Source organism: Trachemys scripta, chromosome 5 (assembly GCF_013100865.1).
Source record: "Trachemys scripta elegans isolate TJP31775 chromosome 5, CAS_Tse_1.0, whole genome shotgun sequence".
In the NCBI taxonomy this organism is placed as follows: Eukaryota; Metazoa; Chordata; order Testudines; family Emydidae; genus Trachemys; species Trachemys scripta.
This window is the reverse complement of record NC_048302.1, coordinates 92251259-92395437: the sequence shown is the minus strand read 5'-3', so window position 1 is coordinate 92395437 and position 144179 is coordinate 92251259. Positions and strand designations below refer to the sequence as shown.

Here is a 144179-nt window from a genome sequence, read left to right as displayed (position 1 = left end):
AACCATGATTTTAGAACTTTAGTAACTCATCCTGAGGTTGCAGGTGTATTATAGGTGTGGGTGGGAGAAATTCTGTGACCTGCAATGTGCATGAAGTCAGACTAGGTGATTATGATGGTCCCTTCTGATCTTAACATTTGTCAGTCTATGAGTTATTCAAACAGTAGGAAATGCTGCTTTAGCAGCAAACAAACCATCCCTCTTTCACTTAAAATTGAATGCAAAGTCACAAGTATGATTTAAACAATATTCTGAAATGTTGTGGCCGCTGGAAGGGACTTAGCAACTGTGGACAAACAATTACTACTTTTAAAACACCAGAGGGGTACATGTCACTTTACAGACAATTCTAACACATTATCTCTGCCAAATAGCATGACATTAAAGTTTAGACAAAATTTTACTGGTAACATTAAAGAGAGGGACTGGGCAAGACACTTTGATTTGTTATATGCTTATCTTGATGAGTCTTTTTTTAAAGTCATTTTCATTGCTGCTTATTTACTCCTTTTTGCTTGAGAACTGAGGTGATGGGGGAAAAGGAGGAGGTACAAGAGGGAGGGGAAGGAGACATAGGGTGACGGTGACTAAGGGTGAACATGAGAAAAACATAGGTGAAAGGATGGAGAGGAGGAAATATACAGTGGTATGGTAAAACAAGACAATTAAACTGAATTTGGAGCAGTGAGTTTGTCAAGCAAACTGAAGGGAAACACAGTCAATTAATGGTGATGACACTACAATCAATGAGCAGCAATGAAGACAGCTCTTAATTCCCAAGGAGAGACTAAAGTCAAAGCAGTTATAGACCAGTAACTGTCTGGAATCCTTGCACTCCTGGTGAGAAAAGTGGGAGGCAGACATGGGGAAGAGAGTTGAACAAAACTGGAGATATGGGCAAGATGCTGCCATGAGCAGCAAAGATGTGGCCTTGCTGCTGGAAGTTTCTTCCAAGGGAGCAGGGGGTTTTTATAGGCTGCCAAGACAAGGCTTGTGCAGGAGGCAGCGATGCTGCAGAACTGAAAGGTTGATTAGCAGGGTCACCTTTATGGAAAAGTGCTGTAGAATTTAATAAAAAGTATATCCCTTCTATAGAACAGTACAAGATAGTCATTCATGTTTTGAACGCTCTCAAATTCTATAGTTTTTTTTAAGTAATTTCTAGAGAGTGCTACTCATTTTCTGTATGCCTATTAGTTTTATCCCTATGAAAGGCTCTGGCAAGGACAGGTCAAGACAGCAGATAGGCTATTTCTGTTTGTAATGGTGCTGGTGTGGAGGGAAGCAGCTGAAAAGGATGTTCTGTGCCGCTTGTCCATTCCACCAGGGCATGGAGGATTTTAACAAGGATTATGAGTAATGGTCAGGATCAGTGGCATGCTACTAGGGGAACATGAGCCCTGCAGAGGTATCTATGGGTATCTATTTTCTATGGGTCTTACCTATGTTTGACTAGGTGGGAATGGGACACAGGGGAAAATGAAATTTCTCCATATTTCTGCTGTAACATTTTGGCTTAGTGCAAGTTGGTCAATTTCAGCAAAATATCATACATTTGTTTAGAGTGATGCTTTCCCATTTTCATTATGAATCCATGAGTTTGCTGAAAATAAAAATGATGAAAACACACAAAATTTGTAAAATATGATCATTTCCCCACAGCTCTATACACAACCCCAGGAAGTAAATACTCATTCTAGATCACTTCTGCTAGGCGTGCATGGCTATGGAATAGATCTTGACTTCCAGAGTTAAAATGCCTAGGAGGGGGCCCAGGGAAGGAAAAAACCCAAACAACAAACTTTGTGGGGTTCCTTTTAGCTAAGTTTTCTCCAAACCCTTCTATTAGAGGTAATGATTGAAGCAGAGGAATCATGAATAAAAGGCTACAGGAGCCCCTCAAATCCTACAGATCAGATTGTATGTGCCTTGATTACATTTTAGAAAAAAATATATATAAAATGGAATAGAGAATGTGCTATCTCCAATCATTCTTCAGTACAGCTGAAATCAGAATGTAATTTGAAGATACTAGGATATAAGGCAAGGAAATTGTCTCCTCTTCAAATAAAATAATTTGAAATGTTAGTCTCACTAGAAAATAACTTGAATTATTTTGAAACTGGCAAAACTCAGTATAGTAACTTTATGTATTCTGAGTGGAAAATAAAGATATTAGAGGAGATTTTTTTATGGACTTATTTTATAGTTGTATTGGTTAAACTACAGATTAATACTTTGATATAAAGATAAAAAATTATTAGAAATGTTTTTTAAAAAGAAAACTTGCTCTACTGTAATTTCCCAAAGGGAAATCAGGAGAACACTTAACTTTTTCTCACGATGCTTTATGGCAAGTATAGGTATTTTGTGCAAGCAAATAAAGTGGGAAGAATTCCTTGGAGACAAGTTAAAGGGCAAGAAGAATACAATTATGTTCCAGCAACTCAGGATAGTTTAGGGAATAGATATACTAAAGTAAAGGAAATGGTAAAAGTATGAGCTATAGTTTATCAAAAACTACAATATGTTCTTCTTAAGGAGAATTCCCTGAACACCAGTTTAAGGCATTCAAGTGCAAGAATTAATATTCTAGTTGTTACTCTAGATTTCAGAAATGATTTGAGGCACAAGGCAATCTGGAGGAGGTGGAGAATGTCTTAAATGAACACAAGTTAAATATCCCATGGTACATGTTTTGAGGCCTGAATATCATAAGTTTATGAGCCAAGAAGCTCCTTTAGGGCTGTTTAATGCTTGTTACAATCACTGGTGGTCTCCCATGTTATCTCAATATTTCAACAATCACATTTGCTTCTGAATGGAAAAAAGCAACATGCTAAATCTCTAAATACACAGAGTAAGAGGATTGCAAATGTCTGATCAGTTTAGAGGGTATTTTACACTCATAGGCATTTCTAAGGCACCTATCATTTTGGCATCTAAACTGTACCAAATCATTTTTATTCTAGGATGCTCACGCGGGGTTTACTGCGGATGAATATTGGTCTGGATCTGCTCCCATCCCACCCACTCCTCCCAGACTGATTCTGATTCCATAGCTAGTGCAGGGTAAAAGTGCTGTATGAAAAGGAGTTCCAACTCTGTCCACATATCTATTCAGGGGACACCATCATAGGACCTAATCACATCAGCCACACTATCAGAGTCTCGTTCACCTGCACATCTATCTATGTGATATATGCCATCATGTGCCAGCAGTGCCCCTCTGCTATGTACATTTGCCAAACCAGACAGTCTCTACACAAAAGAATAAATGGACACAAATCAGACGTCAAGAATTATAACATTCAAAAACCAGTCGAAGAACACTTCAGTCTCCCTGGTCACTCAATTACAGACCTAAAAGTGGCAATAAAAAAAACTTAAAAAACAGACTCCAATGATGGATGGGTCATTACACAAGGTAGAACTATTCTCCCTATTGCTTATGCTTAAATAAATTAGTTAGTCTCTAAGGTGCCACAAGTACTCCTCGTTCTTTTTGCTGATACAGCCTAACACAGCTACCACTCTGAAACTTTCCCTCTCAGTTTCTCAACTTTTATTCTTTGAGATACCATAAGTTCACCAATTCTCCGGTCAGTATGGTGTTTTCTAGAGTAGATGATATCTGAATTTCTAGTGTAAAATAAGCTGAATATTTTCTTTATACAATCACAGAGAAGCAGAAGGGAGCGGGGGGAAAGAAACTCAGTTACATTTCCTATGCAGGTCACAGTCTAGTCCTGAATTTGTGGATCTTAGCCTCCCAGTCCTCAGTTACTAGGTGCCTAATATAACAAAGATATACTATACTGAAGTCTTCTTAGTGTATGCGCAACGTGCCTTAGGTGGCAAGTAATGAGGATTCATCACCAAATTTGATCCATTGGTAGGATCATCGGTACCAGACTTGGGCTGGGGAAGCTAATGGGGAGTGTGATGTGAATGCTGAATTAACATGAAATACATTTTGGTTGAAACAACAAAATTGTTAGGTAACCTTCCAGTTACTGTAGCACTCATGATCCAATGAGAGCTGTTGCGCCCTTGCAAGCCTGAAAGTGAGACAAGTTATATGTGAGATTAAGGTCTTCTAAACAGCAAATGCATCAAAAGGTCAGTACTAGCTATAACGTCTGACCAACTTCTCCAGCATTTCAGCATTGTAGCTTTTAGTTAAAAGGGTACAAATAAAGGGCTCAGTTTTGATCTTTGGAAAAAAATAAACTCTTAATCAGGGAATTCTGTCCTTATTTACACCATTGTAACCCTGCTGACATGAGTGACTTTGCACCCTTGCCCATTCATTATATCCGTGCATAGCATAGAACATTCCACCTCACATCACAGAGAAACTCGGGGAGGACTAACATTGCTCTTAGCAATACCAGCCGCAGAGAGGGCATTGCAGCCTCCCCCCTCTCATCTTGGCAGCTTGCTAGGCTGACTGCACTGAGAGAACTGACTACCCCTATTGTAGGGGGTATAGCAAGTAATGCTTGCTTACTGCACCCATCCAAGGGCCCTGTAGGAGGTATCAGACCTTCCAAAGGGACAATATTTCCAAGCACTGCTGACTGGGTTGAGTGTCACCTTCCTTTCCTTCTCCACCATAGCTAGGCCTCTAAACCACCATAACTGAGCTCTTAGCACTATATAAGCAATCTCTGGCTGAAAATTCAGGCTTCAGGAAACTTAGCCAGTGAATTTTTGAGCAGGGCTGTCATTTCACAGAGCCATGACACGATACCTTTCTTAGGATATTTCATTTCATAACACACGGCAGGTCAGACTCTACTTCACTGGTGAAACATCACTTCAGAAGGGGGTCTCTGCCCTATCCACATATTGATATCTCCCTCTCTCTCTCTGCTCAGTAGAAAGGGAGCCACATTTCTGTGCTCTATCTCAAGGTAAGATGTGCGTGTCCCTCAACTCAAAGTCTCCTTTTTTCAGTACAAGGGCATATAATAAAAAAAACAGTATTTGCCCAGCTTCTTGTCATATCGATAACTCCTGAAATGACAGACAGCTGCCTTAACCACTTGGGTGTTACACATAGTGGACATCTGGGGGCCACTTGTGTTCCACTGATTGACTTGAAGTGAGTAGGAGAATGCATAATAAACATCTATATGGGTGTCGCTGTGTTGGATACTTGACAGCTATAAGAACCCAAAGGGGCTTAAATTTACAATTTAGCAGTTTGGCATTGCCACGGAGACCAAACCACAAAGAGCTAGTCTGTGACTTGGACAACCAGTACAAAGTAAGCCAGCACCTCCTCGCCTTTACACCCTGGCAAGGGCGCTGGAACAATTTGTATAGTAGGGGTGCTAAGAGCCATTGAACCAAACTGTAAACCCTGTATATGATGGAAACCACTTCAAGCCAGGGGGTGCAGCAGCACCCTTAGTTCCAGCACCTATGCACCCTGGTGAGCACTTCCCAGATCTTAGGTCAGCATGCAGTATGAATAAGCAGCCGGTGTGTGCCTGTCTGTCTACTCCCCACCTTGGGAAAAGTAGAACCAAAGTGCCACCCATTCCCCATCTGCCCAGCTTGGTGGCTAAGCACAGCTGAGCTGGGGCAGGATTGTTACAATTGGCTGTTGGTATAGGCCAGCAGGAGAGTAACTATAACTATAAGGTGTGTCCCTGAATCACAGTGCTCAGGGCTGGGCCTTAAGTCACAATTTAGCCCAAAGATAATAGGGTACGTGAGACAGACTTTGTGCTGACTTCAGACTTCCAACAAACTTCAATGGGATGTAAATCAACACAGAATTTAGCCACATGTTTTTAAATTATTCAATCATTGGTGCTTATGGTTGAAACTATTCCCAAATAAGACAGATATAGATATTAACTTTGTTCTAGCTATAGCATCAGGGAAGGAATACTTTAAAATCACCTACTAATTACCAGTCTAATGCAAATTCACTAGCTAGCAATAGATTGAGCATGTGTAATTCTGAAAGAGCAGCATGCATCATGAAATGCAGATATAAGTCTGATCCCACATTACATTTATTGAACATTTATTTAATATTTAAATGCTTTGAACATTTGTTTGAGCTGGTTAGAGCATCAAGAAGAAATGCAGGATTGTTTTCATATATTCTGTAATACTAATCACACATTACAGAAAGATCCTCAAAGCATCAGTAATCTACTTCATTGAGGCTTTTCTATATTTCTGTTATAGGTACATCACATAAATGCAGATCTTTTCTTTCATGGGTATGTACTGAAGATGGTTTCAAAGAATTCATTTCAACCTTAACTTAACATTTAATTGATTTGGTCATCCTCTTGGATCAGTTATTTAAAAGAGTAAGAGAAATATCTGTTGTGACTATTACTGAGGTTTAAAAAAACATTTCTTTCAGCTAGTCATTTCTGAAATTCAAAGGAACAGGAACACCACTGGTATCGTTAAATGTAGGTCATGGGGGGTGGTGGTTGGGGAGGGAGTTTAGGATGAAAGAGACTTTCTAAATTATGTTCAATATTTTTGAGTGGATTTTAAATACTGAATTCACCTCGAGGGTTTCCAAACAACTTATTTAGAAATTACTATTACATTAAAAGGGGAGGGAGTTCTTTTGAGTTTCTGCTTCAAGATAACTTGAATTAATGGGGAAAAATTTGAATTTTTTTTCTAACCTTCTGTCCCTAGGCAGGGCTACTCCCCAGCTTCAAAACATACACTGCCACACCCTGTCTCTGGCAAAGAGATTTATTCTCTTAATAGAAGCAAGTAAGCAAACAGAAAAAGTTTTTTAACTCAGTCCTTACCTTCAGGTTTCAGCTCTACCCCACTCAGAGACTTGTGGCTGGTTCTCAGTTCTGACCAGCTCTGCTCCCTCTCTGGAGCAGCACCTAGCCTCCTTGCTCCAGGGGACCCACCACAGTAGTTAGCTTTCCTCCACTCTGGCTTTCCCTCCCCAGGTAGAGCCTGTCCCACTCAAGCCCCACACCAAACCAATAGCAGCCCTTTATGTTGGTTGGATTGGACTCACCTGCCCTCGTCCAGGGGTACGAAGTCTCGTCTATCCTCAGGGACCAGCTACCCTGATACACTTTCTTGTGTTACAGGTCAAAAACAAACTAGGGAAATACAACCTAGATGGAGTTACCATAAAGTGGGTGCATAACTGGTTGCAAAACTGTTCCCAGAGAGTTTTTATCAGTGATTCACAGTCAAGCTGGAAGGGCATATCAAGTGGGGTCCTGCAGGGATCAATTCTGGTTCTGTTCTATTCAATATCTTCATCAATGATTTAGATAATGGCATAGAGAGTACACTTAGAAACTTTGTGGACAATACTAAGATGGGAGGAGTTGCAAGTGCTTTGGAGGATAGGCTTAAAATTCAAAATGATCTGGACAAACTGGAAGAAGGGCCTGAAGTAAAAAGGAGGAAATTCATGAAGGACAAATGCAAAGTACTCCACTTAGAAAGGAACAATCAGTTGCACACATACAAAATGGAAAATGACTGCCTAGGAAGGAGAAGTGCGGAAAGGAATATGGGGGTCATCGTGAATCACAAGCTAAATATGAGTCAACAGTGTAACACTGGTTGCAAAAAAAGCAAACATCATTCTGGGATGTATTAGCAGGAGGGTGTAAGCAGGACACAAGAAGTAATTCTTCCTCTCCATTCAGCACTGATTAGGCCTCAACTGGAATATTGTGTTCAGTTCTGGAAAGATGTGGACAAATTGGAGTAAATCCAGAGTAGAGCAACAAAAATGATTGATGGTCTAGAAAACATGACCTATGAGGGAAGATTGAAAAAAAATGGTTTGTTTAGTCTGGAGAAGAGAAGACTGAGGGGGGACATGATAACAGTTTTCAAGTACCTAAAAGATTGTTACAAGGAGCAGGGAGAAAAATTGTTCTCGTTAACCTCTGAGGTTAGGACAAGAAGCAAAGGGCTTAAATTGCAAGGGCAATTTATGTTGGACATTAGGAAAAACTTTCTAACTGTTCAGGTAGTTAAGCACTGGAATAAATTGCCTAAGGAGGTTGTGAAATCTCTGTCACTGGAGATTTTTAAGAGCAGGTTGGACAAACACCTGTCAGGGATGGTCTAGAGAATACTTAGTCTTGCCTTGAGTGCAGGGAACTGGATTAGAAGACCTCTCAAGCTCCCTTCCAGTCTTACACTTCTATGATTCTATGTTTGTCTTTTCCCATCCTGTCTTCAATTGTATCCAGTTTCCATTACTTTTTCAGTTGCTCTTTCATGTGACCTGTTTTATTTATTAAAGATGTTGTTGGGGCATAGCTGCTTGAGTGGGATGCTGTGTAGGTGCCTGGACTAAGAGTGCCATTACAACCATAACATTTTATGGTAAATTTAAGGACTCTTGTCAGATAAATGGCATAACAGTGTGATAAATTCCCTAGGGCTTGATAAGGCCTTTATGTCCCAGCCCATGGTAAGGGATGCCCAGGATTCTTCCCAGGCATGCAAATAGGGAGCAAATCCTGTTTACCTCTTACTCTTAAGGGATGCAACTCACTTCCTCGGCTGCATCAGGCCTACACCATAGCTGGCGTGAAGGGGGGACAGGGATATGGATCCAGACCCAGCTCCTCATTGTTTCTACCTTTCCCCTTAGGGGCCGCAATTCTGGCTAGAGGTACTTGACAAATAAGGCTCCATGTAAGCTCCCCCCCCAACATACATTCTGCACACCTGTGTAAGAGCAAGGCAGGAATGATCAGCAGGACTTTTTTTAGATTAACCTCCTCAGCTAGCTGCACGTGCCAGCTACTAATTCACAGACTGTATGAGACTCTGTTCCAATTCTACTGGAACATATAAGAACTAGAGCAGGGGTCAGGAAGGCATTCCCCACCCCCAGTGTATTCTGGTAGGTTTTTTTATCATCTCCTTCCTCTGAAGCATCATTTATGGCTCTGGCTGGAGACGGGACACTAGGTGGGGAGGTCTGGATTGCTCTGATGTAGCTCTGACCATTTTCTCTCTCAGTGGCTTAGATGGCTAGTACTTGCTGGCACACTTAGGATCTGATTGGCATATGTGGGGTCAGAAAGAATTTTTCTCCAGGTCACATTGGCAGGAACCTTAGGAATTTTTGACCATAGGGGTTCTTCACCTTCTGCTACAGTTTGGGGTATGGATCACTTGCCAAGATTATCTAGGTATACCTCACTTAATCAATTTCCTGCCATTTTAGTGACCTGAGGAACTGGTGCACCTCAGTCCTTCCTGTTCTCTTCCCTTAATAGTCTACTCTCCTGTGAGTGGTAATACTTTCTAATTTCAGTTGTTGAGCTTAGTGTGTGGGTGCTTGGTGGTGTTGGTGGCCTGTGATATACAGGAGGTCAGTCTAGTTGACCTGGTGGTTCCTTCTGGCCTTAAAAGCTATAATTCACGATCTGCTACTGCAACCTTAGGGATCAATTCTGCCTCTCTTTCTCACACTGAATAGTACCTTACTCTGCGAGTTGTCCTGTTAATGTTAACCACAGGAACAGAAGGAGAGTTGCAAAAACTAAGTTTTGAAAAAAAATGATTGATGGTCCAATTCTGCCCTCGTTATTCATGCTGGACAGCATGTTGCTCTGTGAGAAGTTCCACTGATTTCAATGGAGTTCCTTGCAGAATAAGGTACAGCTCAACAAGAATAAGGGTGACAAAATCTGACCCCAATTGAGTAAAGAAAAAATTTCTTGGAATAGAACCTCAAAAACTTATAGGGGCAGCTAGCAGTGAACGCCTATATTTGCTCACCTAACACTTTCCATTATAAAGGATTCTTGGAACATTCTTCTGAGAATCACTAAGAACTCCATTGCTTGCAGGACTTTGAAGTTCAGCAAGGAGAAGGTGGCTCCCCTTGATCATCCTCTGTCCCAGTACATGGTACCAGCAGCTCATACCCATTTCTCCTGCTAGCTCATGAAGCTGTAAATAAAGGGGTAGTAGTCTGTGCTGAAGGATTAAGGTTAAAGCCCCACTGATGATGCATGTTATTGGGGTTTACTACACTTGCACATAATATAATTTGCTTTTACTTTTTTCCTTTAAAAAAAATAACCTTAGGAAATTATATAAAAAACTATGTTAAAAGAATGTTATTTAGGTTGCAAAATTAAGCATTCAGGAGTAAGGAAATGCTTATTTATGTTTAGGAAAATTTTGCATTAGATTTTTTATTTTGATTGGGTTTTTAAACTTTTCAATCAATGGCATTACTTGCAGAATAAGATACTTCACAACATGAGTGAATGTTAGAGAATCTAGCTGTTAAAGACTAAAACTGACTCTCTTCAACACTGATCAAACAAGAAACTCTGATGGAGAAGACTGGTATAAGTTTTAGACAGCAGTTGGGGGCTTGCCAATACTTTGGAGGATAGAGCTAAAATTCAGAGGGATCATGACAATTTGGAGAATTAGACTACAGGCAACAAAATGCAACTCAACAAAGACAAATGTAAGATACTACACTTAGGGAAGAAAAACCAAATGAACAAATACAGAATGGGGAAAAACTGGCTTGGCAACAGCACAGCTGAGAAGGACCTGGGAGTTGTGGTGGATCACAACCTCAACATGCGTCAGCAATGTGATGCTGTTGCAAAAAGGCAAATGCAATTTTAGGTTGCATTAACAGAAGCATAACATGCAAGTCACAGAAGTTGATAGTACTACTCTATTTGGCACTGGTTAGGCCTCAGCTGGAGTACTGTGCCCAGTTTTGATCACCAATGTATAGAAAGGATGTGGAGAAACTGGAAAGGATCCAGAGGTGAGCGACAAAGATGATCAAAAGCATGGAATGCAAGCCATATGAGCAAAGGCTGAAGGAACTGGGTATGTTTGGAAAAGAGGAAATTAGGGGGGGAGATAGCAGTCTTCAGATACTTGAAAGGCTGCCATAAAAAAAAGATGGAGAAAAGTTGTTCTCTTTCGCCACAGAGAGCAGGACAAGAGGCAGTGGGTTCTAACTACAGAATAGCAAAGTTAGATTAAATCTCAGGAAAAAACTTCCTAACTGTAAGAAAAGTAGGACAATGGAACAGACTGCCTCAGGAGGTTGGGGAAGCTTCTTCACTGGAGGTTGTCAAAAGCAGGGCCGGCTCCAGCATTTCTGCCGCCCCAACCAAAAAAAAAAAAAAAAAAGCCGTGATCGGCAGCGGCAGTTCAGCGGCAGGTCCTTTGCTCTTAGAGGGAGTGATGAATCTGCTGCCCCCGAATTGCTGCAGGTGCCGCCCCTCTCCCTTGGCCGCCCCAAGCAAGCTACAAGTAAAGTACTGGGCTCACTTTAAAAATGTGAGCTGGTCCAGTTCAGTCACTGGTAACTTATACAGCCAATGAAAATGTGAAAAAATCAAACACATTTCCCCCAAATTATATGCAGTCTATGGGGGAAAACATCTTCAAAACATTTTTTAAATCCATTTGTTCTAATTATCTCTTTCTAATAAAGGGGATCAAAATAGGCTCTTGCATATGGATCACACTGTTAAAAGTGAAGACCCAAATACTGCAAACACTTGCACAAGTGAGCAACTATATTCACATGAATCATCCCAGTGGTTCAATGCAAATACTCATCTTCATGTTTGCAGGAGCTGGTCCATAGAGTTAACAGAGCTTGAATTGCTTTCCAACCATGTAGGTTAGGAGAAAAGATTTTGTTATACTTAAAAATAATTCAGTGGACCAAAAAGCCATTGTTGGAACTCACAACTTACTTACTATGAGAAATCACGAGTGTTCCAGTTTCATTCTTCAGCATTCAAACACAATAGAAAGATTATAGAGCAATGTATATGGCAGCAATCAAGATAAGGGTTAAATCCCAGCCCAATTGAAGTCAATGGGAATGCTGCCATTGAGTAAAATGGGGCCAGGAATTCACCCATGGACTCCAATAGAGAGGAAAATACCGAAGACTAAGATTAAGGCTACTGAACACTTTATAAAAGACCTTTGGTATTTGTTTGGATATTTTAGACTTCTTTATTCTTCCAGGTGAGGGAGTCATCTGATTTATGTAATATGCTTTGGCCTTAGAGACTCAAACAAACATTTTTTAAGTTGTACTAAGCTTTCACCAATAGGAACAAACCTGCTGTTGTTAAGTATCAGAGGGGTAGCCGTGTTAGTCTGAATCTGTAAAAAGCAACAGAGGGTCCTGTGGCACCTTTAAGACTAACAGAAGTACTGGGAGCATAAGCTTTCGTGGGTAAAAACCTCACTTCTTCAGATACAAGTAATGGAAATCTCCAGATGCAGGTATAAATCAGTATCGAGATAACGAGGTTAGTTCAATCAGGGAGAGTGAGGTGCTCTGCGCGCAGTTGAGGTGTGAACACCAAGGGAGGAGAAACTGCTTCTGTAGTTGGATAGCCATTCACAGTCTTTGTTTAATCCTGATCTGATGGTGTCAAATTTGCAAATGAACTGGAGCTCACCAGTTTCTCTTTGGAGTCTGGTCCTGAAGTTTTTTTGCTGTAAGATGGCTACCTTTACATCTGCTATTGTGTGGCCAGGGAGGTTGAAGTGTTCTCCTACAGGTTTTTGTATATTGCCATTCCTGATATCTGACTTGTGTCCATTTATCCTCTTGCGTAGTGGCTGTCCAGTTTGGCCAATGTACACAGCAGAGGGGCATTGCTGGCACATGATGGCATATATAACATTGGTGGACGTGCAGGTGAATGAGCCGGTGATGTTGTGGCTGATCTGGTTAGATCCTGTGATGGTGTTACTGGTGTAGATATGTGGGCAGAGTCGGCATCGAGGTTTATTGCATGGGTTGGTTCCTGAGTTAGAGTTGTTGTGGTGCGGTGCGTGGTTGCTGGTGAGAATACGCTTAAGGTTGGCGGGTTGTCTGTGTGCGAGGACTGGCCTGCCTCCCAAGGTCTTACAGCAAAAAAAAAAAACTTCAAGACCAGACTCCAAAAGAGAAACTGCTGAGCTCCAGCTCATTTGCAAATTTGACACCATCAGATCAGGATTAAACAAAGACTGTGAATGGCTATCCAACTACAGAAGCAGTTTCTCCTTCCTTGGTATTCACACCTCAACTGCTAGCAGAGCACCTCACCCTCCCTGATTGAACTAACCTCGTTATGCTCCCAATACTTCTGTTAGTCTTAAAGGTGCCACAGGACCCTCTGTTGCTTCTTGCTGCTGTTGTTAGTAATTTACAATTTACAGCTCAAGCATAATTCCTATAGAACTGTGGGTTAAAAGCATATTTCATGCCATACGTTTATGTATTAATAGCAAGATGCACTGTAGTAGGTTATTCTTTGTGTGTTTTTGCTTTGTCACTTTCTCTGGATTTGTTGGGATACAGTCTGCCTTGATTTTACACTGACTACAACTCCTTACTTAAGTGCCATGGCATGAGTTGTAAATCAAAGTGGAATAGATTCATAGATTCATAGATTCTAGGACTGGAAGGGACCTCGAGAGGTCATCGAGTCCAGTCCCCTGCCCGCATGGCAGGACCAAATACTGTCTAGACCATCCCTGATAGACATTTATCTAACCTACTCTTAAATATCTCCAGAGATGGAGATTCCACAACCTCCCTAGGCAATTTATTCCAGTGTTTAACCACCCTGATAGTTAGGAACTTTTTCCCAATGTCCAACCTAGACCTCCCTTGCTGCAGTTTAAACCCATTGCTTCTTGTTCTATCCTTAGAGACTAAGGTGAACAAGTTTTCTCCCTCCTCCTTATGACACCCTTTTAAATATCTGAAAACTGCTATCATGTCCCCTCTCAGTCTTCTCTTTTCCAAAATAAACAAACCCAATTCTTTCAGCCTTCCTTCATAGGTCATGTTCTCAAGACCTTTAATAATTCTTGTTGCTCTTCTCTGGACCCTTTCCAATTTCTCCACATCTTTTTTGAAATGCGGTGCCCAGAACTGGACACAATACTCCAGCTGAGGCCTAACCAGAGCAGAGTAGAGCGGAAGAATGACTTCTCGTGTCTTGCTCACAACACACCTGTTAATACATCCCAGAATCATGTTTGCTTTTTTTGCAACAGCATCACACTGTTGACTCATATTTAGCTTGTGGTCCACTATAACCCCTAGATCCCTTTCTGCCGTACTCCTTCCTAGACAATATCTTCCCATTCTGTATGTGTGAAACTGATTTTTTCTTCCTAAGTGGAGCACTTTGCATTTGTCTTTGTTAAACTTCATCCTGTTTAACTCAGACCATTTCTCCAATTTGTCCAGATCATTTTGAATTATGACCCTGTCCTCCAAAGCAGTTGCAATCCCTCCCAGTTTGGTATCATCCGCAAACTTAATAAGCGTACTTTCTATGCCAATATCTAAGTCGTTGATGAAGATATTAAACAGAGCCGGTCCCAAAACAGAACCCTGCGGTTCCCCACTAATTATGCCTTTCCAGCAGGATTGGGAACCATTAATAACAACTCTCTGAGTACTGTTATCCAGCCAGTTATGCACCCACCTTATAGTAGCCCCATCTAAATTGTATTTGCCTAGTTTATCGATAAGAATATCATACGAGACCGTATCAAATGCCTTACTAAAGTCTAGGTATACCACATCCACAGCTTCACCCTTATCCACAAGGCTCGTTATCCTATCAAAGAAAGCTATCAGATTGGTTTGACATGATTTGTTCTTCACAAATCCATGCTGGCTCTTCCCTATCACCTTACCACCTTCCAAGTGTTTGCAGATGATTTCCTTAATTACTTGCTCCATTATCTTCCCTGGCACAGAAGTTAAACTAACTGGTCTGTAGTTTCCTGGGTTGTTTTTATTTCCCTTTTTATAGATGGGCACTACATTTGCCCTTTTCCAGTCTTCTGGAATCTCTCCCATCTCCCATGATTTTCCAAAGATAATAGCAAGAGGCTCAGATTCCTCCTCTATTAGCTCCTTGAGTATTCTAGGATGCATTTCATCAGGCCCTGGTGACTTGCAGGCATCTAACTTTTCTAAGTGATTTTTAACTTGTTCTTTTTTTATTTTATCTGCTAAACCTACCCCCTTCCCATTAGCATTCACTAGGTTAGGCATTCCTTCAGACTTCTCGGTGAAGACCGAAACAAAGAAGTCATTAAGCATCTCTGCCATTTCCAAGTTTCCTGTTACTGTTTCTCCCTCTTCGCTAAGCAGTGGCCCTACCCTGTCTTTGGTCTTCCTCTTGCTTCTAATGTATTGATAAAAAGTCTTCTTGTTTCCCTTTATTCCTGTAGCTAGTTTGAGCTCATTTTGTGCCTTTGCCTTTCTAATCTTGCCCCTGCATTCCTGTGTTGTTTGCCTATATTCATCCTTTGTAATCTGTCCTAGTTTCCATTTTTTATATGGCTCCTTTTTATTTTTTAGATCATGCAAGATCTCGTGGTTAAGCCAAGGTGGTCTTTTGCCACATTTTCTATCTTTCCTAACCAGCGGAATAGCTTGCTTTTGGGCCCTTAATAGTGTCCCTTTGAAAAACTGCCAACACTCCTCAGTTGTTTTTCCCCTCAGTCTTGATTCCCATGGGACCTTACCTATCAGCTCTCTGAGTTTACCAAAATCTGCCTTCCTGAAATCCATTGTCTCTATTTTGCTGTTCTCCCTTCTACCCTTCCTTAGAATTGCAAACTCTATGATTTCATGATCACTTTCACCCAGGCTGCCTTCTACTTTCAAATTCTCAACGAGTTCCTCCCTATTTGTTAAAATCAAGTCTAGAACAGCTTCCCCCCAGTAGCTTTTTCAACCTTCTGAAATAAATGTTGTCTGCAATGCAGTCCAAGAATTTGTTGGATAGTCTGTGCCCCGCTGTGCTATTTTCCCAACATATATCTGGATAGTTGAAGTCCCCCATCACCACCAAATCTTGGGCTTTGGATGATTTTGTTAGTTGCTTTAAAAAAAGCCTCATCCACCTCTTCCACCTGGTTAGGTGGCCTGTAGTAGACTCCTAGCATGACATCTCCCTTGTTTTTTACCCCTTTTAGCCTAACCCAGAGACGCTCAACACTTCCATCTCCTATGTCCATCTCTACCTCAGTCCAAGTGTGTACATTTTTAATATATAAGGCAACACCTCCTCCCTTTTTCCCCTGTCTATCCTTCCTGAGCAAGCTGTACCCATCCACAGCAACATTCCAATCATGTGTATTATCCCACCAAGTTTCAGTGATGCTAACAATGTCATAGTTGTATTTATTTATTAGCACTTCCAGTTCTTCCTGCTATAAATATGTCCCATTTTATTTATAAAATGGCAGTGCAGTGCCTTGAAAATGCACAGATCATACTCCCAGATTAGAATGACATGAGCAAGATGTTATATTTTGAACTGGAGAAGTACATAAGAACAGTTATATTGGGTCAGAATACAGATCTCTACAAAGACCATTGCCATTTAGTGGGTGTAATTTACAAAACCTCCAAATGCATAAAAATCTCTCTACAACAAGGCACATGCAAGCAAGTAACACAGCTTCCTTCATTTAAACAGCCCTCATCCTCCTACCTGAAAAATTCAAAATTCTGTTGGTGGTCAGTAAAATGTGAAACTTCCCTCTCCCCCATACACTCCCTATCCACAAAATGTTTTAAAACATTCTTACAAGGGAAAGTGTGTGTGTGTGTGTGTGTGTGTGTGTGTTTGTGTGTGTGTGTGTGTTCACCCTCTAACTCCAAGATATCTGAAGGGATTTTGTACAGTTTACTGAAAGAGAGAAAAATAATAAACCATTGGGCTGAGAGCTACATGGGCAATTTTAGCGCAATATCATATTTGTTTTCCCTTCAGAAAATTATGAGCCGATCAGATAGGTTGGTGTGTGTTATATCTTATTGGTTGAGGTTATATCTTAAAAAAGAAAATCTCAATAGAATCTTCATCATCAAGTTTTCTTGGCTGTTTTACTGGCACTAACCCTCCTCACGTTCCTTTTTCAGCCTCTTTCTGTGCACCCGCTTCCCAATTAAACTCATTGCAGGTATATGATTTCACTTTCACCCATTACATAGCAGCAGTTCATACTTTCCAATACAACTGTTAGCCAGTGAAGATGCATATGCACTCTCACTTTTCACACCCTCATTGAGTCAAAGTGTACACCTACACCTTGAATACTGCCTGCAGTTCTGATCATCCCACCTCAAAAAAAGATATATTGGAATTGGAAAGGGTGCATAGAAAGGCAACAAAATTATTAAGGGTATGGAAAGAGATGACTAATTGGGGCTACGATAAAGGTCTATAAAGTTTTGAGTGGTGTAAAGAAAGTAACTATAGGGAAGTGGTATTTTACCCCTTGTCAAAACACAAGTAGGGGTCACCCAATGAAATTAATAGGCAGCAGGTTTAAAACGAAAGGAAGTATTTCTTCTCACAATGCATAACTTGTGGGACTCCTTGCCAAGGATTGTTGTGAAGGTCAAAAGTATAATGGGGTTCAAAACAGAATTAGATAATTTCATGGAGGAAGGTCCATCAATGTCTATTAGCCAAGCTGGTCCTCAGGATGTCCCTAAACCTCCAACTGGTAGAAGCTGGGACTGGACGATGGGATGGATCACTCAATAAATTGCCCTGTTCTGTTCATTCCCTCTGAAGCATCTGGCTCTGGTCTTTGTAGAGTTCTGTAATCTGACCCAGTATATTCTTGAAAATGAAAACTCATCAGTAGGGCTGGCGTGTCATCATTTTGTCTTCTCCTAAGCATCGTGGGTTTATTCACACTCCCTCTATTACTGCCTGGGTTGGCTTCTGAAATCTCTCAAAACTCTGGACATGGGTCCCTGGATTGGTTGTGTGTGGAAGCACAGCCCAATTAGCAGTTCTGTGCCTGGAGTGTCACACACACTGCCACTGTTGATGTTAAGCCCATCACAAAGTATATCCCAGCTTGCTGCCTGCAGCTGAGGAAGCAATTCTCTTGAGCAGGTAATGTGGCCACTTGTGACCAGCAATAGATTGATCTGTCTGGGAAGGGATGCAGAGACCTACAAAATTTGGATCCAATGATAACGTGGTCTGCCACTGGGACTAAGGAGCAGGAGGTAGCTTTTCAGGGCAGGAAGCACTTTTGCAGAGAATAGGTTTGGATCCAGACCACATTTAGGCTTGGTCTACACTAAACCCCCAAATCGAACTAAGGTACGCAACTTCAGCTACGTGAATAACGTAGCTGAAGTCGACGTACCTTAGTTCGAACTTACCGCCGTCCAGACCCGGCAGGCAGGCTCCCCCGTCGACTCCGCGTACTCCTCGCGGCGAGCAGGATTACCGGAGTCGACGGGGAGCACTTCTGAGTTCGATTTATCGCGTCCAGACAAGACGCGATAAATCGAACCCAGAAGTTCAATTGCCTGCCGCCGAACCAGCGCGGTAAGTATAGACAAGCCCTTAGTTTTAACTAGAAGGACAAGAAATCCTACCTTCTGCTGACAACTAGAGCTGTGCAAGTGACTGATTTTCAGCTCACTTGCCATGCCCAAAAAAAAAAGTCAATAGCCCCGACACACCAAAATGTTAAATTTTTCACTTCAAAATTGGTTTCCAACCAAAACAACTTGACAAATTCAATACAACCTTGAGAAATATTCCAGTAAACCTAAATCTGCATTTTTTGCTTAATAAAGATTCAGCTAGAAAGATTCACCCAGCTCTAATGCCTGCTCTGACTGTTCACTCAACTGTTCTCCCTTTGTTTACCCATCTGTAAATTAGGGAGGATTGTTACCTATGCCATGTGGCAGGGTTATGATTGGTTAATTAGCGTTTGGTTAATATTTGCCAGAATTCTCACAATATCCTCCAGTGGCTTCTAGACCTCTATCTTATTAGCATATTTGTCCCTCGCATATTTGTTTTTGGCCACTATACACAGACCCCAGCAAAAGCAGTTGGGCTCTGGTTCTCCTGCAGCTGAGGCTAGGCATGACCCCCAACCCCCAAATCATGTTGTTGGCATAACCCAAAACTGTAAGGCCGGGCCTGTGTACAGTGGTGTGCTCACAGTGGACAGGAGGAAGAGAAGTGGCTTATAAAATTGTTCCATCCAAAAATGCTAACTCTGGCTCTGGCAATGTGCCAGGCAAAGTGATAAAAAACAGAGCTAGTTGAAAAATGGTAGCTTTTAATGAAAATTGTGGACATTTTGGAATGTTGAAACTAGAATGTTTTTGACCAGCTAATAAATATTCTGTAGCGCAATACAAAAGACTGGTCCTTAATAAAACTCAGTAGCATCCTTTTTCACTTACTACTGCTCTACAGCGTTAGCAAGAGGTTGTGCTAGTCTATGCAAAGTGGGAGAGATACTGAACTCTATCCTCTTTAATAATTTATATCAGGGACTCTAAAGATCTGCAAAAAAATTGAAGTTAGAGTTGCTTTTAATATTTCAAACATTATGAATATTCATTTTCCACTTTAGCAGTCTCACGCATCCACAAGTGACAAGCACAACTGTTTAAAATGTTTTAAAAGCTTTGTAGGGTAAAAATGTTGTTCTCCCTTTTGCCATATTTTCCCTTCATTCTAAAAATGTTACGTGGTCCTTCATTTAATTACTACCTGTACATAACCCCCACCTCCCAAAAACACTATCACCACCACAACCCACAAAATGAAAAACACAAAAAAAACCCAACCTCACAAAACCTTCCCTCCTATAAAATCTGATTTTGGATTCAAAGCAAAAATGCCCCGAGAAATGCACTGTGCTATAGACAAACTCGCACAGAAATGCTAATTTTTGTGGATTCTGTAACTGCACAGCACCTCTCTATTGGGGCAGGTGAATCTTAGAGAGAAAAACAATCAGATATGTAGCCTGATTTTCAGTAAAATGCTATTCCACTTGTTTGAACCAGCTGCCCTTGCGTGGTTGCCACTGACAAAAGTATGCTGCCAGTATTTTAACAAGGCGCTACCACCAATTTTTTCTGCCTCTATCTGTGTGCTTGCAGAGAGCAGGGAAGAGGGCCCCTTCTCCTCATGTCTTCTAGGTATAATTAAGGAAGAAGGCAAGAAAACGTGTCAAGCAAACTTATATGAAGAACTCTTACTGGAAATGTTTATATGCTGCACCAGAGACATGTTTACACAGTTGAAGAGGAGTGAGCGGTAAAAGGGTCCATGGCTGTCCACCCCAGCAACAGTTGGGGAAAAACTTGCCATTTGGTGCAATCAAAGGCAGAAAAAGTTGCTCTTTAGAAGTGTGTTAAGAGCCCTAGGGATCATTCATCTCTAGCAGGGATGATTTAACACTGTACAGAGATGGACGAGAAGTCACCTCAACTATCCATCAATATTTTGACATAACAAGAGGCTGTGGAGCAGGGGTGGGTGGTCACTGGAGGCTGATGGGGCTAAGTCACACTATTAGAGCTACAGCTATGTAGTGTGCCTGATATACTTCAGAGTACTATATCTCTTGCTGGCACTGGGGGTTTCTGGCAGGGCTGTCGTGCTCCCGACCCTGGAGTCGGCCATCTACCTGGCAGCCATCGAGGTACTGCAGGCAGAAGAGGGAGGAAGCACAGAGCAGGGAATTAACAGCTTCGGGTGGGCTAGCCCCACAGAAGCAACATATAAGTCTGTCTGCACATGTGCCCCACTGTAGCTAGTCCTCATTTTCCAGACCCAGCAACAAGTGGTGGTTATGGTGGGGCCTGTCCTGAAGGAGCTTCTGGTCCTGGTGGTGGAAGGTGCCAGATAGGAAGGGGAGGAATTCTGAGCTTGAGTATATTTGCATTTTTAGCATGGAGGGGTGTTGTATTGTTAGTCTGGGGGGGGGGGAGCAAATTGCTACCTGCCCCCCATCACTGTTTCTGGTAACAGCTATCACTGCCCCAGCAGCTTCTAATAACTACCTTCAGCTCAATGAAGGTGACATGATGTTCACTCTCTTTATCTTCTGAACATTGTCAATAGTTATTTAATACATTTTCACATGTGATAGGAGAAGGAGACAGAATCAAGATACATTAAAAAAAAAGACCCAATTCAAACCTCCAAGCGAAACTTGAACAAAAACCATTTTAGAGAATTGGAAGAGTTTGAATAACATTTTCTCCCTTATTCTTTTTCTTTTCTGGGTATCTATCCAATCTTCTTCTGTTTCCTACATCAGAAACCGAGCATGGTAACAAAGGTCCTGAATGCAACCAAAGTTACCCAATGCAATCAGTCAGATTGTGGGCCATACCTCAGGATCAACGAGAGTCTCTATAGACAAGGAAGATTTTTCTCTTCTTCCACCCTGCCTTCTTTTCTTCAGTCTTCAGAGGAGTTACTGTGGGAAGGCTAAAGAAAAATCATGATGTGTCAACATAGCAAGTGCTAGGTCCCTGTGTGAGAATGCAAGTTTGTTTTGTTGAGTCACCCTAAACTCAGTTGCTAGAAGCCTTCATAAAGATGCATGGTAATTTCTGAGATTCATGCTGACAGGTGGAATTTGTCACTCCATCCAATATTTCTTTGAGGCTCAGGAAACAAGGGACTGGGGCAGAGGAGGTGTCACAGAGAAAATTCTAACAGCCAAATTGAAGTTGAGTTTGTGTTTAGATACTATATTATTTAAGTTACCTGTAAAGTCAAATCTCAGGGAATAAGTTTGGACTACATAGAGCAGGGGCAGGCAAACTTTTTGGCCTGAGGGCTACATCAAGTTTCAGAGATTGTATGGAGGGCCAGTTAGGGGAGGAGGTCGTGGCTCAGTCCCTACCTCCTATCTGCCCCTCCCCACCGGGACTCCTGCCCCATCCAACCCCCCTGTTCGCTGACGGCCCCCCCAGGACCCCTGCCCCATCCACACACACCCGCTCCCTGTCTCCTGACCACCCCTGGACCCCCACTGCCGCCCCATCCAACCCCTCCTCTCATTCCTGATGCCCCCCACCAGGACCCCTGTCCCATCCAACCACCCCTTCTCCCTGTCGCCTGACTGCCCCTGGAACTCCTTCCCCGACTGCCCCCTGCCACCCCATCCAACCCCCCCCCTTCCTGACTGCCCCCCTGGAACTCCTGCCCCCATTCAACCCCCTCTTCCCCCCCAACCGCCCCGACCCCTAGCCACACCCCCACCCCCTGACCACCACCCCAAACTCCCCTGCCCTCTAGCCAACTCCCCCTGCTTTGTGCCCCCTTACCGCACTGCCTGGAGCACTGGTGGCTGGCGGCGCTACAGCCGCACCACCCGCCTGGGGCCAGGCCACACCACCGCCGCCACCATGCAGCACAGAGCACCGGGTCAGGCCGGGTTATGCAGCTGCACTGCCCCAGGAGCTCACAGCCCCGCCACCCAGAGCATTGCGCCGGTGGCAGAGCGAGCGAGCTGAGGCTGCAGGGGAGGGGGGACAGCAGGGGAGGGGCCGGGGGCGAGCCTCCTGGGCCAGGAGCTCAGGGGCCAGGCAGGATGGTCTTGCAAGCCATAGTTTGCCCACCCCTGATATAGATCATGTGTATATTCTGTTCAGAGCAGGGTGTTTACAAATGGCTCTTATATATTTTTCTGAAGGTAGTGTAATCTGTGGTCCTTCTAATATATTGCAGAAGAGGGTTTCATAGCTCTGGTCCAAGTACTGAGAAAGTCCAGTTCCCTGCATCTGTGGGTTTCACCTTGGACAAAGTAACTTGGAGGAGAAGTTACTCACCTTGTGCAGTAGGGATGGTTCTTCAAGATGTGTCCCCCTATGGGTGCTCCACTGTAGGTGTGTTTGCGTCCCTGTGTTGCTGATCAAAGAACTTCAGTAGCAGGGTCTGTTAGGCCCACATGTGCACTGTCTCTCCTTGTGCAGCACCATGAGGCTAGCCAGCATGCACAGGCTAACTCCCCTCTGTTCCTTCTGTACCACACAGTCATTGACAAGAATTCCAAAGTAGAGGGGCAGATGGTGGGTTGTGGAGCACCCATAGGGACACACATCTTGAAGAACCATAATTACTGCACAAGGTGAGTGTAGAGGAGCGGACTCACCCCTGCGACGCCTCCTGCTGGTCGTCCAGGGAATTAGCTCACTAGCCTCTGGAGCGCCCTCTGCAGGCTGGTGATCCACCTTGTCCTCTTCTGTACTGGCCCCCCGTGTCCCTCCCAGGACCCCAGTGCCCCTTGCTCTGGGTGCTGCCCCCTGGCAATACCCACACATGCTGGGTCTCCCCTCCCTGGGGAACCTCCACCCCCTAACCCCACCTCACCAGTGACAAGGCCACTGCCAGTCACCAACTAGCCCCCACTCTCTGGGGCAGACTGCAGTATAGGCCACTCATCATCGGCTAGGTTGGGTTTGGACCTGCTGCCTTGGCCTAGCCCTGGGCTGCCCTCTGCAACCCCCAGTACCCCTTGGCCTATTACCAGGCCGCAGCCTGGGGCTGTCCAGGCTGGAGCTCCCCAGCTCCTCAGCCTTTCCCCAGCCCTGTTCCACTACAGGTACCCTGTCTAGCTCCCTGCAGCCAGGCCCTTCTCTCTCTGAAGGCAGAGAGAGACTGTTTGGCCTCTGGCTCCCAGCCTTTTTATACAGGCCAGCTGTGACATGGCCCTGCTGTGGCTGATTCCCCAATTAGCCTAGCTTTTAGAGCTGCAGCCCTCTGCCAGGGCTGTTTTAAGCCCTTCCCGGCAGGAGCGGGGTAGCCATCCCACTACAGTGAGTAACTTCTTCTTCTAGTATTGTCCCTATGGGTGTTCCACTGTATGTGACTCCCAAGCAGTATACCTTCTGGAGGGCTGTATAGAATTTCTATATGCCTGGGTAATCATAACTTTAATAGTAACTTTAATATAATTTGTAAAACAGATAGACCTTGTACTTGTGAATGTATGTGTGGTCACTACCCTTGGTCTTTATGTGTTCCTAGAAACTCTAAATCTGGATGCAAGTGGCAGAGGTGACTTTCACTCTCTTACACTTGAAACTGTAGCCACCAGAGCCAAACCCACAGTGGTGTAAAACCACATTACCAAATTCATTTTAAATAAAATAAAAGGTTACACGTGCCTCCTGAATGATGGCCTTAAATTGGTCACGATGTGACTCGGGCAGTTGTTCAATAAAATCATTCCATTTTGAATAATTTATGTAATCATATTTCACTGTGAGGGCTTGGTAAGTGGTGAAGTGTGGCCTTCCTCCCGAAAAGGTCCAAATGCTTCCCTATCATAGGGAGTGGACCTCATCTGGTGTGGATGGCCGTGGGAGTAAGTGGTTTTCCCCACGATGGAGTTGGGTGGAAGGTGGGAGAAAAGGAATTCAGACTGCCTTGCTGGGACATAATAATATTTTTGTCTGCCCGCTTGCAGGTAGGTACCACCAACACTGGGATCTGCCAGATGGTTCTTGCCAGGTCCAGAATGGCATCATTAATGGATAGGGGGATCTTTGAGAAAGAAGATGAGTGGAATATGTCAAGGAGCCGATGGTGGGTGTCCTTGACTTCCTTCAGTGGTATTTGGAGATTGTCTGCCATTCTCTTTGCCAGGTCCTGGAAAAGGCAAAAGTCATCCACCAGGGATGGCAGAGGAAGCATGATGGCCTCATCCGGGGAAGAGAAGAATATGGTCTTTGGGGTCACTTCTTTCTCAACTGCACCCTCATGTTCCTCCACAATTTCTTCCAGAGCTTCTGAAGCTCTAGAAGCCATGGCCAAAGGGCCGTGGCTTGAGGGTCCTTGGGTGGGGCTAGAAGTTTGAGAGGTATGGTGCCAATATGTAGCCCCTGGGTCCCAGTATGGCCACTGGGGAGGTGGTAGCGCACATGGGTGACTGTAGCAAGATGGTGGCGATGGGGCCATCTGAGGGTATAGTTGAGGATCTGTTGATACTGGGCACTGTAAGGAGCCTTGGAAGAGTACTGTGATGACACCTCCTCAGGTTTACTATCTGAATCTTCACTAAAGAGAGGGGGGAGCATGACAGGGCAGCAGGGAAGATGCCTGTGCCAATCAAAGACATGGTATGGAGGTTCCAGCACCAAGAAGAGGAGACTCCAAATACATGGAGGTCGTTAGTGTCAGAATTCTGGCGGTGCCGACTGACTCGATGCTACTGGCAGTACTGGGGGGAGACGAAAATATTGTCTGTACTAGTCACTTTGGTGCCAAATGAGGTGTCGATGATGGTACCGATGTAGAATCACGTTCCTGTAATGCCTTCTTAGTGCTTACTGCTGTCCTTGTCCCTTGGCACCATTGACTCAGTGCCCGTACTCTTTGGGGCCATGAGCTTGTTAATGGTACCTGCTGCTGAGGACTTCCATGAGCCATAAATACTGGAATGAAAAGGTCTCAGTGCCAGCAGTACCAAGGATACTGAGAGTGCTGGAGAACATTTGTGGCTGTCTAAGGGCTCACTGTGAAGACTTCACATTCTTTTTAAGTGATCTATGACAGGGGTCAGTGGCTTGTTTTTTTAGCTCATAGCCTTTAGATGTTGAGAGCTGTAGGGAAGACTGACATCTGCCAGGTGACTCATGGTGCATGTCCGGAGAGGGTCAGAGAGCCGCCTCCATGAAGATAATCTTCTGTATTAGCTCTCTATCCTTATGAGACCGGGGCCTGAGTTGCTGGCAAAGGCCACACTTTTGTTAAATGGGGCCTAACCTGAGGCAGAAAATGCATTGGGAGTGCTTGTCTTTGACAGGGATTGCCACTTTGCAAGAGAGACATTTCTTGAAGCCCAGTGAGCCAGCATTCCTCATTGGGAGAAGGGTCCCCAATGAGGAAAAGAAGCAGGAAAAAAAGAAACTAGTCCTTTATGTTTTTAAAGGGGAAAAAAATAAGGAAACAGAAAAAGCTACAGCTAGAACTACGACTAAGAAGTAGGAGGCTAACTTTAGAAATGCAAATCAAAAGTAATGGTCCTAGCAGACTGCGAATATTTCTGGCGATTGAGAAGGAACTGACATCTGCTGGGAGAGCAATATAGCAATGCAGAGACAATTCAGGAAGTTTTTGGAGAGTGTTGGGGACAACTTCCTGATACAAGTGCTAGAGGAACCGATTAGGGGCCGTGCTCCTCTTGACCTGCTTACAAACAGGGAAGAATTAGTAGGGGAAGTAGAAGTGGGTGGCAATCTAGGCAGAAGTGACCATGAGATGATTGAGTTCAGGATCCTCACAAAAGGAAGAAAGGAGAGTAGCAAAATATGGACCCTGGACTTCAGAAAAGGAGACTTTGGCTCCCTTAGGGAATTGATGGGCAGGATCCCCTGGGAAGCTAATATGAGGGGCCAAGGAGCCCAAGAGAGCTGGCTGTATTTTAAAGAAGCCTTATTGAGGGCACAGGAACAAACCATCCTGAAGTGCAGAAAGAATAGCAAATATGGCAGGCGACCAGCTTGGCTTAACAGTGAAATCTTCAGTGATCTTAAACTCAAAAGGAAGCTTACAAGAAGTGGAAATTTGGACAGATGACTAGGGAGGATTATAAAAATATTGCTAGAGCATGCAGGGGTGTAATCAGGAAGGCTAAGGCACAATTGGAGTTGCAGCTAGCAAGGGATGTGAAGGGTAACAAGAAGGGTTTCTACAGGTATGTTAGCAACAAGGAGGAGGTCAGGGAAAGTGTGGGACCCTTACTGAATGGGGGAGGCAACCTAGTGACAGATGATGTGGAAAAAGCTGAAGTACTCAATGCTTTTTTTGCCTCGGTCTTCACAGACAAGGTCAGCCCCCAGACTGCTGCACTGGGCAACACAGTATGGGGAGGAGGTGAGCAGCCCTCAGTGGTGAAAGAACAGGTTTTGGACTATTTGGAAAAGCTGGACGTGCACAAGTCCATGGGTCCAGATCTAATGCATCCAAGGGTGCTGAGAGAGTTGGCTGATGTAATTGCAGAGCTATTGGCCATTATCTTTGAAAATTCATGTCGATCTGGGGAGGTCCTGGACAATTGGAAAAAGGCAAATATAGTGCCCATATTTCAAAAAGGGAAGAAAGAGAACCCGGGGAACTACAGACTGATCAGTCTCACTTCAGTCCCTGGAAAAATCATGGAGCAGGTCCTCAAGGAATATATTTTGAAGCCCTTGGAGGAGAGGAAGGTGATCAGGAACAGTAAACATGGATTCACCAAGGGCAAGTCATGCCTGACCAACCTGATTGCCTTCTATGATGAAATAACTGGCTCTGTAGATATGGGAAAAGTGGTGGATTTGATATATCTTGACTTTTGCAAAGCTTTTGATACAGTCTCTCACAGTATTCTTGCCAGCAAGATAAAAAAGTATGGTTTGGATGAATGGACTATAAGGTGGATAGAAAGCTGGCTAGATTGTCGGGCTCAATGGGTAGTGATCAACAGCTCGATGTCTAGTTGGCAGCCGGTATCAAGCGGAGTGCTCCAGGGCTCGGTTCTGGGGCCGGTTTTGTTCAACATCTTTATTAATTATCTGGATGATGGGATTAATTGCACCTTCAGCAAGTTCACAGATGACACTAAGTGCGGGGGGAGAGGTAAATATGCTGGAGGGTAGGGATAGGGTCCAGAGTGACCTAGACAAATTGGAGGCTTGGGCAAAAGAAATTTGATGAGGTTCAATAAGGACAAGTGCAGAGTCCTGCACTTAGGAAGGCAGAATCCCATGCACCGCTACAGGCTGGGGACCGCATGGCTAAGCAGCAGTTCTGCAGAAAAGGACCTAGGGATTACAGTGGATGAGAAGCTGGATATGAGTCAGCAGTGTGCCCTCATTGCCAAGAAGGCCAATGGCATATTGGGCTGTATTAGTAGGAGCACTGCCAGCAGATCATGGGAAGTGATTATTCCCCTCTATTCGGCACTAGTGAGGCCACATCTGGAGTATTGCACCCAGTTTTGGTCCTCCCACTACAGAAGAGATGTGGACAAATTGGAGAGAGTCCAGTGGAGGGCAACGAAAATGATTAGGGGGCTGGAGCACTTGACTTATGAGAGGCTGAAGGAACAGGGGTTATTTAGTCTGGAGAAGAGAAGAGTGAGGGGGTATTTGATAGCAGCCTTCAACTACCTGAAGGGGGGTTCCAAAGAGGATGGAGCTAGGCTGTTCTCAGTGGTGGCAGATGACAGAACAAGGAGTAATGGTCTCAAGTTTCAGTGTGGGAGGTCTAGGTTGGATATTAGGAAAAACTATTTCTCTAGGAGGGTGATGAAGTACTAGAATAGGTTACCTATGGAGGTGGCAGAATCTCCATCCTTAGAGGTTTTTAAGGCCCGACTTGACAAAGCCCTGTCTGGGATGATTTAGTTGGTGTTGGTCCTGCTTTGAGCAGAGGGGTTGGACTAGATGATCTCCTGAGGTCCCTTCCAACCCTAAGCTTCTATGATTCTATGACTGAGGGGGATTAGCCTGCGCACACTGACTAACCTCATGGCGCAGCACGAAGAGACATCACACCTGCGTGGGCCTAACGGACACTGCTACTGAAGTTCTCCAATCAGCGCAGACACACCTACAGTGGAGCACCCATAGGGACACTATTCGAGGAAGCAGCACTACTTGCCTTGGTAGATTGCAGTTACAGATGTGGGGTTACCATTTCTGAAATATTTAAGGTCTATCCCATTCAGAATCTTTAAGCTCAAAAGCAGACACTGTACTTACTTTTTTTGTCCTCTGCGTTTCCTGAATCGTTGAATGTGACATGGAGACATGAAAAGCTTCCTATTCCAAATAACTCCTAGGATTAAAGGTTCTGATAATTTTACTTCCCGCCTCTGGTTACAGTAATGGCGAGACAAGAATGGACATGGGCAGACAGAGGGTGGCAGAAAACATGGGAATTAGCACACTAGATCATAATAGTGGGCCATGTCATCTGGTATCCAGTCTCTGACAGTAGCCAAAATGCTTCTGAAGAAAGTTCATTAAGTCTACACTTCCCCCACACCAATTTATGACTACTGAGACCTTTCTTCCCTTATATTAAAAAAACCCCACATCTAATATAAATGCCAATGTTCTCATTATCACATACATAGATAAACCTTTTGAATCCTAGTGTGGCTGGGGACACTGATTGTTCAAAGCCTCATTCCCATTGACCAGTTGGCTCTTTTTCATGATGTCACTCACCTACACCAACTAGCAAAGTGGTACAGCTGGTGCCCCAAGGCTGCCTGTTTATCTTTGTCACCTGCCTCCATCATCTATCCCCTGCCCATGCTTCTAACTAAATGAGTGTAGGATTTTTTTGGTTTTCAGTGACGAGGTTCCAGCTGCAAACCTTTCTTAGTTGGGGTATGTGTCAACACTTTCTGCATCCTATCTTGCAATACTCAGCTCAGGACCCACTCCTAAAAATCATAGGACTATTTATACACATATGGATTTGCAAGATAATGTCCGTCCAGTAAAAACTCCTCAGGGCAGACTGCATCTTATTATTTCTATGTAAAGTATCATGCACAACTGTGACTATATATACAAATGTTAAATAATATTAACAACTCATATAAATAAATGTGATATAAATGCAATTTTTTATAGTGTTACATCTATAATGTGCTGAACTATTGTGTAATGTGGACTTTCTATATAATCTGATATGATGCAACAAATTAAGAGATGATAAATATAATATTAGATTGTTATAGAATCTAAGCATTGGTCCAGTTGTTGCATTGATGCTTCACTGTTTTGTCTGTTCTGAAATGGTGACTTAGATTGGGAATAAACCAGAAGCTGCAAAATATTCTGCAATATGGGTTGTTGGTGGTTTTAAGACTGCAAGTGCTAAAATGTTAGGAACTCCTGCTCCCATTAGAGTCTCACTAATTTTAATATACTCTCATTAATGAAGGCTTTGAGTCAATGTGTTGGCGTACAACAGCCAGCTTAATGTTTGAAATGAAAACAAAAAACATTCCTTAATGAAATAGCAAATAACATCAGAAAACCCCCAAGAATGTTTTCCTTCCAAAATATTCTTTTTTGCTGTCAACTCCATCTCTAACTAAAAAACATCTTTGCAGAGGCTAAAATTCTTTCACTTGAAGAGAAAAGTCATGAGTAGTGTCAAACAGTTATGCTGTTCAATTAAAATAAAAAAACAAAATGTAGTATATTTAAATTAACTTTTAATAAGTAGTACAAAAAGATAATGTTAAGCAATATTTTGCATGTGGTTAATAAATATTCTTTAACAGCAAGCAAAGTGACACATTCAAACATAAGTCAAGTTATTTCTTTTACACTTTTAAAAAAGTAACAACTCTGTCCAGTTAAAACAAGGTCACAAATTACAGAATATTATCATCCCCTTTATTTATTTATAATTATGAAACCTAATAAATAAGTGAACTGTCACCCAGAAGTTTTTATATGATGTTGATGTTCAAGGTTAAGTATACTTACATTTAACATGCAGTTTCTTTATTGTGCATGTGCTTTATATTTAAAATTGTGACTATTTTTTTTAAATGCATCAACTTCCTTCTTATTATTTCCTGGTACTTAGCAATATATACTAAGCAGCTATTCTTCAAGCTCCTATACATTTTCAAGCCCTGGTGACACACTGAAATAAACTTACCATCAAGTGTTTAGGTATGTTCTGATTCCCATTTAGTTGAGAAATTACTACCAATGATTTCTCTCTGAATCAAACTTGAATTTGTAAATGCACGTGTATTAATATTTAGTGTGATCACTTCCAACAAATAAATTTAAAGTGCCCTCAAACAATTCTGAGTAAAGTGACTATGTGTGGAAGTTTTTTTGTTTAGCAGCTGGATATTATTTATTCAGTAGTTTATACTGTGTGTACTGTACATATGGATTCTAATATATAGCTGTAAAGTACTAAGTTGCATTCAGTTCTAAAGCTAATCTACAGTAGCCTGTTAACTGATTAATTCAGCCAAAATGAACATCTAAATACAAAACTACAAAAAACAGAGAATCAAAGCAATATCTTATTCCATTCTGTATTTGAATCCATCCCAGAAAGCCTAAAAACATAAGATGGAAAACAAAGATGACCCTTGAAGCGTACCTCCTTTAACAGTCTACAAAATCATTTAGTGAAATCTTTGAACACCTTTAATGCATATACATGAGCCCCAGGCCAGCTGACAAGAGTGAAGAATTCACAAAGTTATGTAAAATAAGCAATTAACATTTCAAAGTATAGCTTCATTTAAATAATTAATCATCAAGTTACAGAATAAAAATATTTGTATGTGTGTATGTAGACACCAGCACTAGGAGAAGGGTATGAACCATCTTGCATATTTTAAAACACATTTCAAATTATGTGTTCCTATGTTTTCACAAGTGTTATTCCCCACTTGTAATCCATAATATTTTCACAATATTCATAAACCAACATCAATACAGTACTGGGAGTAAAACAGGCATGCTCAAGGCCCAATTTTAAATGTGGTTGCTTCCTTTATTTAAAAGTTCATCTTCTCAGTGTGAAAAGGTAAATAATCGAGGAACTCCCAGGGAGGGCTGGATCTGTCTCCCATTAGTCAATGGAAAGACTTCTATTGACTTCTGTAGTGCATGGATAGGTCCTTAGAATGTAACCAAAGTCCTGTAAGATCAATGGGAGTTTAGCCACTGATCTCAGTGGGAGCAAGATCAGGCCCTCAAAGTGAATACTTCTCAAGTAAGGCTCTGATCCTGCATTGAGAAGCACATGGGCACAAGGATCCACCAGGTGGCTCTGAGCACAGAAGCATGACCTAAGTTTAAAAATAAATGGAGGTTTCATTGAAAATAAAGTGAAAGATAAATATTTATACACTAGAAGCAGAGCAAAACAAGCTATCAATGCAATTAGCATGGGCCATTCCCAAAATTAAGTCTCAAAGTGTTTGCCTTTTGCACCCCTATTTGTGAAGTGGGGAATCTGTCAGCTCACTTGTGGATCCCTGAAAATCCTTATGAAACTGTAATTTAGAAATCTAAATTCAGGATAATAAAACCATATTTTCCAATTGTTAGGGATTTGGATTTATATACAATAATGAAGAAAAAAGTCACCAGCCATATATAATAAAATTAGCATAACAGAAAGTATGTTAAAGCTTAAAATTATGTTGAAAATTAGTTATCCAATGGAAGACACATTATACAGTTCCTGAGGGAAAATCTTTGATATTTTTGAATTAATAGGTTCCCTTATTTGGAACCCTAACTAGTAATAGTTTTTCAGGTAAACATAATTTGATTAATGATTCTAGTTTTTTCAAAAGACTTATTTTTAACTAAAATTTAGAGTTCCTTATTTCTGTGATATCAAATGATAAAGCCCTGATCACTGTGGACTCTATTTAGACTTGTTCCTATGTTTGCACACTTATCCTTCTACTCGCTGTTTTTGAAGGAAGAATTAAATAACCTTTCTGGTTCTGCCAATAACACTCACTTTAACATCTTTTTTTGCTCGGCTTCATGGCTCTGTGTTCTGCTGATCTGAACTTTGGTAGTATGGGCCATGTCTTAACTCAAAGTGGGATTGGGACTGATCATAATTTCATATCCAGATATAGAATTATTTTTCACATAAACACTTAAGTTAGGAGTGCAGATTCTAAAAAAAGTGCAAATAATGGTATTTGTGATTGTGCAGAGGGCCAATGCACCTCTGAGGCTCCACTTAGGTCCTCAAAATAAGGCATTACATACAACCTGAGGAAAATGTATTGGGAACTAACAGGATTTATTTTGTTCCTGACGTATCTGTTTTCTTTTCAGGAGTTGTGAAGAGATGGAAGAGCACAAAATTAAGCACATAATATTTATGAAGTGGTTAGTGGCATTGCCAATCCAGAGGATTCAAGATTAGGAGTCAGATCACAAAAAAATCATGATTACAAAAATCTATTGGGGTCTAATCTGCCTTTTAGCCTTTAGTGCAAAGCTGTCTGCCCACAATTGGTGTGTGATAACTGCAGGTTTAAAATCCAACCTCAAATGCAAACACAAAGGTACGTAAGCTTTCCCAAGGGCTGTTTAGAAAGGGACTCCACTTACCATCTCCTCTGGAAAAGTGGAGCTGCCATTCTATCCCTAGCTGCCCCATTTCTTCACAATTGCTCCCCACACTGCTCAACCAATTGCCTGTACCTTTCACATTCTCACTTCAAGTACCCACAGTTTCCTGAGCCCATATCCTTCCACTGTTTCCCTTCAGACCCCTTCTCTTCACATTCTTCCTCAACCTTCTCTTTCTCTTGCACTCCCTTCAGTATTCTGCCTACCTCCCTCAACTGCACATAGTTTCTCTGCCAGTTTCCAAACTACAACAAAGCCTTCATGGCAGACATTTTCCCTGAGAGCATCATGGCTCAGATCCTCAAAAGATATTTAGACTCTTAACTTCCATTGATTTCAATGGAAGTTAGGAGACTAAATACCTGTGAAGATCTGGGCCCATGTAACTTCACACCAATTGAAATAATAGGACATGGTGGCCAATTTGAATAAGGCCAAAAATTTGCACGAAAGTGCTGGGAGAACATGAGGACATAAATAAAACATCACAATAGCACAGGAGTTTGCAGCCGCATTAAATATAAATGAAAGGTGAGGTTATTTTGTGTGTCTGAAAATATCAACAAGAATGTTTGGAAGCCAGTGCATTACAACAAATGCACTAAGACAGGAGACTACCACAGAGGGTGCCAAGGCTGATGAACCCAGAGCTCTCTATCTTTTCTCACCCCCTAATTCCAAATTACTATTAATATTTGGGTACTATTCTCTAGCCTTATGCATCAAGGAGTAAATGTTGCAGTCCTACATCAAAATGCTATTCTTTAACCCTGGCTTGGAACTCTGTTGAGCCCAGTGCAAGTTACCACAATGTTAGGCCATTTTATTTATTTTTTTAAACTTTTAAATTATTAGTGTATTTGGTTTTTGGATCATGTAAGAAATGCTATAGAAGGCTTGGGAGGATGGCCTGGGAGGGTAGAGGGGGTGGGAATAAACTAGAAAGGGACAGAAGTTAGGCCAAAAATTCAAATTTAGGTTCCTACATCCATAAATAAATCTCTTAAATAAAAGTGGGCTGATTTTTGGAATTGCTTAACATTAACAAATCATATTGAAATTGATCAGGCTTCCAAGGCTACGTCTACACAGGGATAAAAGACCCGCAGCACGTACGCAGCTCACCTTAGTCAGCTGACTTGGGCTCACAGGGCTTCGCCTGTGGGGCTAAAAATTGCTGTGCAGACATTCGGGCTTGGCTGGAATCTGAGCTCTAGGACCCTGGAAGAGTGTAGGGTCCCAGATCTCTGGCTCCAGCTCAAACCCTAACATCTACACAGCAATTGTTCAGCCCCGCAGCCCAAGCCCTGTGAGCCCGAGTCAACTGACCCAGGCCAGCCATGTGTTTTTTCGCGTGTTGTAGAAGTACGCCAAGTGCTCAGCATCTATAAAAGTGCCTAAATATGAATTTAAGAGCCTAACTTTTTGGTACCAGGTTTGAAAAATCTTGGTCACAGACTTAAGTGAATTAAAAAAAAACCCTAAGGCTGGCATTTCAAAATTCGTGTTAAGGTCTTGTGTTTATTTAAATCTTCGCATTCAGCTATACAGTTGTCACTCTTAAGAACTCATCAGATTTATTTTTAGTCATTTTCATCATCATAAATGATTTAACATTGGAATCATAAGGACAACTGACAGAAATTGCTTAAAATGCAATAAACAAAAGAAGCCAACGTTAAATCTAGATCAACTGTACAAGACTTTGAGCTGAAACTCCGCTTTCAGATATGCCCTTGCAAATCCCACTGACTTCAGCAGGAGCTGCATGTAGTTCTCTGAAAGCATATTTGTGCACATAGATTGCATTTAAATGGTTTTGTTTTTCTACGTCTAAAGTATGTGCTAAAGGTCTGGTGGTTATGCAATTTACTCTAAGTGTTGCACAAGTCCATAGGGACTGTTCAGTGAATTAAATAGTTGCTCCTAACACATTATTTCTGACCCTGCTCCCCAAATTCCCATTGATTTAGGTGGGAACAGAAGCAGGCCCTCTGTGAAGCTGAAGGTGCACAATTTACAGCAGGCCCAGTGCAGCTATAAATTAAGCATGTTAATTTTCTGAAGCGATGAAAGGACTTGCTTGATTCTGTAAGTCAGATACCTCTGTGTGTATTCCTTTAAAAAAAAAAACAAGGATACACAGCTCTCTCCCATCACATAATTAAATGCACCTCTGGATACACTCATATACAGTGCTTAATTTGTAATTAAAGAAGTGCCAGATTATGTGCCATGGCTCAAGTCATTTTTTTTATATTCATGACTGATTCAACAAGCCCAAAGGTGCTGGGCTGGGGCTCAGCCCTGGCACAAATTAAGCACTCCTCATGTACCTAGAGGGCAGAGTTCTGACTTCCCATTATTTGAGACAGCAAACCTAACTTTGTTAAGCTATCTGGGATGTATAATACATACAGATAGAATACAGATCTTACTCTTTATAAGCCCAAACCTGTGAGGTGCTGAGAGTCCTCAACTCCTGTTGAAGTTAATGGGAGTTGAGAGCTCCCATCAGGTTGCAGGATGGTGCCCAAAGGTACATGAAAACAGTAATCAGCCTACTCAGAGTCTGAGAGCAGATAAGCTTGGGCCTCCACTATACCACATAGTCAGAGCCCTTTGCCAGAAACAGAGAGAAACATGAAAGGATTTTTCTACAGGACCAATATTTACAAATATTCTACATATGTACATATGTATATATGTTATACCTGGACACTATGACATTAAAGGGATCTTTTATAGTTTACAAATAAAACATTTTTAAAATGTATAATTATACCATGAAAAAACTTTTTATTGCTTGCCTTCAAACCTTACACACTTCATCACCCTATTGCACACATTTCTATATTAAATGTGAAGATCTACATTTATATATAAATATAATATATGAAAATAAGGATATTTCTATTTTAATGTTTTCAGTAAAGTGCTTGTTTTTCAACTATCGTTGATGAATTAAGATGGATTTATTAGAGGGGATGAAGGGAATACACATTTCACCAGTGGTTCTCCCTTCTATTTTACTGATGTCATATGGAATATCTTGTTTGACTAAAGTCAAGTCTGTCTTCATTGTAAAGTCTACTAATAAAATGCATTTGTGACCTTGGCATCTATACTGTCATGCAAAGCACAAAATAGAATCACATTAAAAACAAAGAAAAGACAAGAAAATTAAACAGCAAAAAATGCAAGGTTTGATTCTTCTTCGTTTTTGCTAGTTTCCATGTCTTAAGATAATTCATTTATTCATTTTAGAAATATTTGTACAAGTTTGTCAAACTTTGAACATACCTATTTTATGCACTATACTCAAGTACTGTACAAAACTGCAATAAATGACACTATACGATGACATATGTTTCTACTGTAAACACACCATCATAAAGGTGCATCTATTTTAAAAGGTCAACTAATAACTGCTAATGTATATGTGAATCAAAATATTTTTGATTGGCCAAGTATATTAAAATCTAAATACAGTGCACAATTATTAGTTATGCCATAATTTACCAGGCCTTTCAGGGCATAAGGAATATTTGCAAAGGTTCAGATGAAAATTAATTTTACTAACATTAAATATTCATATAAAATTGCAAACAGCAGCTCCAATTTTGTTATATTTTGTGTATAAAATAATTGACAATTACTGATGATGCACTGAAGTTTATTAAAAATAACATTCAAATCTTAGCAAAACCCTTTCTAGTATATAAAGTTGTTAAGTTATGTCAGTGAAATGTAAAGTTGCAATTTACAAAAGCAGCAATAAATCTTATCCATGAGGACAACTTCCTGGATTGCAATCACAAACTGCTGTTTCCTTTGAAAACAGTGGCTTCTATGGGCAGATGTGAGGAAGCCTTTTTAAGGCAGATTTTCCTGTAAATACTAAGCAGGAAAAAGAGCATTTTATGTTTCTGATATGCTTGACCCTGAAAAATTTCTGAGTGTCAATTACCAATATTTATGAGCCTGACATCAATCTAAATTTAAAAAAAACAAAAAACAAAAAAAACCACACCTTTTCTGACCTTGCTGAATAAGAGAACTTGGTTCAGCAACCTCAGAGAAACAAACACCGGGGAAAATAAAACAGTTTTTCTAGTGGAAGTTGATTGATGCTAGAAATTTGATTAATCACTACTGCTCACTTAAATTAGTTGGAATACTTCATTAACTAGTTCAAAGCAGGTCTAGAAGTAAGGAACTAATGGCCTTGGCATTCCAATACTCTTTACTAAGTTTTAAACATAACTACTTTCCAAAATGGTTGTGAACAACAGAATAGTTTGAGCTCATCACTCTATAATATACATGGGCACTTCCATTGTATGAAATAAGTTTTTTAAAAAAATCATTTTTAATGACAGCTTTTCCCATTAAAGTAGAATCAGTTATTTTATAGAAAAATATTTTAACTTTAAATTAAAAAAATACTGTTCCTAAATAATTATGCAGGACCATATTTTCCTCTAATTGTATGGAGAAGATATAATTCTGTGTATTTGAATCCCAGTTTTGAGGAAATCCCCTGGGTAGAACTTCTAAAGAGCTGGCTATATTAGCCATGGGTGTTATCTGTTTACAGATCCATGAATAAACATTGTGTGTCTCCTTTGGAGATACACGGATAAGTTATCTATATACACTCTGTACATATTGGTTCACAGATTAGCAGTTATTAGTCGTACTGTACATAGCAAAACAACCTATCTGATATAATGATTCTATACATCCCCAGTGTAATTTAGCTTTTAGGTTGAGGGAGCAAACCCAAGTAAGACAGGTTCCCTGTTTAAATATGTAGCCCAGTACACTAAGTTAAAAGTACCAAATAAGACTGGAAACACTATTCTAGACATTCTGTCAATTTTGCTAACACTGTTGAATGTTTTCTTTGCTTCTTGCGGCTTGGCTTCTGGCTTTGCCTTGTTGGGTTCTGTGGTTGTAGCACTCTTGGAAATTGTTGGTAGCACTGAGTCCTTGGTAATATTTGGAGCATAATTGGCAACAGCCACTGCATAGGCATTGTTTTTCTTAATGACAGATGCTTTTTCTTTTTTCTATTGGAAGACAGCATGGAGTTAAATATTTACTGCATGGGACATTTACCAAATCAGATTCAATAAAACAGCATTTCAAATGTTTTTTTTTAAAAAGTGAAGATGGAAAAATAAATGTTGGTGATTGACAAAGCACATGAGGACGATGCCCTCAGTCTCCCAGATGGAAGCTACAGAATAGTGTCTCAATCTAGTAAAGAAATCTGGAAGCATAGGCCCTTATGCCCACACAGAGTCCCACTGAAGTCAACAGGAGTCTCCAGGGGAGAAAGGGTCCATGATGGTGGATATCTTTGAAGGACTGGCTACTACCTAGATTGATTGAGTAGGAGCCAGCTTCAGTCTCTAGTCTTGACTTGAGGCCCACTGTTCTGATAGAGCTAATAGTAAACAGGAAGCAGGGAATGGATCAGCAAAAGGGCCACCACCAGAAAAAAAAGGTAGGTGAGAATGATATAATCCACTCTCATTGAACTAATGCCCAGTTCCTACCATAGTGAAATGAAAGGACTATTACGACGACTGCTGGAGGGGATAATTAAAGACTGATTGCACAGCCAGATGACTAAGGTTATCTGTCAGTACATTAATATAAAAATTAGGAAGTGGGACATCTCTCCCCCCCAAATCTAATGTTTGCATTACTCATACACCCCATAATTCCACACCAATAAAAATACAAACTTGTACTGTAATTCAATTATTTAAAAAGCAACAGAGGGTCCTGTGGCACCTTTAAGACTAACAGAAGTATTGGGAGCATAAGCTTTCATGGGTAAGAACCTCACTTCTTCAGATGCAAGAAGAAGTGAGGTTCTTACCCATGAAAGTTTATGCTCCCAATACTTCTGTTAGTCTTAAAGGTGCCACAGGACACTCTGTTGCTTTTTACAGATTCAGACTAACACGGCTACCCCTCTGATACTCAATTATTTAAGATACTCCGGTTATTTGCATATATTTTAAATTATATTTATATTGCTTGCTCGGGTGGCTAAGGATATTTTAAAATCCTGCAATGGCTAAAACCTAGGGAAGAGATATCTGTGAGTGAGTAACAGCCCTACTTCCCATGATCATCACTACCTGAGGTATATATCTATTTACCCCTGCCCCAGATCTGATGTCAGGATTGAAGGTTAGGGTAAGGAGGCCTGCTAATGGCCACCTCCGCACCCTGACCCTTCATCCCCTTAATACACAAAAGTACAAACCTGTAGTCTGTACAGGTAGGTTGGCTGTCTATATACCATAACATGGATACCTGAACAAGATGTGAACTAACAAAGCTATGACTTTTCAACAACTGTGGTCCAAAAAAACCTTTCCACTCTCTTTCCTGCACTACCCAGGATCCGCTCCGAGGTTATACAAAAGAACACATTTTTAAAATCTAATCACCATCTCTCCTATTTGCTTACTTTTTGTATTTCATTCTGCTTGGCACATGATTTTGAAAAATAATTTCCATGTTTTTTTCAATTTATATTTTTTTCTTCTGTGCTAACACAATGCTGCAATGTTTGAGTTGCAAACGCTGTAGTGAAATGTTCAAATCAAAAACAAAAAATTGCCTTTACTGGCATTTTTTTAAACAATCCAACCACCTGAAAAAATATTTCTGTTAATATTAAATGTTGTAAAGCTTAAGTTACACAAACTCTATATTTTGGCCTATATTCCTTGATGGTGACATCTTTGACTACGCAAAAAGCAAATGTAATAGCAGACCTGATAATCTACCTTTTCTAAAATGGTGTCAATCAGATATATGAATGAGTGAGCAAATGTAGGTAAACACATACAAGTCTGAGCCATGTCTTGGGTCATTTTTTTTCCCCTGGAAAATAGGCCCTCATCTTGCAAAGTGTTCTGTCTGAACAGAGCAAGGTTGACTTCACTGGCCTGGCTTCAACAGTCTGACTACATGCAAGGAGGTTCAAGATCTGGACTTAAAAGACTCAATTTTCCAGGAGACACCACCACCCATTTAGGCAGCTATACACAGCAGTGTAGACACAGCCTGCCTTTCACTGCGGTGTGTAACTACACATACCCTCACACACCACAACAGTGGTGTGAACTGTAGATGTAGCCTATATTACATGGAAAAAACACTGCTGTTGGTGGCCTAGGGGGAGGAAATGTGATCAGATTCCCCTTGCTGAGTTTCATTCCAGTTCTCACCTCATGTGGGGTATGGTGTGAATTGGTGTACTGACTAGAGTGTGAATGTGGACTGCTATGTACTATGGAAATTGCTATGACCCCCACCTCAGTTCCCCCGTGAAATACAAGTTCCAAGCCTACTTCAGAGTTAGAAAAGAACCTCGGTGGAATGTAAACACAGTCATTTCCCCTTAGAATCATAGAACATCAGAGTTGGAAGGGACCTCAAGAGGTCATCTAGTCCAACCCCCTGCTCAAAGCAGGACCAATTCCCAGCTAAATCATCCCTTGACCCTGACACATTGCTTATTAGCTGGAAGTGGCTGAGCTTTGTGTTGTGTTCATGGTGAGGGTGTGTAAAACCAGAGAGAGAGAGAGAGCCATATTAGCTAATCTGCAAAATCCCTTTTTTCATACCCAGGAAGTGTGATTTTAAAATATTTACTACAGTATTTGTAGTCCCATTAATGGGATTTTTTACATAATGATAAATTGTGGGTTTGGTATTAGAAACAATTGAAATATTGAAAGCTTAACTTTTAGTCATTAGATGATTACAGGGAAATAGATATTTCAGTACTGTAGAAAACCCCAATATGATTTTGTTCTGAATGAAATTTCTAATTTTCAAATATTTAGACAATTGGGTATGGGAAGACTGTAATTATTGAATAGGTTGTTAGAAGACAGAATATTTTCAATTGACAATCGGTAAGTAGCCTTTATAGAACTAATCTTGTCATATAAGAACTAGATGAACTTCAGAATGGACAGTTCATGAGCAGTAGAATTAAGGTAGCAATACTGAAAGAAAGGATGGAATGACTTCCTACAGTAGTCACTTACATAGGAACAGAGCTAGATTCCACATCATTACATCTGAGAGTTGTAAGAAATAAAATAAGGAACAGGTCAACTACCCTGCTCACAAGGAAAGGGCATTTAAGATCAAGAATGACAACCTGAGAAGACACGCTGTTGATGCTAGGTCACTTGAATTTTGCTCGTTTTGCCCAGGGAAAGCATACTTTATCTGTTAAGCAGCTGCCACTTCTGAGATCATTCAAGAACACTGTTACACTAATTTAAAGAAACAGTTGAAGAATGATTGGAGAGTTCAGAAGGTCTTCCTACATCATTTATAATGGAGTGTCGATGTGCCAGTCAGAAAAGCTGCATTTGTTTGACATGCAGATAATCTGTTGGTAAGTGATTCAGGATCTATTTCTAGAATCTAGAAAGTGATGCCTGAAGTTGTGGGTACCTCATTCTTCACTAGGAGCAACAGGTGTTAAGAAAGGATGCACTGTCACTTTTTCTACAGTTCTTCCTTATTATTAATATAATATTTTGCACTTATATGTTCCATTTTACATATTTAAAGCACTGTGCAAACATTAACTGTTAATCTTTGCTTCACTTCTGTTAGGGAAATATATAATATTGTACCCAGGTTTGGGTCAGGAGCAACCACAACTTGAAGTTTTCCTTAGCAGAGATTCTCTCTCATTAACTGAATGAGGGTACGGTAGAGAGAGTAATTATATAATATATTAAGTCAAGAGACAGCAATAGCATTTGTTCTGTGTTATTTACAATAACAATTTACAGGACTTGACACCAAATCTTGCAATAATGCAATGTAATCAGGTGATTAAAACACTATTACACTAAGTTAAAAGTTTCCTCACACACTGTCCCCTCTATACCAATATCAAAAGTACTTTATGTTTTCAATTGATTCAAACTTCTGTTGGTCTAAGGAGTCCCTGAGGGTATGTCTACACTGCTTTTGGCTAACTGAGCTGTTTTCAAATCCTCTGGAATCCATTACAATTAGCAGTATGTGTCTGGTATCATCCAATTGTGTTTATGATCCTCAGACATCACTCATTTTAATATACATTATTTCTCATATTCTGTGATCTTTTTGCTACCTTCACTCCAATTGGATTATATTAAATGGCACTGGTCTTGAAAAATGACAAGAATCAAATTATAATTTATTTGAGAAACAATATAAGTTAAAGTGAGTAATGTCTGATGAGCTAGAAACACAACTGGACAATAACCAATACCTACTTCACTTTAAAGGGATGTTTAATAATGGAGTCTAAGTGATTTGAAAACAGGTGCAACAAGCCAAAGTGTCATCAATATTAGTATGTTTTTGTTCAGAATTTAAAATAAATGAGCTAAATCCTGAACTTCTAATTCAGGCAAAATTTCTGTTGACTTCAGCAGGAATTTTGTCTTAAACTAAGTATGTTTAGGATTTGATAATATATAAATTGCGAGCACACAAAATTCTGGTGTGTGAAGACTTTTTAAATGAAATATTATAATGAGAGTTATTGCAAGATATTGTTGTAAGTCTCGTAGTGTCTTGGCTACTGCTATTACAGTATGTAATATGACTATGTGTTATAACTATATGTTTTCAGTAAATCCAAGAGTGCGACTGAAGATTCGATCTTGAATTGATTCATTCAGATGTCATTTGTTGGGACTAAGAATAGAACATACACTAATTTCAGCTTGTTTGTGGAGGCAGGCAGTCACACTGTGGAAACTAAAGATTCAATTTAATGCCCAGAGAAATCAATGTGAGTCTTTCCACTAACTTAGATGGGTGTTGGATTTGGGCCTAAAAGCTATCAATAGGCAAGGAGTCTGCAGGGTAAAATATTCAGGACCACGTTTTCAATAAGAAGTGCCGAAGTTGTGCTTATAGACTATACAGATCCTGTAAGCACAAAAAAGGTGATTACATGTGCAAAATATGCAGTTATTTATGCAAACCAAATTTCTGTGCGTGGAACTATTTGATGCATGAAGATAACTGTTTAATAACAATAATAATTCTTATTTTGCAAGTGCTCCTTAGACTCCTACTTTTGAAAGTTGTCCTATAGTGTAAAAAAGGAATTTCAGATTGAGCTTTCCAACCAACAAGAGGTTACAATTAACCGAATGGATGAAGTGTATGTTAGAGGCTAGAGCACAGGACTGGGGGTCAGGAATGGCAAGTCTTGGTTTCTGGTTGGCCACAGTCTCACAGTGTGACCTTAAACAAGTTACTTCACTAATGTCTTTTTTCCTGATCTGTAAAATGAGAATACTTCAGAGCTACCACATGCGCTGCTAGGCTTAATTACATTATTAAGGTTTGTAAAGTGCTCTGTGATATTTGAAGAATGCTAGAGAACAGCAAACTATTAACACCTACTCCCTATGATATCTCAGAAAGCCTAACATTCAACTGAATATTAAGCAAATTGAACCAGAGTCAAAGTAACGATTGTAGTAAAGTATCGCTCTCTGGATGGCCATAGGGAGCCAAATAATATTTTCTTGACTCTCTTGCAGATTGATGAGAGCTGCCAGTAGAAGTGCAAAAAGAGCTGTTACTGAGAACTTGAGCAAAGAGGGTTCCGCATAGTGCAGACAAATGTGCACAAGGATCAGCACCATGACGTAAACTCAGCACTGATGGCTGAGGGAGAAAGTGGCCATGACCAAGGGGCAACAGTGCCTGAGACACAATGTGGTCAGAGCACAGCTGTTTACATGCAATCCAATCAGTAAAAACCATGAGTATGGTGCTGGCATTTTAATGATTTTCCATTACTCCTACTGCTTGTCTGGAGTGTGTTTACGAGCTGCACTTGAAAGAAACTCAGAGGCAGAGCAGCCACACGGGCCAGCCACTGAGAAATGTGTCCTGAGTTTTAAGGAAACAATTTCTGTCACTCCTAGCTGCATAATACCTTGTTACCTAGTCCGGACAGGCTATTCTTGCCAGCCTACCAGGCTGTCTTTCCTCCTACTCTCAGCTTCCTCCATTATGCTTAGAAGTCTTACTAATGATCAGCACTTACTTGCACCCTTGCCAGATCGAGCTACTGATTCGGGTGATGATAAGATGGACAAGAAGAAATTTCAGGTAGCGTAAGAGATTCATAAAAACTAAACAGGCCTCATCTTCTGAAATTAAATTGGTCAGAGGACCATTATGTGCTTGCATTTTTCCATGCTTTCTGGGATCTAGATAGCAGGCCCATATTCAAGTTCTATTATTTTTTGCAAAGTTCCTCACAACCAGTGATACAAGTGGAATCCATTTCTTACTGGTACACTCCCCCCTCCATGGGGGATACAGGACATCCTCATGTGACCCTCCATGTGACTTCTCCCTGCCCTGCCCTGCCCCCAGCCCGCACCTCCCCATCCCCTCCTATGATCCACCCCCCTTACCTGGGGAGTGGAGGTTCTCTGTCCTCCTCCCACTGCACAGGAGACTTCCCTCTGTTCAGCAGCCAGCCCCGCCAGGGGACAGGGCTGCGGGGGGAGGGGCAGGGCTGGAGGCGGTATGGCAACCACGTCAGAGGAGCTGCCGGCATGGGGCCACCCAGTAGCATCAGTTCAGGGCTCTCCCAGGAACCACAGCGGGGAAAGGAGCAATACGCCAGCAGTATCTCCAGTGGCTGTAACTCCCCCAGCCCTGTCCTCCAGCGGGGCTGGCTGCTGGACAGAGGGAGGAGACCCGGCATGGAAGGGCTGGGGCAGTTCAGCTGCACCGGAGGAACTGCTGGCGTGGGGCCCCCCAGCAGCCCCATATTCTGCTCCTCCTCTTTCCGGTACGCCGTACCAGTTATAAATATCTTGCTGGTACGGCATACCGGACCATACCACCCTCCTTGCACTGCTGCTCACAACACTCTGGTCCATCTAGAATTTGCTGATTTTGCACGTGCCATGGTTAGGGACAGTCTCTCTTGAGTGCATGCCTCAAGTGACAGAGCTGGCCTCCTGCACCTTGTTCTGAGTGGAATCACATTGTCCAGCCACGCTGAGACTGGGTCTCTAGGCTGCAAGCCCTCCCCCACATTTCTCAACCTGTTAGCTAAACAGCCCCAGTTGAGATTGGCACCTATAAACCTTTTCCCTTCGGGTGTCCGCGACAATATAAGTGTGAAGTGACTCAGAAACACTGTCTTCAAAACAAAGCATTATTCATTAACCCAAAAGTAGAAAGCACACAGAGCAAAGGGTTAAACAACAAAGAGTCCTACATGTATATTGTCCCTTACCTACACTTTAATCTTTCCTTGAACACTTTTGTAAGTTGCCCTTAACCCAGCTAACTCCCATCTCTAGCTGGGAGGAGCAGACTCTCCTGCCTGCAGCTTGCGCACTTTGCCTCGGTGTCTCCTTGTCTGACTATTAGCTCTCCCTGTCACTCCCTCGGCAGCCCCCTGTCATTCCCATGGGCAGCATCTTTAAGATTTTGGGACCCCCTTTGATCCTAGGCCTTCAGCCTCAGTATGAGTAAACTATGCAGCCTGGTGGGAGCTAAGCAGGGCCATTCCCTAATTAATAGTTTACCCCCCTTAATCCCTTAAGGAGACACTATTTTGGTTCCTGTTTGCTTCCCCCTTAACACCCTCTTTGATTTAACTCCTGGCATTTGGGCAGGTTAATATCAGACATAACCTGAGGAGCAAATTATATTTATAAATAAAACCCTACATATAACTCCCTCATTCTTCACAGTAATGCCGATAAAGAACAAGAGGGAAATGGATAACTATAAAACAAACAAGGAAATAAAGAAGTTGGGTGAATGTGACAGTATCTCCAATGTTTTGAAATGTAATGGATGCAAGTGTAGGAAGCTTATTTTCATTAAGTCTGAATAAAGATTTTTTACAGAAATATTACTCTGATTTTATTCATTTCCACATGAAGGACTCAGGAACATAATGTGGTGTAACCTCAGATTTTATATTTTTTGACATTTAACGAGATTCAAATAGGCTATTGATCAATGTGGAGAGAGCCTTGACACAATAATCATTTCTCCAAGGACTGCCTGCTAGAGGAAGTTCCTGTATGCAGTTTAATTTCTGCTAGAGTTTGGCAATTTGAGCACACACTTTACAATATCTTTCTATCCGCACCTACTTTCATCTCACAAGTCATAACCTTTCAATTGGTTTGAAAATTCAAGTATTTTTTCAGTAATAATCAACTATCAAAATATCTGTTAAGCTATTTTCTTAGAATTGACTGGAAATATAAATATGTTTACCTTATCATTGACTACGCTTTTTCCATCCCATGCCCATCCTCGTTTTGTGAAGTAATTTACAGTGGCAAATTCTATCAATGCAGAGAATACAAATGCATAACAAACAGCAATAAACCAATCCATGGCTGTTGCATAAGCTACTTTGGGGAGGGAATTTCGTGCACTGATGCTCAACGTTGTCATTGTCAACACAGTTGTTACTCCTGTAGAGGGTGGAAAAAAAGAAAATGTCATCATTTTAATTGAATTTTGAAATTGAATAAGATTCAGAACGGGAACATCTTACAGTACATTTCTAAGAATTATAAAAATGCTTACATAATGTTCATATAGTATGGTGGCATACTAGATGCACCATATTGAAGGTGGCAGCAGACTTTTCCTTTGTAACCTTCTAGTTTTGATTCACTTTTTTTTTTTCCCCAAATAAAATTTTGGTGAAAAATGGCTGAAGATAATGTCTTGAAAATACATACAGATTGTTTTTTCCCATTTTTTGATTAATCAGACCTTTTGGGGAAAACCCCACACCAAGGCAACTAAATTAACTAGTTTGCTTAATGGAGTGTGTCAAATCACTTTGCAGCAGTATAGCAAAAAGGACATGTTGATGAACACTTGCAATGCCAATAATCCCTGCCTCCTCCCAGTTTCCTGCCATTTCCTAACCATAGAACCCAAGAGATGGTCAACTTTTCTGAGGTCAGCCTGGCTTCAACTGCATTGCAAACAATGGAAAAGAATTAATGGCTATCTTTCCAAGGAGCAGTCGTTTGTGGCCACTTTCAAAGACTATACATGTATGGCAGCCATTCTGACTAAAGACAGTCTGTGGTTTCACTCCCATGGGGAACAATAGGAGATTGCAGGTATCTTTGCTAGTGGCTGTCTCACTGCCACATACAATTATTAAGTGAGGTAAACTGGTCAATTTCTCATTGAAGTAAAACGGATAATGTTATAGTACAACAAATTAATTGAAACTTTCAGATCTACTATTTGTATTTAAATGTTGAAAAAAACAGGGAAAACAAACACAAATACTTTGTGCTTCATGAAACCCCAATAGTGGATGATAAAGCCATACTCAAAACACTACAAAAAACAGGATATACAGAAAAAAGCCATATACCAATATAAATCATCTTTTAGTCCACTCATTGACACAAATACACCAACAATTCCCCTAGTAAATCAACCCTACCCAACCAGAGTCACCAAAATTACACAAAGACACCCTTAACTCTTCCATCTCTGGAATGCCATCAAAAGTGTGTCTCTCTCCTGGATAAGAAAAAATACAAAGTTGTACACATACCAGAGATAAATATATCCACACTAATATTGACATATAGTCAAAAGAGCCTCAGTGACAAAAAAGAATTACTAATAGCATCTCATAGCTCACAATTCAAATACTGCAAACAGAAAATATGTGTTATAACTGGTTACAGTTACTAAGAGGAAATAAAACCAGATCCCTAAAAGAGCAGGAATAAATATCAACTCCACAGGAGTACAGGAAGGAATACCAGCATCAAACAAAGACTGGAGAATTCAGGGAGGGAAAACTTGGCAAGATCCTCCATCACTGGAAATCAGTCATCCAGGCTCTGCAGAATGGGGCTCCACCATGTATGCCTCCTCTACCCCAATATAACGCTGTCCTCAGGAGCCAAAAAATCTTACCGCGTTATAGGTGAAACCGTGTTATATCGAACTTGCTTTGATCCACCGGTGTGCACAGCCCCGCCCCTCCGCAGCGCTGCTTTACCGCTGCGTTATATCCGAATTCGTCTTATATCAGGTCGCGTTATATTGGGGTAGAGGTTTATGAAATTGTCTTTTTTAACTGTCAGCCATGCAAACCCAATCTGTGATCTGAAAATCAAGCTATTTTTCTTTCTTTCTTGTGCCTCACAGCTAGTAATAAAGATTCTCCAGGCCAAATACTTACCTTATTTATACTTGTGCAGCAGCCCCATCTCCTATCCATTCCTGCATTTGGGCATTCTTTTAAAGAAGTGTAGCTGCAATAGGGATATTATATGATTGCAATGAGAGTGGAATGTGGTTTGCACTATTGCATATAGGACGGGAGATGGTTTAGGAGAAAATCTTGCTATTAAAAAGTATTCCACTTTGAAAACATTTTGAGAAGCCCTGTATTAGTCTGAAACCTCTCTATATCTTAGCATTACATGAATGAACTAACAGATGTAGCTCCAAATCAGAAATAATAATAATAAAAAATTACTAGTGATGCATAGAAATGAGCATCAAATGGTCCCAGGCCATCTGTATAGTCCCCAAAAGACAGTCCGGATGGACTATCTTCCCTCTCCTATTCAGTGTACAGGAGAGGGACTCACAATGTCCTAGAATTCAATATCAACTCATTACGGTTTAATTTCTAGTACAAATGTGAATACTCGAGAGTGCCCTCAATACACTGGACATGTGTATAACTGCTACAGTAAAAAACAGTGGAAAAACATTATATGCAACTTCCTGTTGATGCTCCTCACTTTGCCTTTTCTGAAGGTGATTGAAGTGGTGCTAGAGGAGTTCGCAGGGGCTGTACCACCCCAAAATTTGCCTTAGCCTCCCTGTAGCCACCCCTCCCAGAGCAACGGGTACAGTGGTGGATTAGCCACTGGGCTGGGCCAATTGGGAGGCCACTGGCTTCCACCGCCTACCGGGCAGGAGAAGCCCCGGTGCCTCCCAATCCCATAGCCAGCAGAAGCCCCGGGATGGGGGAAGCCCCCTGCAGCACCCAACCCCATCCATCCCCAGCAGAAGCCATGGCATGAGGGAAGTCCCCCAGCAGCCCCCAACACATTCTCTGGCAGAGGAAGCCCCCAGTACTCTGACCCTGTTCCCGGCAGAAGCTGTGGTGTGGCAGGGGAATCCCCTGTGTCTGACCCAGCTCTCTGGCAGAAGTGCCAGGACCGCGGGGGGTGTCAGGGGAAGCCCCAGCACCTGGACCCTTGCTGCAGCCCTGGGACTAGAGGAGCTCTCACTCCCCGCTATGGCCCAAGGGCCATGGTGTGGGGACAGAGCTTCTCTGGTCTTGGGGCCTCAGTGGATGGGGGGGGCAGAAAGGAGCAAATGGGTTGTATGGCGGGCAGAATTGGGGGGGGCTGGGTGGAACAAGGGCAAAGTCCTGGGGAAGGGGAAGAAAGGGGTGGGGCTGTGGGCAGGGCCACAGGCGGAAGGGACAGAACATGGGCGGGCCCTCAGGCAGAAGGAGTGGGGAGGGGGGGGCCCCCCACTTGCTCTGGCCCAGGGCCACAGGAAACCTTAATTCGCCTCTGAACCATGCCACGCTTATTTCTGCGCTGTTGTTGATGCCGGCACTGCCTTCAGAGCGGGGCGCCTGGCCAGCAGCCTCTGCTCTTCCGTCACTCAGCTGTGAATAGAATGGCAGCTGCTGCCTTCAAAGCTCAGTGGCTGGAGAGTGGCGGCTGCTGGCCGGGCACCCAGCTCTGAAGGCAACACTGCCACTAGCAGCATCACAGAAGTAAGGGTGGCAATGCCATATTGTGGCAGTGCTGCCTTTAGAGCTGCACGCCTGGCTAGCAGCCACCACTCTCCAGCTGCCCAGCTCTGAGTGTTGATGTCCAGGGCCGGCCTTAGGAAAAATGGTGCCCTGGGCGAATGGAGTGGGTCAGCTCCCCACACAGTGACTCCTCCCCCCATTGGCTGAGAGCGATGGAAGCAGGAAGTGAGGGGCGATGTGGAGCATCCTGCAGTCAGGGGAGGTTCCCGGAAGTGGGTCTGTGCCTCTCCAGCCTGGCCAGGACTAGCAGCTGGAGTACAGTGCACGGTAGGATCCCCTGGCAGGGGCGCGCCTAGCCCTGCCCCTCCCCAGCTCCAGGCCCAGAGCTCTGGGATTAAGGGGCCTTGGGCTGGTTGTGTGGGTGTGGGGAGGTTATATGTTTAATGCAGTCCCCCCAATTTTCTGCCTAGATCACCTCAGTCCCACACTGGGAGGAGGCTGGCACTGCCCTGAAAGGGATCAACCATTTCCTCGTTGCCAGTAGACAACTGCCCATATCACCAAAAACACCGTCACAACTGGTATTCTCAAAAAATCACCATTATGTGTCAGCAATGAATGAACACAGAAATGTTACAACCCTGTCACACTATAGATTTATCCATTCAAGGTCAGGGTTGGGTCCATTTGACAGCAATAGATATTTGTACTGTCACTGAGGCTTGTTCTGTGCACAGGACACATCGGTCTCCATGGCTTTTAATCTTAAAAATCAAATCTGTCATATTTTGGTTTCCAGGATAGAGGGATAGCATTCAGGATGTGCCCAAAATTGACAACCATCTTTGGGGCAAATTACATCAACTACTTAATAGCGCACAGCAACACTACATTTCAGTATAAGAAATAAAAAATAGAGTATCCATCTAAAAATGTAGTGGGAATTTGGGTAGCTAGAATGTAAATAAAGAAGTTGGAATATGACCATATCATATGGGTTTGTGCTCCTGTTTTTGTGAAAAGAGCCTACCAACAAGTCTTTTGATTTTACATCTCATATGAAAGTTCTGCTCTCAAACTTGAATTGTCTTTAGTTCAGAGTCCCATTCTAACACTATTACATTTGGCAGCAGCAGCTACTCTGAAAATAACATTAATAAACCTCCACTTAGTAAACAACCACCTGAGGAAGTTCTTGTAAAGAATCATTTTATTTTCCCTTTCATCCTGCGTGACCTCAAAGCAGAATGGTGCTCAGCTCAACACCATCCAAAACTGCCATCAACCAATCAATACTGATATGGAACAACAATGATGGCAGAATGCAGCCTTGCCATACTCCTATGGACATAGGAAACCATGCTATGTATCTGTCATTGACTCTAACACAGCTTTCAGTTCCATTATAGAACTCTTATACTAATGACGTTTTCTTTCCCAGGGACAGGTCACCTCACCAGATTCTACAAACTTCCTTGATGCACTGAATCAACGGCTTGATGGAAGTGTATAAAAAGTGCAGAGCATGACTTATTAAATTCAACCTCAAAAAGCCATCTCAATGTAAAGATCTGGTCGACAGTGGAACGACCACATCTAAAGCCACACTGAACATATTAGGAGATTGTTAAATCCCATTTCCTTATTAAGAGGCCTATTTCCAATGTGCTATAATTCTAACATATTACACTATTACTTTTTTCCTTAAAAGGCAGTGGAAATGTTAGCTGGTAAACAGAGGTAAATCTACTGATGCTTTTATCTCTCCTTTATCTTTCTAAACCCCCAGTGCAAAGGGCATTCCCCAGTTTCTGCCATTTATTTTGGTCATATGCTTGTCTATTCAGGCTTCTGAGCATCATGATGGATTTGGCTTTTTTCTCTACTGTTCTACATAATATTTCTCTAGGTTGCCCTCTTTTTTTCTTCCCAGTTGGTGTCAATATTATCACATGACGTGAAAACCCTGTTGGTGGCATCCTTAAATCAGGTCCTAAATATGTCCATCATCATCATCTTACCATGTTTGATGCTTTAGGCTGGTTTGTTCTACCTAAAATTTCTGTTGTTGCAAGAAACTCTTTCCAATGGACTCTGAAAATCTTCCACAGGCATTTATTTTGGAATAAGTTGATTTTATCAATTTCCATGACTCTGCTCCATATATGAGGCCAGACATGATACCAGCGTTAAAAATTGATATTTGTGTTATCAATGCCAATTGTACTACTTTTCCAAATCTTTTCAAGTTTATTAACATTATTTGCTGCTTTTGAGATTTGTTCTTGACATTAAGTGATTAGCTAGATTAGTATAAAATATTAATATAAAGATAGTAGATTATATCTATGGAATAACAAAGAAGAAATAGTCTTACATAAACAAAATACCTTGGCTAACATTTTCAAATGTAGGCATCTAACTCTGTATTAGACACCTAAATGAGTGATCTTATTTTCAAAGGGTAATAATATTCTCCCTTTTATTCATAAACACACTTTACTTCTAAATCAATAAATCACATTAGCAGGACATAAATGGAACTCTGAATATTTTTCATTCTAGGGTACTTAAGAAACTATCTGAAGCAATCTCAGAAACATTAGTGATTGATCAATTTAGAAAACTCATGGAGGATGGATGAGGTCCCAGAGGACTGAAAAATGGCAAACATAGTGCCTGTCTTTAAAATGGGGAACAAAGAGAACTCAAGGAATTATCGATTAGTCAGTTTAACTTTGATACCTGGAAAGATAATGAAACAAATATTTAAAAAAATAAATTTGTAAGCACTTTGAGAATAACAGGGTAATAAGGAATAGCCAACATGAAGTTGTCAAAAACAAATCATACCAAACCAGCCTAATTCCTTTCTTTGACCAGGTTAATGACCTAGTGGATGGGAGGGAGGGGGGAACTGTAGGTGTCATATATCTTGATTTTAGTAAGGCTTTTGACACAGCCCCATGTGATATTTGCATAAGCAAACTAGAGAAATGTGGTTTATATAAAATTACTATAAGGTGGGTGCACAACTGGTTGATAACTACTCTTTTAGTACAATTCTTCAATGGTTCGCTATCAAACTCGTAGGACACATCTAACAAGGTCTCGCAGGGTCCGTCCTTGGTCTGGTGCTATTTAATATTTTCATTAATACCTTGGATAATGGAGTGGAGAGTATGCTTATAACATTTGTGTATGGAACCAAGCTAGCACTTTGGAGGACAGGATTAGAATTGAAAATGACATTGACAAATTGGAGAACTGGAGTGAAATCAGCAAGATAAAATTCAACAAAGATGGAAAGTACTTCACTTAGGAAGGAACTACAAAATGGGGAATAACTGGCTAGGCAATAGAACTGCTGAAAAAGATCTGGGAGTTATAGTGGATCACAAACTGAATATTAATCAACAATGGAATGCGGTTGCAAAAATGGCTAATATTCTGAGGTGTATTAACTGGAGTGTCATATGTAATACATAGGAAGTAATTGTCTCTACTTGGCACTGGTGAAGCCTCGGCTGGAGTACAGTGACCAATTCTGGGTGCCACATTTAAGGAACAATATGGAAAAAGTCCAGAGAAGAGCAACAAAAATTATAAAAGGGTTAGAAAACCTGACCTATGAGGAAAGGTTAAAAAAACTGGGTATGTTTAGTTTTGAGGGGGAAAAAGACTGAGGGGGGACCTAACAACAGTCTTCAAATCTGCTAAAGGCTGTTATAAAGAGGATAGTAATCAATTGTTCTCCACGTCCACTGAATGTAGGATAAATAGTAATGGGCTTAATCTGTAGTAAGGAAGATTTAAGTTAGATGTTAGGAAAACCTTTCTAAGGCCTGGTCTACATTATGATTTTAGGTCGAATTTAGCAGCATTACCTCGATTTAAGCCTGGACCTGTCCACACGACGAAGCCCTTTTTTTCGACTTAAAGGGCTCTTTAAATCAATTTCTTTAATCCACCTCCGACGAGAAGATTAGCGCTGAAACTGGCCTTTCCGGGTCAGATTTGGGGTAGTGGGGACGCAATTCGACGGTATTGGCCTCCAGGAGTTATCCCAGAGTGCTGCATTGTGACCGCTCTGGACAGCACTCTCAACTCAGATGCACTGGCCAGGTAGACAGGAAAAGGCCAGCGAAATTTTGAATTTCCTGTTTGCCCAGCGTGGTGGAGAGCCCAGGTGAACACACAGATGAACACTCATCAGTACAGGTAACCATGATGGAGTCCCAGGATCGCAAAAGAGCTCCAGCATGGACCGAACGGGAGGTACGGGATCTGCTCGCCATATGGGGAGACAAATCAGTGCTGGCTGAACTCCATTGCAGTAAACAAAATACCAAAACATTAGAAAAAGTCTCAAAGGGCATGAAGGACAGAGGCCATAACAGGGACGCACAGCAGTGCCGCGTGAAAATTAAGGAGCTAAGGCAAGCCTACCACAAAACCAGAGAGGCAAACGGAAGGTCTGGGGCAGAGCCACAGACATGCCGCTTCTACACTGAGCTGAATGCCATGCTAGAGGGTGCAGCCACCACTACCCCAACCCTGTGCTTTGACTCTGTCAATGGAGAATCACGAAACACGGAAGCGGGTTTTGGGGACAAGGGAGATGACGATGAAGACATAGAAGATAGCTCACAGCAAGGAAGCAGAGAAACTGGTTTCCCCAACAGCCAGGATACGTTTTTCACCCTGGACCTGGAACCAATAACCCCCAAACCCATCCAAGGCGTGCTCCCAGACCTTGAGGGCACACAAGGCACCTCTGATGAGTGTACCTTTGTAGATATTACACATGGTTTAAAAGCAAGCGTGTTTAATGATTAATTTGCTCTGGCATTCGCGGCCAGTACAGCTACTGGAAAAGTCTGTTAATGTGTATGGGGATGGAGCAGAAATCCTCCAGGGACATCTCCAGAAAGCTCTCCTTCATGTACTCCTAAAGCCTTTGCAAAAGGTTTCTGGGGAGGCCTGCCTTATTCCGTCCTCCATGGTAGGACACTTTACCACGCCAGGCCAGTAGCACGTAGTCTGGAATCATTGCATAACAAAGCATGGCAGCGTATGGTCCCGGCGTTTGCTGGCATACAGACAACATCCATTCCTTATCTCTCTTTGTTATCCTCAGGCGAGTGATATCATTCACGGTCACCTGGTTGAAATAGGGTGATTTTATTAAGGGGACATTCAGAGGTGCCCGTTCCTGCTCTGCTGAACAGAAATGTTCCCCGCTATTAGTGATCATCCCAGAGAATTGAGTGTGGGGGGAGGGAAGAGGGGTTAGTTGGGTTTGTGCTGCACGTTAACCCAGAAACTGCAGCCCCTCCTTTTAAATTGCAAACCCATTTTAAATGGCCAACCCAACGGCCGCTTGGTATGGGAAATGAGGGCGCTGCTGTTTGAAACCATTCCCACATGTTATGAAGGTTAAAAAAGTCAAAAGACTGTGGCTTACTATGGCTGCCTGCAAGCTGAATTCTGTTGCCTGGCAGTGTCTGAGTGATCTCTCACATCAAACCAGCAGGCCCTCAATATAAGAGGAAAAATGAGACCTTGTAACGAAAGCTGAGACCTGGTAATGAAAGCACATGTGCTGTGTAATGTGAACAGCAAGATTTAACGTGAAAGAATGTACCCATTGTTCTCTAAAATGTGTCTTTTTAACTACCACCTCTCCCTTCTCCTCCACCAGCTGCAAATGTTTCTCCTTCGCAGAGGCTAGTGAAGATTAGAAGGAGAAAATGGCGGACTCAGGATGATATGTTCTCGGAGATCCAGATGTCCTCTCACGCTGACAGAGCACAGCAGAATGAGTGAAGGCAGACAATGTCAGAGTGCAGAAAAGCACAATATGAACGCAAGGAGAGGTGGCGGGCTGAATCGCGGGATGAACAGAGCAAGTGGCGGGCTGAAGAGGATAGGTGGCATCAGCTTGCTGACAGAAGGCAAAAGTCAATGCTCCGGCTGCTGGAGCATCAAACTGATATGCTCCAGCGTATGGTTGAGCTGCAGGAAAGGCAGCAGGAGCACAGACCGCCGCTACAGCCCCTGTGTAACCAATAGCCCTCCTCCCCAAGTTCCATTGCCTCCTCACCCAGACGCCCAAGAACACGGTGGGGGGGGGCCTCCAGCCACTCCACCCCAGAGGATTGCCCAAGCAACAGAAGGCTGGCCTTCAATAAGTTTTAAAGTGCAGTGTGTCCTTGTCCTTATCTCCTCCTCCACCCCTCCCGGGCTACCTTGGCAGTTATCCCCCTATTTGTGTGATGAATTAATAAAGAATGCATGAATGTGAAGTAACAATGACTTTATTGCCTCTGCAAGCGGTGATCGAAGGGGGGAGGGGAGGGTGGTTAGCTTACAGGGAAGTAGAGTGAACCGGGGAAGGGGGGGGGTTCATCAAGGAGAAACAAACAGAACTTTCACACTGTAGCCTGGCCAGTCATGAAACTGGTTTTCAAAGCTTCTCTGATGCGTACCGCGCCCTGCTGTGTTCTTCTAACCGCCCTGGTGTCTGGCTGCACGTAATCAGCGGCCAGGTGATTTGCCTCCACCTCCCACCCTGCCATAAATGTCTCCGCCTTACTCTCACAGATATTGTGGAGCACACAGCAAGCAGTAATAACAATGGGAATATTGGTTTCGCTGAGGTCTATCCGAGTCAGTAAACTGCGCCAGCACGCTTTTAAACGTCGAAATGCACATTCTACCACCATTCTGCACTTGCTCAGCCTATAGTTGAACAGGTCCTGACTACTGTCCAGGCTGCCTGTGTATGGCTTCATGAGCCATGGCATTAAGGGGTAGGCTGGGTCCCCAAGGCATTTCAACATCCCCAACGGTTATTTTCTGGTCTGGGAAGAAAGTCCCTTCCTGTAGCTTTTGAAACAGACCAGAGTTCCTGAAGACACGAGCATCGTGTCTTTCCCGGCCATCTCACACTGATGTTAGTGAAACTTCCCTTGTGATCCACCAGTGCTTGCAGCAGCATTGAAAAGTACCCCTTGCGGTTTATGTACTCGCTGGCTTGGTGCTCCGGTGACAAGACAGGGATATGGGTTCCATCTATCGCCCCACCACAGTTAGGGAATCCCGTTGCAGCAAAGCCATCCACTATGACCTGCACATTTCCCAGAGTCACTACCGTTGATACCAGCAGCACTTTGATTGCGTTGGCTACTTGGATCACAACAGCCACCACAGTAGATTTACCCACTCCAAATTGATTCCCGACTGGCCGGTAGCTGTCTGGCATTGCAAGCTTCCACAGGGCTATCGCCACTCGCTTCTCAACTGTGAGGGCTGCTCTCATCTTGGTATTCTGGTGCTTCAGGGCAGGGGAAAGCAACTCACAAAGTTCCATGAAAGTGCCCTTATGCATGCGAAAGTTTCGCAGCCACTGGGAATCGTCCCACACTGCAACACGATGCGGTCCCACCAGTCTGTGCTTGTTTCCCGGGCCCAGAATTGGCGTTCCACGGCATGAACCTGCCCCAGTAACATCATGATTTGCACCTTGCTGGGGCCCGTACTTTGTGAGAGGTCTATGTCCATGTCTATTTCCTTATCACTCTCGTCGCCGCGCTGCTGTCGCCTCCTTGCCTGGTTCTGCCTTGGCAGGTTCCGGTACTGCATATACTCCAGGATAATGCACGTGGTGTTTGAAGTGCTCATAATTGCTGCGGTGATCTGAGCGGGCTCCATGATCCCAGTGCTATGGTGTCTGGGCTGAAAAAAGGTGCGAAATGATTGTCTCCCGTTGCTATCATGGCAGGGAGGGAGGGAGGGAGGGTAGGGCCTGACGACATGTACCCAGAATCACCCGCGACATTGTTTTTGCCCCATCAGGCATTGGGATCTCAACCCAGAATTCCAATGGGCATCAGAGACTGCGGGAACTGTGGGATAGCTACCACAGTGCAACGCTCCGGAAGTCGACGCTAGCCTTGGTACTGTGGACGCAGTCCGCCAACTTAATGCACTTAGAGCATTTTGTGTGGGGACACACACAATCAACCTTATAAAAACGATTTCTAAACAACCGACTTCTTTAAATTCGACCTAATTTCGTAGTGTAGACATACCCTAACTATAAGAATAGATAAGTACTGGAGTAGGCTTCCCAGGGAAATAATGGAATACTCATCACTGGAAGTTTTTTAAGAACAGGTTAGACAAACACCATTCTGGGATGGTCTAGGTATGCTCGGTCTTGTCTCAGCACAGGGGGCTGGACTAGATGATCTCAAGATCCCTTCCAGACCCACATTTCTATGACTCTAAGTCATGTAGTCTCTCTGTGCCTCAGTTCCCTATCTGTAAAATGGAGAGAATAGTCCTTCTCTACCTCACAGGGGTGTAGATAAATACATTCGAAATTGTGAGGCACTTAGATTCTACAGTAACAGGGGGCATGTACGTGTATGAGATGCACAGAACTCCTTGATCTCAGCTGCTGAACCCATTCACTACCTCCCTCCTTGCATCACACTCTGGTTTGGCTGAGGAAGGAGGATTTGGCCCAGAAGCACATGTTCACTAGAAAAAGAACTGCAGTTTGCACACTGCAATATTTTGAAATGATGTGCGACTTCCATTCTGCTTAGTTTATAAATAGAGCTAGAAGTATATATAAACCTACACCACACTAACACTTGTTGATAGTATAGATGAAATATTTCAGAGCCAAACCTCAATATAAATACAACACTTAACTTGAAAACATTCAAGATTAGAACCTTATTACTTTATATGCAAACTGTTCCCTTTAAAAAAAAAGTCAAGGAAATATCTGTATGCCACTTTCATATGCTAATTCTCCTGAAAAACCTCAGGACTGTCAGGAGATCTGTAGCCTGCACCTGAAGGTTCTATGGACTACAAACAACAGCACTTTGTCACTTTCTATCATGAACTTGAATCAGAAAGGATCTTTCTAACAAGTTCCTCTGCCTCCTGAGCCCCCTCATGGCCAGAGGTCAATCTGTGGAACCCCACCTCTGCTCCCTCCTCTTCAAGGCCCCTTGCACAGACTTTTTCTGTGGTCAGAAGCATCCTCCTCAGACTCTGGGTTTATGCATAGAAAGTAAACTCAGAATAAAACAAAGTCCAACAAACACGTTTTCTCAGAGTCTCCCCTGCCTCAGCAGGCCGCTCCCAGCCCATCCTAGCTAGAGTCTTAGTCCCAAATCCCAAGACTCTGCTTGCTCCTGAAAGACTCTGCTCTCCCTAAGCACGCACACATGCTTGCCTCTTCGGAGTGCTTTTTATAGGGGAATCATCTGATTCCACTCTTTCAGTAAGCAGGGTTGGCTAGTCCCAGGCCCTCCAGCCCATACAGGGCAAGCCACCCTATAAAAAGAACTAAATGGGCTTCAGCTGGTTTCAAAAATCTTACTGACCGCTGCAGATGTTGCCTAATGCACATGCCATGTGTTCCTCAGAATACTCACCAAAGACTGTTCTTGCAGGTACAGATTCTCTGTTCAGCCAGAACGACACTTGGGAGAGAATGACTGTCATGATGCAGGGGAGGTAAGTCTGAATCACAAAATAACCAATTTTTCTCTTTAAGTGAAAATGAGCTGTCATTACTGTATATTCACCTAGTATGTGAAAGAGAAACAAACAAAAAACCCTATAAAATGAACTATTAGCCTCTATAGACAATTCACTTTCCTGGCAATTAAAGGTAGCATGGTACATATATGTGAAACAAATGGTCTGTAGATGCAGTCTACAAAACTATTTAGGCAGAAAAATCCTACTGAATGTAAATGAACTTTTTGACTTTGACTCTGTGGGCTGTATCCTACTATCACTGAACTCAAGGAAAGTGTAGTCATGGGCTTCAATGAGAGCAAACTTGGATCCAATATTTGTCCTGCACAATATATTCTAGAAGTGAATTTTTATATTTACAAGGAAAAAACTGTGTGCCATGACAAAGATGCTAGGCTTCAATCTTGCATGTTCATATGCATGGGCAGACACTGGTGGACATACAAAGTCCCACTTAAGTCAATAGGGCTCCATGCAGATGCAAGGGACCACTATATGTATGAGCCTTTGGGATATACCAACAGGAAATGCTAATAATCCATTGTCCAGGAGAAAAAAAAAATCTAATCACATCATGAAAGTAGTAGACTAAAAATGGCACTTCCGATCTTTCACCTTAACTAAGGTTTGGGTTACAAAGATTCATAAAAACCCTTGATATTAGGAGCCCTGTGGAAACAGCGATAGGGAGCAGTTACCTCCACTGACACTTGCTATTTCATTAAGCTTCAAGGAATTAGCAAATTGTTCTTACAGGCTGCTCATAGTATACAATATTACTGAAATGGAGTAATCTTATTACTGCCAATACTGGTTTTGGCAGCCGAATGACATAATATCACCAGCATCTTATGCTTACTATTATAAAGCAACTATCCTTTTCTTCCAGTGTATTTTACTAACCTGTACTCGATTTAACGGTCTCCTTTCCAACTGTTTGGCCTAGCAAATCATACTGATTCAATCTAGAGCCATCCGGTGCAACCTGTACGGAATCAGATGCATTGTAAGTCCAAATGTAGGTCACTTCTGAAGTTGTGTATGCATCTATGGGAAATATTAAGAAAATATTTTGTCAGCATTTTAGAACAAAAAGTGTCCATGATTTGCAACTTCAGGGCATAAATAATTAGAACTACTTAATTATTTTCCTAAAACCGTCATTATAGTCTATGACTGACAGGGCAAAATAATATTTAAATTGCTTGAGAATATGTAAGTATGCAAGCCTCACAGTATACATGCAGCACAGGACTATATATTGTTAATTTTCATTGATATAACCAATTGAACATCATTGCTGTTGAGTTACAAACAAAATCTATTTATAAACTGTTAAAATATTCATTGGAGATTACTTATTAAATGTGCCCTAAAATCTGAATCGGAGTGGGTGCCGGGTCAATGATTTGTTATGTGTATGACAGATTAACTTTCTGAAAATTTGTTTCTGCTCATCTATGCAGTCTGAAATGAGCTACAAGCTTTTCCTGCTTATTTGACGTTCATATCTAAATATGGTGTTGCAGTGTTAGGCAGACCCAAGATTGTCTGTGCCCTGCTGTCTCTGGGCCTGTTTTTCCCCCTTAAATTTCACTCCATAACCTGGCCCCTCTGAAAGGAGTGGGACACACAGACAGTTGGAGCTGCTCACACAGTACAGTCCAGAGGACAGCAAAAGGGAAAATACCCACTTTGCCAGGGAGCACTATGAAGGGGCCCACCCTCACTCCTGTAGAGAGGAGACTAATGAGCTATTCTGGGCTCATTCAGCACCAACCAGGCACATTTGTAGGGCTTACTCTGCCTGGAGCGGGGAAGCTTAAAAAAGGAACACTAGCATAGGAAGGGGTTGTGAACAGGAAGAAGATTGCTACATCTCATAGACTGCTGATCACAAGGACAGATCGACCAAGAGGGAGACAGTCATAGGCCTCACTGCCCTTGAAACTACATGGGAAGTTCAAAAGCAGGGTACCCCAAGAGAAGAAGCTGGATGTAGACCCTAATTAAAGACACTATACCAGCTGATAAGCCAATCCCCAAAGGGGTGACCCCAAAAGGCTGCCTAAGAGACAGACCACCTTTGCCTTTCTTTTCTTTTCCTCTGATTCCCCTTTCGCTCAAGGGAAAGAGAGAGAAAAGGACCTCTCTTTTGTTTGTTCAATTTTATTTGGAGAACCCCTCATGAGCTGCAAAGAGGGGAAGGACATTATAAACACCTTAAATTGGGGTCTGGTGGGGGCTCAGGGGAGCCCCAACCCTCCCACAGGATTTTTATTGCAAAACTAATAGCACTGCCAACATAAACTAAAAATAGAAGGAACTAAAACTGCCAGCATTGATGCATCTTCAGTGACTGGGAGACAGAAAAACACTGAGTATGTTCAGCACTTCTAGCTTCCCTTAAAGGTGGATGCGGTCATACAGAGTGTGAGTGTGTTTTTCTATGTGTTGTTAGGATACTGGCTTAACACTTGCTGCACGGGATGCTTGGGGCTGTTTATTACACAAGAAGTAGGAGAGTGTTTCAAGCCTGGGGTGCAACATGGAGCAAGACAAAAAGAACAGAGTGGGAGAAAGGTACAAAGGAAACAGTAGGAGGGAGATTTGTGCAGAACAAAGGCCATGAGATGGGAAAGATATTTCCATTGCAATAATAGAAGCTGTACACAACACTTAGAAAGTGATTCAGAAAAATTGTCCATGTAATCCAAATAAAAACACCAAGGGGAATAAAATTCAAGAAATAGTATAATCCTGTCCCTTACGTTTATTTTGTAAAAGAAAGGAACACACTTTTCCAGTCTGATATCCCCAATTGGCAAATGGGGCATGAAGAGAGGAGGCTAAAGCATTGATGGAAGAAATCATGTTCAGAGTCTGATAGCGATAAGTAAATTTAAGTCCTATTCTGTGGCTATAGTGCAGGTGGAGAAAGAAATACAACATATCACCTAGCTGAGTTTCAGTCATTTTCATTTGAGAAAGCTCTAGAGGTCATGGAGGAGCTTCTTCATGCAACCAGACATACCCCACATGGCTAATAAAATCTAGCAGAGACCAAAACTGCAGAGACTGTTAACTCTTCCCTGCAGGATAGTGTGTTGCCAGCTTCCTACATATATGCAGCTGGAAGTCTCTTGCCTGACAAATCATCATTACAGCCTTGTCCCTAACCTTCCCATTTAGGGTTAGGTTATTGAGAAGCATGAAGTAAGGCAAGTCTGAGATCATCTGTCATCCTATGATTTCTCTGATTCTTTCACTTTGGCTTTTGTCCTGGGTATGGCAGAGAGATTGCGACAGTCTTGCTGGTTGATGATCCTCCTTAGTGACAGACAGAGGATGTATGTTTACACTGCAATAAAAGACCCGCGGCACAGCTGCAGCTAGCCCTAGTCAGCTAACTCGGGCTTGCTTGGGCTGCGGGGTTATAAAATTGCAGTGTAGCCATTTGGACTCAGGCTGGAGATCAGGCTCCGAGACCCTGCAAGAGGGAAGGGTACCAGAGCCCAGGCTCCAGCCTAAGCCCAGTGTCTACACTACAATGTTATAGTCCCGCAGCCTGAGTCAGCTGACCCAGGTCAGTCACTGGTCTTTTATTGTAGTGTAGACATACCTTAAGTGTCCATTCTGATTTTTTTAGGCTCGTCAGTACCCTTTGATAATAATGCTCCTCATGACAATTTGTTCACACTCCCAAAAACCCTAGTTGGCATAGCCAGACTCTCTTAAGCTCTTTCCTCATACAGAAATTCCAGACAGTAATGTTGGGCATTGAGTTCAATGGAGCTATGCTGATTTACACCAGCTGAAGATTTGTCCTCATACGTGTAAACCACAGTCCCTCAGGCGCTCAGCTTTATTTTTATAATTATTCGTAGTTTTTTCCTTGTTTTCTCTCCCTCATTAAAAACAGAAATATACATGGGACTCTAGAAATGATTTTAACTTAGAGAAATTAAACAATGAAAAAAGTAGGAGTAAGAACATGCAACAGAGATGGAAAGTAGGCATACACAAAGACGTGTGAGAACTCCAGCAGTTCTTTAGCACTGGGACCTGCAATGTGCAGGAAAAGAGTCAGCTTTTCAAAAGAGAAAATATTGTGAACAGGTTTCAATTCTTCCTTTTCCTACAGAACCTGAAGCTTGGGAGGATGCCAAATAAACAAAATAAGCACTAGCACTGTCAGATACAGAACAAATCAGTTACCAAAAAGCAGAAGAAACTCACTCAGTCTAACATATTCAATTTCAGACAGATATGTTTCAAATCTCTCTGTACAAATGAAGTACTGCTATACAATGATAGCTTTGTCCAAGTATATATTTCAATGGGTTTGTTTCATGTTTTGGGATTACCTCTAGTTTTATACTTTCCCTTTGGAATTCAGCTTTTCATAATAGTTTGTCTTCAGACCAGTTCATTGCTATATAAAACTTGTTCTTTTACTACTACACATGGCAAATATGCATTTATTTGTACCCAAAATCCTGGGCGCTCTCTCTGCACACAGACAATACTGGCTGCAAGACCCATATACTATTATTTTTTAGTTGATTTTATGTAACACATCTGGTATTATGTTGTTGTGTTACTTAGTTTAGGTAACACATAGCTAAATTAGAATATAAAGCAAAAGATTACTTCCATGAGAAGGAAATTTGATATGTATTCAAAGTAGGCTTGTAAGAGTCGACTCTACTCAGGCCTGGTCTACACTAGGCGTTTATGTCGAAGTTAGCGCCGTTACATCGAATTAACCCTGCACCCGTCCACACCGCGAAGGTATTTAGTTCGACATAGAGGTCTCTTTAATTCGACTTCTGTACTCCTCCCCGACGAGGGGAGTAGCGCTAAATTCGACATGGCCATGTCGAATTAGGCTAGGTGTGGATGGAAATCGACGTTAATAGCTCCGGGAGCTATCCCACAGTGCACCACTCTGTTGACGCTCTGGACAGCAGTACGAGCTCGGATGCTCTGACCAGCCACACAGGAAAAGCCCCGGGAAAATTTGAATTTGAATTCCTTTTCCTGTCTGGCCAGTTTGAATCTCATTTCCTGTCTGGACATCGTGGCGAGCTCAGCAGCACTGGCAACGATGCAGAGCTCTCCAGCACTGATGGCAGTGCAAGCTCAGAATAGAAAGAGGGCCCCAGCATGGACTGATCGGGAAGTCTTGGATCTCATCGCTGTGTGGGGCGATGAGTCCGTGCTTTCCGAGCTGCGATCCAAAAGACGGAATGCAAAGATCTATGAGAAGATCTCTAAAGACATGGCAGAGAGAGGATACAGCCGGGATGTAACGCAGTGCCGCGTGAAAATCAAGGAGCTGAGGCAAGGCTACCAGAAGACCAAAGAGGCAAACGGACGCTCCGGATCCCATCCCCAGACATCCCGTTTCTACGAGGCACTGCATTCCATCCTCGGTGCGGCCGCCACCACTACCCCACCACTGACTGTGGACTCTGAGGATGGGATAGTGTCCACGGCCGGATCCTCGGACATGTTAGCGGACGGGGAAGATGAGGAAGGAGATGAGGAGGACGAGGCAGTCGACAGCGCTCACAACGCTGATTTCCCCGACAGCCAGGATCTCTTCATCACCCTTACAGAGATCCCCTACCAACCCTCCCCAGCCGTTACCCCGGACACAGAATCTGGTGAAGGATCATCCAGTAAGTGTTGTAAACATCTAAACATTTATTTGTAACAGAACATGATTATTAACAATGTAAAAAATGGGTTTCTCATGATTACTTTGAATAACTTAACGGTTCAGTCATGGGCAGTGCAAGTATTTCAAAAAAATCTAGCAATGTCCGGTTTTGCATGATTGTCCTGCCCAAGCCGCTCTACTGTGTAGTCCCTGCTACTGCAGCTACAGTAAGATGCGGTCTATATGTCCGGGGATGGAGCAGAAATCCTCCTGGGACATCTCAAGGAAGCTCTCCTGCAGGTAATTTGAAATCCGCTGCATTAGGTTCTTGGGGAGAGCGGCCTTATTGGGTCCTCCGTAGTAGGACACGTTGCCGCGCCACGAGACTAGCAAGTACTCCGGAATCATTGCTTGGCACAGCATGGCGGCATACGGCCCTGGTCTTTGGAGGCTTTCCCGGAGCATTCTCTGTCTGTCGCTCTCAGAGATCCTCATGAGGGTGATGTCGCTCATGAAGACCTGCTTTGAATGAGGTAGGGGAATGTTATTAGTGTTGGCTGGTTTGCAGCCACGCGGTGGAGGCGGGAAAGGGTCAGCCGAAAGGGATCGTTCCCGGGGACAGCCGCGAGGGTGTGGGACAGGAGCAAACTTCCTGCTTGCCGGATTGCTGGCAGCAGGGACCGACATTGATTTCAATGTGAAATGAGGCCATTGCTAATATTAAAGTTTTAAGCTGCCACGAATCTACGGCTTACCATGTCTGCCTGCAACAGAAATTCCGTTGTCCTGACAGGGTTCTCAAAAGTGCTCTGCAAAACCACAGACAGTGAATGCGAAGGCCGAGAATTCGACCTTGTGCTGAGTGCGCATGTGATAGGTGCTGTGCATGGTCCTGTTCACAGAGAAAGACTATGTTCTTTGTTCACAACTACATTTATGTTTCTGAGGAATTCACTCCCTTTTTCCCATTCCCACAGCCCCATCTGCGACTGTCTCACAACCTAGCCTGTCATCACACTCCCAGAGGCTAGGGAGGATTAGGCATAAGAAGAAGAGGACACGGGAGGACATGTTCTCCGAGCTTATAGCCTGCTCCAGAGCACAGGCAGCACAGCAGACCCAGTGGCGGGAGAACTTGTCCCAAATGCACCAAGCCAACATGGATCGGGAGGAGAGGTGGCGTCAGGAAGACCAGCAGGCGACTCAAACCCTGCTTGGACTACTGAGGGAGCAAACGGACACGCTCCGGCGCCTTGTGGATGTTCTGCAGGAACGGAGGCAGGAGGACAGAGCCCCGCTGCAGTCCATCTCTAACCGCCCTCCCCCGCCACCAAGTCCCATACTCCCTTCACCCAAAGTGCACAGAAGGAGAGGCGGCAGAGTCCCTGCTAACTCTCACTGCACCCCTGCAGAGAGCTCGAGCAGCAGAAGGCTCTCAGTCCCCAAAGTTTGACAAGTTCTTTCCTTCCCGCCTGACACAAGCCCCCGTCCAAGTTTCACTTCCCAGTCCCCTGTGTAGTTGTTAATAAAAAATATGTTTCTGTTAACTACTGTTTCCATCATGTTCTTTTGGAGGAGGGGGGGAAAGGGGGTTGGTAATTGGACAGGACAGTCACCTTTGGCAGGGTACATAGTCGGGGGCAGGCACAGCAGCAGGGCACATACATAGTGCAGTGATGCAGTGACTACTTACCCTGGTTAGTCTGGGAGGTTCTTTTCATGTTATGTGGTGGGAGGTGGGTTGCTCTGTGACTTTGTGGCACGGGAGGGCAGTTAGAGATCTGAAGCGGCGGTCCTTAGGCAGGATCACAGAGCCACACAGCAGGGGATCTGTAAGCGTCCCCCCCCGCCACAAAGTCACATAGTACCCCCATACACACAGTCCCTATCAGGAGGGGTGACAGGCTCCGTTGAAAGAACCATCCCACCGCACCGGAGCCTGTCAGTCCTTCAGTTTAGAAGCTGCATTCGCGCGACTACACTACACCCGCTCCGCACCACAGTCTGCGTCCCAGTTTTAAAAAATTCCCGCGAAAACAGTATTACAGAAAACGGTGTGCTTTAACAAAGTAGAACTATTTTTATTTTGAAACGTGTGTTGGAAGTGGGGTGAAGGCTTCTCTGTACACAAAATTAGAAAGTCACAGGTTACCCTGCTCACTCAGGAACTTTGCTTTCAAAGCCTCCCGGATGCACAGCGCTTCCCGCTGGTCTCTTCTAATCGCCCGGCTGTCTGGCTGTGAGTAATCAGCAGCCAGGCTAATTTCCTCAACCTCCCACCCCGCCATAAAGGTCTCCCCCTTGCTCTCACAGAGATTGTGGAGCACACAGCAAGCTGCTATAACAATGGGGATATTGGTTTCGCTGAGATCACAGCGAGTCATCAAGCTTCTCCATCTCCCCTTGAGACGTCCAAAAGCACACTCCACCACCATTCTGCACTTGCTCAGCCGGTAGTTGAAGAGTTCTTTTTCAGTGTCCAGGGCACCTGTATAGGGCTTCATGAGCCAGGGCATTAGCGGGTAGGCTGGGTCCCCGAGGATGACTATAGGCATCTGCACATCCCCAACAGTTATTTTGTGGTCCGGGAAGTAAATACCTTGCTGCAGCCGTCTAAACAGACCAGAGTTCCTGAAAACACGAGCGTCATGAACCTTGCCCGGCCATCCCACGTAGATGTTGGTAAAACGTCCCCTGTGGTCCACCAGTGCTTGCAGCACCATGGAAAAGTAGCCCTTTCTGTTAATGTACTGGCTGGCCTGGTGGTCCGGTGCCAGGATAGGGATGTGAGTTCCATCTATGGCCCCACCGCAGTTTGGGAATCCCATCGCTGCGAAGCCATCTATGATCGCCTCCACGTTTCCCAGGGTCACTACCTTTGGCAGCAGTACATCAACGATTGCCTTGGCTACTTGCATCACAACAACCCCCACGGTAGATTTGCCCACCCCAAACTGGCTCGCGACTGACCGGTAGCTGTCAGGCGTTGCAAGCTTCCAGAGGGCTATGGCCACTCGCTTATGGACAGTCAGGGCTGGTCGCATCCGGGTGTCATTGCGCTTCAGGGCAGGGGACAGCAACTCACAAAGTTCAAGGAAAGTTCCCTTCCGCATGCGGAAGTTTCGCAGCCACTGTGATTCATCCCAGACCTGCAGCACTATGCGGTCCCACCACTCAGTGCTTGTTTCCCGTGCCCAGAATCGCCGTTCCACGGCATCAACATGACCCATTGCCACCGTGATGTCCTCGGCGCTGGGTCCCCTGCTTTCTGAGAGGTCTGTGCTACTCTCACACTTCAGGCCATCACCGCGTTGACGTAGCCTCCTCGCCTGACTTTTCTGCATCTGCCTCAGGGCAACCTGTATGATAAGCTGCGAGGCGTTGAGAGCGGCCACAACTGCAGCGATGGTTGCAGCGGGCTCCATGCTCACAGTGCTGTGGCGTCCGCGCTGTCAATGACTTGAAAAGTGCGCGAAATGATTTCCCGCCGGCGCTTTCAGGGAGGGAGGGAGGGCGGGAGTGAGTGATGGATGGATGACGACAGTTACCCAAAAGCACCCTCGACACATTTTTTTACCCAGAAGGCATTGGTGGCTCGACCCAGAATTCCAATGGGCAGCGGGGACTGCGGGAACTGTGGGATAGCTGCCCACAGTGCACCGCTTCCAATGTCGACGCTTTCCCCGTTAGTGTGGACTCACAAAGTCGAATTACTGTCCTTAGTGTGGACACACACGTTCGACTTTGCAATATCGATTCCAAATATTCGATTTAAGTAAAATCGAACTACTCTCGTAGTGTAGACAAGGCCTCAGTCTTCACTAGGCACAACTCCCATTTGCAAAAATGTATAGTTAAATAAAATCAGACTAGAATCTCTAGCCCCTTCTATTTCAGTGCAAAAAGGAATAAAAGATACTTGCATCTCTGCAACCGGGAATTCCCCCCACATGGAGATGATCCCAGAGGGCATAGATGTAGTGCAGCCCATTCCTATGTCTTTTCCCCATACACATCAGAGGCATCATCAGAGTGTACAGGGCTCTGACAATGCCCAGCTTATGAACAAAATTACCCCTTTAGTTACCACCCGGTGGAATGTGGGGGTTGCTTGCTTTGTACTCTATTAGGCCAGTCTGAAATCAGCAGAGAATCAGATAGCAGTAACCAACCCCTTGAAGTTCACCTTCTCTTTTGTGCTCAGCAGTGAATCTGCTGCTATCTCTTAAAGGAAAATAAATGCAATAAACCAAGGAAATAGATACAATATTTAAAAATCCCCAGCTATTATAAATCATGGGCCTGATTCTGATCTCACTTATAACAGGAGTTATGCCACTGAAGTTTATGAAGTTATGCTGGTATAAAAGTGGTGTAAGTGAGATCACGATCAGACCCTACATATTAAATTACAAAATGTACACTGTAACTTTAATCTCAATAAGTCATTTGCTGCAGCCTTCACTGACTAAGAATGAAACAACACATACCATTAAGAGAGTAAATGCACTGCAATCTAAACTATGCCAATTAGAATCTTTAGAAACTTCAGAGATATATTTTTGAATACGTATCTTTGTTTAGAAAGCTTTAGTTTTCTTTGTATAAATACAATATTTATATTCCATACACATAGGTCTTGATTCACTACTGTGTTACTGAAAACAACAGAGTTACACTAGCATAAAACTGGAACAATGCAGTAGTAAATTAGCCCCACAATATTTTTAGTTAAAGCAGGGTCCAGGAATTTTTCAAATGCCTTACAGGATAGAACACTGAAAAAGATCTCACCATGTCAAAATACATGACACAGTATAACCTTCTGTACCTACAGAAATCTGGGCAATGACAATTTGTGAAACAAAGTGATGTTGAACCACACAAGATATTCATTAGCCAACGGCTATACTTCTAGCTATGTACTTACAGCTGCCAAATTTCAACGGGCATGAATGAGCATCCATAGGAAAGTCCTCCAAGTGCATTGGACATTCAGCTTGGACTGTAAGCCTAAAAGGCAAAAGAACACTACATATTTAAGTCAGTTAACAAGACAAGAAAATCAATTCTACAAAAAATGAACAGAGTTCATGCTGATTTAGGAGATGAAATTGTAGTGTTATATTAAACTAATTAAAATTTAAATCACCTCTTCCTTCTTCACTTTTATGTGGTCCTTCAGAATACATTGATTTATCACATCAAAAACTTACAGATGACCTCAAAACTATGAGAAAAGGTCATTTAAATGAAAATATAAATTATATAACTGTGGGTTGTTCAGCATAGTCATTTTCTTCTCCTAATATTCAGAGGCACATGTTGCATGGCTCCTAATAATTTGTTACAAAAGCACATAAAGCATAGCTGATTTGCATAAGGAATGTGCTCCACTAGCCTCTGAACCCTTTTTTTATTTTTTACTTCTTAAATGGAAAGTGTGAAAAAAATGCATTCATTTTCAAAAACATGGCTCTTCTCATTCCTCAGCTTACTACAGTGCATACACGAATGCCAAAACATTAACAATAAATACATGGAATGTCCTGAGCGAACGTGCTTACATCAAACTCAAGGATAAACATAATCTTAAAACATCTGAAATAATTTCTCTCAGATTTTTCATCTGGATTAGTTTTGATTAAACACTGAATTGCATGAATGGACAGGTCCCCAATATAGACCATCTCTAGGTACAGTAAGTCATGAAAAGAATAAATTCTAGTAATCACAGACTGAAAAACAAAACTGTCTATATTAAAGCAGGCATCTTACTTTCCATTACATAGCTTTAGTGCTTCATTTAGCTTTATTTTCTCAAGATTCATAGTCAGAAGTTAAGCAGAAGGCTTATATTAATCATACGGTAATTTGATACATGTACATATACAATGGCCAGTTCTGAATTTATAAAATGAAAGTAATTTAAGACATGAATTTCACAGCTTCAAGAGCAACGTACCTCTAAGTAGTCGATTTATAATCGTACACAATTGCATGATTAATTTTATCTGGCATAATCTATCAGTTTACATTAGCTGTCTCTTTTTTTAATCTTTTCAAATTGGGGGAAACGGCATTTTCTTTGATTTGCAGCACAGGATTAAAGACAAGTTTCTGGATGGCTGACATTTCAATCAGTTAATACAAACATGGTTTCAAATATTGATTTGATCACAAAGTGAAAATACTATAAATGGTGATGGACTCAATTTAGTTTCTAGTAAACTTTTCTATGCATCTTCAAACCATCACATAATTCAATATCATTAGCAGTCTATTTATCAAGACTCAGAAGTGTAACTGCTTGGCAGCTGTACAGCAAATCAGGATTAAGGGGCACTGACAGAGCTATAAGACTGCATAGTGCCTGATTGCTTTGTGGTTCATGATTTATGCCTTACTCTAGCGGGGGAGATGGTGTCCACTTTCACAATCAGTACAATTCATTAAATTTGTTCAAAGAAAATCATTTAAAAATAAGTCAAAGGTTTTTGGAAATTGTTATACAATGGTTTTAAACTAGGGTTGCCAACTTTCTAATTGCACAAAACTGAACACTCTAGCTCCACCCCTTCTTCGAAGCCCCACTTTCTGCCCCACCCCTTCCCCAAGGCCCCGCCCCCACCCCCCGCTCACTACATTCCCTCTCCCTTGGTGGCTCGCTCTCCTTCACCCTCACTCACTTTCACTGGGCTGGGACAGGGGGGTGAGGGATCTAACTGGGGGTGCGGGCTCCAGGGTGGGGCCAGAAATGAGGGGTTCAGGGTTCAGGACGGGGCTCCTGGTTGGGGTGCGGGAGAGGGTACGGGCTCTGGGCTGGGGGTGTGAGCTCTGGACTGAGGTCAGGGATGAGGGGTTTGGGGTGCAGGAGGGGGCTCCAGGCTGGGGGATGGGGACAAGGGATTTGGAGTGTGGGAGGGGGCTGTGCATTGAGGCAGAGAGTTGGGGTGCAGGAGAGGATATGTCTGGGCTGGGGGTGCAGGGTTTGGAGTGCAGGAGGGGGCTCCAGGTTTGGTGGGGGTCTCAGGGCTGGGGCAGGGGGTTGAGGCTCAGGATTGGGGCACGGGCTTACCTTGGGCAGCTCCTGGTCAGCGGCACAGCGGGGCTAAGGCAGGCTCCTTGCCTGTCCTGGCTCCACACTGCGCCCTGGAAGTGGCCAGCAGGTCCAGCTCCTAGGCGGGGGAGGAGGGTAGACGGCTCCACGCACTGCTTTTTCCCAGAGGCACCACCTCCACAGCTCCCATTGGCTGTGGTTCCCAGCCAATTGGAGTGTGGAGCTAGTGCTTGGGGAAGGGGCAGCGTGAGGAGTCCTGTGGCCCCACCACCACCTAGGAGCCAGACCTGCTGGCTGCTTCCAGGACACAGCACGATGCCAGGTAGGAACTAGCCTGCCTTAGTCTCGCAGCATCACCAACCGGACTTTTAATGTCCTGGTTGGAGGTGCTGACCGGAGCCGCCAGGGTCCCTTTTCGACTGGGCATTCTGGTAGAAAACCGGACACCTGGCAATCCTATTTTAAACTGACCAGTAAAAGTAAGAGCATTGCAATAGAATATGTAAATAGCAAATTGCCCATCGTACTGAGACACTTTCTAACAGAAGGTTATGTTTTGCTCTTACTAATTTTCTAACCAAATTGACTCTTTAGGTACATTTTTTTTTCCTAAGGATAACTTTGCATTTTCTTAGAAACTGATCATACATAGGATGTAAAAATAAAACATTAAATTAAAAAAAATGTTTTAATAGGATACAAAGAATGTTATTAATTAAGATATAGTTTTGCCTGGAGTTATTGTTTGGCAGGACTTTGAAAGCCAATCTTTCTCCCTCCTCATTTCTCTTAGTCAATAATCTGGGTACTAAATCTGATCAATGGACCAATATCATTTAACTCCATCAAATCACTGTCAGTTACACACAAACAATTTGTATAGTAACAAGATGTTTACTAGAAATCACGTGCCAGTTTAATCACTGTACTATCCAGCTGGTCATTGAAGTTGGTAAATTGTTAACACCTAGCTCTTATACAGCGTTTTTCATCCATAGATGTCAGAGCAATTTACAAAGGAGATTAGTATCATTATCCCCATTTTACAGTTGGGGAAACTGATATACAGGGAGGGCAAGTGACTTACCCAAGATCACCCAGCAGGCCAGTGATAGAAATGAGACTATGACCTAGGTCTCCTGAGTATCAGTCCAGAGTTGTATCCATGAGGCCACAAGTGAAGCAAAAGAGTAGCCTGGAGACTGAAAATGATATGTAATTTTCTATTTCCATATTCTATTGTAATGCTGTTACTTGTACTGGTCAGTTTAAAACCATTGTATAACAATTTCCAGAAAACTCTGACTTACTTTTATATGATTTTCTTTGAACATATTTAATGAATTGTACTGACTGTGAAAATGGACTCCACATCTCCAGTTGGAGTAAGGCATAAAGCATTATTCTTCAGAAAAGCCATGTAAATAAATGTACCTCATGGTATACAAGAGAGTTCCATCATCCTGGATTCGTAGTAGTTTGTTTGGCATTGTCATGTTATGAGCTACTGACTTCTTCCCATTGTGAAAGAATGTGTCTGGGGTCCAGATTTTGCTAGCCATTAAGTTGTTCAGTCGAAGGATGTTCATTGGGCCTTTAAACTTTAACCTCTCATCTTTCCATTTTTGACGGAAGAAAACATCTATTGTGTACTCCTATAACGGAAAAAGACATTATTTTTGTCATACTGAACATCAGTCTGTTTTCCAAGCACAGAACACTAAAATGTTGGTTGTATAAAATCTGTTAATAAAAGTATTTGAAGGGGAAAAGTGGTTGACAACTATAATTGTATAATATCGAGGTTAATGAAGAGGAACTTAGAGAAAGCATTTAGGGTCTATACTCCCCTTGGTAAGGGCACACAGAGTAATGCTCATTAACCTTAATAGACATGCTACGTTAGTATATATAAGCCCTAATAATTAGATGACTGTAGTGCAAATTAGTTTTCATAAACATTTTTCCATTTTGTTCAGAAGAAATGAAGATCAATACAGACCAAATTAGAATGCATTACTGCAGCAAACACGCCTGTAGAAAGAAGCCAGTACTTCAGTAGCATTGAGAATGGCCATGTTTTGAGACAAGAAAATAAGCATGTTCAGAAAGGGCAGGATATATCCAGGAATATTAATATAAGAAAGATTATTCCCATGGGGGAAAAAATAGTCAGTAACAAGGCTGTTGAATAATTATTGGCTTTACTAGCATAAATACATAGATAAGGAACAGTGAGCTATACCACTTCACTGACATCTGATGAACAAAAAGGGGCAGACTGTCTGCTGAAATCCATGCCTATGAAGGGACTGATAGAAGTATGCCTTGGTATTTAATCTTGGGAGGAATTTGTGCTCAGAGGAGGTGGTTGTGGAAGAGGATTGATGTTCTACTTCCAGGTGCATGAATCACTAACTGCTATCCCACTATTCTGTAGACATTCTGTACATATCTTTAGGCTTGTTTGTTGTTCTAGCTAAGAAAAATATTGATTAAAGTATAAGTTTATCAAGTAAGTTAAAATTGTATGTGTCAATTATCTAGTGGTTTGTAATTATCAGTACTGCAGATAAGTTGGAATGTTAAGGGTATGAAAATTTTATAGGCATAAAACTATAAATCGTTCATTTGCAATATTACGTCATCTGGTGCAGCTGCAGTTTTGGTGTATAGCTGCAAAATGTAGTTGTACACTTAAAATAATCAATATGTTCCAATAATCTGTTCTATTGTAATTACTTTGCAAATACTACACTTTATGGAGATTGTCTTATGTGCACATTATGCTTGAATGACAATTAAATATCCTCTTATAATCCAAACAGTATAAAAAATAAGTTAAAAGTAGTTTGTTACTACACCTGCCTCTGCCACTTTCAGTAGTTATACTGTCGTGTGTGTGTGTGTGCACGTGCGTCTGTCTGTCTGTCTCTCTCCCTCCAACCCCTCTGCAAAGCCCCATGAAAACAGAGGAAACTCACACAGGCCCCGATCCTACAAGCAACTCTCTGCAATGAACTCACATGCCCACCTGGACTTTCAATGGGGCTCTCTTTCAGGGGTCCATGTGCAAAGAGCTGCTTGTAAAATCGGGACCTACCTGACTGTACAGAGCAAACAACAAAACTAGTTCTACAAATATGCAAAAAGTAAATGAACTGGGGAAAAAAAGAGAATTTCCATTTACAGATATTGTAAAATTAGCAATTAAATATTTTTTCAGGCAGATGTGTGAGTTTTAATTTAACAGCCTCCCTTTAAAAGGTCCTTGCAAATCCTTAGAAGAAATTTTGCTAAATGCAGCTACTGAATGAACCAAACTGCTGGTGAATGATTTGATAGATCGTTTCAGTATCAAAATAAAAATCATTTCTGTACAAGTTGCGAAGTTTCTGTTGACTGAATCCTAGTATCATTTACACAAGCAAATGATGGAAGAAGTGGATCTTTGAAGTTGACAGAACTTTTCTACAACAGGGAGAGGAAGAGATGGGAGATCAGGCCTTTGACAAAGCTCTCACACTGGCCTCCTATGTCTGTTTACAAATACTAGGGAAGATGGGGTGGGGGGGTACCTTGTGGATTTCAGCCAGGGCAGGACCTTGTTGATTTAAGATCACAGGCAGGAACTACATGCCTGGGGTGAAATCATGGCCCTATTGAAGTGCCACTGATTTCAACAGGACCAGGATTTCACTCGGATGATCTGCATACAGAAGAGGAGCTATGGGAAATACTGTCCCAAGCACATAAAAATAAAAACATTCCTAGGACATCATCCTTCATAAAAACAAAAAACAACGATGTGGTGTCTGTAACGTACCCACATAGCACACTGGGCAACATTAGGGCTCAATAAAGTGAGGAGCTGAAGGCATTGAGCTGAGCCAGGCACAGTAAGAACAAGCACTGGGAAATTTTCTCAGTTTTGCCAGTGCAATCCAACCCTGACCTGCTATTCTGAACTAATAAACATCCTTATCTAAACAGTCACAACTCATACAGAATATTCTAAAACTACAAGAGTTGTGGGGAGTCTGGTATGTAATAACCATAAATCCAATCTAAAGGTATTCCCTTATTTGTCCTGAAAAAAAAAAGGAAATAAAAAGTTAGAGGCATGAGTTGGCAAAAGAAATATTGTTAATTAGTAACCTTATGAAATTAGCAAGTGTTCCTGGGCAGAGGAAGCACATATAACATGACAATTCCCACTTGCAGCGCTCATCACTTGCAGTATCCTCACTCTTTGCAGAGGTAAAAGCAGCCACAGAGTTCAGTGGAACTAGTGTGAGAAACTCTCAACCAGGTATTTGTAATACACCATATCTATTGCAAATGTTGGGCTTGTGGTTTAACAATAAGTGTACTAGAAGTGTACTAAAATTGCACACAACATGAAACACTAAAGGAAGCAAAATCAGAACTTCAAAATCTATTTGACTTTGAATTTACTAAAATACTTTATTACTCATGGAATCATATAGCTGAAATCTTTATGGCTCCCATGTCACTGCATTCATGCGGGGAGTGAGAGGGGGAGGAAGACACAAAGGTAACTAGCCCAGAGCTACACTGAATATACCCCAGATAATAGTTTACCTTTCACTTATTAGTCCTATTCCTCTGATGCTACCTTCTATTTGTAATCATAAAAAGAAAAAGCTGGCTTAAATCCACAAGTTACTCCAGCTTCCTTAGTATTTATAAAACATATTAAAACCTGGAAAATTGTGTAAAATCATACTGCCATATTTTCTCCCTTAATATGCATACCTTATATAACTTTATTTTACCAGCCAATGTGTTTCTCCTCCAGTAGTTGCTACATGTTTCAGAGTTTGCTGTAAGTACATTTATATATCTTTTGGTATGGTACTGCCTCTGACTTTTTGCTGAATAGTAGACTAGTCCCAATATAGTGGGACTTCTTTTAAGATACCCTATTTAAACATTACTTATTAATGAGTGCTCCCATGAAATTAAGATGTGCCATAGTTTTCCAAGATACTATTATGTTTTAGGTTACGAACACCTGGCCTTTGTAGCAGTGAGGAAAGGACAGATATAGTTCTCAAATATTTAATGTAAGACAAGAATGAGGCAAAAGGCCTCTGTTCTTTTCTGTAGACACTCCCTCATTACTCCCTTTCCTCTATGGCAGGCCAGGGTGAATTGTCCTGAATGTTTAGCTGCTATATTTCTTGTAGCTCAAGATACTATTTAGAAATCCCAGGTTGCCTAACACCCCTCAGTTATCAGAAATCTGAAAGTCAGAGAGGATCAAGAACAGGAACTATTCAATGATGAGAGGAATATATGAAATCTGGCTAAACATACCAGATAATTCAGAAATGACAATTGTCCAAAAAGCTTCAAGATGATTTTCACCTGAGGTTCTGCCCAGTTCTAAATTGAGAAGCTGTACTAACTATTCAAGAGAAGAAATCACTGCTGTGCATTAGAAGATTAGTCCTTGAGCCATACAGATGTGATTTAAGGCTGGAATTTTCAAAGGAGCCTAAGGGAGTTACATATCGAAATCCCATGGAAAACAGGTGCCTAACTTCACTAGATTCCTTTAAAAATATCTGTCTTCATATACACAAATCTAAATGTCTGCCTCTGCTATTTCTAGTGTTTCCATAAACAAAATATAGCTAAGGGTCCTATTCATTACTGCATGCACCTTATGTACACAATTATACATGTGCAAATCAGAATAGCAGCATTTTACACACACTTCACACAGATGGAAAAAGTCTACAGAAGATGCAAAGTAGGGGAAAGCATTTATCTGACAAAATTGTCAAGCTCTATAGCTAATTCTAACCTCTCTGAGGTTAAGGGAAAATTTCCCCTCTTCCATCCGTACTGTTGCATAGAGTGTTGCATAGAGTGTTCTGTGCGGAACATGGAATAGAGCAGGGATTGAGCCACAACATGAGTGTGTCTCGTGGTCAACCTCCATGTACATTTGAAATCACCTGGACCAATTCCTACCCTATCCACAATCATATAATGTCCCCATGGCAACTTCAGCACTGAGACTGGAAAAATATTAGGAAAGTATTTTGGCTGTCTTTAGTGTGATAAATGCTTTTTTCCTTTTTGACTAAAGTTAATCTATTTGTTTATTCTATTCATTTCATTGCCCTTTTCCATCTTTTCTGTTTCTGAGCTTGAGCCAAAGAAGAGAGTCAGCACATTGAGACTAGCCAGCTCTTGGTGGACCACCAGTAAGTGTTCTACAGACCACAGCATAGGAATCACTGCAACAGAAGATCAAAAAGGAAAACTTTCCCCCAAAAATGTGCAACCTAAGGGGAATGGATGGTATGTAAAGTGACATTCCTTGTGTTGCTCTTTCCTATAAATCTGGTCCTCTATATTGTTATACAGATGATTGAAATATTTGGTCACATATGCAAGTCTGTAATTATTGAAACATAGTGGTCTCCAGCAAAAAAAAGTCAGCATTTGCCAAAAGACACCACACATTTACAGAATGCTTTCCTAGTCTAAATAGAAGGTGAAACTGTGTTCTTAGATACCACTGTGTGGTAGCTGATGGCAAACACTTCCTAATGCAGACTACTGCTTTGTATAAATGTAGAGATGGACTCTAGAAAAAAAGAGCCTTAAACCGATACCTTGAATGTGTATTGTAAATTTTACAGGTACTCTTTCATCGAGAAAGATGTATTGTCTATATACTTGGTATTAGTCAAAATATTATTCTGCACAGTACCTCCATTAAACTAGAAGAGTATACTTTCAGTGTTACAGAAATCTGCTGGTGCTGATTTCTGGTCTAATGAATACTCCCTGTTGATTTGTATTTGAGATCATGGTCTCACAGCTGGATTCTAATACTGTACATTTATACATGTTGCATTAGTTATCAAATTTGTATCCTGCCAATTGCTGTAATATTTTATATTACACGGTTAGAATTGTTGGACCTGTTTTCTCAGTGACTGGACAGTGGTGTAAAATCATGATAGGGATTTCATTCTTTTTCTTGTAAAAAGCTGTTGTACTGGACGCCTGTGTGAGTGAAGACATTAGATGCAAGTCAGTATCTCTGGAGCAAAGTTTCAAATTGAGTCGAGTCTGAGCAATTCTCTTCCCTTACTTGACAATCTTTATTATGAAGGCTAGATTTGGACAGAAACAGTTTGGGGAAGGATGGGGGAACAAATTATCTCTCTCATCTGTCCATGACTGACAGATTGTGGCAGCCTTTGCATCTGGAAGAGAGATGGAAACATTCCAAACACTTCAAATATTGTGAGTGCCCATCAGCATGCAGCACTGACACTGAGCAGGTTGAACATTTATTAATCACGTCCTATAACCCAGCTTTTTTGTTCTGTGACTAGATCAAGCCAAAATTCCTCATTTACTGACTTGTTCAGATTTGTCCAAGTTGGTCCTTTATGGTCAGATTGGCCTTTTATAATATATTATTAACTCTCTGAAGCAATACACAAACATAATCAATGTAAACTGATTTAAAATAAGGTAAGTGGGGAGCAATGAGAAGTTAAAGTACCTTTTCACTGACTTTTTAAGGGCAGTAGGAAATATATGTGGTTGATAAACTGATGAGAACAATAAAAGAGCTTTACAAACCTCCTTTTCGAACCAGGAGCCTCAGTGGGGGTTGCAACCATGTAGATGAGGGCAAAACTGGGCTCTGGTTATTTATTTACAAACTACCAGTTTTGTTTTGTTGTTTAAAGTACCAATGCTCCTGGTATCACATCTTAATTTTTCTTACTGAGTCTTAAGGCAATTCAGCCTACTAAATTAGTCCTGCTTCAGTTTAGTTTCAAAGCTATTAATAATGTTACTCTGCAGCTAACTGTCAAACACGTCTGTGAAACCAAAGGAGCAGTTTTAGGCAAGACCCATAAGAAAAAGTAATTATTCAAACAGACTCATCTGTATTGTATCTGAGCCTTTGGAACACATCTGCCTCTTTGTTATAATGTGATATTTGCCTGAGTGATGAGCACTCGGAGAAAGTAGTGTAAGTCCTGCAACTTATTTTACTGGTGAATAATTCATCACAGCTCCTTTGAATAAATGCTAAACATTTGGGCCCAGTTTCCAAACTCAATCTGAGGTAAGTTCTGCAGTGGTAGCAATAAGCCAACTTTTATTTGGCTTCATCATTTAATTCTCTGTGGGAAGACTTCACTTACAGTGCAGAGGACCAGTTCAAGGCTGTATGCACTGCCAATGTCACACACAGGGTTGTGCACAGAACGGCAGGCAGATGGTTACCTGCACACTCACCATGTTGTGTAGAGAGCTGCCAATCCCCCCCGCCCCCAATTGTTGGCACTTCACAAATCAGTGTGCTATGTTGCAATGGGAATATTTGTGCTAATCCAATGGTCAGCAACAGTTTGTGCAACTTGAATAGCAGGAGTGGAATAGCAGCCAAAACTGGGGCCATAGCACTGAAGAGCAGACAAGGCTTGGGATGGATTTCTCCACCTCCTCTGTCCTTTACCACCTGAAGACCAAATAGTTTACATTGCATATCATTAGCTATTAGCCTGACAGTAAGTCCTGATTCCATAAAAGGAAAAAAAACATGATCTTTCCCCAAAGCCAGACAAGCTTCTGATCTTTACAAGCCAAAGACTATAGAGGACAAGTACTTGGAAGTCAAATGTTTTCATTCAGCCTTCAGGGGATTTGAGGCAATTCTACCAATTGTTTAGTGGAGTTTACTGTAAATATTGAAGTACTGTTTCCCAGTACCTTTTCTCATAACACAGGACACTGGTCTAAATGTTCCCTGACCCTGGAAAAACATGGGGGAGAAGGCGCTGGGAAAATTTATGAAACTAAAACTGTAGTTACCAAAAAAGACCCCTCTCATGACAAAATGTTTGGCCAGAAACCGCATGGCTTCACCAGATCCACAGAGAACTCAAATCTAATCCCATGGGTCCAGGAATGCAGGAGAGTTCCATGTAACTCACAGCCTCAGCAATATAGTACACTGGCTTTGATCCCTTGCCTGCTCTCTACAACCCAGTTCTGAGGGAACTAGAGCTGGGCTGGCAAGGATTATCTCTCACGTGTATTTCCACGGGGTTTCCATAGGGGCAGGTAGCATTATCCTCACATCCATGGATTTCCATCCCTGTGGCATCCATGCTGAGGGACTTATATGGGCTCCTGTGGGTCACAGAAAGGTGAGGGAAATGTGGTCTGTAGCCATTCCCCCTCCACTACTTTTGCCTCCCTTTAGGCAGATTCCACCTCTTTGCTCCCCTCCATGACTTGGAAGACAGGGGAACAGGGGGCCCATTGCTTTTTGCCTAAAACCAGGCTAACAACTTTTTGCTGTACACACATTTTTTAGGCATTAATAACAGACATGCCCTCACGGATTCTAGAGGAAAAAATAATGCTTACTAATGAAGTAAAAACTAACATACACCTGTAAGCAACAAACTCACTTTAGTTTCATAAAAGGAGGAGATTCATCCCTGTTCGAAGGGCCAGCACAAGGACCCTATTTTGAGGCCCAAATGAAACTTCAGTGGTGCAAAGGCTTTGTGCTAGACCACAGCACCATACAGCTGAATGGAAAAAAAAAAGTTTTTTTTCCTCTGTGGAAAATGTTTTTGTCAAAACTCTTCTGCAGCAAATATTGACTTTTCAGTGAAATACAAAATAAACCTACATATTTGGGCCAAACACTTTTTTGGTTTGGGGCATTTTTGATAAAATATCTAAATTTAACATGGAAAGCAGACACTGTTTAAAAAAAAAATGTCAAAAAAAAATGTGAAATTTTCAACCAGCCCCACTATGCAGGGGTAAATCCCATTCAAAATGATCAGTTAACTTTCAGGGAATTTGTATTCAACTTTTTATTTGAAAAGTAATTTCTACTATGTTAGAACTATCAAAAGAGGGTAGTATTACTGTATTGAGTTATAGCAAAACCTTCCTATATTTGAAAGATCCATTCCATTATGAGCCTTAATTTTCCATCCAGCTATATGGTGCCATAGTCTTGTACAAGGCCTCTGCACCAATGAAGTCCCATTTGGACCTCAAAACAGGGCCTTGTGAAAGCTCCTGATGCAAAGTTAAGCTCAAAAAATAAAATATCAAAATGTCAGGAAGTAAAATACAATATTCAGACCAAGCCTAACCCAGTTTTTGCACATGCTTATCCAGATTCTGCTACTTTACACACATTGAGTAATATCTCACTCTGAGTAGTGCCACTAGAAATAGAGAAAAGGAAACTCCATAAGAGGAACTTGGCTGCGGTTTCCTCTTAGTGGCACTCCTCTACAAGTTTTATGATCTGGCTGTGTATTTTGTGCTCCATATAATGACTATTGCTCAGAAGGTAAAAAATAATATTTTCCATTTAACATTTACAGGCCCTTCTCTTGAGGAGATCAACACATTTTGCTTCTTGAGAAACTCTAGATGGCTGAGTGAGAGGGAGGCTGTGTCAGACAATAACTCAATTCTGAGGAAAAGCTGTAAAAACACTGAGAATCGAGGGGGAAATATACAACAAAAAATAAAGATCTCCTTAACTACAGTATTAGTTTTGAAAAGGGCATACAGAAAGAGCCAATTTTAATTGCCTGAATTCACAAACCCACTTCAGATTTTGTCATCTTGTCAGCCATGTTCCATTCTAAGTTTTATTACTTTCTACCTAAGAATTTTCAAATGTTAAAGCTTTTTAAGCTTAATTACAGATGCTGTAATTAACTGCTTTAATTACCATTTAGTCCTATAACTTTCCTTGGACAATTATGGTAATTAACAATTTAGAGATACTGCTTTGTTTTTCAGTTGCTCGGTTTTTGTTTTTTAAGTATTCGGCTTTTTCCTCTCAGGCTAATGTCACAATAAATTTACATCACTGACCTGGATGGAGGCCGTTAGGGCTTTACATCATGATACTGAATGTATACATTTCATAGAAATAACAATGCAACAACTGACACTCTAAAGGTGCAATCTGCTTTATTTTGCACTTTGGCTTCTCTTGATTAGTCCCCATTACTCGGCATAATGAAGTTGAAAAACAACTCCAGCGTATTCCCATTTTTTCCCTTTGACACTAAACTCTGTGGCCTAATATATTTCCATATCTTTATTAAGCAGCTAGTACAGGTGGATCAAGATTTCAAATTATATAGAAAATTTACAGCAATTCTCCCACAACCAGTCTAGCACCAATGCATCAGTGGGAGAAATGCTAAAAATTCTTATTGTAGACAGCAACAAAGAGTCCTGTGACACCTTATACTAACAGATGTATTGGAGCATAAGCTTTCTTATTCACCCACGAAAGCTTATGCTCCAATACATCTGTTAGTCTATAAGGTGCCACAGGACTCTTTGTTGCTTTTTACAAATCCAGACTAACACGGCTACCCCTCTGATTATTGTAGACAATTCATGAGGTTAGGTTGCTAACATAGTAACTTTAAGTAACACTGTTTACCTTCAGCAAGGCTAGATGAAAAGGTATAGTATTATTTGTAAGAAAGCAATTATAAGGTCTTGAATTCAGATGCATGTGCCAGAGTTTCAGTGTGGCAGAGGAGAGCACAAGAAAAGGAATTCATAATTTGAAAGTAACAAAAATGTAGTTTAAAGAAAACTTGCACTAATACACTAAATGATGTCAGGTGACATGCAGCTGTTAAGGTCTTTTTTAAAAAAAATCAGGACTAAAAGATATCTTGACAATTAATGTACAGTTTCTTCTAATCACGTATCCACATTCAAAGTGGTAACAGATTTTGGTTTTTAATGTTAGTTATCCAATTTATTTTTTGCTGGACTCAAGTCTTTCTATTCAAAAGCATAGTACTCTGACTAAAAATAAAAAGATGAACTATGTTACAAAGCAGAAGCATTTACTTTATTTCACCAAAAAAATATTCAAAAAGTAATGGGCCCTATTCACCATGGAATTATTCCAGTCATATGCACGTATACCTATCAGAATTGATTGAGTTATGCCAACATAAAAGTGAATTTGGCACTGTATCTTTTGTCCATAAGCACTTTGTGTGACAGTGAAAAAAAGATATCTTCAACACTACAGCCATCTGAAAATTTACTCTTCTTTGAAGCTTCTTTACTAGTAAAGAATACTACCAGGTGAAATTTAAACCAAGATCATTTCGATACAAAGGTAGTTGTAGCTATTGAGCTGAAGAATAATTTCCATTAGTTCTCAGTATAGAAATACAAACAACTTTTTCTAAGTACTATAGAAGAGAGTCATCCCATTTCACTTTCCCATAATCCTGAACTGCGTGAGCCCCAGCTCACAAAGTTTATCCATCTCAGAATTAAACCAGGCATTTATTTTGGTTTGGTTGGCTATTAAATGTATAAAGCAATGATCATGTGAAAAAAATGAAGACGAAAATTGGGCTAAATGGAGAAAGGACACAAGACTCGGGCATTAAAGCTTACCCAGATAGTCTACCAATAATGTAATGAAGATGGTGAGATAGCCCATACCTGGTTGAATAATCCTGATATTCTTTATGGGTTTTCCCCCCAGGCTTATATCATAACATATACCGGGTAAGTGCAACAGATAACAAGCTAATGAAGGGACAATGGACAAGAGTGCCTATGACTTCAACTTCCAAGTTCTGTAGTGGGTATATACATGAACTACATTGATGATTTCAGGATTCTCTCAGCTCCTGTGAGCTTGTCAAATTCCTAAGAAAAATATTTCAAATAATTAAGAAAAAAAAAAAGTGTCAACTCATAAGAATCCCTGACATCTATACAGGGCCAGCTCCAGGCACCAGCTTAACAAGCAGGTGCGGCCAAGGGAGAGGGGCGGCACCTGCGGCAATTCGGGGGCGGCAGGTCCCTCACTCCCTCTAGGAGCGAAGGACCTGCCGCTGAACTGCCACCGCCGATTGCGGCTTTTTTTTTTTTTTTTTTTTTGCTTGGGGCGGCAGAAATGCTGGAGCCGGCCCTGCATCTATAATGACTCCACAGAAAACAAAATGGAAATGATTAAAGCTGTTTTACAATGGGCGATTTTTTTGGGGGGGAGGAGGGTGCAAAAAAAAAAAAAAAATCACAAGTGAGTCATGGCAAGATTTGATTAAATTACAGATGCATAACATAGATGTGGATTTTTGTTTTGAAGAATGTTCTTTTGTAACTTCTGTCTTCTGTAATTGGAAGGGAGAAACTAGTATCTGCACCTCCACAAGGAGGCAGAGGTGCAGGAAGAAGTCACACAGACTCCCCAACCTAAATGAAAGCAGAAATGGAGGCTATGACCTATCATGACAAAAAACTTGAGCTCACATGACATAAAATTTGTGACCTACCACGACAAAACATCAGCACTAATGACATTTCCTTCTATTGACACACCATAAATAGTTTTGAACATCAGAGTAAAAACAGTTACCATAAATGCACACATTCATGCAGTAGTTCTTTTGAAATTCAGTTTGTGCAACAATTCTAAAGCCAGCAACTGGGACATTAGGTAACTCTCAGTTTATTTACAGGAGATAATTTTTTTTTCAAACTGGTCAAATTAATTAAATCTTGATGAAGACTAAATCAAGGCCCAATTAAAGGATTTAGCACAACTCATTAGTACAAAAAAAAGTCTTCACTTTTTTTATTCTTCCAATGTTAAACTATTGAACCACATTTTGTCAGATTTACTCACAATATTTCCTTGACAGCCTGATACCAAGTTTTGAAAGCTTCACAGTGTAATGTTTATTTCTGCCAAAATTATGACTGGTTGAAAAAATTTGGAATGTCAATGGAAACCTGTATTATGGCATTGGCTTCAAGTGGCAGATTAGATACAAAATACATTAGCACTAACGGAAATTGAGCCATAACTGATTCCTATTAATTTGATAACAAACAGTAATAATGATCATGAACTCTTTTGTTAGCAATGTGAATAACCAATGCTATTCAACCACAATTCCATTTGCCCCATTCCTATCATTTTCAGTGTGGATCTCCCCTGTTCCATACAGAGGGCGAGGTCAATGTGAACCACGCCCACACTATTCCCCAGACCTTTTCTGTAGACCTCAGTCCACATGCATCACTCTTCCATCCCAAGAGGACAGTGGAAAAACTGGCAGAATGTTAACACAACCCAAGACTGCAGTTATTGTTCTACGACCCCCAACCCACCTCCAGCTGTGAGGGGGGGGGGAGAGGGAAGCCTTAAAAAGGAGTCCTAGAAGCACCAGTAGCTATGGGACCATCTTGGCAATGAAACTGCATTCTCAGAGAACCTGATTTGAAAGTGCAGGACCTCAGCAATAATGATCCTATTTTCCTGAAGATCTCCTGGGATTCAGGTGGTCTGGGAGCAGGACCACTGCCATTCCATTGGAGAACTAAGGCCAGGGGGGATCAAACCCATAGTCGAGTGAAACAATTTGGGAAAAACTCTGAAAGGGAACAGTCAGTTTCAGAGCAACTGAACCTGTCTTCCCCCTCTGTAGTCAACCAAGGGCAACCACTTAAGGCTTCCAGCTCCACACCCATCACCTTCCTTGGGTGGAGACACACATCTCCCTCCCTCCCTATTAGGGATCTTAAGGCTGCCCAGCTCCCTGCCTTACATTGTGATATCCCCAACAAGCCAGACACCCTAAAAGGCCAGCACCTGTAATTAGCTCTCTCTTTGAGGGCTCTGACCAGTGTATTGTCTGCAGATGTAAGTCACCACACATCTCCTTTGAAGCAAGCACATTTATTCTTAAGGTAAAAAGCATTATAGAGAAGCATATTAAAAGAATAAAAGAACCTACACGGATGCTAAAAAGCTTACCAGAGGTCACCCCCAGCTCCAATCTAGGGCTCTGGTAGGTTTTAGTCCTTCAAAACTCACAATTGGGTTTTCCCCATGATTACACATTCATACATCTTAGATCTAGGACCAGAACGAAGTCTGGGCAGATCAGTCATTTATACAGCTTGAGTCTTTGATATTGGCCTTCTGTAATAGGTAGGTAATCAGCGGACAATGGCCCTCTCCTCAGGGCGTAGATTCAAACAGCTAGGTTTTTGCATAATGGGAGATGTGGAATTTGCATTAGCTACTCTCTAGGGATTCCCCAAGGAATCCACTGAACTCTTATTGTCCTCACAGGTCCATATTTATCTGGCACAATTCAATATGGTCTTTTGAACGCCTTTAAACTTCCCAGATTTCACATCTGTCATCCCTCTCCCCCCAAGGGAAATTACATACAGTCTTGGCCCACCTTAATACATAAACTTAATAAAATAAGGTCTTCCAAAGATATTGAAAGAAATTGCCATATCAGTCATGGGAACATCAAAAAGTTTTCCTCTCTTCAGAGCCTCCTCATACAGATATTCTGTGGACCCATGTATAGTGGTTTACATTTACACTGAGTCCAGCTGAATATAATATTTGCTTGAAAGTAAATTTATGGCATTTACATAAATATCATTTTCATGTTTGACAGGATACATGATTACTTGGAAATCAATAATTATTTTAAACTCAGTTTTTTAGCTGACTCCTGGTATGCATTACAAAGTAATTTTATAGGAGTCAATTGCATATGTTATTTAAGCCTGAAACTTTGGTGTTAGATAAATAAAAGTGGTTTAAGTGTGCACTATCTACATATCTGCAAACAGATCTACAGCCAATGGTAACAACTGTCATTTTGATTCACTGTATTTCATTTCCACAAGTATCCCCCTGAAAACTGCATTTATAGGACTGATATCATAGGACCTGATTCTCCATTGCCCCACACCTTGTGTAGTCATTTACTCCTCTGCAAAGTCAAACTTTGGAGAGGAAGGATGATCCAATGGTTAGCAGCCAGGACTTGGGAGACCCGGGTTTAAGTCCCTACTTAGCCACAGACTTCCTATGTGACTTTGGGGAAGTCACTAAGACCCAAACCCACAAAGGGACTTGGGTGTTGCACTTTTAGGCACCTAGAAAATGACTGGAACAACAAGGGGATCAACAAACCCTGAGCTAGTTGCCTAGCTCCCTATACAATGAATGGGGAGAAACAGTTGCTTTAGAACTCAATCCACAAAAGCCAGCAGGTTAGGCAGCAAGATGCCTAAACTAGCCCATGGGAGATGCCCAGGAGAGGGGTGTATTCTAAGCACAGCCCCTCTCACTCTCACTCTCACAGAGTTCAGTGTCTACCTCCAGGCTACAGGGAGGCAATCTTTCTGCTTCCGAGCCTCAGCTGGGAACCACTCTGCTGGAGTCAAGCAGCTTGATGCCTAAGGTGTTTCTTGTGAGTAAGAGTTAGGCGGCTGCCTTGCTCCATACAAAATGGCAAGTGGTAGTGATGGTGGTAGTGGAGGAGGAACAATTAGCCCTGTTGTTAGGATACTCAGCTGCGATGTGGGATCCTATCCTCAGCCCATCTTCTCCCACTTCATAGATCACTTTGGGGCTTAGGTGGATATAGGTCTCCAAGTGCCCAGAGTGAGGCAGCAATGAGCATGCCCCGAGGCAGAAAAATAGGTGCCTAGGGAACCTTTTCAGACAGAACTTATGTGCCATGTTAGTTTAGGCATCTACAGGTTTAGGTGGCAGCTACGCAAGAGTTTTGTGGATCACACCTTAAAGTGGGACTTAGGTGCCTAAGTCCCTTTGTGGATCCAGGTCTAAGTCTCTCTGTGCCTCAATTACCCATCTGTAAAATGGGGATAACAGCACTTCCCTACCTCACAAAGGTGTTGTGAAGATAAATGCATTAAAGACTGTGAGGTGCTCAGATATTATGGTAATAGGGTCCATATAAGTACATAAGATAGATAGAATTTTACACCTGTTTTGCCCTGATGTATATTGCTGTGGAGAATCAAACCTATAGTGCTAGCTAACAAAATACAAATGATTTTAGAAGCTTCATTTCATATCCTTAGAGGGAAAAAACATTTTCTGCTATTCACAAGAATCAAGGCCATCTATAATGCCGCCCAAGGAAACAAACATACTTTTTTCCTAAAATCAGCTTTTTATTTGAAATATCTAATGAAATCCAGAATATAGTGTGTCAGTTGCAACTGGCAAATATTTATTAAAAAACGGTGCTATTTTTTCAAGAAAAAAATAATTTGGTATTTCTTTTCAAAATTGAACCCATTTCATGAATCAAAAATCCCTCCAAAACCTCATGTTATGCATTTCTCAAATTCCTTGTATCTTGCACAGCCCTACCACCACCTAACCTGTTAACAGTTGTCAATTACAGAATAATCCATAGCATAACATGAGGATTCAGAGACAGAAAGAGCCCAGAATAGGGAGCCAATTGAGAAAGCTCTCCATAGACAAGAGAAGAGACCAGACTTAGGGTTAGGAGCTCAGGGCATCTGCAGTGGATGCCAACTTCTCGGGGTGGCAAATTGATATCATTAGGTGAGAAAAATGGAGGAAGGAGATTGGTACTGTTTTTCGCAGCCGTTTGGGGAAAACATTTTCCACTCTGGGTGACAGCACACCTAGGACTGGCCCTGTAGGCCAATATTGTTAGCTTCCTTCTTTTAATAGCCATTGGTCCTGATCCTGCTGGTCCTTCCTGACCTGAGTAGTTCCAATGACTTTCAGGAGACTACCTAAGAATAACTTACACAAGTGTTTGCTGGATTGGCGCCATTGTTCGAAACTGCCTGTCAGAAACTCAAAAGTACAAGGGCCCTCTCCCTTCCAGTAATTTTTCTCAGATCATTTAATTGTGGGGGCGGAATTTGAGGCCCACCCAGAACAAACCTCATAGCTCACTCTCTATCTCTTTGTCCCAAGCCATTCACCCAAAGTCCTTGAAAGCTCCTCAACTTGTCCAGTGATTGGGGATCTATGCTCTTCTTTATAAAAAGTGTATATAAACAAAGCCATTCAACAAGACATTTATAACAACTTGGGGACTGTTACTGATAGGCTTTCCCTGCCTTGACTTCACTCTGGGTGAAATCCACCCAAGTGCAGAGGACCAAAAGAAAACCTATAACCACCTAAGTCACACTCTACATCTTTCGACGTGTATATCAATTTTATATTGCCATAATTCTATTGATTTCAATGAATTTACTCCTGATTTGCTCCAGTGTAAATGGGAGCAGAATGTAAACATTCTTTACAGTTAACAGTAGGTCTCCTCAGCCTTTCTGTGCTATGCAAGCAAAAGATTAGTTCACTCAGGAACTCACCATGTCTGTATCGGAAACAGGTCCAAAGCTGGTTACGTAGATATTAGTGAAGACTTTCGTTATACTGTCTGATAAGAGAATAGAAAAACAAACATTTTTAGCACATACATTTTCTGTATTCTGCAGACAGAGTGATGTGAAACATTCTGAACCAGATTCTGCTCTTAGTCATACTGTTGCAAATATGGAGTAACTCCACTGACCTCATTAGAATTACTCTGCTGTTACACTGGTGTTACTAGAAGCTCCCCTCCCACCCCCCACCCCCTGAGTGCTTCACTTACAGCAAATATAAACATCTTTCCCATTTTCACAGCCAGCAAAAATAATTACATTGCCTGGTATTTAATAAGGTGCCACAATTCTAAACATAAAACACCTTTGTTGCAGAGCTATTATTCCTAGTGTTGTAGATCAGTGCTGTTAAAAGCTTTCTAATTCCAGGCTATTTTTTTTCAGACTGAACAGCTTTTTTCAAAGCCAAAGAAACTGTTTACAATACAACTACTAATGGTGCTAAAAATAATTGTTCAACAGCAGCCTATATTTTAATTGTTTAAGTGACAGATGTTTAAGCAAAATAGTCCCTTCCCTGTGTTCACTCTGCTGCTTAACTGTTGTTATAGCTGTAGAAAGAATGTTCTCCTAATGATTATAGCTGGACAACCATGATACCAGCATATTAATTATTGTGCTGTAGGGAGAAATAATTGCTCAGTTTTCTATCTTCAGTTTTCAATGAGGCTCAAAACTAAATAATATGTGCTAATAGGGATGGGCCACACCAGCAGAAAATTTCCCACTACATGTTTCCAACTACCATGTAGGTATCAGGCACCTAGAATGTTAAAAAATTGTTGTAAAGCAGAATATTCAAGTGAAAAAAGGGGGGGGGGAAGTACTTACATAAAGCTAAGTGCAATTTGACAATGAAAGCACCATGCCTTTTCCTAAAAAGAACATTGCACCTCGTAACTGCTCTTTGCTGTATCTTGACCTCCATATTTGATCAAAACAAAGGACCAGGCATTTAGTGCTTTCTATTCCTCGTTAAAAGCTGTTCTAAAAAACAATATTTTGATCAAGATGTTGTATGATAAGATTTAATTTTTCATTCAATTGATTAACACAATAATGTAGGCTTTGCATTAGAAGCCCAGAATGGAGACCTGCATTGATTAGTTTCTTATATAATCAATGTTTTCCTGACAAAGAGCAGTGCAATTGAACATACTAGTGTGCATGTGCGCCACTGCCCTCTACTGAATAAAATCAAAAGTGCTCAATTGTTTATATAGGCTCTATATAGCTAACAGTCCCTTTTATTTTTATTAACAGCTAAATTATATACTCTTGTGCTTTGGGAATGGTGTAGAGATGCATCCCCACTCAAGAGGGAACACCAGGAGCAACTGTGCTGGTACAATTCCTTCTGGAGCTTCCTGGAGCATAGAGGAAATGCATCCCTGCGTTGTCGCTTATGATGAAACATGCACTCCCCTTCACAGCCAACCAGCTGTGCCTAGTGGGTCCTAAAAGAAGCTGTCGAAGGAGAGCACGGAGCTTGTAATTATGCCTTGCTGCTACACAGGGGGATGTGAAGTGCAAGAAAAGTGGAAAAAGGCTTTTTGCGCCTTGCTGCCTGCATACCTTAAAGGGGCCACTCAATCTAGTAGTGAGGGTCTGTGATTTTGGAGTAGGGCAACCTACATTCTGTCCCCACAGCTACCATGAAGTTCCAAGTGGCCATATTCAGTAGCAAAAGTTCCTAGGTAGTTACACATTTGTTACAGTATAGTATTCAATATATATTTGCTCCTCACAATACTTTTACTTTGGGATTACTTATAATTTATCTGCCTTTTTAGAAAACAAAAAGAAAAACGAGGAAAAGAAAAAGGAAATCCTTCCTCAGTGTGTCCAAACCAAGATTATATATTTATATTATGTATTAACACTTAGGCACTCAGTTGTACATCAGGCCTCCACTGTGCTAGGTACTGTACAAACACATAGCAAGGAGACTGTCCCTGCCCCAAAGAGGACAAGGGACAACACAAGATGTTGGGGTGCATGCATGTTCGCAGTATTTGGCTAGGAATAAGCATAGGTTTTGCTGAAATAACATGTGGAAACCACAAGTATGGTTCAAAAATACAGAGACTGAATACTGTCTGTCAGAAAAATCTGAAAACGAGGATAATTATCTCCAAATGGGCACCTGTTACGGGCTGAGAGGAAATTAAAAGTGACAAGACAGAATCTCTCTCTCTCCAGGGCACCAAACAGTGCTATAGAGAGTAACTGTGAAAGTTGGCTTGCACTATTCCAAAAACTCACAACCCTAATTATTATTCTATGCAAAAAAGGTGTTAATGCATTACTGACAATCAAGTTTTCAAAAGGCAGGAAGCCAGATCTAATCTCAGTTACCCTGTTGTAATTTGGAGTAATACCACTGCAGGCAAAGGAGTCACTTGGGAGTTACTCCAATATAACAGATTGGAATCTGAACCAAAAAAAGTAGAGCTATGATAGGGACCTCAACATTGTCCTGTTATATCTTACAATAGATCTTTTTATTGTTATACATTATTTGTCAAATAATACAATATATAATACAAACTGCAATTTCATTACCAGTTTTGCATACAGTAAACTATAATGCATACAGTCTTCGAACTTGGTTTCAATTTTACATCTCAATGCAAGCAATTCAGTCCCAAATTCTAAGAATATAAACACACTAGTAGGGTTAAACTCCTGGTCCTCCTATTGAAAAATAGAAAGTGAACGCACAGTGTTGAGGGAGATCAAAGAGGCAACACTGAATGGCTGAAAAGCTGTCGTAACTATCTGGAGATTCCTTTAGCTGTCCCTAAGTTACCGCCTTTAGAGTCCCCAACCTAAGAGCAAGCCGAGGATGTGGCTGGAAGAAAGAGACAAGCACTACAGTGATTCTCAGCTGCTAGAACTTTATGTCAGCCAGATGCAATCAGAACAGCACTTAGGCTGATCTAAACTGTACCAGGGCCAAGTTTGAAAATGTTGACCTGTGTGTGCGTAACAGGACAAAGGTCAAAGAGGGGGTCTGTGTCAGCATTGGGATTAGGCCCTTGCTTAGTCAACTTGACCATACCACCTCATGTTCCTGAGCTGGCCCTCCTTGTGGCCTCAAGTCATGCAGTCTGGCTGGTAAGCAGAAGAGCTGACTCAGCTGAAAGTGGTTGGCAGGAAATCTGCAGTGGCCTTAGTGCCATCAACGACAGCCAGAATAGGACTGCCCCCTTCAGCTATGAAATTGATCTGGTATCTTCCCCCCCCAAAATGAAAGAATCTATGCCATGGTTTTACACGCACCCCAAAGCCAAGCTCGGACTGGCTGTGTTGGGAGGATCTATGCATAATCTGTGGCCTTTAGAAAAATATATTGTTTTAATAAAGCTAAATACCCAAATTTTTCTTAACAGGACAGGGCATCTAAAATATGCAAACACATAATTCTAATGCACAGCATGCAACAATTTTTCTATCGTATAAAGATTATTTTGTATGTGCAATAAATAATACCCTGGAGAATGCCGCAATGTTGTAATTTGATTGAAGAGCTATTATGGCATAAAAAAAGTGAAAACGAAGCACTGTTTATTAATTATGTCAACATAAAATGAAAAAGAGGGTCAAGTTTAAAGTGCTGTGGGAGCCTTAAAACAGGATTTCCAGGCTTGGGTGGAAAAGATGTCAAAACCCTGATGTTATTTTAATTATTTTTGATTAAAATGTATTATTTAACTAGAATTGACATTGTTCTGACATTGTAATATGGTCTCCACAGATACGCTTGGCAATTTTGCCCAAAGACACTGAAATTGTGATTCATAATACAATCCAGGAGCTGCACAAGTAAAACAGCCAGAGCCTTAATCCATCAGTATTCCAACTCAACATTCTCTCCTTAGCTGACAAGCTTGTTAGTATAGCTGAAAGTGCCAGCAGAAGACACTTTAGGGCTGGGGGTTGGATAATTGGGAGTTCCAGGAGTGGAGGAAGGAAAGGGAACGTAAATATTTCAATGTATATTTTGCTTCAGTGATTTAAGGACAGCTGTATCTGTCCAATTATTCAGCTTTTTCTACTGTTACCCACTGTCATCAGTTATAATAAAACACTTTTGAACCACTTATGGGTACTTAAGTAAGGATATACATAGGAATTTCAGCTTGTAAACTGAAGCTGTGTTTTAGGAGAAGAGGAAACAGATTCATTTTCCCCACTCCTAACTGCAATACCTCATCTGCCATCTCCTCAGCCTTCCCTTGATCTGTTTTCAAGAAGATTTCTTAATGGGATCTATATGTGAAAGTATCCGTACATATTCTGTCTACTTGACTAGACTCTATTTAATCACTCCTGTCTACCCCATCATAGCAGTGCTTAACAAAAAGCTATGTAAATGGTATTGCTAGTTCCAAAAAGGTAGCCACAGAACAAAGCTACTTGGCAACAAAAATGATTAGGGGGCTGGAGTACACGACTTATGAGGAGAGGCTGAGGGAACTGGGATTGTTTACTCTGCAGAAGAGAAGAACGAGGTGGGATTTGATAGCTGCTTTCAACTACCTGAAAAGGGGGTTCCAAAGAGGATAGACCTAGACTGTTCTCAGTGGTACCAGATGATAGATCAAGGAGTAATGGTCTCAAGTTGCAGTGGGGGAGGTTTAGATTGGATATTAGGAAAAACTTTTTCACTAGGAGGGTGGTGAAGCACTGGAATGGGTTACCTAGGGAGGTGGTGGAATCTCCTTAGAGATTTTTAAGGTCAGGCTTGACAAAGCCCTGGCTGGGATGATTTAGTTGGGGATTGGTCCTGCTTTGAGCAGGGGGTTGGACTAGATGACATCCTGAGGTCCCTTCCAACACAGATATTCTATGATGGCCATATTACAGCTTCAAAACCGATGCCATGATAAAGCAACTATCATGCCTGATTCTAATCTCACACCAGAGTAAATCAGGAGATACTCTTATTGAAGTCAATAAAGTTACACTGGTATAAACCTGGCAAAAGTGTGAGGTAAATCAATTTCACTGTTTCTTTGGAACAGACGTAGGAAGGGTCTGATCCCACTTCCACTGAAGTCAGCAGCAAAATGCACATTGACTTCAATGGGAATAAGATTGAGACAAAAATTATAAATTGTTCTTTATACCTCCTGAAGTGTACGCATATCAAGTTATGCAATCAAAAGGATAACTCAAAAGAACGGATAGGATATGACATAATAACATCTATTAGTGAATTGCAATATCATATTACAATTTCAGCCTTATGTAAAAACCTAAAGAAAGAAGCAAAGTTAGATATTTGAACAGAAGATGGCACCTAACACCAACGAGATAAAGACAGAGATAGCTATGTTACGAGTAACCGGGTCACAAGTAACCAGCCAAGATGGAGATTCCTTAAGACCAGTTGCTGAAACATATATTTGTGTGTACACACACACACACACACACACACACACACACACATACACAGGAGTGAATGAGAAGAAGAACAGGAAGATGAGAAAAGACTGATGAAATGGCATATGAAGAACTAGTCCTAGACCACAAATTTCCAGTGATGCAGACCGGGAAGGTGTTGGAATCCAGAAAACCAATGAATCTGCATTATATTATTATCATCTATTTCTATACAGTAGCACCTACAGTTTTATAGATTCCAGAAGGAATCATTGTGATCATCTAGTCTGACCTCCTTTATAATACAGGCCATAGAACCTCCCTAAGCTAATTCCGGACCTAGAGCATAAATTTGAGAAAAACACCCAGTCTTGATTTTAAAATTGCCAGTGATAGAGAATTCACCATGACGCTTAATAAATTGTTCCAATGGTTAATTATCCTCACTATTAAAAATTTGCGCCTTATTTCCAGTTTGAATTTGTCTTGCTCCAACTTCCAGCCACTGGAGTGTGTTATACTTTATTCTGCTAGACTGAACCCATTATCAAATATTTGTTCCCCTTGTAGGTACTTAAATGGTGATCTAGTCACCCTTAACCTTGTCATGATCCACTTCCACTGAGTTTTCCCTTGGGGAATTCCAACAACACTCCCCAATCAGCAAGGAGGGAAGAGACCCAGACTGGCACAGCAGTCTGACATCATTTTTTAAACAGGTTTCCTTTTGTATGATGCTGAAATATGATAGTTCTGTAAGGGCTTCCATGTCAAAATACAACAAAGAGCCTCAGGTCACATCCCAAGGCAACTCATCCAGTTCATAGAGAGTCTTTAAGTATAAATTCATTGCGCCACCACTAACTGGGCTGGAGACCTAGACTGACACATCCGAGGGAATGACACACTACTAACAAGAACTAGAGATCCTGACCTGAGTCTACTCCTGGCTTTGCATGGGATTGATAATGCTGTTGTTCTATTGTTAAGTGTGGTGCTTATTCCAGGGGGTTACTCTGACCCTCCTAGGGGCAGGGTTGGTGTTTGTACAGAGGTATGTGGCTGGGACGTAGGTTTCTTGTCCCAACCCTGGGAATCCCCCATATGACAATTTATCTTAGCAAAGAGAAGATTAAAGGGTGGCTTGATTACTGTGTGTAAATACCTACATGGGGAATAAATATTTGATAATGGGCTTTTCAGTCAAGGAGACAAGGTTATAACACAAGACAATGGCTGGAAGTTGAAGCTAGACAAATTCTAAGTGGAAATAAGGCATACATTGTTATCAGTGAGGGTAATTAACCATTGGAACATTTTACTAAGGGTCATGGCGGATTCTCCATCACCGGCAATTTTTAAATTTAAGATTGGATTTTTTTTTCTAAAAGATCTTCTCTAGGAATTATTATGGAGAAGTTTTACAGCCTGTGTTATACAGGAGGTCAGGTTAGATGGTGCCTTCTGGCCTTGGTATCTATGGATCGATGAATCTATGACAAACATTGACATAAATAGAGATTCTTCACTTAAACTTTTCTATTTTGTTCTTGTTTACCATCACAGAGATATACTTTGCAATCCTATTTACTGTAATGAAATAAACTTAACTTATAGCTGGTCCAGTGGTTAGGTCACTAGTTTGAGACTCAGGAGATGTGTGTGCAATTCATCGTTCTGCCACAGACTTCCTGAATCACCTTGGGAAAGTCACCTAGTCTCTCTGTGCCTCTATTCCCAGCTGTAACAGCAGTTGCCAACCTCACATGGATGTTGTGAGGATAAACACATTAAAGACTCAGTTGCCCAGATGATGGAGGCCATAAAAGTACTTAAGATATGCACAATTAAGTACACTGATTTTTTGTATTAACTAATGGGGAAACCGATGAGAGATGCATAATAAACAAGTGAATAAGTTACTTGGGAGGCAAACATGGGAAGGATATAGGATAGCTTGCTCTTGTGCCTTTATTAAGGGCACAAGAGCAAACTATCCCACTGCATAGGAAAGATAGGAAGCATGAAAAGAGACCACCTTGGCTTAACCAAGAGATCTTTAATATTTGAAATTCAAAAGAGAGAGTCCTACAAAAAGTGGTCAAATTTATAAAGGATTAAATATAAACCAACACCACAAACATGTAGGACAAAATTAGAAAGACCAAGGCATAAAATGAGATTAAACTAGCTAGAGACATAAAGCTAACAAGAAAATATTTTACAAACACATTAGAAGCAAGAGGAAGACCAAAAGACAGGGTGGGCCCATTACTTAATTGGGGGAGGGGGAGCAGGAGACGAAACAACAACAGAAAATGCGGAAATGGCAGAAGTGCTAAACAACTTTTTTGTTTCAGTTTTCACCAAAGTTTGATAGCAATTGGACATCTAATATAGTGAACACCAGTGAAAATTAGGTCGGATCTGAGGCTAAAATAGGGAAAGACCAAGTAAAAAAATTACTTAGACAAGTTAGATGTCTTCAAGTGGCCAGGACCTGATGAAATGCATTCTAGAATACTCACGTAGCTGACTGAGGAGATATCTGAGCCATTAGCGATCATCTTCGAAAAGGCATGGAAGACGATAGAGATTCCAGCGAATTGGAAAAGGGCAAATATAGGGCCCATCTATAAAAAGTGGAATAAGGACAACCTGGGGAATTACAGACCAATCAGCTAAACTTCAGTACCCAGAAAGATAATGGAGTACATAATTAAGCAATCAATTTGCAAACACTTAGAAGATAATAAGGTGACAAGTAACAGTCAACACAGATTTGTCAAGAACAAATCATGTCAAACTAACCTAATAGCTCTCTTTGACAGGGTAACAAACATTGTGGATGGGGGTGGGGAAGGTAAGTGGTAGATGTGGTATATTTTTACTTTAATAAGGCTTTTTATACTGTCTTGCATGACCTCATAAACATTGGGAAATATAACTACTAGCAGCCCTTTATGTTGGCTGGATTGGACTAACTTGCTCTAATCCAGGGGTTCTGAGCCTCATCTATCCATAGGGACCAGCTACCCTGAGGCACTTCCTTGTGCTGCAGGTCATAAACAAAGTAGGGAAATACAGCCTAGATGGAGCTACAGTAAGGTGAGTGCATAACTGTCTGAAAAACCATTTCCAGAGAGTAGTTATCAGTGATTCATAATCAAGCTAAAAGGGCATATTGAGTGGGGTCCTGCAGGGATCAGTTCTGGGTCGGGTTCTATTCAATATTTTCATCAAGGATTTAGATAATGGCATAGAGAGTACACTTATAAAGTTTGTGGACGATATCAAGCTGGGAGGGGTTGCAAGTGCTTTGGAGAATAGGATTCAAATTCAAAGTGATCTGGACAAACTGGAGAAATGGTCTGAAGTAAATAGGATGAAAGTCAATAAGGACAAATGCAAGTCACATTGGCTCACAAACTAAATATGAGTTAACACTGTAACACTGTTGCAAAAAAAAACAACAAATTTATTCTGGAATGAATTAGCAGACGTGTTGTAAGCAAGACACCAGAAGTAATTCTTCTGCTCTACTCGGTGCTGATAAGGCCTCAACTGGAGTATTTTGTCCAATTCCAGGCGCCACATTTCAATAAAAATGTGGATAAATTGGAGAAAGTCCAGAGAAGAGCAACAAAAATGATAAAGGTCTAGAAAACATGACCCATGAGGGAAGATTGAAAAGAATGAGTTTATTTAATCTGCAGAAGAGAAGACTGATGGGAACAGTTTTCAAGTACATAAAAGGTTACAAGGAGGAGGAAAAAGTTCTTGCTAACTTCTGAGGATAGGACAAGAAGCAATGGGCTTAAATTGCAGCAAGGGTGGTTTAGGTTGGACATTAGGAAAAACTTCCTAACTGTCAGGGTAGTTAAGCACTGGAATAAATTGCCTAGGGAGGTTGTGGAATCTGGGTCATTAGCGATGTTTAAGAATAGGTTAGACATACACTGTCAAGGATTGTGCCGGTAATACTTAGTCCTGTCTTGAGTGCAGGGTCTGGACAAGATGACCTCTTGAGGTCCCATTCAGCCCTACACTTCTGTGATTCTATGACTTGAAGATAAAACTAATTCTCTCTCCATAAAGCTAGCCTTTGACTAAAACAGAAATGGATTCGTTAAAAGGAAGATAAAACACTCCTCACAAATTCATCATAAAATCCAGGCATCTTACCCACCCACATGCTGCAAAAATCAAACAAACCACCCCCCCACCCCAAAACAGGCAATATCCAGTTATATATAAAAAAATCTTGCTCTAAAATGATAATTAAAGAACATAAAGCTAACTATTGAGTTGAGTCCTGTTCTGCTTGTTTCTTTTCAGTCTGAGGTTATGTAAAAAAAGTGTACTGGAGATTTAAAATTGGAAGCTGAAAGGAGATTAGAGTTTGGCTCTAAAACGTCTGATTGTACTGACACTGTCACAAGACTGAGGTAAAGCTTAGTTATCAAGTGTCAAAAAAGGTGTTTGACAGTGAGCCAAAACTATGTCAACCAAACTAAAAAGCAAACCTTTTGGCATTCAGCCTCATCCATTGAGCCATTATAGCTTCCCCCAGAATCCAAAGAGCTTGCACATAATAACAAGGTCCAAGTTATTAATGGGGCTATTACCATGTTTAGATCAATAGGGTGGGCATGATGGAATGCTAAAAAGGGCTGGAAAGCCCAAGGGCTTGCATCATTGTCCAAAATATGAGAGAATGTTCTGGGGTGAGTCTGGGGTGGGAGGATAGAAGTTTCTGGTGAGAGAGAGGTGGGAAGGGATTGACATGGGCCAGTTTGAATCATTGCTGTTTGACTGGCAAAAGAAGGAAACAAAATATCCATTCCCATCCTGGTATGCAGTAGTCTGTCTCAGAATATTAGAGGTGCAAGGTGGGTGAGGTAATATATTTTATTGGACCAACTTCTGTTGGTGAGACAGACAAGTTTTCGAGCACACCACTCTTCAGGTGTGGGAAACGTACTCAATGTCACAGCTAAATACAAGGTGGAACAGATTGTATTTAGCTGTGACACTCAGAGTATAGTTCCCAGATCCAAAGGAGAGCTCTGTGTAAGCTCTGAAGCTTGACCCCCTCCCCAACAGAGGTTGGTCCAATAAAAGATTTTCCCTCACCCACCTTGCCTGTCATTGCCATCCTGGGGTGTTTTCCTCCTACTCTTTTCAGGGGTAGTTGGAATGGTACCATAATACACATGCAGGACAAAGTGGTTTATACACTGGAAACACACCAAGTCAGCATTTCAGTTTAGAAATTAATATGCAAAAGGCTTATCTGATTTTTTTTAAATGCTTGAGTTTGGCAACCTTAATTTGTTTGCTAGTCAGGAGCACCCTTGTCAGTCTCTGCAGCAGTATCTCTTTGAGCACATTCCTGGTTTAACATCTCAGTGGCCTGTGCAAGGATGTAGTGTTCCCTGATCAGCAAATTTGGATCTTTGCACCTCAGGACACAGTCTGCTTCTGTTTCCACCAATCACTTCCCCCTCCCTCCAAAGAAGCAATATCATATTAAAAAGGTATTTAAATAAGCATAACATTTTGCTACAAAGTAATGAAATTGTCCCATCAGACATTGCTTTCCTTATCTTTCTGAAGGGCTGTGGGTGCCTGTTTCTTCACCTGACTGTGGAATGTATCTCAGGGAAAGTGTGCTGTTTGCATGTTCCTCCTTAATTATTACTGGACTTAAGGATGCACAGTCTCAAAATTCTTCTGGACTCATTAGTACAATTAGCCCTCCAAACAGAAGCAGTACCCAGAAATGTGTTTTCCCCATCTTCATAAGCCTAATGCCTCTTCCTTTCAGGTGCAGACCAAATCTTCTTCACCTCCAGACTGGACTGAAGGAATATGATCTGAATTTCAGACAGAAGCTTCAACTAGTCCAATAAGCAGTGGGCTGCCTACAAGATAACAGGCTGACAAACGCACATCATACCAGCATTGGTACTCTGCACTTGCTCCCTATCCAATTCCAGATTGGCTTCAAGCTCCTGATACTTCTCTTTCAAGTCCATCAATAGATTGTGGCCTGGCTCTCTTAGGGTATGTCTTCCCTGCAGACTTAATCTGGTCTCTCACTCAGCTGTTGCACCTAATCTCCCTCCCATCCCCACACAAGACCCTCTCACCAAAATTTAGTGGTGCTTTCAACCCAGGCTAGCTGGCACAACTGGGGGTATGTGCTAGAGCCCAGGTGCTACTTTCACTTAGATGGGTAAGCCACCTACTTTGCAATGAAGACACAGACTAAATCACCCAAGTGCTGATAGCCCTTCCCACATTTTGCCCCACATGCCCAGAATGACAGCCAAGGTCTCCCACAATTCACTGGGAAAGAATCAGAGTGACTCATTTTACTGCAGCACAAAGAACCATGGGTTATGCCCCCAGAAGTCCTAGGGACACACATGGTGAGTACACCTCCAGGTAGGACAGAGTAACTTGAGTATGGCTTTGCAATGTGGCTGTTCACACTTGGACTAGGCTAACCCAGGTGTTCAGACCTAAGTGTCCATTGCCCAGGTTAACTGTGCAGTGAAGGGCAATCCAAAGCCTATTGGTATCAGTGGAAGAGACTCCATCAATGGGCTTTGGATGAGGCCCTTAGAGAACAACCTTTTCTCCCCGCCACCTTTCTGTGATATACAATCAACTGGGCTGTTGCAGTTGACAGAGTCCAGGATGAAACTCTGGGAAGCCAAAGGCCATGCTTGCTCTGTGACAAGCCCTCATATGTCACCAGAGGTCAGCATGAGCCCAAGTCTTTCTGCCTTTATGTTTCTGCACAAGCCTTCAATGAATAAAACATCTTTAGAATGGCCGACACAGTCTCTCCTGGAGACAAAGTGAGAACATTCACTTATGAAAGTATTGCAAATGATGGAGACTATGGTCCTTTCAGACAGACTATTTTATTATAGTGATGGGTGGATTAAAAATAAACACACCTTTATTTTCCATTCTTAGCTCAGTATTTTAAATACAGAAGCTACTGATACCAGGGTAGAAAAGCTAAGTGTCTTCATTAAGTATAGCTTTTGTGTCAGTGGGGCACTGACAATGTACTGCTGCAATAGGAGGCTCAAAAATATTTGTTTTATTTTAATCAGAAATGTTGTAAGAAATTACAAAGGAGAATTTCAGCAGAGGATACTGAGGCAGAGCAATTAGAGAAGCCCCAACAAAACTAGAGATCCTTTGAATCTATTTATCAACCTGACAGCAGTTATTATTTCATGGTAGGTGAAAGAACTAGTAAGCACGGGAAGTTAATCTTGAGCCAGAGTATTCTAATAAATACACTTGCAAAAAAAGTTAGCATAAGCCATCTGTAGCGAGCCAACTGTTGTTAATACGTTAATAACTATATTTCTGGGTCTGGAATCTATTTGATATTCTCTCTCCTACAAGAATTAGAAGTTTTAGTATTAGGGCTGTCAATCACAGTTAAAGCAAGCGATTAACACAAAACAAAATTACCGCATTTTTTAACAAGAGTTAATCACACACACCTCTGTTTTGACCCTCTTCACTTACTGTACTTCATCGCTTGGCGGACATTGGCACAGTTCTACTGATTTTTCTCATGATCTGGAGTGATTAAATATCAGGAAAAAGTTAATGGAGGAAAGAAGCAAAAGTTCAGGTCTTCTGAATGGGAAGTTTATTTTTAAAAAACTTCTGGATGGTTCTCTGGATAAAAAAAAAGGTTATCAGTAGCTATTGCAAGGCTGAGTTCCAATACCATCAAAGTATTTCAAGTCTGCAGTGCCACTTCATGCTTTTGCCTCCAGTTCTTGTGCTAAAGATAACCCACTGTTAGCAAATGAATGCTGGCAATCACGACAGAGTACACTTACAGAGTTTCAGGATGGCTACAAGCCCATGGATCAAAGTACTTGTATGAGGTGAATTGAAAAATACTATTTCTTTTGTTTATCTTTTTTACAATGCAAATATTTGTAATAAAAATAATATAAAGTGAGCACTGTACACTTTGTATTGTGTTGTAACTGAAATCAATGTATTTGAAAAAGTATAAATATTTTTGGATATTTTTCTAATACATTTAAATTGGTATTCTATTGTTTAACAGTCTGATTAAAATGACAGTCATGACTTTTTTTAATCTCATGAGTAACTGTGATTTTTTAAAATCATTTGACAGCCCTACTTATTACTCATTTTTGTACGTATTATGGATGAAATCCTGACTCTACTAAAGCTCCTATTTATTTCAATGGGGCCAAGATTTCACCTCGTATCTCCTTGTTTATATATCGTTCACTGTGTAGCTAAACCTTAACTGGGAGCTACTCCAATGCAGGGAGATTTGCAGTGTCCTTGCTGAATTTTGTATAGACTTGGGTTTAGTTTGTTTGGTTTGTATTATTTGTGTTTTACAGTAGCTTTTTTTAGGGCCAAATCCTGAACTCTTTGCTCCAGCAAAACTCCCACTAAAGTTAACAGCTCAGATCCTCAGATGGACCAGAGCGATTAAGTAACCGTTACACTTCCCTGATCCCCGGGGCTGTATCCTAGCACAGGTCAGAGCAGACTCAGGCCTGCCTTCTCTTGATCCTGACACACCTCATTCATCAGGATTTCCTCAGAAATCTAAGGGGTGGGAGAAGGGATCGAGCTTCTTGCCAAATAATAGATTTAACAAAGCAAGGGGTTCAGGACTGGGTCCATATTAAAATTTAAACAAATGTTAAGAATATTTAGTTTTTGACTTAATTCAAATGGAAAAAATCATTATCAAGAAGCCAGAAATCAGAATTTGGACATTTGGGTAACTGTACATCTTTTTTGTAACCAAAGTTGAATATGTCATTCATATGTAAGTTACCGCTTTCAGTTATTTCTCCATTAATACACATTCATAGTTAAAACTTAAAAATAAAAAGAACAGCAAAGATTTAGGGAGAGATTCTGTGCTGCCCCTGTAAGCATCACAGCACAAGCCTGCATCCAAGTTACAGCATCCTCAGGCTATCTTATGGGCTGCCTGGAATCCTGAACATTGACACTTCTCCCACCTTCAGCATGCCCCCTGTAATGGGGTTTGCAAGGTGGGTCCTCAGGAGGCAGCCTTATGGTGGTCTTTCACCGTTTCTGCAGCACAGGAATCCTCCGCTGGCCAGATATGGGGCTTTTGGGGCTCCTTTATACTGTTTCAGCACTTTTATGTGGTGTAAACAGGCTGGAATGGGGAGCGAGGTGAAGATCTCACCCTTAACATTTAACCATGAAGCTTTTGCACATAGAAAGCACAAAGTTTAATTGTTCTTCAAAATGTTCTCTAACAAATGTGTAATAGGAGTCCATCACTTTGAATTAATATGATCCAGTTTCTTAGCTTGGGAGCTCTTTGGTGCAGGGATCACGCCTTCATATGTATATGGAAAGCACCTAGCACATTGTGTGCACTAACAGAACACAATATCTTGTTTTATAAGTATAGGGTAACCAACAAAATTTTCTCTTTGATTGTCCTATGATCAACAAAGGAATGAATGAGTGGGAATAAAGTATGCTACACTCAGTGACAGCTTTAAAACCTTACACAGAACAGAAGAGATAGTTAATGATGTGATGCTCTGTAGTCTAATATCACAGTCTAATACAAATATTATATTTCCCCCCTTTTCTTCTTTAAAAACTTTTCCAGTAGTAATATTTTCCCTTTTGTCCACAAAAGGTACCTTGTGACACAGAACCAAGCCCAAATAAAAAGACCCAGCAGCAAGAAGCTCATCATTCTGCACTTTATCAACCATGTGGACACTGGTAAGGATATGAGTGAAAATAGCATGGTATGTCCTCAGCCTGATATAGGGCTATTATCAAGACAACATTGAATCCACCCTCTCCTTTTTCACTGTCATTTACTCCCCATTACAGCCACTTACTTGTGTTTCACCCAGAGATGTCTAATCCTTCAGTCAGTGACCCTGCAAATTGTGAAGGAACCTTAATGACCCACAAATAGTGAGGATAAAAGGGTATCTATATTGGCCATTAAACTGTCAGTCAGGAGGAAACATCTAGAACATGTGGTGGATGCTGTGGAAGAACCACAGACTTTTCAGCCTGTCTCTGGAATCTTAAAGAAAAATCCAGACTCCTCCCCCTCCCCCCAACTGTCTCCAGCTCTGCTGAAAGGCTCTGATACTAGAGGGGGTGGAAATGGATGTAGGTCTAACCACTCTATCTCCTGGCAAAAAGTGGTCTAAGGAATCTATCATCTCACGGCAACAGAGGATGGGTGCAAGAGCAATGGATGTGTTGAGAGCCGATTGTCTCTGTTGGATGAGACACTCAGCAACACGAGAATGACCAATACAAATAATTCAGGATATGCAGCTCATCCATAAAAATAAATTATCTATTTCCGAGAAGTCATTCTGTAAAACAGGGAAGTTCCCAGACCGTCATTATGCAGCTGAAGAGAAGAGCATTATACAGGTCAAAAAGAGCATGAAATATTGACAGAAGTCCTATGTAGACCTGACAAGTTATCAGACTAGGGTCACCTTTCTTATAATTTTGTGATAGGGTATTATATAATTACCCTATCACAACATTTCTACAACTTCTCCTATTTTACAGTTTATCTTGCTTTTCTACTATACAGAGACCCAAGAAGGAGATTAGGAATTTCTAAATGACAAGGCAGTCATTTGATCACAAGATATATTGTTTTTCTCCCACATCTTTGTGAAAGAAAACTGATCTAGGCGGGTGCAATTTTTTTTTTTTTAAATTCAAACTAAAACCAAAAACATCTTTGGGACACACATTGTTCTACTCATGATAGTAGTCCCATGGAAACCACACAACTACCTGTGTGAATAGGCCCTTTATGTGTACACTGCCTTTGTATATTTCAATGCGAAAAGTAATCTGTATAAAAAAGAGAATATATGTAGAAATAATATATTCAATTAAAATATATTATGTTTACATACCTATGCTATTTGGTATTTTAGTTCTACATCTGATATTTCTGATTTTAGTTATGGGTCTCAGACATGCTATGAGATGTGATTTGTTATATTTTATATACACACGTATTTATGCTTTTTTAACTAAATTATGCTTAGATAACAGTGTGTGAAAAATTTTGAATATATGTACAAGAATATAATGATTTTCAAAGGTGAAGTGTCTGAAATTTGGTATGCAATGATTTTTTTTCCACTAGTCATATATTTATGAGATTAATAAATATATAAACACTTTTACTTAGCATTTTTACATATCAGATTGACTTGAGTGACTATAAGGCACACATCAGTTTTCCTAAATAAGTGCCAAATTCAGACCTCTGACATATGCACATAACTCTCTTTAACTTCCACAGAAATTGCACATGTGTAGCCAATGACAGAATTTGGTCCAGAGAATAGAGAATATCTTTCCTAGAATATTTTGTGTCCCAAATTGCACATAATCATCTAAATAACAGAATGCTGATTTGGGGCATATTTTACTAAAATACCTGCTTTAAGTATGTAAGTGTCTGAAACATATGGCATGCAAGAGCAGAATTTATATTCAAGAGCTCTCTTCTGCAAAGCATTAATGGAACCACATATATGAGAGTAAAGTTATCGGGATACAAATTTTTAGAAACCTGGCTCTGATAGATTTTGAAATATAAAAGCAAATATTTTGGGGAGTAAATAAAACTTTCCTTTCCCTTGTGATTAACTCCATTTGTGTATCAGCCTGAAAAGATGACATTTAAAAAAAAATGCATGTGGGGATTTATCTTTGCAGTGTTGCTATAGCCATGTTTGTCCCAGGAAATTAGAAGACAAGGTGGGTGAAGCAATCTCTTTTATTGCACCAACTTCTACTGGTGAAAGAGAGACGCTTACGAACTTGCAGAGATCTTTTTCAGAAACCTGAAGCGCTCTGAGTAAGCTTCAAAGCTTGTCTCCTTCACCAGAAGTTGGTCCAATAAAAGATATTACCTGCAGGATTTATCTTGACATATTAAAGCTCTCCAATTCTTATAATTAAAAACAATTAGATGATTTACTATTTTAATTCAGATTCGTTGTCTGTTATTCTGATTTAATAGGTTAGTGAATTACAAAACAACACAGCAGCTTAAGTAATATATCTTCCATAGCTACTTTTGAGACTGACTCATCATTCAAATCCATTAATGTCAGAATGAAAAAAACTGCATAGACCATCATGATCCAACTGATTATGTTAAGTGTTTCATTTGGAAGTTTTGAGCTGGGTTTTTGAAAATACTATCATCCTTAATTTGTCACTTGTTTAATCCATTGACCAATGTACGGTATCTCCTTTTCAGTCCCTCTGTTGTGCCTAATCATTTAGCATCATTTATAGATCTAAATGAACGATTTAGCAAACCACCTGTATGGGTGTGCCAATAATATGATGAACTGTCTCTTCATCTGTGCTCCTGATTGGGATCTTTGAGTGCTACCATAGTATATATAATCAATTACAATAACTAACACACAAAATGTTGTTGCGAAACATTTAAAGTTACTACACACAACATAACTGACACTTAAACTGGCCTTCTGCACACACCCTATTATCAAACTACATCCACCCCACACCCTACTAGCTGTAAATATTGAGTGCAGTAGTTCAGTGTTGGGAGGGGATGGTTTGGTAAAGAGGGTGATGAAATGATGGCATTCCTCTTAGACAGCATCACTGGTATGCAATCAGGAGCTTTGCCAGAAGCACCAGATCTGCCATAGACCACCACTAGTACCAACAGCATTATACTGGCATGAATGGAAGATGAGTGCCTAGGCTGTTCTGGGGGTAGGGTGGAACCCGTCGTCTCATGTCCAGCCAGAAAGCCTCCCTGAGATTTTTCTGCTTACTCAATCCCATGACAGATTGATTGGTCTAATGAAATCTAACAAACAAACAAAAAAAAACACAAACACAAACATCCTAAAACCTACCACAACAAGGAACTCCACTGCATATGCTTCTTCCCCCTGGGGGGAGGCTGAGAGAACAAACACATGACAGATGTTAGTCACGTTGCTTAGCACATTACTGGAAGGCACTCATACACTAGAGTAATTAGTGTAGTATAAGAAAATACATAGAATAGAATGCAGTGTATGAGAGATGGTATATGGGAAGAGGCAAAGGCAACAACGGAATTGATGTTCAAGACAGCGAGAGATTACAATGAGATGTAATTGGGGTCAAAGTCAAAGATGGAGTTGGCGGGGAGGGGCTGACCAGCGTTGGGAAACGATGGGAGTTTTCAGATGAAGTGGAGCGAATGCTGGGATTTTGCGTGAGGGAGAGAGAGGGATATTTTCCTGGAAGCATAGCAGATGATGGAGTTTTGGGAAAAGACTGAGTTTTGTTAAGAGGGGAGAGAGGAAACTTTACAAAGGGGAAGAGAGAGACAATTTGCCTCAAAGATACTTGTGAAGGGGAAGGTTTGAAGGTGTTTGTTTTGGGCCTGTGGGATGTGCAGAGAGGCAAGGTTTGTTGTTGGGGGGGGGGGGAGGTAGTTTTGTTTTTATTCTTCAAGGAGGCTACCAAAGACCTTACAAGGTGTTAATATTCCTTTCTGCAAACGCCACTGGACCCCCAGTGCCGCTACTGACTTGTTACACCTACCTTTAGTATTCCATATTAGTATGGGAATGATTCTGTGAAGTATTGTGCATCCCCTGAAAGATGCTGAGCACTCTCATTGACTTCACTAGGAACTAAGGGCACTCAACACTTCATAGGATCCCATGGTAGTGTGGGGGCTGGACAAAATACATTGCTTTGTCCACTTTTCACCTGCCAGTGCAGCCCTGGCTTCTTCACAATAATACCAAGTCCTAGGCAAGGACTATCCAAGAGAGCAAAGTTATCTGCTCTCTAGACTTTCCTGTCCCTCTCAACTTCACTCCAGTTCTTCCATCTTGTCAGTGGTATACTAATTATGAATGATTTTCTACTTTCTTCAGATAGTTTAATCTTTTCACTTAAATATATATTCTTGGTTAACATTGTATTTAAGGACTGAAGTTGTCAAATGTATTATACTGTCACCTATCTTAGATTAAAATTAAAATCTGCAGCTATCTTCTGCTAGCCCCCCCCCCATTTGTAAATCAGCACTAATTATGCTGAAAGTCAATAGAACTGTCCCAGACTAAAATTAGTCCAAGTGAAAAAAAATAAATAAATCCTGTTGTGACATTGCACTCCATACATCTCATGCTTATGAGTATGAATATGATGTAACTGGAATATGCTTTATGCAAAAGGTCACATACTGTACTTTAGAAGAGGTCTCTGACTTTTAAAAAGGTATTCCTCTTCTAGGTAGTGCCTAGAGGTGTGGTAGTGCCTAGGTGTGCAGGTGTGAAGTCTTTAGAAGAGGTACTCTGGCCCACTTCTGAAGCTGCAACCAAGGAGTGTCAGGCAAAACTGGAGAGGGGGTATAAAGTGGCTTTAATCCACCATTCTGCAGGCTCAATCCTAGGGCTACTCCATGACAGCTTGGTCCATAGGAATGAGTTTAGAATAGCCTGAGTGCTGCCTTAACTTCTTCCTGCTGCCTATGGCCCCAAGAGGCATTGCATTGCCCCACTGCCCATGGCTGCACCCTCTTCGTTGGCTGCAGGGAGGTGCTGTATAAGTCTCCACAGTGGTTGTGCACCCAACTTGAGGACTCCTGCTGTTAGGATGGGCCTCCAGTGACCAATACCATTAGTTTTACAACAGTTTTGCACCAACAATACAACACAAAGCTGCCTTAGCACTCTGGATAGTATAAACTTCAGAACTGAAACATATGAACTCATAATTTTAAAAAAATCAAGTCATGTAGCATACACACACACCTAATTTCTCAACAGGCTTGATATTAGGAGTTTCTGAACTTATCCCAAAATTTAGGAACCGGGGTACAAACAGACTCTCACTTAGCTAGAGATTACACAAACCCTTTGACAGAACGTACAGTTATTAGAAAAGTTTCCTTGTATTGCATTTTATTTTTCAATAATCAGCTAAAACATTTAGTGGTAAACTAACACTACCTGTTTCGATATTAAGCATGAAGGTATTAATTTTTATTAAGCTCCAGAAATCCCTAAGTATAGGGGAGAAAATTCAGCTAAGTGACACTTTTGGAAATGTGTCAGATAAACAATTAACTGGTGCATTGGATTTTCCTTTCAAAAGGCTTCAAAGGAATCCATGTCAGGCGTTTGATAGTAATGGTTCTGATCTGAGTTATACTAATGTAAATAGAGTAATAATATAATCTAATCTGTTATGCCCAAGTAAATGCTCTAATGACTTCTGGCTGAATCTGAAGCAACTCAACTGTTTATCTGAGATCAGAATCTAGTCCAAGTAACTCAAATAATGACATATATACCAAGATTAACATCCAGGCAAGATTAAAATGCAGTAGTCTACATGAAGACACAATTAGGACCTACCAACATCTACCAAGCATGCAATTTAAAAGAAAACTTCAGTAACCAATGTTTTCACATTCTCACCATAGGTAACCATTATAAGAAAGAAAAGGAAAGAGAGAAGACTATACAATTTTTGTAATATTCTGTAGAAATAACATACTATCTCTAAAAAGGCTATGTAGGATATATTATATCCAGGACCAGGCTTTTGATGTTCTATTAAATTACCAATATTCTTGCATATATTATCATATATCATGAATCATTATTGGTTCAATATGCATGACTCACTTTCATTTCACACATGTTCTGCATTGGTTGATGGCATGTATGTCAATGCTGAACAGATGTTAATCCCTTTATTTTCATGCTTACCAAACATGTATTAATTACCTGGGAGGTTTGGGGATTTTCTTTTTAAAGATATTTATGTGGACTTATTTTCAAAATTTAAAAATCAATTAGAAAGATAAAAATAGAGTTTGCATCCTTTAAATTCACGCTTTCAACGTTTAATTCCAATTTTCTCAATTTAAAGATCAATATGCAAAGCAACTGCAGACAGTTATTATTTAGCACGTTCCTCTTTGTAAACAGGCTGAGAATTTTTCCATTACTTTTGCAATAAAAAGGTTTTTTTAAATAACTACAAATTAAATTCAATTTTCTGACAAGTTATTTCTGCATATCATCTGTATGGCAGTCTGTTCTTACTACATCAGAATGGTTTACGAAAGGACCAGTAATTCTGCAAAGAAATAGTATCTACTTGCAATCAATCACTATACATGTACATAAATCCAATTATTGTACTGTACTTCTCATTTTATGAATTATCTAAATATAAAGCCCTTTAAAATATAAAATAATGTATTTGCAAATATCTACTGAAGGGAGGCCAGGACTGGAAATAAAATGGGATTCCATGTCAAGATTAATGTGTAATGAGAGAGCTATGCATAGCTTGTGCCACTTTATGCTGGTCATACGCTAGCCAAGGCTTTCCAAACTGGAACAGCAGGGGAGCTACCGGTCCACTGATTTCAAGGAGAGCTGAAGCAGGCCCTTGCTAAGGGCCTGATTCCAAAGAAATGAATGGCAACAGAAGCGGGCACTCAGGAAATTTGCCATTGCCCACACTATGCATGGCTTTAGCCAGTTGTAACAGTTTCACACTTGAGCACTGTACCTATCAAAATTTCAAACAAAACAAAAATAGACAGAACCACAAAATATCAAGAGCAAGACATTTCATCATTCTTTAGTGCTCCATGGCGTATCAGTGTGTGCCATCACTTGCAGCCAAAACAAATTCTTTATATTTGCCACTTGGATAATTTTCTCCATTGGAATACAGTTTTAAAATTAAAATGCAAATAAGATAAACAGACATTTTGAAAATCATGTACAACCAGGACACAACAGACCCCTGACTCCTCCCTCCAATCTTTCTATTATTTGGGCACTAGCAAAATAAGAAATAGGGGTAAGATGCCTAGCATCATGATCTTTAAAGGCCAAATCCTGGCCCAATGAAGTCAATGACATTATTCCCATTGACTTCAACAGGGTGAGAATTTAGCCTGAAACAAGTGTTACACAAACACAGTATTCTGTGACTACATGTATGTATTCATATACTCATTCAATTCCAAGGGATCCTTGTTCACGCAAATTTCCCATGGACATTCATGAGGGTTTGGGATGTGCAAAGGAATGATCAGACCTATATGCACCTTCGAGATCTCACAGTAAAAGCGACTGATGCCGAAGGTGTTCTAATTATATGGAAGAAGACTTTTTTCACATCCTATTTCAGTTTTCTTACCACCAGACTTTTTTTCTTTTAACAAAACATAAATGGTTGCTACTAGTTAAGAGATTTTATTTCCATTGTACCTTTATTGTTCCATTAATTTTTGTCAAACAAGTAAATATGGATTAATAAATGATTTAGCAGCATTGGGAAAAATCATTGGGAAAAAGTTCCTAAGGGAAATATATATTTATTTAAACAACAAATTATGCAATATAGAATCTGATTTTATATATTTTTTAAAACAAGTTCTAATGTTTTGTTACCTCCTAATCCAGGTCTAAGACGATTATCATAACCATCCAGAAGTCTGTCTAGTATTCTTGTAAAGATGGTGATGTTATTCTTAGCTTCATCTTCTAGGGAGTCAGCCAGCACTGATCTAAAACAACATTTTACAAACTAAAATATATGTTTATGTACATTCAGTATGCAACTAATGTTATCATTTAGCTTTGAATGTGTCAGTTGTTGCCCTCTAATCATCTACATTATCCTAATGATGCCACCTTTTCCTTATAAAAATGTACATTCAGGAGTATTCTGAAACATGAAAAATATGTACTGTGTAATGTAAGTGCATACGCATATATTAAACAATGGTTTGGAAACATATGATTCTAAGAAATACAGTTTTAAATGGTCAAGCACTTCATTTTCTAACAACCTCTATTTTCAGCACATATTAAAATACAGTAAATATTGCTTCCTAAGAGCTCAATTAAAAATATGGCTGTTCAGGTACAGAACCCCCCCAAAAAACACCATATGCTTCCACGCGTCATTACTCATGGATTGGTGTCCTTAGTTCCAACACAAACTATCTCCTTGGAGCTGTTGGCCTACTCCCTCACTCCCTGCACACATTATCTCTCGAACAGATACTTTGGTTATGCCTCCACCCAATGGCCATATAACGTACATGAGCAGAAGTACTGACATAAGGGAAAACTCCACTGATCATGCTCAGGGAGTCCTCTGATGTCAGTACATAGTGGGTGGGCACAATGGGGCTGACAGCAGCAAGCAAGCTGGGTGAGAACTGTGAACAGTCTAAGAGCTGTAGTTGATTTTAAATGGTATTTAGAAACAATTCTTGTCTTTCAAAAGACAAGAGTATTTCCCTATGTTTTGCCAGATCCAATCACATCTTATAAAAGTTGGAGTGAAACCATAAATTCACCTATCAAGGAGAGGGTGTGGACCATCTAAATGTATCTGACTTCCTTATTGAAGAAAGAGACCTAATTCTCTCCACTGATCATCTCTTCTTGGAAAACAGCAATAAATCCAATGAAATATGATTCTGCTGTCCAGTCAAGTATGGTGCTGAACATATCACCTGGGTGTGGAAACCCAAACCATGGCTTTTTATACTTTAGTTGTTTCTCCTATATAGAGCCTTCATATTGAAATGTTCTTGTGTAACCAAATTTTAAGCATAATTTATGTGAAATAAATGATATCAGACCATCTTTATTTAATATCAGGGTACAGCATTAGGGCAGTAAAACAGCATGTTAGATGCATTACCAGTTTATACTGTTTTTCAAAAATCTGCAGGTATTTTTATCGTTCAAATTTTTTATTTTTTTGTGCATGCTCATCTTCTGCAACTGCAGTGTTGATCAAGGAATTTTGATTGAACAATTTGTACTATATAAAATTAACACATTTTGTCTGATCTACAGCAAAAGAGATCAGGTGACATCTTTAAATTTCTGACAAAACCACCAAAAAATTAACAAAGAAAGGATTTTCCTTTCACCCTACAATTAAACATCATGGAGGAAGTATTTAAATGTAAATTATTGCAGTCTGTGGTTTCCAAGATACTACCCTTATAATCAAGCATAATCAGTTAATTTACAAACCAAACACCAAGATGTTACATGTAAAATAAAATTAAAAGCTCGGTTTGGAAATTGAAACTATTGTTGTTTTTTCTTCACCTATACTTCGATAGTATGAATATCTGCCTTTTATATTACTCTTATAAAAAGAGAATCATTTCTGAAGTCAAGATGTGATTGAAAAACCCAGTTTAGATAGTTATAGCATGTTAGGATGTAATCCTACAAATTTTATTCACATGAAAGTCCTTAATTAATATCAAAATTGTCTCTTTGATATCAATGGGGTTACTTATGTGAGTAAGGGCTACAGGATTTGGCTCACTGTGACTTAACTAATACTGCACCATGTTTGGGTGCAAAGTATGATAGACGATCTATTTTTAAAAATTAGGTAATTCTGGTCACTGAGAGATAACCACCAGGTAATTGTACCCGACCAAAATAAATGAAGGGATTTTCAGCCGTATGAGGCCCCTATAATTTTGAAAATCATATTACCCAGAAAACCTACTGCAGTCACAATTGAAACAAGTAAAATCAAGTTACAAATTACAATTATTTGCATGTTTACAGAGCGTAGGCAACACTAAACTAATTACGTTTAAAATTACTTTTTGGTATGTTGTCACTTTAGAAATGGAGATCTCTAAACAACAACATGAAAAATTGATTAATCAACCAGGCTATTCTTTTATTATACAGGACTGTGAAGTTGTATGCTATCTCCACCTAGAGGTTTAAAGCTTAAATATCATTTCTGGGGTCTGTTGTGTTGACCAAAAAATAAAAATAAAAAATAAAATAGACAAGCCCTTATTCAAAAATGCCAACATTATTTTAGAAATTGTAGTTTGCTATTTGACTTCACAACAATCTATTGCTTTGGCTACACTGCTGTTCTATGCGAATAGCTTATGACGTAAACTGGCAGTGACATACTGATTCCAATACATCTCTTACCAACTCAGAATGTTACAAAGAAAATATTTAAGGGTGTATTTTTTGTCTTTCAAATGGCTGAATTAAAAACATCAAGTCACCCTTGCAGCAAATTGTTTAAGACAAGTAATTAACTTTACGTTGTCCCCAGAACTCGTTCTGTCACTGCACCTGATCTAGAATCTGCCAAATATTGTATTAAAACAACTAACCAAGACTTTTTATGAAATCTTACCCCCTGCTAGCTTTTATCACCCCTTATAGGACTAGGAGCAGATCAAAACACAATATGCTTCTGTTGAACAGCAATAAGAAACGTTGTGCTCACCTTGTTGGCACCCCCACCCATAAAACGAGAAGAACCAACTGCATCTTGTAGAGTGTTAGTTTCCTCTTCATAGCTGCTCTTTGCAAAACCTAACCATGCAAGAAAAATACAAACCCACTCAGAGCTACAGTGAGTCTCCACCAAGCAAGGCTTTCAACTTAACCAAAGGAAAAATACATGTCACTTCAATGGAGATGAAAAAATACTGGATTCCTGCTGCACTTTCCCCTACTAGCAACTTATAGCTCCATCTTTTGCAAGGATCCTGCTTTGTATAAGCATGTAATGCATAATCAAAAGTGGCACATGAGCAAATGCATCAAATGCTTCTTTTTTTTCTGTAATATGAACGCCCCGACAAGACCAAACAAATAATCGGTTCTTAATCATTCCTCGGTTCATAACAATACTCCGCACCCCACTCTCACCCCAAAATAATCATCATGCCCATTTGCAGAGGTTCAATGGCATGACTATGAACCAACCGGTGCAGCTGCTGCCAAACGCTGAACATGTTGGACAGCCGTTTAAAAAAAATAATAATGGCCATAGACTCGCATCAAAAAGCAAAAAGGGGCAACCACAGTGCAGTGTAAAGTTGCAGAATACAAGGAGCTTAGGTAATGCAACGTCGGGTGCTTGTCTTGTCTGAGGCTAAGAGAGGGGGCCAATGTCGGAGCCCCCCCCCCCTTGTCCATCTCCCCCCGAAGACACTCAGACTTTCCGGGGGTGGGGGCATGCCCAGCAGCGCAAGAAGAGAGGCGATGGGGTCCCTACCTGGGAGCAGCAGCAGGAGGCGCTCCGAGAAGGGGTGGGCGAGGGGGAGTCCCCCCGTGCGCTAGTCTCCAGAGAGGAGGATGTTGAAGATGGGGAAACTTGGAGCCGAATAGCCAGACTGCAGCGGCGTTGCGAAGAGGAGCCGCTCCGGAGTGCTATGTGCGCGAGGAGGAGCAGCGCTAGGCTGCTGGAGGTGGGAGGGGGGCAGGAGGAGGAGAGCGCGCGCGCGCGCACACACACACACAGCTGGCGCGCGCTCCCCCTACCCCGGAGGAGTGGGAAGTGGAATCGCAGAGCTTGCCTCTCCGCCGGCCTGCCGACGCGAGCACTGGGAGCCCGCGCGCTGCCGCAGCGGGGGCTCCCGCGCGCCCGTCAAACCACCTCGGGCAGGGGAGGCGCTTGCCCAGGGTTCCCATACCCACATACAGAGCGCAGGGAATGCTTTGCTGCGCTGCCCTGCAGCGCCAGGCACCCCACCCAGCGCGGGGCACTTCCGAGGAGTGGCAGGGAGCGCCCAGGACCAAAGCCCAACCCCCCTGTCTCCCCCCCACCCCATCTCCTTCGCAGCAGCCGCAGACCTCACCGGGGACTGGGGACACAGCACGGGCCCGCTGTGCGGCCGCCTCCTCCCCCCAGCGAGCTTCTCGGGGCAGCAGCTGCCCCGTGGGAGTCCGATTCTCCCTTGCAGCTGCTCCCTCCGGGCATCCCTCTTGCTGATCTGTCCGGACAGGCCACCGCAATCGTCCCTGCCACCAGCTCGTACCCCAGCTCAACGTGTTCAAAGAAGTTTGCACTGAAAGGGGGAGGAGGGAGAGAGGAGCTGAAATGTGACTTGTGCGGCCGCTGCACCAGCCCAGCAGCAGCGGGAGCGACTGAGGCAAAATAGAGTGGGGAGGAGGGTGGGGTTGTTTCCTTATTTAGCCTTTCACTTGTCAGCTCCATGTGCATTGAAGAGCATGTTATGTAGAGCTCAGCTGCAAAGCCCCCTCCACCCTCTTCTATGGGGTTGTGTTTGATCTTCCTTGTTAGTAGTCTCTGTTTTATCTCAGGAGATGAAATGCAAACAGGGTGATTGCACGAAAGTGGTACCTTCTTCTGTTGATGCATCTAATTTGAGATGAAACTGGCAGACGTCTAAAGGAAAAGAGAGACATAGCTGCTTATAAGGTGTGTTTAGAGTGCAACCCTTGTGAAAATGCAAAGCGGGAAAGAGAGGAGCTGCGTAGTTAATTTCTTTCTTCACGACTGATGAATCATAAGTTAGGATGATCTGAGCATATTAAACATACACGAGACACGACCTCCCCTAATGACAACGCATGAGTAAACGTGAACACACAAATATGGTAAGATACTGAAAAGACACACACAAAAAACAGTAGCTTTGTCTATGCAAGAATAAGTAGGGAAGGAAGAGATCTCTTAAATGCTAAATAATATATGCAGTGGCCTTTTTAACCTCTTAATCACCACTTTCAAAGTAAGTGTTTAATGTGCTATAACCTAAACAAACAATTACTGAGTTTTGTCTGCTTATCTAATTCTCATCCTGTATCATTAATATGCTCTTCCCCACTTGTCTATTGGCACAATCTAATTGAAATTCAGAGAGATGAAAAAGTCTGTCATTTAAACGGAGCTCAGGCTTCAGACAGCTGAGGAAACAAACCTCAACTTTCTACCCAGCTTGCATACTTGCTGTTGCTCTTTTATATCATGTTGTCTTCCTTCTAGTATACAGTCTTTCGTTGATATTGACTGAACTACTCTTAATGGTTTTGCTTATTATTTTGGATTTTCTACCATGAGTAGATCATGCTTTGTTTGGTAATTGAAGAACTAGATTTATTTTCAACCTTGCCTTATTTTCATTCTTAAGAAAACATGAAAATACGAGGAAGAGCTAAACAGCACCATGCCCAACATTTGTGCCTTTTCTTGGCTTATCTCACCCCACTCTAGCTGCTTTTTCGCCGTGCCCTTCAACCTGCTAAGGCAAGACTCAACTGCTTCAACTGTATTCCAACATCACTACTCTTGCTGTTTATTACCTTTTGCAGGAAGTATTTGTACCCAGGTTTCATATTTACTCCTAGCTTCCTAAGTAAAAGGTCAAATTTTATGTAAAATTTGAAAAGAAAAATTCAGTATATTTCTGACTACAATACAGCTAGTTGAAATTTTCATTTTTTTTCTACAAACGCTATTCCTAATACTTCAAACATGTTTTTAATTTTGAAGTCTTTTACCAGTGTAGAAAAAGATTTGACTAGTTATTTGTCCAGACTATTTCTATGGGCCTAATACAGGGATCAAATAAAAGCAAGAGTTACTAGCAACCAGTACCAATTATTTATGGCCAGCAATTATATTACAAATGTAAAAGAGAGACTTTTTATTATGGTCATTGTTACTCTCCTCTGTACACATTTTTAAATATTGGTACTTCTTCAATTATACAGGGGCAGCTACTGCTACAATCAAGGAAATTACGAGGGAATTTCTAGCACAGAATTGTTAACTTAGTTAATAGGTTAGTTTCCTCTGTTTGTAAATGCCAATCTAGACACACCACAAAAGTTTGTTCTAGGACATACAAATTTGTAGTGGTGTCACCCTGGTCAACTGAGTGGTTAGCATATGGTACAACTGCAAGATCAAGCCATTAATTTACTGGTGACTCTTGTTATGTCTCCTCCTCTCATGCCTTGGCACAGTTACCATCACCTTTAAATTGCTCTATTTTTTCTCTTTTGTATTTGTTTATTTTTCATCTTTATCTTGATTTTCTTTTTATGTGGTTTTTTCGCTGTTTTACATAGGTTGTATCTGTTTTCTTTGTTGTCTGCTGCTCCCAAGTGGTAGACCCTATACTTTCTCCCTCTAGCCCTCCTCTAGTGGTTCTTCTTTTGCTGACTTCATGTTGCTCTGATTGGTAGATTTCTGACCACTGGTGTGTCTACTGGGCTACAGCTGAGCTGAGCCAAAAGTTGCAATGGGGGAGGTCTAGGTTGGATATTAGGAAACACTATTTCACTAGGAGGGTGGTGAAGCACTGGAATGGGTTACCTAGGGAGGTGGTGGAATCTCCTTCCTTAGCGGTTTTTAAGGCCCGGCTTGATAAAGCCTTGGCTGGGATGATTTAGTTGGTGTTGGTCCTGCTTTGAGCAAGGGATTGGACTAGATGAGCTCTTGAGGTCTCTTCCAACCCTAATATTCTATGATTCTACTCATAGCTGTAGGAGCATATTTGCAGTTGAGAACAAGGCAATACTTTCCACATATTGCTTTTCCTCTTCTTTGCCCAATGTCTTCCGAGATTAGTTTACTGGGAAACACTGCCTTAGTCTGTTGATTAGCCTATGTGCCAATGAGTGGCTGAAACAAAAGCATATTAATACATTTCAGTCAGGCTGATGTATTAACTTTTATCTTTACTTCATATTGACTTACATAGAATTTAGTTAGCTGATCCTCACTCTATTCTGAACTCAACTGGTCATTTTAGAATGTCTTGATCCAGAACTGTGAGGAATGACAATCATACCCAAGAATAAGGAAATATAGTGAATTGGAAATTTTGTAGTCAATATTTCATTAAGTGGAAATGTAGGTTTGAGTGCATTATTTATTTAATCATTTGTTATTTTAAGAGCCAAATTATTATACCTTTTATTCATGTCAAGTAGTACCCTGCTTAACAAATAATTCTATTTACCTCAATGGAGCAACTAGTGGAATCATTGTGAACCAGTGTATCAGAATCTGACCCTAAATGATTTTGCAGAAACAAGTACTGACTTCTGTTGAAACCAATATCAAGATTTCTTAAGGTGAATGTTACAATGACTCATGTATGAGGAGGGAAACTACTCCTAACCATTTATCTTGGGAAGAAAATCATGGAAGTGTTCACAAACAAGAGTCTTGGCAATTTATTCTTATGTGGAAGGTATGAGTCTCTGAAGACAGAAGTGGAATAAAGACTTTTCACAGTTATGCACTTTCCCGCCAAACACCTTCTTCATTTAATCAAAACACTTAAAACTAGAGTCCTCTCTAAGATTTACGTGTGGGTTGCATCAAGAAGTGGGAAAATACTTGTGAAAATTCTACAATTTGCTAATAGATTCTGTAGGATGTAATACAATTCTATCAGTCACTATTAGATTCTCTAGGGATGCTGCCTAGCCTGTATTATGCCTTGGTGTTAACCCCTCCCTCCAAATCACTAACCTCTAACCAAATCACTGACCTCTAACTTGTAGGGATTTAGATAAAGGTGATCACCCTTAACTGGAGGAATTAAGTCCACTGCAGAGTAACTGGAATTAAATTCAACAGTTGGACATTAATATCAAAAGTTTCATGACTCTTTCATGCAAATAACAACCACCTTATGTACTCAGTGCTGAATCACAGAATCATAGAATATCAGGGTTGGAAGGGACCTCAGGAGATCATCTAGTCCAACCCCCCAGCTCAAAGCAGGACCGATTCCCAACTAAATCATCCCAGCCAGGGTTTTGTCAAGCCTGACCTTAAAAACCTCTAAGGAAGGAGATTCTACCACCTCCCTAGGTAACCCATTCCAGTGCTTCACCACCCTCCTAGTGAAAAAGTTTTTCCTAATATCCAACCTAAGTATCTGAGCTCCTCCCAGACTAATGTATTTTTCCTCACCATTCTCCAGTGGGTAGGGAAGTATTATTATCCTCATTTTACTGCTTATGTAACTTGCCTGAAGTCAAGCAGGAAGATGTGGCAGAGAAGGAAATTGAACGTATCTCTCAAATCCCAAATTAGTGCCCTAATCACTAGACTACTCTTCCTGAGCTCACCCTGACCTAACCTCATACTCTATATGCAGCATTAAGATTCTCAGTCTTTTTTGTCAAACAAGCAGGCCTGTACAATGTGAGCTAATGGAGAATCACTTTTAGCTATGAGTAGAAATGAGGCTTTTTAGACTAGACTAATTTCTCCTCCCAAGACAATCATAAAACACTTCATCCAGTAGAGGGCAAAACAACATACACACTAGCCAGGATATTGAAGTGAAGATGATCACCACAAACATTTATGACTCCCATTCAGGAAAACTAGTTGCCAGCTCTGTAATGGAGGAGAGGGAATAGGTGGCCTTGTAATTTTCTCCATCTACATATTTATTTTTTACACTTGTATAAACAGTGGTGAGCTGGAGCCGGTTTGCACCTGTTCGCAAGAACCGGTTGTTAAATTTAGAAGCTGGTATAGAACCGGTTCCTAAAGGGGTGGGTGGGTGAGCAAACTCCAGTCCGCAGGCCACATCCGGCCCGTGGGACCGTCCTGCCCAGCCCATCTGAGCTCCCAGCGGGGGGGGCTCCCCCGGCGCCTCCTCCGCTCCCTCCCCTGCAGAGCCCCAGCGCGCCGCGCTGCCAGCACCAGCGCTCTGGGCAGCTCTGCAGCTCCTGCTCCTTTGATCGGCATGGTAAGGGGGTGGGGCTGCGAGCTCCAGTGGCCGCGTGGCATCCTTACACAGCAGCATGGTAAGGGGGCTGGGCCGGGGCTGGGAGGAGGGGTTGGATAAGGGGCAGGAAGCGGTTGGAGGGGGCGGGGGAGGGGCGGTCAGGGAACGGGGGGAGGTGGGGTAGGCATGGGCATTCCGTGGGTCTGTCGGGGTGGTGGAGGATGGGGTCGGGGCAGTCAGGGGACAGGGAGTGGGACGAGTTGGGTCGGGGTGGAGTCCTGGGGGGCAGTTAGGGTGGGGGGTCTTGGGAGGGGGTGGTCAGGGGACAAGGAACGGGGGGGTTGATGGGTTGCAGGTTCTGAGGGGGGCAGTCGGGGGCAGGACGTGGGTTGGGGTCGCATGGGTGGGGGGAGAGAGGGAGACAGGCACGTGGAGCTTGTACTCAACGCGCAGTTCCCTACCAGGTCTTCGGTGGCACTTCGGCGGCGGGCGGGGGGGGTCTTCACTTGCTCCAGGTGAAGTACCTGCTGCCGAAATGCTGCTGAAAACCCGGAGCGAGTATTCACAACTCCCCCCACCCCCCGGCCGCCGAAGTGCCGTCGGGGACCCGGTAGGGAACCGGTTCTTAGGATTTTGGGAGCTCATCACGGAGTATAGACTGTGGACAGAGGGAGGCAGTTAGGCAACTCACACAAAGCATGTTTAAGGTAAAATACTAAGCAATGCTAGACTTTTGTCCTGTATAAATATTCCAGAAAGCAAAAAGTGTGAACATATTCTAGCTTTAGAACTATTTTGAGGCTTTTAAATTATTTCAATTTAAATTATTTTAATTTTTAATTTTATCAAAGTTGCTTTCCAGGAATATAATGTGTACTATCTTGTGTTTGAGGAAAAGCTGTAAGGATTTTAATTTACAATAGCATTTCAATATCCTATTAAAATCATTACAAGAAACATTTAAATCTAATTCCTTGGCCATGTTTTGCAAACTCTATCTCACACATGATGCTGAAGAAACAATGCTTAACTGGAAGGTTGCTTCTTCTTGATGCAGTTATTTGCTCTGTTTTGAGCAACTTCAGAGCTGTTCTAAGCAACTTCAGAGCTGTTCTAACTTGTAGAATCTGGCAACTGCTCCCAAGAGATGGTTCTGCAGCTGGGAGCCTCCTGGGTGTGGCTGTTTTGATGGTACCCCTTTCCCCCCCATATACTTCTGACATGCCCTCTAGACTGGCACCAGAAGGGAGCATATAGAGACTGCTATGCTGGATCTATTCTACCTGGGAATTCCCTCACACCAAGGGAATCTCCAAGCAGATGGTTAAGGTGGCTTTCCATTTTCTTTGCATTGCAGATGAAACAGGGAGCCAGAAATTGGCCTATGGGTGGAGCAAGATTATCTCCAGTGCTGAATCTCTAAAAGCCAGAATCTGTTCCCATAAAAGGCAATGGGCATTTTGCCATTGACTTCAATGACAGCTGGATGAGGCTGTGACATAGGGTGTAAAAGAATGAAGGAATACAGAGAAAAAAGTTCAGTTTGTCTTTTGTCAGGTCACAATTCAGACTTTCACCTCTACACGTCAAAGTCTCACACAGCTTCTCTGCTTTGCATTTATTGGGTCTCAGCATTTGGCAAATACCAGTCTAATTAATTGTATAATGTATTTGCTGTATAATGTATTATATTTGCCCAGTAGGATATCATCAATGACAGAGCCATGCAGGATGTTATTTTTAAAATGCTGCCATTTTTTCATCTCCTTACATCCCAGGTGAGTGCCCATGTCACTAGGCTATTGTTGGGGTGAGGGGGCTCTCCCTCTCACTCACATTTTTGCCAGTAAAATTGGAAAGGCCTCATTTTCATCCCAATGCAGAATGAAACCAAACTGTTGAAACCTCAGAATTTTTGACAGAAGGGAATCCCCATCCCCCACCCCTCCCAACAATGGTCAAATGGCAAATATATTCCAGCCACTGGCAAGCAACGAATAGATAGTAAATCTTTGAGATATGGGAAAGGTTAATGGGAGACCAAAATAAGGAAATAAAATGTTCTCAATTATTTAGTTAGGGACTTTGATATTGAAGGCTAAAAGGGGAAAACAGAAGTTCAAAGACATCTGGGTATAGAACAGTATCTCACGGACAGAAAAATGTAAAGCACAAAGACTTTTTAGTAGATGGGCTTTACAAAATAAGGCAGCTGTGTAGAAGCAGAAGAGATGAATTTTGATTCCACTGAAAAGTACCATTTGTTGGCAGATTTTTTGTTTAACCTGCAGTGCTCATTCAAGCAAAACAATTGTGTTCAGTAATTTCCCCCACTTTTTAACTCTTACAAATGAGTTGAATAGAGATAAAGAGAAAAAAACAAAAACTGAATTCCTCACTTGTTCTACAGGGACAGTCCAAGAAAGTGCAAGCCCTGCCAACGTGTCACAACCTTGCGTCAAAGGAGCCGCCATCTTCAACATTCAGTGCATGGCCTCTGAGACTGCAACTACGGGTGCTGATTAGATAAGGGGGTTTTATTTTTATATTTATTTATTATTTTATTGTGATCAGGAAAAGTTTAGATGACCAGGCAGCAATCAGATTACAATAGCTTTTCAGTGCCATTGACCAGGAATGGATTTGCACTAGTGGCCTTATAGTTTGTAACTCATTACCAATCTCATCCAGTCTCATATGAGATTCAATTAATACCAGCAATATAGGCCATTTTATGAAAAATATAACTCTGACAGTGTACAGACTGTGTACAGACTGGTAACTGAACATATGCATGCAGCATTGGGTTACCATTCAAGTCTTCCCAGGTCAGAAACATCCTTAGTTGACCTAAGGAGCAGCTGTACTCACTCAACCAGAAGAGGGAGCTGGCAAGTGCTTGAATAGGCCTGATATATTCTATCCAGCAGAGGGCAGTAGAAAACATGAAAAAAAAAAAAAAAGAGCTCATTGCAGAGTTCTATTGTGTAGTTATATATGCAGTTAGGTAGGTAGTTTTTAATACTGCATTTAATATTAATAAGCAATACTATTACCTTTTCACTGAGATTTATTGAATAGATGCATCCTAATTTGAAGTAGGGTGACCAGACAGAAAATATGAAAAATCGGGACTTGGGTGGGGGGTAATAGGAATCTATAGAAAAAGACTCAAAAATCGGGACTGTCCCTGTAAAATCGGGACATCTGGTCACCCTAAATTTGCAGTAATATTCACTTGGAGATTTAGGTAAGTGAAGGGACTCTCAAAAGAACACATGAAAATAGAAGCTCAAGTTTTCTTCTGATTTGGAAAATACTGATATATTTATTTTAATTTATTTAGATTTAAAATAATAGAGATGCCTACCCAAAGCTAGTACCCTAACATGGTGATACAGTAATTACGATTTCAATTACATCCCAGTAGCAGCCATCAGTTCCATGGGAACTTAGGCACCCAACAACCTCTCAAAAAGCATACCACAGGCCCTCAAAAAAAACTCTCAAAGAGCCATATTTTGAAGCATGCCTGGAAAGTCCCCAACTCGAGCTATTTTGAAATAAGTGGGAGCAAGTTCCAGAGTCTGAGCATTCTCACAGAGAATGCCCTGCTGTTCCCTCCATCTTGTTTTATACTGAGGAGGATCCAGCTGGAGCACCTCTGCTGATTGCCGCCATGGCAGTATGGCCCAGGGACAGAGGTGACCCCTTGGGTAGACAAATCCCTCCTCAAAAATTCACCACTGCTGGAATGCATACAGAAGAATTGCATCATAATGGCTAGGCAGGTGGCAAGTTGTGTTCACTGCTACTGACTAGCTAAGAATTGCACACATTTTGTTAGACACATTACCCTCTCTACCCCTCTCCCACTACAGGCTATGCGTTGGTCGTGTCCTCCTGTTATATCTTGTCTTTAGACTGTAAGCTATTTGGGTCAGGGATGGTTACATATTACAGCCCAGATTCACAAAGGGATTTAGGTGCCCATTTGACCCACAACCCCCCACACTCAGCTGCTACCCAACCCTGTAGGCACCTAAGCTCATTTGGTGCCTACATTTTCACTGTAAAAGTTATTAGGCACCTGAATTTCTGCCTCATGAAAGCCCACAGATAAGCCAAGCTCCAAAGGGGTGACAGAGACTGCCTAAGAGATTAAACACTCTTAAAAATAAAAAATAATTGATTCAGTCTGTCCTCAGCGAAGGAGAGGATAAGAACTATTTTTCTTTGTTTGGAGAAACTCTTATATACCACAAGCAGGGGAAGGACTCTGCCTGCCCAGATTTGGGTACCTAACTCCGACAGACAAGTGGGGCTCAAACACACCCCTCTCCTCAGGTCTTCTCATTGGCTAGTTTATGTGGCTCCTTGCCTAGAATGCTGGCTTTTGTGGCTCCCATTCTTAAGGACCTCTCTCCCCCCATGCATTATATAGAGAGCTTGGGCACCTAACTCAGGGTCTGTGAATTCTCCTGGGTGGTTAGATGCATAAGAGTTAGAAGTTGCAATGTTTAGCATTGCAACACTTATGTCCCTTTGTTGGCCTAGGCTCATCTGTTTGTTCAGCAGCCCACACAAGGAGGCTCAAATCAGATTGTGGCTTTTAGGCGCTACTATAATATAAACGTTTAATACTAATACTTCTATTAATAGCCTTACCCCCAATTACTTCTCAAAAGATTTGAGAGGCCAAATGATTTTTTAAAATAGAACATAATTTAGAATTGCTATTTTCCAAGAAGCAAAATAATCTAACTTGTATTATAAAGTGAAATAAAACATTCAAATATCTCACAGAAAGCTTCAAAAAGCAAATAAAAAGCAGCATTATTTTACTGGAGAAATAATGCAACATGACCTGTGAGGATGGATAATTACTCTCATTCAGCAAGTCTACCCTTATCAATAAGTAGTGTACAAAATACTAGCCACCATTTTTTAGTAAAGATAGTGTAAAATGTCACCAGGCCAATGTGCTTTTATCATACCTATGTTGATCACCTGGTTACATTTTTGTGCAGACCCTACTAGAATGCTTCAAAAAAGGTACCCAGTTTGCTTAACCAAATAGAATGCCTTTCAGTTTCTGCCAGCAGGGTCTACACAGGGCAGTTAGAGAGTTACATGTTAGAGTGCTTTACAAAATCACACCTCTCTGGAGTGCTTTGCCGGGCTGTGTAGACAATCGCTGAGCATTTAGCACTGAAGTTACTTCCAGTTTTCATTATTAGTGCAATTGGATGCCGATAAGATGCATAAAAAGCAAACACCCCTGTGTTTTAAAAGGTGGTATGCTTTTGTCATGGAGATTGTCATGCTTAGCTCCTGTGAAAGTGTATTTAGCGCTGGGAGAGGATTAGATGTGCTTATTTGTTTACAGAATCAGGGACACAGTTACAGTTCAACTAATAACTAGCCCCATATTAGAGGCTTGATTTATGCAGGTTTTGTTTGTTGAAAGTGACATATTCTAGTTTATAAATAAAGTTGACTCCTTATGTTTTCATTACCAAGAAAAAATAAAAATCAATGATCATCTTCCTCATGCGCAACTTTGTTTCTGCTGAAAATCCAGGTTTCCAAAATAAATTGAAAATTATGTTTTTATATCTAAAACTATGTACTTGTATAGCCTGCCAGTCAGCATAGTACCAAAGCAATGTTTTTATTTTAATCAAATACTACATGTCTGTTACTACACCGTTCACAATGCTGCTTTAAGGTGAATGGGTATGCTTCCCCTTTAAGCAGCATGAAATGTGTGGGAGCAGGGTTACATATGTCACACAAGTTTATACATTTCTTCAGGGATCCAGCCATTTAAAAATTCTTCCCTCACTCAGCTAGAGAAAAGCCTGTCCTCCAACTTTATTTGCATAAACCTAATTACTCCTCCCAGGAACAAGGACAGGCTTAGGTAGCCTCAGGAACCCAAATTAATTAAAGGCAGTTTCCTTTGGGCCAAATTGTGACACCCTTACTCATGCTTAGTGCCATTCTGAGGGGAAAATTCCACCATTGAATATGAAGTAGTCACCTTGGACAGAAAACCCTGAAGCTTGTGGAACTCCTGTAGTTCAGTTGGCTGTGTTACTCCAAGTAGGGTTCTCCTGCCTATCAGTTCCATATCAGAGTAGGATGTGCAGAGTGAGTGACTTCTTCATTCAGGTGTGGAATAACCCAGGCATCTGAAAAACACTTACACCCTTCACCACTGATTTTAAAAAGCAGTTTGGGAGTGGTGCAAGAAGTCAGCATCCTATGGGAAACAGGTGGGGAAGGGGAGGGAAGAAAGGAAAGGGGAGAAGGCAAGGGCTAGTGGGAACATTTTGATGGATTATGAATTTCCAGATGTTAGAAATTGTATGAATTGTAGATTTCTGTTTTCAGCACAAGGTACATGTGAATCTGGTCTTATCCACTTAGGAATTGCCTAACTTCTAGATCGGGATGGGCAAACTACGGCCCAAGGGCCGGATCCGGCCCCTCAGAGCTTTGGATCCGGCCCAAGAGATTGCCACCCCCGGGCCACTCCTGGAAGCGGCCAGCACCACGTCCCTGCGGGGAGGAGGGGGCAGAGGGCTCAGCGTGCTGCCCTCACCTGTGGGTTCCACACCCGAAGCTCACATTGCCCACGGTTCCCCATTCCCAGCCACTTCCAGGAGCGGCACAGGGCCAGGGCAGGCAAGGAGCCTGCCCTGGCCTCAGTGTGCGCCGCTGCCACCCCGGAGCCACTCCAGGTAAGCGGCACCGGTCCGGAGCCCACACTCCAAACCCCTCCTGCACCCCTGCCCTGAGCTCCCTGCCACACCCCACACCTCTCCTTCACCCCAACCCCCTGCCCTGAGCCCCCCTTGCACTCCAACCCTCTGCCCTGAGCCCCCTCGTACACCCCAAAACCCCTCCTCCACCCCAACCCCCTACCCTGAACCCCTTCCTGCACATCACACTCCCTCCCACACACCAACCCCCTGCCCCAGCCCTACATTCATGGCCCTGCATACAATTTCCCCACCCAGATGTGGCCCTCGGGCCAAAAAGTTTGCCCACCCCTGTTCTAGATGCTTAGCTAGCCAGTGGGATCCACAAAGTCTGGGTTAGATGTCTAGGCTCTTTATACAATGCATGGGGAGAGACAGGAACCTAAGAATGGGATCCTCAATTGCCAGTACATGAGGTGGGAAGCCACCCAAGCTAACCAATAGCATATGTAGAAGAAATTGGTGTGTCTAAAGCTCCACCCCATTCTGAGTGTTAGGCTGGACTGGAGGGAAGCACATATCAGTTTGGAATCCACAGTGAGGAACTCTGTCCTACAGTTAGGTGCCTAAGCCGTTCTTGAAAGACTAGCAGTAGCAAATGCCTTAATCCACCCAAAAGAAGTCAGTGAGGTGGCGGCAGTTGCAGTCTGCTTCCACTACTCCACAGGTTAAAAGGGAGAGACTAAAAAAGAGTGAAATCCAATAAGATTTTTTTTTTTTTAATTCAGACAACCACCATGCAGCTCCAGAAACAGTCACAGCAGAAGCCCCAACCCAGTAGTATCATACATCCTCTTCAACTAACAGGAAGCAGAAAATGTTTTTAAACTCAAAGACTACAACTCTCAGCCTGCAATTCTGGATCTAGCAACACTACATATTCCCCCATCTCAGAACAATAATAATAGCAAGTTAGTGTATTAACACCAGTTTAGTTTTTATTTATTTACTAATTACTTAAAAGAAATGGTAATGTAACTATAATTCGAACACTAGTTATAAGAGACTTAACCTCCTTTTCCTTTATTACATAACAGTCTCTAGTCCATGCAGGTGGCTGACTGACAGCATGTCTGTCAGGTCCAATACACTGGCGATTATCCTGTATTATCAGTGGGAAAGTAAAATCATCAGGATCAGTTAGATGATCTAAAACACCTTTGCCTCACTATTGGTAAGCAGATACGAAATGAGTAGCTATACATATCTGACTATCTGATAGCTTTTAACCATATAGTCCTTTTTCTCTCCCACAACAATTGTCAGTGGAGATGTGAACCTGTGTCTCCTGTTTCTAAGATTCTAGATTTTTGTATTCCTGGTTCACATTTGAATTTCAGTTCCTTGGCCCCCAACATTTTATATTTTTTGCCTTTTTTGTTCCATTGTTTGTCTTATATCTGGCTGCATGGATATATCAGAGGTAAGTCCCTGTAATCCAGCAACATTTACATTTAGTATACATCTCTCTGCTATGCAATACTTCCAAAGGTGACCTTTGCATTGTAGCATGGTACCTAGCTCTACACATTTGTAAAAAACTTTAATGAAGGTTGTCCCTGCTTTTCTTTCCAGTGTAGTTATCCTTCAGACTGTCTTTCAAACTTCTACTGTGCCATTCAATTTCAACCTTAGAGTTGAAGGTAATACACAGATGAGCTTCTATGTCTAATGCCCTCTCTACCAGAAAAATTTCTAATTCCAGGGAGGTAAATTGTGTTCTGTTATTGAATACTAATTATTTTTGGTACCCTTCCCTGCTAAAGAGCATCAAGAAGAACTTGATCATCATAGTAGATGTGACCTGTGATGTAAACACCACTTCCAGCCATTTACTGAAGTATGCGTTCAGGGTGATAGCATAGCTAGTCACCTGCCACATTGTCAAATGGACCTATAATGTCAGTGGCAAGTTTTTCCCATGCCACATCTGGAAAAGGAACAGGCTGTAATGGTAGCCCAGACAGGACAAGATGGCAGTAATGCAACTTGCAAGTAATGCATGTCGATATAGCTGCTTCAACTTCAGCATCCATTCCTAGCCACCAATACAGGTTCTGTAGAAATTATTTCATTTTGACAATTGCTTGATGTGTCTTGCACCAAGTGTATGAATTTTGGCTGCAGTTCATCTAGCACTCAACCGTTAAAGTATCTCATGTCATGCACCAATCTCGAAGACAAAGTTTGTTGTTTACTGTACAGCAAGAGAGTAAAGCTGAATCAAAGTATTTGGAATTGTGTGGCCATATTGTCCGCAGTTCCTACAATCTTTTTCTAAAGCAGGCATGCTAAGCAAGCAAATTTGAATTGTTCTAGTTTAACAGCTGTGAAAAAGTGGAACTACTTTTTAGTCATTATCTGTCTGCATGTCAGGAGAAGGTAAGAGCAGGTGGGTCAAGCAATCAGCAGTCACATTCTTAATTCTCACATATGACAGAGTATAGGCTGCAAGATGGTCTTGCTGACCATCTAGAAAATCATTTTGCTGTGTGGAGATGTTTGTGTTCCTCCGGTTTTCCTGAATACAGTAAAATCATCCAAACACATTGGACTCCAAGCCAATTTTTTAGAATCACAGGCATCATTCTTTGCAAAGCGTTGGGTCCTGATGTAAGTCCATATGGTACATATTTGTAGGTCAAAAGTAGAAAACATCTTTGTTCCATAAAGTTCCATAAACACATCTATAGATGGGAATGGATAGCTGTCAATCACAATGGCTTTATTAGGCTCTCTTAAGTCTATGCAAAGACAAATACCTCCAGTCTTTGTCATCATTATCAGAGAGACCCATTCAGATAATTCAATCTCTTCTATAATACCATTCTGTACTAGTTTTAAGCTCGTATGATACAGACTCCTTAACTGAGAATGGGGGTTCTCCTCTGTACCATTCTCATTAAGTGCAGAATTGGAGTTGGTGCTTAATGGTGCCAGATGGGGTAGAAGCAATGCACCCATTGACTACCTGCACATTTAGGTAAGATAGGAGTACATCTATGCACAATATAGAATTCTGCTAGTATGTATCAAAAGTCAATTACACGGACGCAACCAAGCACAGGAATGCAGTTAATCAAGTAGTACTGTAGGCATAAGCTTTTTGGCAAGTGGCACACATTCAAAGTACTGCAAGTAAAATTGATTCAGGTAGCATAGAAACTGCTGAGCCAGTGTCCAACATTAATTCTACCACCTGGGGCTTCTCTTCTGCTGTAGCAGAAACATGAACAATACACATTATTTTATCCACAACATATGTGGAACTGCTTCTGTTAACACTCAAAACAGCAACATCAGGCACAATAAGGACACATACTTGTTGATTAGGCTGGTTGCTGCAGCATACCTTAGAAAAATATCCAGTCTGTTTGCAGTGATTGCACTGAGCTGCCTTTGCAGGACATACTATGTAGTTTGTGGTGTGTTTAAATCCACAGAGGTAAAATACTTTTCCCTTGTGTATTTTGAAGTCACTGGGCCTGTGACTTCTAATTTGTAGTACTCCTATAATGCTTTGCCTGCCTTGTTGTAGTCCATGTCTTTAATGGTTGTATGGCTTGGATTGCAGTCGCTGTAGCTGGACTCTATTTTCACCTCCACCATAGCTGACTCAATATGATTAGCAATGGTTATGAGTTTCTATAATGTCATGTCTGATTCAAGTAGTAGGGGTTCTCTAGTGTGGAGCACAACCAATTTCTCCACAAGCTGATCTCAAATTATTTTGTCTGCCACATTGCCAAAAATCATATCGACACTCGATTTCCTTAAAGCAGCAATATACTGATCTGTCGACTCCCCTATTTTTTCTTTACGCTGGCAGAATTTATAGCATTCCACTTCCACATATACTTTAGGCATACAAAAAATCTTTAATGCATTGAGTGCAGTCTCATTTTTCATTCAGAAGGGGAAGAGTCTAGAATATACGTGCTCCTTGTGCTCCAAGGCAATAAATAAGCAGATCATATTTTCTTGGTTTGGAAAGTTCTTTGGAATTAATGGCAAGGACGTAGCTCTCAGACATGTTAAATACAAGCCTTAAAATCAATTGGAGGCTCACCCAGTTTTTAAAGAAAGGGTAGAGGTGATTGAGGGGCAGGAGAGCCATCCTTGTTGTCAATTTGTGGAGTAGCAGAGGCAGAGGCTGAAAAAGTGAAATACAACAAGGTTTTCTTTTATTATTAAAACAACCTTGCAGCTCCAGAAGCAGCTGCAGAAGCTTCCCTGACTCAGCTGTGTCACATACCCACTTATACTTCCAGACAGTTTAAAAAACAAGTAGACCCCTAAGACTACAGCTCCCAGTATGCAGTACTGGATATAGCACCACCACATAACTCCATTTCTATCACTCCCACTCCCTGCCTGATGAGGAGAAGGGATTTGAACACGGGCTTCCTATCTCCCAGGTGGATGCCCTAATCACTGGACGACAGAATCACTCCATCACTCTCTGGCCCAATGCATATTTAGTTTATATCAATTAGAACAGCTTCAGCAGGAGAGATTAAGAGAGTCCCACTTCAAAATATCCCAGAGGTCAGATCCCTTTCCTGAGAGGTGGGGAACCCATGTTCAAATCCCTTCTCATCAGGCAGAGGGGTAAAGTGATCTGGATCTCCCACATCCAGAGTGAGTACCCTAACTATTGGGCTAAAGCTTAGAAGGAAGGCATCCTTGTCCTGTCCCCCACACCCCCAATGTTGTTTTCTGTAGAGTTAGACATGCTCACAGCATGCAGCATAGGTGGGGGGGGGGACAACTAATTTCACCTAGTTTGAGAATCCTACTGGGGCTTAGGTGTGATAGGTGCCCAGATGCCTACACTGATATGTTGTGTACATGCCTAACAATGGAAACTTGGGGCTTAGGCAACTTTTAAAGTGAAAATTTAGGTGTCCCCAGAGTTCGGCAGCAGCTGATTAGGGGTTTTGAGGATCTCAGTGGCACCTAAATTTTGGACTTTGGCACCTAAAGTGGGAGTTTGGTGCCTATGTCAGTTTGTGGATCTAGACCTAGATGCCCAATCAGCATTCAAACCTCAACTTCTCATAAGATAACAGGCGTTTGAGGGCCTTAAACATTTCAGCCCAAGAGACCTCACTTAAGTCATTTTCCTTAGATAAGTCTATGCAGACCTGTAGGATTTAACCCTTAATGCTCAGCTAATGGTTTCAGCTAAATTCATACAGTGTACTCACCTAAAAGCCTGTTCAAATAACCCAGTATATGCTTAGTAAAATATATATAGTTTAATTTAGGTTTGATTTTATGCCTTGATGTATTTGAAGACCTTGTAGAAAACATAAGCTTTAATGCTATCCCCTGATATTGCTTAAGCAATATTGTCCATTGCAGTCCTTCAGAATATTTTTATTCCAGCTAATAGCATGTACTGCATGATCAAAATGGTGTCATTCACCACAGTGAAGATTTAAATAATTATTCTTACAAGGATCATAATCACTTTATAGGTTTCATTGTAATGCACGATTACTTGATGTTTAACATGTTGTGCATTATTACTACTACTTTTTTTCCCCTCTTTCAAATACAACTCATTATAACAACAAAAGGGAAGATGTAAAGATTTGCAATAAGGAACCTGTTGTTCAGTAAGGAGGAATATTTTATATCTTGAGGCCTGTCTGGAGATTTTACTGACTTGCCTCCCACAAAATATTATAATCAATTTGAAGAGATATGCAGAGCACACTGAAAAATATAATCTGTCATAACCCTCTGAAATAGCTGCATGCTGACTACAGTCTAACTTCAGATGTTACTCTGGGGAAACTTGTCCATATATTAAACATTACAAACAAAACTGGCATCACAAATGATCCTCTTGCTTTTACTCTGGGAAGAAAGGACGAGGAATAGATGGACATGGAGGCCCAAACAACCTTCTCACTGCTAGTGTAGATCTCACAAAGTTGAGTCAAAACACCTTGGAGAAACTTATACTGCCCTGTAGCACCCCATGCTGGCAGAGCATGGCTCTGCTGAGTCCTGCCTCAGTTTCCCCTTCTCTTGGGGGGGGGGGGCCTTAAAAACTCCACACAGTCCAAAAGCACTAGGACAAAATTCCCCTTCTAAAGTTCTACATTTTTAAGTCCATATAAACTTGAACTAAAGTCTCTTCCACACAGACTCAAAATAAAGCCTTCATGGTCTGTCGTTATCCTCTTGGGTTCAGGGGGTTGCACAGCCCTCCTTTCTTGGAGCCTGTTCTGGGCTCTCAGCTGCTCCTCTAGCAGCTTCCCTAACTGCTTCCTTCAGGAACCCTTGCAGCAGTTCTCTATGTAGTTTTCTCTTACCTCCATGGTGTAGGACAGATCAATAGGTAGCTCTTCCTCTGCTGCTGTCTCTCCCTTCAGAAGGCCCAGGTTCCTCCCTTTAAGGAAGCTGGGCAGTAGGTAATCAGTCACAGCTGCAGTGGACCACACTCTTAAAGGGGCCAGTTACCCTGTGTCATGCTCCCGTCTGTGATGCATTTCTTTGGGAGGAGGAGAACAAAACAAAAAAACCCTTCCTCCCTTCGTCTCTTGTCCAACATCCCCAAGTGTTTCATCTAAACCTTCCACAATTAGAAGAGTTACTTAACCTTTTTCCACACGCCTCTCAAATTGCCTGAGTTGGACCACATGCCTCTCAAATTGCCAAAATATCATGACTGTGGCTACTCCTGTTTTTCCAGGACAAACCACTCCAATCTTTTGTAAGAGCTAGTTCCTGATTTCCATCCCATTTTTTGCAGTCCCAAAAGGTGTAGAACAGCTTTGACAGCTCAAGAGAAGCATCTGAATTTCTGGGTGCTTAACTGAATTTAACCTCCAATCCTTTGCCCACAAATAGACTTCATTCTCCTTTGCTGTTAATCTAGCATGGTTGCTAAATTTGCTTAGAAATAATTAAAGAGAACAAACCAACTAAGGGCATTCTGCCTGAATTCTAGCTGCTGCCGAGTTGTGTCACATTCTCCCCAGTACCCCTCCTAAGTGTAATACTCAGACATTTTAGAAAACAAACAAAAAACAGAATACACCATGTACCAGGACAGAATAGTTTATCGCATGAAAACACAAGCTGTGCCTTGCAGAAATAATTGCACAGTAAGCCCTAGTTCTTAAAACTAGTTCACCGTAGTAATTAAAAGAGATGTTAACCTGACTTAATTCCCAGTTAGGACTTTATAAAAAACTCATTTTAAGATATAAAGTCAATGTCTCCCTGGCCATTTTAAATATGAGCTCGAGCTCCTGTTAATTTAATATATTAAATTAACAGGGGCTCCTGCATATATAATTTTTATGTAATGTTTTATTATTTCATCCATGGTTTAATGGTTTTAAAATAATCAGTCTTTAAAAATCAATCTGAGAAGTGAAACAAACACATTAAGAAATTGCTGTGTTCAGACTGCTGTGACCTTATGTATATGATCCTGTTACTAACCTCTACTGTTTTTATTATATGTCCATGATTATAGCATTTTTTGGGGGGGGGAGGGAGATAAAGACTTATTCATAACACCTCCTTTGGGACAGCATATCTAATAAATAAAATGCAATGCATTAAACTTGTAGACTTGTTTTTCTACTCTTGATCTACAGAGTGTGTATATCACTAAGACACAGCTAGAAAAAACAATATATATAAAAGTTTCAGGTATTACAGGCCCCCTATGAAACCAACTAGATTACTAAATTGCATTCATTTTAAGCTTCTTTTGATATTTAAAAGTCACTTTGCCCCTCATTCTTTTAAGCAGAATGAAAAGTCATTTGGTCAATTTAACCGTAGTGACCCAGCAGGAATTTATCTCTTTGGCTTCAAGAGAAATGACTGTTATTCCCTTTCATGGGCAGCTTTGCTACTGGGTTCTAGTGAAATTGACTAAAATGTCCCTTGTAGGTATTCTACAAAATATCATCTACCTCTAGTTCATTGAAGCCCTTTTCTTAAAGTAAGTCATTGCATTTTGTATAGACATCACACACTTGATACGGATTGGAGAAATTAAATTATTTTTAACACCAAAAGCAAAGACAGCTGGAAATTTTCCTTTCATCTTTCCAAATAGTATTTTGGAAAGAATAACCTATTCTCAAATTAATATTATGATTTACCCTTCATATGTGCTTCAACTCAGCCTTTAAATGTAAGTGTTAGGGGTCAGCAGCAGAGGTAGAGGAGGGGAATTCACTTGCAGAGAGTGCAAAAAAAAAGAACTAGATAAATTCATGGAGGATAGTTCCATCAATGGCTATTAGCCAGGATGGGCAGGGAGGGTGTCCCTAGCCTCTGTTTGCCAGAAGCTGGGAATGGGTGACAGGGGATGGATCACTTGATTACCTGTTCTGTTCACTCCCTCTGGGGCATCTGGCATTGACCACTGTCAGAAGACAGGATATTGGGCTAGACGGACCTTTGGTCTGACCCAGTATGGCCATTCTTATGTAAAGAACCATTCACGGGCATATCTGTGAAATGCTAAGTGAGGAGATTTGATCCAACCACATCCATACCCCATTTGGTTTGGTTTGGTTGACTCTTGCCTAAGTATTTGTTTTGTGTCTATATTAGATGGAGGACTCTTATTTATGCACATAGGGAAAATTCATCTGTCCATGAATGGAAATTGGCCAAGCTCCATGGGGCCCCTACACATGCCTATCACAACAACTTGTTGTGTACCTCATCCAGTGCATTAAATGTCCCAATAACAACTATGTGGGTAAAAAGCAGATAATTACTATGCTCTCTAATGAACTCACACTTGAAAAATGATAAAAGACAAAAATGCCATTTAACCTGTGAGTGAAAACTTTCCACAAAGTGATCACTCTATAGCTCACCTATCTGTCCTCATCCTCAAAGTATACTCGCACAACACTTTCAAAAGACAAGTCTGAGGGGTTAAATTCGTAAAGTTGCTAGATACTAAAAATCATGTACTGAATAGACATTGTATTTATGACTTATTACAACACTCTGTAATCCACTAACAATGCCCCCACTCCACACTTCCCTCTTATGACTGGAGGGGTGTTAATCGGCTACTTCATCTTGAATGGTCCCTTGAAATGTGTTAACTACTTATGCTAAACAATCTGTTCAAATCTTGTATTTAGCAGTGACACTGAGTTAATTTCCTAGACCTGAAGAAGAGCTCAAAAGCTTGTCTTTCTCACCAAAAGAAGGTGGTCCAAGAAAAGATATTATCTCAACCACCTTATGTCTCGAATTAGGCAGGATGGTCAGGGACATAACCCAATGCTCTGGATGTCCCTACACTTCTGACTACCAGAAGCCAGGACTGGACAACCGGGGACAGATCACTCAATAATTGCCCTGTTCTGTTCATTCCCTCTGAAGCATCTGGCACCAGACACTGTCTGAAGACAGGATACATTGGTCTGATCCAGTATGTCCATTCTTATGTTCTGCATGCAAATCTATGTCTTAAGATGACCATATTCTGCTCAAATACTCATATTAGAAGTGTCATCCGATCACTAGATGCATACTAGCTTCACATGTTTGGCAATGAGGGTAGGTGGTCAATACATCTGAAAGTCAAGCAAATAATATAATTATGGCTTAGGTGGTGTTTTCATTGTACAGTTTTCCCCCAAAGTTACTATGGGGGCCAACGTTTTTCGTGCTTCTCTTCAACATAGAAGTGATTTGTTTTTCTAAGAATATTGAAATACGTTTGGTTATTTTAACTATTAGAACATGAAAAAGTGAAATTTAGATGTTATAATTTTTGTTTTGGCACTGTAAAAATTGACAGCCTGCTGTAAGATATTTTGGGCAAGATTCCTTGTTTCACTTAGTTATTTTTAGTTAAAGCACAGTAGACATCTTTGGGACTAGACATTAATTAATTAAAGTTCAAATTTGGCATGTACTCTCTATTGTCCTTAGTTAGGGATATGTATTTTGCCAACATGGAAGATTAAAGGATAAATTAAAGAAATTATAAACAAGTGAAAGTTTTTTACTGCCCAAATCACATACCCAATTAGTCATTCTTTTCTTTTGTCCATTTTAAATGAATAACCTCACTCCACTAACCTGTGATAGTCCCTTACCCTCCAGATCCGTCCTTAGTTCCCCCTTTTCCACCTTGCAAGCGAGCTCTGGAGTAGGTACAACAAGTATTGTAGCTTTTCTGCTGATCTTTGTGTACATTAGAATGCTTGAACATGGCTGGGCTGTGCCCCCCAAAATTCATTGTACCTTGCAGAGAATTAACACTGACCCTGGTGGTGACAGCTCCTGTCAGATTAACCTATCATGTCACCTGCTGTCCAACCCCATTTTAAAATGAATGGGGTACACAGTACATCAGAAAACACCTACTTACTTAAGTGGAAGTCAGCTTCTTTCTGTAGCCCGGTCTATGTGGTTAATGGAAGAGAGACAGGAGGCAATGGATTAAACCTGATACTTTTCCAATACCCTCGTGTAACAATGCCTCTATTTCTGAGGGAGCAGATTTCTAAAGGATCACAAGAACCATTGTGTTTCTTAGTGCCCTGGGGTCACATTTTCACTATTAAGGACAAGATTCTGACAGCAAATTATACCTTATTCTTCAATTAATGCTACTGAAATTAACAGGACTACTCAAGGAGTAAGATACTACTCACTCTGAGTAAGAGTATCAGAATCTGGCCTTATGTTTTTATTCAGTCTTAATGCAGGTGAAATTCCTTTTGATTTCAATGGGAGCTTTGCCTGAAGACTATGGTTTGAGCATGAACTTCAGGTTTGTCCTCAGTCTCCAGCCAAACTCATACACCTGGTAGGACACATGATGTTAGTGTCCAGATCAAGAAGAATATCTATGAATTGCTATGCCACATGAGTCTCTATACATAGGATATCCATGGGTCAGATAGTGTGACTTGGATTACGTGTGCTCATGCAAAGGATTAAGAACACCCTTTGTTCCTTTGTATGAGCTAGCGAGGCCTTGGGTCTAAATGCATAGAAGTGGGCTACTCACCTGGTTTGCTCACTCCCAAGCAGGTAGGCAAGGAATGGGCTGAGCCTTGACTTCACCCCGACTCCCTGAACCAGCATGGGAATGGAAAAGGGACAGTAATTCACTGTTGATGTAGACCAGGATTAAATTACAACCCCCTGGGACTATGGAAGAAACAGGGGAAAGGTTGTGCCCCAATGATGTCTGAGTCACAAGCCTCCATAGGGCTATTCTTGCAGCGGGGCAGTTTACATACCACTGCTTGCTAAAGCAACAACCAAATCCTATACGTCTGCATGCCTATTGTGTTGCTGACTTCCTTATTATGATCCCCCAAGAGACTTCTGTAACCCACTTGCCATATATGCCACAAGACCACCATTGTTCAACGAGCTGTTCAAGGGTTAATTGATTTTAGCGGTCACCCTATTCTGATGTACAGTTACACCACCACCCGTGTGCTGTTCATAGGATAAAAGAGGAGGAAAAAAGGTGAGAGGGATGAAATATGTAAAGGAGGAATCTAAGAGTAGAACAGAGGAAGAAGAGCTACATCTGTCTGTTTCACCCACCTAGGTAACATGATCTGATTTTCCCAAATGTTACAGCAGAATTCGTATCTAGTAAAGGAATGTCTTATTTCATAGGGTAGAACTGGACTGCAGAATTTACATTATACACAGCATAACCAGGTAGATAGCCAGGAACAGATCAATGTTGTCCTGAAGGGATTATTACCCATTCCTTAGCTAAACAAAGAAAAGTAATGAAATTATAGTTAGCAAAGAAACTGGTACCTATGATACTGAGGAACCTATGTTCACTATCAGGCCAAAAGTTTGACATACCATATTAAAAGCAAGTCTAGTCAAATTAGACAACTTTGACCTCTGCAGACTCTTCAGTCATAAGTACAGCGTTGTACCTCATTTAACTTCAGTGGTATTTCACTGAACATGTTCTTTTGTGCAGATCAAACAAATGTCCAATATTCCCACATGGATTATATTTGGCCTCTGTGCAGGACACCTTGCAGCATTTGTTCAGTGGTTTTAGAAGCACAATGGAGACATTCAAAGGAACACTGGGAACCTAGAGAAAGTCACAGCTATGGGCTGAACCTTTCAGCCAGCCACTTTGAATAATCTATTAATAATGCAATTTGGCTGGTTAGAATAAGAGCTCTCTCTAATGTAAGATTAGGTTGAAGTCTTTCATGAATTCATGTATTATTAGCCTTTTCCATTAATTGGTCTCTATGCATTTCATTTGTCACTTCAGAACTTCCCCACAATGAAATACACCTCTTTCCCACAACTCCACTTCAAGATGTGAGCCTCTTCATTTACAATTTAACTCTCAGAAGACACATGGCATTTGTAAAACAATACACACACACACACACACACACACACACACACTTACTTTAAGGGAGAGATTGTCAAAGGTACAAAAGGCAGTCAGGTGCCCAATTTCCATTGAAGGTCAGTGGGAATTGCATTCATAACTCCTCTTTGTAAAAATCTCCCCCTACATTTCGTAATGGCTGAAGTATATATTTTAGCCACTTCTGATAGGTACATTTTCCTTTTGTGGCAAAGCAGTATGCAGTAATATTTTTCAATAACACCCCTGTTTTGTAGCATTAACACTGTTATACCAACTAACCCCCTCTGGTCCTGAGCACTGACCTATTCACTTAATATTTGTATTACTCATTTAAAAAAATGCATTAATTTAATGTCAGAGGCTATAAAATTTCTGCTCTGAGGCTTCTTGGGACTACCCGTTGCATTCATTAATCATTACTATAAAATTATACATTCAAATAAAGCTTATACAAAGGATGTAATAGCTCTTCAAAATTAATATTTACAATTGGTTTAATAAATAATAATTAGTATTTTGTTCTTCTAACAAGTTTCTTTTAAGATGTGCTATAAATTGTAGCAGAGAAATAAAACAGTCAAAGCCCTAAAGGATCACTCAAACTGAAAATGATATGGTGGGAGAGAAGGGGCAGTGGTAACAGTCAGAATGACCCAGGAAGATGATCTTAGCAGCTGTGTTTTGGGTGTATCAGAGAGAGGGAGGTGGTGATGGTAGCATCAAGGTGGGGAACGAAAGTCCTAGATGCATGTTTTTGTTCTCAGCAGCTTGGAGAAGGGGCTCAAGACCCAGATTTTAAAATGTGTAGGGGTTGTTCGACTCAGCATGGGGACACCCAGCCCCTAGCCAGCTAGTGGAATTTTCAGTCCAGTGTTAGGTGGCTCCATGCTGACTAGGATCTCTAGAGAGTGCATGGGGATAGTTAAGTGACTCAGAAAGGGATTTTCAGAAGCCAGCTAGCTGAGCAGGGAGCCACCTACGCTAGCCAGGAGAGTAATGCTGAGGAGAGGGTCTTCAGCACCTAAGTGGCTGGCCTGGTGAGCCTGACAGACAGGCTGGAGATAAGCTTCTTGCTCTCTTAGAGTTAAGGTAGATCTACACTGCAGTTAGACAGTCGTAGCTGGCCCTTGCCAGCTGACTCAGGCTAAGGGACTGTTTCATTGCAGTAGACATTTGGGCTCGGGCTGCAGCCCAAGCTCTGGGACCCTCCCACCTCACAGGGTCTTACAGCCTGAACATCTACACTGCAATTAAACAGCCCCTTAGCCTTAGCTCAAGTCAACAGGCATGGGCCAGCCATAGATTTTTAACTGCAGGGTAGACAAACCCTTAGGAACCTACGCCAGATCAGCGGTTTAGGTAGCCCATGCCCTAGCCCCCAAAACCATCTGTCACCATCAGTTCCACTCTTACACTTGTCCTACTATTCTCCCTGTGCCTTAGGTGTAGGGACAGCACAGCATCTGCACAAATTGGTGGCCTGCATCTGCCCCTCTTGCTGTGAGGTCCAACAGGTTTTAGGTGTGCTCAGATCATGTCTGATCCCCAATCCCAGGCAAGCATACTAAGTACTGGGCTAAAAGTTATAAGATGGGTGCTGACATTACTAACACTTCCTCTGTCTGTTTTATGTAGTGTGAAGCAGGTGTCTAAGCCACCTGTTTCTTGGGGTGCCCATTCATGGGTCTCAAGCAGAGATATGTACCTCTCTGCAGCCTAGATTTAGGCACCCAGCTCAGAGGGGAAGGGGTTAAGCACAACCCACTCTCATCAGCATTTCCCATTGGCTAACTTAGACAGATCCACCTCTAGAACTTGATCCACAAAAGCCAGTGTTCTAAGGCTCCTGTCTCTTCCCATTCATTGTATAGGGAGCCCTGGTTCTTAACTTGGCTTTGTGGATGATAGTGCTCTGCCTGTGATTTCCTAGGTGCTTAAAATCCCATCCTTAGATTATAAACTCATAACCAACACAGCAATTCCAACTCAAAATGCTGAAACCTTTGTATTACAGTTTACTATCAAGTAGTGCTCCCTATTTCATAGAATATCAGGGTTAGAAGGGACCTCAGGAGATCATCTAGTCCAACTCCCTGCTCAAAGCAGGACCAATCCCCTGACAGGTTTTTGCCCCAGATCCCTAAATGACCTCCTCAAGGATTAAACTCATAATGGTAGGTTTAGTAGGCCAATGCTCAAGCCACTGAGCTATCCCTCCCCCCATAGGGTCTATCCTTCTAGAGTATATGGAGAATTCCAAGTGCAGAACCTAACTTAGTCAGGGCTGCTCAGAGAGCCCTTTTATTTACAATCCTGAATCTTTAACTTATATATATAGTCTTCAATCAAATCTATAGTCTTCTTTGACCTCAGCCCTGGCCTGCCACAAAAGACTCCTCTCACATACACAGAGTGTGAAATGATGTGGATGGGACAATCTCAAAATTAAAAATGAAAATATAGCAGATTTTGAAAGGCTCA

At 41.5% G+C, this 144179-nt stretch overlaps 1 protein-coding gene across 1 annotated transcript; it reads right to left on the bottom strand.

Moving 5' to 3' along the window:
* Positions 1-34192: 34192 nt before the first annotated feature.
* GABRA2 (gamma-aminobutyric acid type A receptor subunit alpha2) lies at positions 34193-117215 on the bottom strand. Its single transcript, XM_034772576.1, has 10 exons — positions 117077-117215; positions 116300-116388; positions 113443-113558; positions 90404-90471; positions 73571-73791; positions 70007-70089; positions 60312-60455; positions 59300-59452; positions 46334-46536; positions 34193-38070 (listed from the first exon to the last, which is right to left on the bottom strand). The coding sequence occupies exons 2-10, from the start codon at positions 116368-116370 to the stop codon at positions 37762-37764; spliced, it is 1368 nt and encodes a 455-aa protein (XP_034628467.1). The 5' UTR covers positions 116371-116388; positions 117077-117215; the 3' UTR covers positions 34193-37761.
* Positions 117216-144179: the final 26964 nt, after the last annotated feature.

Excerpts from the sequence above, each read along its gene's own strand:
- GABRA2 (XM_034772576.1), bottom strand. The coding sequence starts at position 116,370 with ATGAAGAGGAAACTAACACTCTACAAGATGCAGTTGGTTCTTCTCGTT. Across the intron at positions 59,453-60,311 it reads GACCGTTAAATCGAGTACAG|GTGAATATACAGTAATGACA; the intron begins GTTAGTAAAATA and ends TTCACATACTAG. Across the intron at positions 46,537-59,299 it reads ACCTGCAAGAACAGTCTTTG|GAGTAACAACTGTGTTGACA; the intron begins GTGAGTATTCTG and ends CACCCTCTACAG.